Source organism: Macaca nemestrina, chromosome 8 (genome assembly GCF_043159975.1).
Source record: "Macaca nemestrina isolate mMacNem1 chromosome 8, mMacNem.hap1, whole genome shotgun sequence".
In the NCBI taxonomy this organism is placed as follows: domain Eukaryota; kingdom Metazoa; phylum Chordata; class Mammalia; order Primates; family Cercopithecidae; genus Macaca; species Macaca nemestrina.
Window position 1 is genome coordinate 96,810,059 of NC_092132.1, and position 144,179 is coordinate 96,954,237.

The window sequence follows — 144,179 nt, forward strand, 5'->3', positions numbered from 1 at the left end:
ACACAGATACAGATACAGAAACTATATATTTCTGTTTATATAGTTTCATCATAAAGGCTGAAACCATTGTCACTTGTGAGATATTAATGCAACGTCTTAAGAAGGTGGTTCATACCACAAAAACATTTCTCTGGGCTTGAATTTTGCAGAAATAAACATTGCAGGAAGTTTTTAAATTGCATTAACCACTCATGAACCTGTGAACTTTCAGATCTCTGTACTCATGGTCAATCTGCTGGTGAGACAGGGCCCAGGTAGGAGGTTTGAGCCAAAATAACAACAAAAGTGTCTGATTCTGGAAGACTCCATCTTCAACCAACTTACACTTTCCATGTTACACAATCATCCTACACATTCAGGTGTCTTCAGAAACCCTAGAAACTGTCAGGAAGAAGTATCAGAATATCATCCTCATCACCACCTGCTTCATGGCAGCTGGCATTTATGGAAAACTTATAAGCCAAATCCAATACTAAGTGTTATGTGTGTGTGTGTGTATATATATATGTGTGTGTATATATATATATGCACACACTCACTTAATCTTTATTTAAGAATCCTGTTGGGCAGGTTCTCTGGTTATTCCCTGTCAAAAGATGAGGAAACAGAGTCTTACTGTGGAGAAAACAGCAAAGTTCACACAGTTAGGAATGGGTGGAGTCAGGTTGGACCCACATAGACGGGTTTCAGAGCCTGAGTGCTGTTCTGTTCTGTCTCTGTGTGCTATCCTGTCTGTGCCTGCAGTGTGGTGTCAATTCCAGGAAGCACAGGCCCCAGGGACTCAGGGGATATAAAGGCTCAAGAACACATGGCTTCAGGTTCACCTGATGATATTCCAGGAGTCTTTGCATGCAGGTGACATAACCCAACTCAAACTAGTACACACAAGAGGGGAGGCCAATCAGCTCCCACTATGGGGTCAAAGTTGGTTCCAAGACACCACAGCCCTTATACTTAGTAATGCCAATGAAAAGAGAGGACTCCCCACCACTAGCAACTTGAGGAGATTCCTAGCATGTATTGGCCACACAGAGATTTTATGTGCATCCCTGAACTAAACATTGTGACAAGGTAGATGGACAGAGGTGATGGGGGAGGTCTGAGGTTGTGATCTCCCCAAAATGAAGCGTCCCCAAAGGAACTGAGATGGGAAAAGGTTGGTTCCCCATAGGAAACTGGGAGGGCTTTCACCCCACGGTGGAGCAGACAGGATGGTCACGGGAAAAGAGATGTTTATTACAGTGGACTCAGTAGCAGGGAGGCCAACCTCATAGGAGATGCCTAAGAATGCCTGGGAATCTGGTGCTTTTAACAAAAAAGTGCTTTCCATTTTAAAATACTTTTCATAGTTTTGGGCCTTTATCGTGTAGAGAATTCCAGAGTATGTTACATAATTTTTAAATAAGGGCAACCAAACTTTATATAATAATGGAATTGAGATTATCTTAAAGAATCATCAGCCCACAGAAATGATTTCTGCCCTAAGTGGAAGAACTGTAGAATCAGTGAAACACACCAGTGAGTGCTCTATATACAAGGGAGAGTCTCAATAAATGCCAGTCTCCGATTTATATATTGAAAAAACAAGATTTGCATTTTAGTCCATACACTGTATCATAAATTCTTACTAATTTTTCATGAGTCAGTGAGTGTATATTTACAAGTGAGACATAATATGATTGTAAAGCTCAATTACATCAGCATTTAAATTTTATGGCCTTTAAAACGATAGCATGCTGTCCCTTTCTCATATAAGACTCGGAACTGTTTCTTAATTCAGTTCTGCAACATTTAATGCAGGCCTATTAGGTGTATGTGGCAGGTGTTTGTGAACAAAAAAAAACAAATAAACACCATCCCTGTTCCTGTTGGCAGGGAAGACAAATATGTTAACATATCTCCTGTTGTAAGTGCTATGATAAAGGTAAGCAAGTGCACTCTGGAAGCTCATGTACAGGTTATTTCACTCAATTTTCACCAATAAGGAATTTAGGCAGAAAGGGTGAGGAGCGGTTTCAAGCAAGGGAAACACCAAGAGCAAAGGTATGGAAGCTTGAGGTGGCACGATGTGTTCAGGGAAACGACAGCAGTTTGCTCCTAGACAGCATATTGCCCGATAGAAATCTAATGTGAGCCACAAATACAAGCTGCTAGTATAACTTAAACATTTCTAATAGCCACACTAAAATTAAAAATTTCTAGTAGCTGCACTAAAATTGAAAAACAGCTGAAATCAATTTTAAAGTATATCCAAAATGTTGCCATTTTGTCATGATACCAAGACAAAAATTACTAAGGAGGCATTTGACAGTCTTTTTTTTTTCAAATAGCAAGTCTTCAAAACCCACTGTGTGTTTTAGACTGGTGGTACATCTCAATTTGGACTGGCCCTCATTCCAGTGCTCAGCAGCCACTGTGGCTGGTGGCTCCTGTATTGGACAGCACCATTCTAAAGCAACAAGTATGAGGTGGGGAGTGTGTAAACACAGCTCAGGAGGTAAGCAGGCAGTCAAACAAAATCCTACAAGTACTTCATTGTGGAAGTCATGGGAAGCAATGAGGGCTGCATCACTTTGAGAACTGGGTGAAGGATGGATTGCAAGAGAACAAAACTGGGGGGTGGATGGCTACAGGGTCCTGCTAGATTTGAGAAAGGGTGAAATTAGGGCCAATGGTAGTAGAACTGGGAAGACACAAATATTGGGGACAAAATGTCTGCAAGATTTTGGCGAATTCAATGTGAGAAAGAAGGTGTGAGGCATGAGTTGGAGATGTCTTCCTGGTTGCTGACTGGGATAACTGGAGAATATTAAGAGCTAAAAGGTGGGAGCTACAGGAAGACAACCAAATGGCACACTCACATCATTCTCCCTTATATCACATGCGCTCCCGGTGCATGTAAGTTGGCTCTGGTGTGGGTCTTAACCAAGAGAGGAAGGCCTGGCATGAATGAACACCCAAGGTTATTTCCATGAGTATTGCCAGAGCTTTGGATGTTCTCAATGTAGCCAAGACCTCTAGAAGACAAGGACTCTTCCCAAATATGGTATTCACATTTGAGTAAAAAGTGTAGAATAAGATGTTAAGCTTGGTTGGAAGGTATCGGTTCCCTTATCAAAAGGGTGGCATAACCTTGACATCCAGAAGCTTCTAGCTCTCCAGGTGGTCACAGTGTCAGTATTAGCAATCCAGTTCCAGGTCTGCAATGGAAGAGAGCACCTACATATGCAGCAGCGTCAAAACCAGTCATCCTCTGAAAACCTGCAGCTCTAGAACTTTTCAGCATCACCACAAGGTACGTTTTGTGAAATAAGCAAAAAGCTGCAGGATCAATTACACCCCGGCACCCCCAAGTCAAGCAATGCCCAAGGGGAGCTCCATCCAGCTATCCCCAGATAGGGCTATTGCAACTTTAAAGGGAGAATTCCTGAGCTATAGAAGCAAGTGGTCACATAGGATTTGAGGCAGCACTGAAGAGCATAGCACAGACTGATTCGTTACATGGGAAACTGATGTTTTAGAAAGATGTGAACTTAGAAAATTCTAAAGTAGGGATTGGATGGCATTCTTCATTATTCTTTTGACTGACAGCTCAAATCTTAGGGGGACAGTAAATACTTGGCATTGGGAACTCAGTGAATGTCAACGTGAGCTTGAAGTGAATGCTACTAGACCGATAAGTTGCTCAGCTGCGGGGTCAAGTGATGTGCACTTGCTGGGTGCAGGCTCAGGGTGAGCAGCAACGGGCAAGGCGAAGGGTGAGTTCCTCTCCCTATCCTTAGGCGCTCACTCAGAAAGCACATTAGAAAGTGAAGTTGGAGACCAGAAGGATGGAATATGGCTTGTGCTCAATCTGGGGAAATCCACCACTTCACAGGGATAGAAGCATTGTGGGTCAGTTTTCCAACGTGGCACACATATTTGTGCATCAAGGAATAGCAGAACCTTGGCTCCTCTGTGAGGGTTTCAAATAACTCATACCCCCAGATTTTATTTTGAGAAGACTTCACTCATTAAAATAAGAAAAGGGGAAATATTGAAGGAATTTCCTAGAGCAAAATTTTCAATGGAAGAAACACAAATAATGGTCTAGCACAGGAAAAATCTCTTCATCTTTCAGGGCTCCAGAGCAATACAATGTATTTATTCTCTTCTCAATCAAGAACCCTTGTCATTTGCTCCTTTACACAAATCCCCAGTGTTACTAAGGATACTAGAATGCCATGTGCCTCTCTGCCTGTGTGGACATACAGCACAGAACACAAGGAATCCACCAAGCCTAGCTTTCCCCATTTCTTTCTTTTTCATCCAAGATACACTTACCTATTGCTGACCTCATAAATGCTAAAAATAGTCATGTAGCTTCTCCCCGCAAAGGCTGTTTGATGAAATCCATGAGGAGTTCGTGTCAACGTTTCAGACTCTGAAACATATCAGGGTTATTTTAAGTGGCAATGAACAAATCCCAAATTATATCCTAGGATTCAGACACTTATTCATCTTCATCCAAATATTTTGAGCTGAAATTCACATAAAATAAGATTATCCACCAGAAATTCTAATACTTCAGTGAAGGGGTTGGAGGAATAAAGGTGCTGACCTAAGTAACTTTAAAAACAAATGAAGTTTATGAAAAAAGAAAAGTAGGTTCACAGAGACCAGACAATGAAAAAATAATAATAAATGAAGTTTGTAGGTGTAAAGGCAAAATAAATTGTCCATAAGCACTTTACTTTGATTAATAACATTGTTTCCCAAGGGGGCATGTGTTAACAATTCTGATACTGTATAGAGGTACACAGGAACTGAACAATGAAACAAATGCACGTCAGACAGTGGGAACCTGTTTCTCACTGTTGGAGGGGGAGGTTATAGGTAAGCAAAGGGACAAAGCTAGAATCATCCACGGGGTAATGGATGAAAGTGGAGACACCTGGATAAATAAACTCCTGTTTCATTAAATACATATGTATGAGATAGATAGAGAGATAAATAAATAGATACATGGATAAACAATTATGTATCGATAAGTGTATATACAGGGGTTACTATACACACACATATCTTCTTGCTCTGTAGGCTGAGAAGACCCAGAAGCAAAGGCACCACAATAGCAATAAGCACACCCGGCACCCAGATCTTGGCTTTTAGCACCATTGCCCAAGGAAAGGAATCAGAACTGATTGGAGAAACTGATTCAAAGACTGGAACAGGGAATATGAAAGGTACTGCCAGATGTATCCACTACACAAAGTTGGAATAAAGCTGAGCAACAAAATGAAATAATACTGGATCATGAGAGAGAAGAGACAAATATGTGTAAAATAATTCTAAATAATTTATGCAGTCATTTCAACCTGAAGGAGGTGAGCCTAACTCGCCACTCCTTAAATGTGGGCTGTACACAGTCACACCTCATTCCAAAGAGCATGAGAGGGGAGCAGGTAGCTTCACAGAGGAGACACCTGACCAGCACTACCACAGCCAGGTGACCAAGGTCCACATCAGCAGTGATGAATCATGTTCATGGTATGTAACCTTCGTAAGATGTGATGGAAGTGGCAGTTTATCTCTATGCAGAAAATCCACAACACCAATCTAATCATGAGGAAAACATTTGACAAATCCCAATAGTAGGACATTCTACAAAATACCTGACCAGCTTTCTTCAAAGTTGCTAAGCTCATCAAAAACAAGCAAATTCTGAGGAATTGTCATGGCAAATGGGAGCCTAGGGAGACACAATAACTAAACATAATGTAGGTCCCAGGACAGAAAGAGCCCATAAGGTAAAAACAAGGAAATCTATATAGACTTTAGTTAATAGGAATGTGTCAATATTGGTTCATTAATTATAGTAAATGCACCATACAAATGTATGATGTTAATAATCAGGGAAATTGGGTATGGAGTATATTGGACCTCTCTGTACTATATTAGCAATTTTCTATACATGTAAAACTATTCTAAAGTTAAAAATTTACTTTTAAAAATAAGAAATGAAACAAGAAAAAGGGTGATTTTAAATGAACTTTCTAGACATGGTTCACATTTTGGGTAAAGCCTTCATCTGCTCTTATGGAACTTATACCAACCTGCAACTGGATAAATTATAAAGAAAAGAGGTTTATTTAGCTTATGGTTCTGCAGGATGGGAAGTCCAAGATCAGGCAGCCAATCTGGTGAGGGCCCCATGCTACTTCAACTCATGGTGGAAGGCAGAAGAAAAAAGGTGTTTGTGAAAGAGACTAAACAGGAGAGGCAGCCTTGCCTTATAACTCACTCTCTCAGGAACAAATCCACTCCTGAGAGATGGCATCAATCAATTCATAAGGGATCTAGCCCCAGAACCCAAACACCTCCACTGGGCCCCACCTCTCTACTCCACTGCATTGAGGACCAAACCTCAATATGAATTTTGGTGGGGACAAACCATATTCAAACCATAGCAGTACACAAACACACGATCACATGCTAGGAAAGAAGATGCCCATCTTTACTTAGAATTCTCCAAAAAGTGGCAGGACCGTGACTGCTATGGGAGACAAGAGCAGTGATCATAGGGTGCAGAGTCCTGTACTCTGAGAGCAAAGGAGAGTGTTTATGCTAGTTGTGTGGCAATACACATTCCAGCTGTATTTTTGTACATGCCTTCCTTATCACAAACCCAGGGCTAGTTTTTGGTCTCAAAAATATGCATGCAAAGCTATAAATATTTATTTGCACTGGGGAGAAAACTTCTGATATATGTTGTGTACTAATTTAAAAATATATCCACAATTCTTTGACACTCCATCCTGCAGGAAGTGGAATCTAATTCTGCTCTTTTTGAGGATGGGCTAGGCTTAGTGGCTCACTTTGAATGACCTGAATAAAGCAGATGTGACAGTGACTGACATCACAGACTGGGTCATAAAAGGTATGGTGTTCTCTGTCTTCTGGGTCACTCATTCTGGGGGAAGTTAATCTCCCTGTCTAGAAGTCACTGTGCAGCCCATGGAAAGGAACTGAGACCTCCAGCTGTCAGCTGCATGAGTGAGCCTTCTGGGAAGCAGCCCCTGGCCTCAGGAAAGCCTTCAGAAGGTACAGGCCCTGCTGACACCTTGCCTGCAGCCTCATGAGGGGGTTCCTGAGCCAGAGCCTCCCACCCAAGACACTCGTGAATTCCTTACCCTTAGACACTGTGAGATCATCCATTTTTCTTGTTTTAAACCAGCACATTTTGGGGCCATTTGTTAGGCAGCAATGGATGACTAATACATGATGCTACAGGCATGGAGCATGTGAACTTAGAAGGGGATGGATCAGAGATTGCTTGAGTCTGTAGAAAGACTGAAGTAATCCCCATTCTGACTAAAGATAATTCGGACAGCAGAGTAAGTGAAGCAGAATTGGTCAGGTATAGTGTCTAAAAATTTGGAAGGAAAAATGGTAGCTTGCCTAACTCAAAGCAAATTAGTATCTACAAAATATATATCAGGATTTTATTGAAGCATATAACAAATGTTTAAAAAATAACCCTGTGAGAAAACTGAATAAATGAAAACTGAATAATTGGTGATGGTAGTATATTTGACAATCTTATGAAACAATCTGGATAGATAAGAATAATGTAGGAAATTAGAATGCTTAAGTTTAACAAGAACAGATGAGACTTCTGCATTGGGGTTTCTTAAAAAAACAACTAATTTTTTTTTTTTGAGACGCAGTCTCACTCTGTCGCCCAGGCTGGAGTGCAGTGGTGCGGTCTCGGCTCAATGCAAGCTCCGCCTCCCGGGTTCACGCCATTCTCCTGCCTCAGTCTCCTGAGTAGCTGGGACTACAGGCGCCCGCCACCAAGCCTGGCTAATTTTTTGTATTTTTAGTAGAGGCGGGGTTTCACCATGTTAGCCAGGATGATCTCGATTTCCTGACCTCGTGATCCACCTGCCTCGGCCTCCCAAAGTGCTGGGATTACAGACATGAGCCACTGTGCTTGGCCTAAAAAAACCAATTATCTAAATGGAAGTTTGGGAAACCAGGTTGTTTGCCAGAAGTTCATGAGGAAAAATCCATCAATATGAGCCACTCTCTGATGGAGCTGTCCGGAGGGCTACCATGAAACCTTTTGCAGAAACAGCAGAAAGCGGGGGGCGGCGGTGAGACCCACTGAACTCTGAGAGGATCAAAACTCAGCCCTAGGACTTGCCCATTTCGAACTCTCGAGTCACTGCCCCAAGGCTCCAAGATGTCAGGCAGGACTGCGATGCAGGGAACCAGCCCTGAGAGAATCTTGGCCCTGGAGCTGTGAGGAACTGTGAAAGGAACAGAAGAGGTGTCATGTGGAAGCGAGTCCCAAGGCAGGTTGGTGAGATGGCCTTCACTGCCTCAACGGAGCGGACAGGTCTGTGCAGTTTTGCTCTTTACAAATGGAACCTGGAGCAACGAATAACACTGGAGTAAAGAGCTTTATTTGAATAGGGAACTATCCAACAGTGAAATCAACTGCCTTGAAAAGTCAGGAGTGGTGAGCAAGGCCTGTGCGACAGGTAGGGGAGCCAGCCAGACTGCCCTGCAGCTCAGATGGGCACTGAGCCTGTGAAAAATGGGGATGCAGACCGGGGGCCATGGCTCACGCCTGTAATCCCACCACTTTGGGAGGCCAAGGCGGGCAGATTACGAGGTCAGGAGTTCAAGACCAACCTGGCCAACATGGTGAAACCCTGTCTCTACTAAAACTACAAAAATTAGCCAGGCGTGTCCGTGTGTGCCTGTAATCCCACCTACTCAGGAGGCTGAGGCAGAAGAATCGCTTGAACCCAGGAGGCAGAGGTTGCAGCGAGCCAAGATCCCACCACTGCACTCTAGCCTAGGAGACAGAGCAAGACTCCGCCTCAAAAAAAAAAAGAAAAAGACAATAACACATTCATCTGTACGATGGGATTCCTACTATAGGTACGACTAATAGTACATCATGATTGTTTGAAGAGAATTAAATGCAATGAGGCAGAGAAAGTGCTGCCTGAGATGAAATACGCTCCTTTTGTCAACACATCTTAGTGTCCCATTGCTAGAAATCTTCAAGTCAGAGGCCGGCTGATAATTCTGAAGAAGAATGACAACATTCAGCAGGAGTTTGGACTACACCAGTGGTTCATAACCTTGGCTGCACATTAGAGTCATCTGGCTGCTTTAACATTTTTCTCTACTCAGGCCAGACCTCTGTCTAATCAAATCAGAGTCTCCCGATGGCAAGGTGAAATCTTGGAACCATGTGGCATGAAATGGTTAAAGGTATGAGGTCACAGCTGGGATTGGGCAGTGTTCGTATTTTATCCCATCTTTCCATGGGATTCTGACGTGCAGCCAAACGTACCAACTCTGGACTACAAGAAGTCCATGGTCCCTCTCAGCTCTGTGCTTCTATAATTCTGTATCTGGATTCCATGGAGCTGTTCATTGGTACTCCTGCTTTCTCAGGGGCATCTTATAGAGGCAATGGACTTTATCCAGTTCCCTGGCTCTCCATTTGTGAATTGCAAGTTCAAGGCATCCAGCCTCTCTGCACTGTATCCTCCACTATAAGACAGGAACAGTAATGCTGACTGCCTACAATAATGATGAGGAGTGAATAGAAGAATTCATGTGAAGTGCTTTGCATGTCTTCCACACAGAGGGAGTTAATAAATACGTGCTACTGTTATTAATGCAGGTATTAAAGGGCAGACTCTACATAAGTGGCCTGTTTAAAGAGCACCTAAACTAGTGCAATTCATAAAGAAATTTAATATAAATATAGTATCATAACAATTCAAAAAAATTTTTACAATGCACAAACATGTTAGCTTAGTTTTCAAAACTTTTGTAAGAAACAATACATATGGTCATTTTTAAAAGACTGTGGAAGTTTCGTGGTGTTTTCTATAATTATTAACCAGATTCAACTTTGCTATGTAATTAGAATGACTCTTCTTGGGTTATTTGAAATTCCAAAAGAATATTTTTGAAAACTGACAAGGTAACTTTTAAATCTAAGAAACTTCACACATCCAATCCACAAATGTTAAAAGAATGGGATTAAGATAAGAACAATACCAAAAGCACTGTTAATGAAAGAAAAAATTTAAAATTAAAAACTTTCCACCTATGAAAAACACTAATATAGGATGAAAAGACAAACCATAGATTGAAAGAAAATGTTTACAAGTCATGTATCTTTTTTTTTTTTTTTTTTTTGATATGGAGTCTCACTCTGTCACCCAGACTGGATCTCAGCTCACTGCAACCTCCACCTCCCAGGTTCAAGCAATTCTCCTGGCTCGGCCTCCTGAGTAGCTGGGATTACAGGTGTGCACCACCATGCCTAGATAATTTTTGTACTTTTAGTAAAAACGATGTTTCACCATGTTGGCCAAGCTGGTCTTGAACTCCTCACCTCAAGCGATCTGCCCACCTCAGCCTCCCAAAGTGCTGGGATTACAGGCGTGAGCCACTTCACCTGGCCCACAAATCATATATCTGATAAGAAACATATCCAGAGTTTATAAAGAACTCTTAAAACTCAACAATAAAAAATAACACTAAAAAGAGGGGCAAATTTCAACAATGATGTATAGATGGTAAACAGCATGTAGACCCCAATTATCATAAAAATGCAAATTAATATTATAATGAATTACTACTATATACCTATTGAAAGGTGAATATCTTAAAACCAAGTAATACTAAATGTTATCTAGAAGGCAAGTCAAAAATAATTCCTATTCACTGCTGGTGGGAAAGCAAAATGTCTTCCAATGTGGAAGATAGTTTGGCAGTTTCTTATAAACAGACATACCATAAAACCCAGCAATCCACTCGTAGGTGTTTACCCAAGCATATTAAAGAGGCACGTTCACAAGAAACCCTGTACACAAATGTTTATAGAAGCATTCTTCATAACTGCCAAGGCTAGAAGCAACCAATATTGGATAAACAGCTTTGCTAGTTTCATATAATGGAATATTATTCAGCAATACAAAGAAATAAAGCCACAAAAAGACACAGAGAAAGTGTAAATGCATACTGCTAAGTACCAGAGGCCAGTCAGAAAAGGCCCCATACCAATAATTGCAATTATAGGATGTTCTGAAAATGGCAAAACTACAGAGACACTAAAAGGATCAAAGGGTACCAGAAATTTTGGGGAAGTGCGGAAAGTTTAATAGGTGGAGCATAGGGGTTTTAAGAGTTTAAACTAATCTGTATGATCCTATAATTGTGGATACAGAGTGCTATTTGTCAAAACACATAGAACTTTATGGCACATAGAATGAATCTTAATGGATGCTAATTTAAAACTAAAATTGTTCAGGAGGTCGAGATACCCCAGGATGGAATGCAGTATGTAACAAAAGAATCTAGCTGTATTAACAAACAACCTCCCCAAAGGGATTAGGGTGGAAAAGTGCTGGCCTAAGCAACTCTAGGAATGAGCAGGGTCTATAAGACTACAGACAAAAGAAACTGTCCGTAAGCACTCTACTTTAGTTGATAAAGCTGTTTCCCATGGGGGTACCGGTTAACAATTCTGATACTGTTACAGATGAACACTGGAAATGAACAACTAATGGATGGCAGACGGTGGGAGCCTGCTTCCTGCTTCTTACTGTTGAAGGGGGAGGTTAGAGATCAGTGAAAGGAAAAAGCTAGAATTCCTCAGGGGGTAATGGATGAGAGACATCAGTATAAATTAGATACAGCTAGTTTTATATATAATTATTTACAGATAAGTGTATATACCAGAGTTACTATGCACACACATACCTCCACACTCTGTAGGCTGAGAAGACCCAGAAACAAATGCACCCCAGCCAGGAGCACCAGCATGGTTTTCAACACCATTCTCCAGTGAGAAGAACCAGGGCACACTGGAGAATTGGCTGAGTCCAGGCCTGGGATAGAAAATACGTAATATGCGCCAGGAGCATCTTGTAGTGCCAGAAAGTAAGAAAGTGCTAAAAAAAAAATGTTTTTTAATTGATGTGGATATGTGAAAGAGACACAAGAGCCAAATGAAATAGCTCCCGTTGGACGAAGCTGGAACAATTCAGGCACCAAAATTAAGTCGTGTTGGACCATAACTCAAAGTATAAAATAAATGTCCATTAGTCCATATTCACATAACTAAATAAATGCCTGAATAAATAAATAAATAAATAAATAAATAAATAAATAAATAGTTGGGAAGAAGAGACACATCTCCTGTGCAGAAGAATTCCAAATAATTTATGTAGACATTTCACCCTGAAGGGGGTGAGCCTAACTCCCCACTCCTTAAGTGTGGGCGTGCAGTCACCTCCTTTCAAGGAGCACAGGATGGGAGGGGGTGACTTCACAGAGAAGACACCTGAGCACCACAACTACAGCCAGGTGACCAAGGTTCACATCAGCAGTGATGAGTCATGTTCATAATACGTAACCTTGATACGACGTGATGGAAATGGCGGTTTATCTCTGTGGAGAAAACCCACAACACCAGTCTAATCATGAGAAAAACATTTGACAAACCCAACAGCTGGACATTCTACAAAATACCTGACCAGCATTCCTCAAAGTTGCTAAGCTCATCAAAAACAAGCTAAGTCTGAGAAATCGTCACTGCCATGAGGGGCTATGTCAACTAAATGTAATATGGTATCCTAGATGGGATGCTGGGACAGAAATAATGCAAAAAGGTGAAAACAAGAAAACTTGAAATAGGTATTGGCTTTGTGAATGTTTGTATACCCCAGAGATTCATATGCTGAAAGCTAAATCCTGATGTGATGATATTAAGAGATAAAGCCTTTGGGAGGTGACCAGGTCATAAAGGTGCAGCCCTTATGAATGGGATGAAGCCCCAGAGAACTGCCTCACCCCTTTCACCACATAAGGACACACAGAGAAGATGCCACCTGTGAGACAGGAAACAAGACCTCACCAGACACTGATTATGCTGGCACCTTGATCTTGGATTTTCCAGCCTCCAGAACTGTGAGAAATAAATGCCTGCTGTTTTCCCTTACCTAGTCTATGGTGTTTTGTTATAGCTGCTCAAATGTACTAAGATCATTAATTGTCACATTAATTAATCACAAATGCACCATACTAATATAAGATGTTAATAACAAGGAGAACTGCATAAGGACTATACGATAACTCTCTGTACAATTTCCAGTTTTTCTGTACATATAAAACTCTTATTTTATTTAAAAGTTAAAACTGTATATACACTATACTGTAGTGGCTAAATCTGTTTTAACAATTCAGAAAGTACTTTATGTCTATACTAGGATTGAAAAATGAACAAATGGCAGACAATAGGGGTCTGGTTTCTCATTGTCACAACACAAGTTATTTTTAAAAAGCAAGAGAGGAAATCTAGAATTAACTCTGGACTACTGGATTAGTATATATCAGTATAAACTTAACACTTAGTTTATCATTATATATAGAGAGATATACATGAATACAGAAGTAATTATAAATACATGTGTACACATGGGTTAATAGCCACTCATGTATTTCCTAGTTCTGTCTGTTGGGGAAGGCCTAGACAGAATGACACCCTAGTAGCAATGAGTACAACTATGGCCAGATCTTGGTTTCTACATAACATCCTCCAATAAAAGAAATAAGGGCTCCTTGGAGAAATGGCTAATCCTAGGCCTAGGGCAGGGGATACACAAGATGACCTTCAGCATCTTATAATGCCAGAAATCAAGGAAGTGCTCACAAAACAAATAAATGAAGGCATGCCAAAGGGACCAGGAACCAACCTGAGAGTGCCGCCCGTGGACAAAGCTGGAAGAATCCAAACATCAAAACACAAAATATAGCATTGGATTATAGCTTAAGGAATAAAATAAATATCCACGAGTCCATACTGATTGAAATAAATCATTGAGTAAATAAATAAATGGGAAAGAAGAAACAAATTGCCCTTCCAGAAGCATTCCAAATAATCTGTGCGGATTCCCACCCAGAAGCGGGGCTCAGTTCCCCTCCCTCAGTGTGAGTGGGACCAGGTGACTCACTTCCAAAGAACAGGGTGTGGGAAGGGAAAGGCGGTGACTTTGCGGTGAGGATTCCTGGCGGCCAGCACCTTAGCCAAGTGATCAAGGTTAACATCAGTGATGTCATATTCACACCATGTACCTCTGATAGGAGCAGGGCACATTCCCTCTGTGGTATTCTTTCCACAAACCTGTAACCTCAGTCTAATCACAAGAAAACATCAGACAAACCCAAGCTGAGGAACATTCTACCGGTTCATATGACCACTACTCTTCAAAACTGCCAAGGCCATGAAAAAAAAAGAGAAAGCCTGAGCGACTGTCTCAGAGGGGACTCCAGAGACACAACTCACTGTCACGTGGCATCTTCAGTGGGATCCTTGGACAGAAGAAGGCATCCGTGGAAAAGCTTGTGAAATTTGAATAAAGTCTGGAGCTTGGTTATGAGTAATCTACCAATGTTAATCTCTTAATTTTGACAAATATAGCACAGTTATGTAAGATATTAATACATGAGACAATGGGGTGAAGGGTAGACAGCAACTTCTTGTACTTGTAGCTTATCTAAAAATCCAAGTTAGGTCACATTTGTAATCCCAGCACTTTGGGAGGCCAAGGTGGGAGGATCACCTGAGGTCAGGAGTTCGAGACCAGCCTGACCAACATGGTGAAACCCCACCTCTACTAAAAATACAAAAATTATCCAGGTACGGTGGTGGGCGCCTGTAATCCCAGCTACTCGGAAGGCTGAGGAGAGAGAATCGCTTGAACCCAGAAGGCGGAGTTTGCAGTAAGCCGATATTACACCATTGCACTCCAGCCTGGGTGAAAGAGGGAGACTCCGTCTCAAAAAACAAACAAACAAACAAACAAAAAACAAAGTTACTCCAAAATAAAAACTTCATTAAAAATAAAAATCAAACATTATTTTACTCTCTTCTTTTACAGGGTTACAGTGTAATTTGTCAAGACTGTGAAGCCGCAATGTGATCTTATTTTTGTGGTGCATATACTCTTAATAATTGCAATATGTATCCTAAGTATCCAACGTATTAGACAGGATGCATGTGTCCGTCAGGAAGTGCTTGGAGGCACAGTGGCCCTCAAGCCTGGAGTCATCCTTGGCCCACAGTGAGGCTCAGGCCTGTGCCGCAGATACTCACCGAATGAACTGAAAACTGCTCTGGGGGCATTGGTTTGGGGACAGCTGAACTGGGAGATCCTTGTGGAATAGAGGTTGCTTCCCAAAGATCCCAGAAAAATAGTACACTGGACCTAGGTCAGAATGATCCGGGGGCTCCTGGAGCCTTTTCCAACATAGCAGACTTCCTAGACAGCAGCTGAAGTGTGGGGCAGGAAGCGGCACACCAGGACGACCCTGGGCCCCTCCACCCCATCCCTGCCTGTGCACCCCAGGTCCTGGAAGCTGGGGTGAGCTCCTGAGCTTGACAGCCCAGGCAGTGGCCAGGCCCTTGGGAGCCCCTGGGCTTCCCAAGGCAGGAGAGGACAAACAGGGCACCATCTCTTATAACTTCACCTCTTCACTCCTCAGAAGTTGGAATGTGTCACACCGGATAACATCTTAGAATCAATAGTATTGCTGTAAATTACATTCCAGAAAGATGATTAATAAAGCTGACTAAAGTCTGGCCAGGCACGGTGGCTCACGCCTGTAATCCCAGCACTTTGGGAGGCCAAGGCGGGCAGATTACGAGGTCAGGAGATTGAAACCATCCTGGCTAACACGGTGAAACCCCGTCTCTACTAAACATACAAAAACTTAGCCAGGCATGGTGGTGGTGGGCACCTGTAATCCCAGGTACTCGGGAGGCTGAGGCAGGAGAATGGTGTGAACCCAGGAGGCGGAGGTTGCAGTGAGCCGAGATAGCACGGCTGTACTCCTGCCTGGGCAAAAGAGCGAGACTCTGTCTCAAAAAATAAAATAAAAAAAAAAATAAGTAAAGTTGACTAAAGTCTGTGGGAAGGGGGAGGAGAAACGCACATATCCTAGTGACTGTCCGGGACCGGGAGAAGAGAATCTGCAGCGCCTGCTGTGGGATCCAGAGGCTGGGAGTGAGGAGGATGAGAACCCCAGCCGATCAGCGTGCACAGGGGCAAACTGGGCAGCTGCCCTGAGCCTGGGTCTGTGACGCCCTCTTTGTCTTTCCTTCACCCCTTATGGTGTCCCAGGTCCTCACACACAGACACCAATGCCCTCTGGACACGACCTGCAATTCCAAAGCCCGCGTGACCCCTCAACAAGGCCCCTTCTTCCTCAGATACCCCACAGCCCAGCTTATTGTAGCCACTGACTCTCCTCCTTCTCTCTCTCTCTCTCTCACACACACACACATACACACTCGCAGACACACACCTCTCACACTCACATGCTTACACATTCACTTGCAAAAGAGCACACACAAAAACACGCTCATTTGCACACACCTCACACACATGCTTACACACAAACACGCACTACATACACCACACACTTTCAGTCACTTGCAGACACACCTCTCATGCTCACACTTGTACAACCTATCACACACAGATACACTCACACACTTATACACATTTACACACATCACACATACTAACATGCTTACTTGCACTTACACACCTCTCACACTCACATGCTCACACACTTGCACACATCTCAGACACATATTACACACACCACACTCACAGTCACTTGAACATGCTCACACACTTGCATACACTTCATTCTCATACACTCAGCCAATTCACACACATCACACTCACACATTCATACACTCTTACATACATAAACATACACCACACACATAAACACATCCTTATACACATAGACACATGCATGTTCACACACACCACATGCTCACAGTCTCACACTCATACAAGTGTTCACATGCACAATGCTCACACACATACATATTCATACATGAATACACACACATCTACACACATGAATACCCACACTCACAACTCTCACACATACAGTTGGCGCCCAGCTCCCAGCTAAGGTTGTTCTACTGGGGACCAGCACTAGGAATCCCTGAGGTTTATTGCTGACAAAGCTCTGAAATAAAATCCCCGGCCCCGAAAGGACGCTGGGGACACCAGAGGTTTCCTAGGCTCTTTGAATCAGGTCCTCTCTGCTCCAAGGGGAGGGAGAGAGAGGGTCTGGCTGGAGGTGGGAGGCCAGTACTGCCCAGTCTCCCATCCTTCCCACCCCTCCACCCCCACCCCAGCACTCCACAGAGGCGCCTTTGGAGAGGCGCACAGACCCCTGTCCTGAGAGATGGCCCTGGGACGTGTGGGCTGTGGGTCCCTCAGCCAAGGGAAATGGGGTCCCCTGAGCTAGTTCTTTAGCGGCCTTGGGGCTCTGAGCTGTGCCGGTCCCCCAGGAGACAACTGTTATGGTAGTGCCCCACCCAGCCTGCAGTGAGCCCACGGGGGCATGGGCCTCAGGGGGCGTTCATCAAAGCTAAGCTCTCCACAAAGATGCAGTGAGCATTTGCTGCAAGCCAGGTGCCACCCCAGGGCCTGGGTGTGTACTAACTCCCCTCAGCTCATACGCACATATGTGATTTGGGGAAAAGGACAGGAAGGCATCAAAGACTACCCAGAGCCATGCCTGACACTGACAGCCACCGAACAGGGCTGGAAAGCCCAGAGCAGGTGCTGCCTTCAGGTTACAGCTCAGAGAGCCCTCTGCAGCGGCTGGCTTTAGGGTGCTGAAGGACCTAGGCATGGGGAGTGAAGGCAGGCGCGTCCTGGGCCGGGAAAGCAGCCAGGCCCACGAAGGGACCAGCTTGTGCTCCAGGAAGAGGAAGACTAGTTATGATCAGGCAGGAAGACGCGGGCAGATCAGAGCTTGATACGCCAGGACAGGGCAGAAGGACCACGCTGATGTTATCAGGACGCTGGGGGTTCCTGTGCAGCAGGGTGGTCATCTGATGACAACTTCAAAAGATCCTCCAGGCAGCTGCGTGGGGACTCTGTGGTGGAAGGCCAGGGGCACAGGGAAGCCACGTGGGGGCCTGTTGCCGGCCTGGGCTGGACAGGATGAGGGGGTTGAGGGCAGCGGGGCTGGGAGGAGGATGCCCGGGTGCACTTGGAGGGAGAGGAAGTGGGGCTCGTCAGCAGGCTGGGTGTGTGGGAGTGGGGACGGAAGGAATCGCGGAAGCCCCATTGTTTTCACTCAAGTGAACTGAGTGGGTGGTGGTCTCATTTCCTGAAATGAGAATTCTGGGGGTGGGGGAAGGAGAGGGGATGGTGATAAAAACTTAGCTTGTATCCATGTTAACTTTGAAATTCCCATTGGATACCCCAGTGGGCATGGCAAGAAGACAGGTGGAATTGTTGCGGGGTTGGAGGGAGTGGGCTCTGAGTCCGGCCAAGGATGGACAAAATCATTGAAAAGTCCTTGGTATACAAATGGAATTTCAAACCAGACCCTGGATGAGATCTCCTGGGTGCAAGCTTCATGTGGAGGATACAGGGGCCCAGGCTGAGGTTCGTGTGCAGGGCGAGAGGACAAAATGAGGCTGGGAGAGAAAGTGGTAAGACAGGGGCAACACTCAGAGGGCGATGAGGTGAGACACAAGCGCAGAGACTTCCCAGAGCCCAGCTCAGCATAGAGTAGGGTGCACCCAGGGCTTCCCACGGCCCAGGCCACCTGCGCCAGAGGACCCTGATCCAAGTCCCTCCAGTCACACTATTCCCTTCCCAGGTTTTTTCATCAAACCAAGAAATCTCTCCACATGCAAGGCAAGACTGCACTTTCTTTGGAAACGTCTTCCCTGCTGTTGCACCGACTAATGCAACTCGCCGGGCTACAGCTCTGCGTGACTTTCTCGCAAAATACAGACTTGAGCTCCAATTGCCCAGGAGGTGTGCCAGGTATTCTGACAAAGCCTCCATCTCCCTGTCCCCACCCTCTATCCCCTCTGGACTGTAAAGTGGGTCATCACCTTACAGCATTGCTCTCCATGAAGTCTGTGGAAGCCCCCAAGGAAGGACCCTCTCCCCTTCTGAAGGCACATTTGCATCACAGCGAGTCATGAACATTAGTTCATTCAACTCGCCAACTTTAATGAGCTCAACGCGCAGCAGGGGTGTAACATTTTTGGAGAATGAATTGACTTAAACTGTCAGCTTCCGGCCTGCGTGACATCACCAGTTCTTAGCAGAGGAGCCCATGGCTCTAAGGCTTCCCGGGATGCTCTTTAGGATGCCTCTGAGGCCCTGAAGCTGGGCAGGACACAGTGAATTGATGCTCATAGATGCATTTTCTGCAAAGAGAGTGCAGAGTTTTATTGGAATTATCAGTGATAGATGAGCTTTTTTTTCTTCTGTTGCATTATTGGATTCTAACCTTATTCAACTCTGAACAACTCCAGGGAAAGGGCTGTTGCCTTCACCTCCTGTAGCTGATTTGAATAGATACATGGCACATTTCTCCTAGAATCTGGCTCCCCCCAAGTCCTTCTTCCTAGTGCTGAGTTCTGGATTCCTGCGTGGCTTTGGTCTGGGGTCCCTGTGTCCCTATTCCTCCAGCCCACACTCCAAGTGATGCAAACACTTCACTGGGAACTAGCTCCAAATAGCTACCTCAAGCCTTCCCCTGTCCTGGAGGTTTGGAGCCCAAGAAGTCTGCATCCTAGGTACCAAGGTGGGTCTGCAAAAACAGGAGGCCCCCAAAATGACATTCCTAACACAACCCTATTCAAAATTGCTGGGCCTTTTAAACTGTTTTTTTATGCAGCCTGGTGGTACCTGTTGCATCCACAAACATTTGTGGAGCACCTGCCAGATATCTCCTCTAGACTCCACATGCTATTGTGAACAAAACAGACAAACATCTCCACCCTAATGGAATTTACTTTTTTTTTTTGGAGACAGAGTCTCCCTCTGTCGCCCAAGCTGGAGCGCAGTGGCGAGATCTCGGCTGACTGCAAGCTCCACCTCCCAGGTTCACGCCATTCTCCTGCCTCAGCATCCCAAGTAGCTGGGACTACTGGCGCCCGCCACCGCGCCCAGCTAATTTTTTGTATTTTTAGTAGAGGCAGGGTTTCACCGTGTTAGCCAGGATGGTCTTGATCTCCTGACCTTGTGATCTGCCCACCTTGGCCTCCCAGAGTGCTGGGATTACAGGCGTGAGCCTCCGGGCCCCTCTCGGAATTTACCTTCTAATGGAGCAGACAATAAACACAATTAAGTAAGGAACTCTCTATAGTATGTTAACTAGTGATAAGTGCCATGGAGAAATTGAAATAGAAAATGACCATGGTAATAAAGAGCATCATCACAAACACTTGAACAGCACATGCCACACACCAGACTAGCCTCAATATTCTCTGTGGCCCAGCACAGTGGCTCACACTTGTAATCCTAACACTTTGGGAGGCTGCAGCAAGAGGATCACTTGAGTCCAGGAGTGCGAAACCAGCCTGGGCAAGATGGCAAGACCCGGTCTCTACTAAAACTTAAAAATTAGCCAGGCGGCCAGGCGCGGAGGCTCACGCATGTAATCCCAGCACTTTGGGAGGCCGAGGTGGGCGGATCACGAGGTCAGGAGATTGAGACCATCCTGGTTAACATGGTGAAACCCCAACTCTACTAAAAAATACAAAAAAAATTAGCAGGGCATGGTGGCGGGTACCTGTAGTCCCAGCTACTCGGGAGGTTGAGGCAGGAGAATGGCGTGAACCCAGGAGACAGAGCTTGCAGTGAGCCAAGATCGCGCCACTGCATTCCAGCCTGGGCGAGAGAGCGAGACTCCGTCTAAAATAAAAAATTTAGCCAGGCATGGCAGCCCACACCTATAGGCCCAGCTACGCAGGATACTGACACAGGAGGATCCCTTGACCCCAGGAGTTCAAAGCAGCCATGGACTATGTGAACTATGATTGTGTCACTACATTCCAGCCCGGGCAACAGAGCCAAAGATAAATAAATAATAAATGTTCTGTGTACATATGCTCATTAAAACCCTCAGGACAACTGTCTGAGGCTGGTATTGCCATGATTCCCATTTAAATATGGTAAGGGGAATACCTTGCCCAAGGTCACACAGCCCCAAGTGGTGGCCCAGGGGTGAAGGAAAAGGAAAGGAGGGATGGAGCAAGGAAGACACTGCAGCCAGGGAAGGCCACTGGCACGCCGTGTGCTCTGTGGTATGCTGGCTGAACCTGGTCATTGCCGGGAACCTTATGGTTAGCTAGAACCTGGTGCTGGAGGAGCAAGCCACTCACAGGAGCCAAGGGTAGTTTCTTTCTACCTACCCACCCATGATTGCTTTCTAAGAGAGAAAGGAGGAACCAAAGAGAAAGAGCATGCACAGAATTTGGACGCTGTATAAAACCTAGTATTTGTGGAGCAATTGAAGAAAAATAAACGGTGTGGTGAAGTAAACAGTTAACAAAAGGCTAGCATATGTTTACCTAGAAGATGTGAAGAATTGTTTCCAGATCAAATGGTTTGGAATGAGAACTTCTACACCTTGAATATAAACTGAGATTTGCCAACTGTGAGAAACATTTAAAATGCTATTTACTTTAGAGGATGAGAAGCCTGAAAACATTTTTTAGGGAAGAAAAGAACTAGAAGGACAATGGGCACATATAAGCCATGGTATTGCACAGGTTCAGCAGAGCAACGGGAAAAAAATAAAGAAGATTGGTCTACACGGAGACTTCCACCAGCCCCCTCTCCAAGGCCAAGGAATCTTGTTCAAATAATGTCTGATTGAGAGATAATTATGGGGGAAATGCCAATTCCACATTTCATATCTCTGCACTTTCGTATTGTCAGAGCCCCACAGAGACAGGATACCAAAGAAACAGCCTGACAGAGGAGGGAGGGGAGTCGTGCAGTTCTGGAATGGCGCCAGGCAATGTGGAAGTCATTGAGATTTACCAGCATCATTTCCATAATCGCTTTTGGATGCACAATAGCTGAAGATTGTGCCTGGATTCCCCTTTGCTAGCATTCTGGGGTCACGACATCGGCATAGAAGGTGGCCAGCCTTTGGATTTTGCAGCTGTTTGTGGAGTCTTTATGGAAGAGCAGCGTGGTTAAGAGACCACGGCTGCATAACCCTGTCTGCAGTGTGCGAGGCTGGAGTGCTGGCCCTGGACCTGCCCAGTCATGCCTTCTCGGTCAGCTGTTCATCTCATCTGCTACCACAGTAAGAAATGGTTTTCATAAAGCCATTTATGAGTTATGAAAGTCCATTATTTTCCAACTGAGAAGGTAGACATCAAACTGCAGAATCAATGAGGCAGTAACAGTTTTGAAATCTCAGTACAAGCAGTGACGCCTTCTGCTGTGTAAGAACTGATCAACTTGGCCCATTTCCCCTTCTCTAGAACACTGAACTACAGTGTCAGATAAGTAGACGGTGCCCGTGACCATGGGCCCTTCACCTGCTCCACAGTGAATGAAAGCTCACCCGAGAGCAGGGTTACACCCTGTGGAGGGCTGGGCCAGGTCCACAGTCCTCAGAGATGCCCTGAATTCATCCAGAAGGGCTCAGCCATTTGCCTATGCCAGGCCAATGCTCGAGTCAGTGTGGAGGGGAGGGTTACGCCGGGACCACTGCGTCAGCACATTGTGGACCAATAATAGCGTAATAATAGCGTCTCTCCAACAGGGAAAAGAAATGCCCTGAAGACTGCTGGCCATGTGTTCAGTGATTCTCACAGAGCACAGAAAATGAAACATCAGAGAAACTGCCCTTAGGCGGGGCTGGCAAATATCTCCCCTACTGGGCGCAGGGCAGACTTCACCTCAAGGTCTTCCTCCACACACATTCCACAGCCCAGCCAGTCCTCCAGGGTGGAACTCAAGATGAATCTATTCACCATCTCAGTTCCCTTGGGAGTGGGGGAGGATACGAAGCTGAGGTCTAGCATCCGGGCCAAGGCTTTCTCAGCCAGGGCTCCTGGCCCTGGGTGAGGGTGGGAGGGAGCAATGTGATGATCAGCACTCCAGTTTCTTGTCCAAGGCTGCCTGTGGCCGATGTGCTGCCTATTTGAGAAGGAAAGGGAAACACATAGGCTTGTCTCAGGTGTTCCTAGAGGATGTGGGATGGCCACCCATGGCTGAAAACTAACTTGGTTCGCTAGAGTGTGTGACATCGGGACCTGAGGCCCAACTTACCAAGTGCTATCTATCTACGTGACTTCACCCCTCAGTGTATTCATCTATGAAATGGGGATAATACTAGCGTTGGAGGATGAATAAATTGCTCAACATGTGTAAAGTGCTTAGAAGGTGCCTGCCGTGCAGGAAGCAAGCACTGGGCACTAGCCATCGCTGTCATTGCTGCTGTCCTCAATGAGTGCAACCAGTTGCTGGACTGAGGTGGCTGAAAGTGACTGGTAGTAGAGTGGATGAGAACAGATAAAAGGCCCCAATGCAGGGAGGCCAGAGGCCATGCAGGCTGAACTCCAACAGGAGCAGTGGCTGTAGGGGAGAGGCTCGACCCTGGAGCTGGTCGTGATGTGCAAGTGGGATGGGCTGGGGGCTCCCGTGTGAGAGCATAGGAGGAGAGGGCTGTGTTTCCCAAGCCTGGAAGGGGCTAAAGTAAAAAAGACCTAGCTGTGCCCAACAAGGCCTGGCGACTTGGCTTTCTCCACAGGCGCAATTCTTCCTATCAAAGCAGGTTCCCAAACCCTGGCTTCTTCCTGCCTCTCAGTCTAACGTTATCATTGCTCCTTCATCCATCAGAGAGCCCGGAGTCTCATCTTTCAGTGACTTATCAAGGCTAGACTATTACTCAGAATCTCCACTGTAAATCAGACTACTGTTAAGATAAACACTAATGCTTAAGTCAAAAATCTTGGACTCAAAGAAGGAGTCGACATGGTAAGAGGCCCTTCTGGCGCATCATCCCAGAAACTTCATCTGACACCCTCCACCACGGGTCCTCCACACGGGAGGACCTGCCTGGACAGTTGTGCACACAGAAACAACATTTGTTCTCACTGGTTTGCTCTGCAGTCCCAGAAGACCACCAGACGGAGTGGAAAAAAAGTCATCTTGGGGCAAAAGACAAAGCGCCATTCAATACACTAATCTCATATAAGCATAGTTCTAATTAGCTGAATCATATCTTCAGGAATAGTAAAGAGAGACTGCAACAGATATGATACTCCAATAGGTTTTGTCCAATCTGGCAGAGTGCATTCTTTATCTGAAATCATCCACAGCAACCACTTTCAGAACGGGGCCAATTTTCAGACCTAAATTACCTCTGGCTCCACAGTAGCATCTGCCCATGAAATCAGTTTCTACCAAAAGCTTAAACTCTCCAGCAGCAATTATCTGGAACAGCCTCAAAACTGCGTTTTTGCCATTTGAGACTGTTTTCCACAATTGCCGGCCATCTTGCCTGTTAGCATGCCTGTGGGAAGGACGGGCTGGCAGTTATGGCGTTAATTCCCTATTTGAAGTTGTTGTCCTTGAATCCTTTATGACCATCAGACATAACACCCAGTGAAAATGACACCAACTGCATTTAGAATTATTCAAAACCTGCCACCTCGCGGAGGAAAATTCAGCCCACCCTCAGGGATGCAGGTCTTGACTCTGTCCTGACTGAACTCTTAACAATTCTCCTTTGCAAACTCCCAGAAGGAGACTTGATGATCTCTTCCATATAGCACTTAATGGGAAAGCAAAAACGATTTTCCACTGAGGGAATGTTTTTGCAAAGTGGAAATCAAATCCATTCGTTAATCTTCAAAAACTCTGGGCTGTGCAGATTCTCGGGAAGACACTAAGCATATGGATCACAACAGCGATGGACCCTCAGCAAATGGACCCTGACAGCTCCAGAACCAAGCACTTGCCTGGGGGAACTCCTCCCAGCAAACGCTTCTCAAATGGCAAGCCTGGGTCCTGTTAGCCATGCAGGCTGTGATCTGCTGGTGAATGCCTATCACCGACTGTTATTATAATATCAACCTTCTCTATAGAGTTTATGAGTGACTTTTTGCACAGAAATAAGGATTATAGTGTACAACACTGCAGTGGTCCTAAGCTCAAAGTCCTCATTCTTCAACCCAAGAGTTCTTTATATTTTTTACCCCCCAATTACATGTAACACAGGCTCCATCAAGACAGAGACAGTGTGTGCTCGCTTGATTAAAGTAAGCCCGCGGGCAACAGGATAGATTTCTAACCCCTAACTTTTACTTAAACTAAAATACACGAAAAGGAAAATGCAGAAAACAAATCTGCCAAACAATGTTTCGGTTTTCTCATGCCTCAAAATTGTCTTCTCAGGCCAGGGCTGTTATTTTCTCTAATGCAAGTCCATGTGAGGGCAAAATCAGTGTTGCCTTTCCCATGCGCCCTCATCAGACGGTTTCAGGCAGAACTTTCCTGCAAACACTGAGCCACACTGGCCTAGAAGGTCGGTCAGTTTGCATTAGCTCAGCCCTGACTATTCACATGCAGTCACGCTAATTTCCATTTACCTAAGAAGTAAAGGTTTTCCAAGGCTGGTTCCCAATCCTGCTCATATGCTACGGAACTCAGATGATTCTGTGAAAAACGGAGAAGGCTCCAGATATCTGAGACAGCTGTGGGGCATGAGCTCAGAAAGCCCAGCCTCTGTGGAAAAGCAGAGCTTTCTGTGTTTCAGTGAAAATGCCCATGAGGTTTAAGTCCTCCCTCCTCTGAAATGACAGAAGAGACATCCAGCCACTTTGGGTTTCGACAGAGGAGGGTTAAGAAGTTGGCAACACCAGCACCCGTGAACCCTCAGGGCCAGGAGAGCAGCAGCCTGGTTTGGTTTTCCGTCACCCACTGTGGTGGGAACAGTAATGTGGGATGAGATCAAGTTCAAGAACAGTACACGCAAGCAAAAATCTCATTGTTCCTGTTATTACATTGTGAACATCTCCTCTTTTGTTTTCTTTTAAAGAGCATTGTTCAAAAGGTTAAATTTGTTGGCTAAGACATCCCCTGAAAAGCTTAGTAACTTGGAATTTTGGTGGCCATAGTTTTCTTCCTGTGTAAGCTTCCCTCCAAGGTTAGTCTTAAATATAGAATATCCCTCCTCTTTCCTTCCAAATCCTCTTTTCTTTCTGAGCCATCCAAGTACATGGTTAGGCTCCATTCCTGTTCTCAGAGGCGTGTACTGTCATCTCTGCCAGACTTCCTCCAGCTGCCGCCCATGAGCGCATCTGCTGTAGAGTTCCCCTCTTGAAAGGTGTCCCAGAAAGACTGGCCTCATTTTATTCCCAGAGGAATCCCAGAGCCCTGGGAGACAATGGCTAACAGCTGGTCCAGAGATTGCTGTATAAACTTTTGAGGCCACAACTGGCAAATTGTAAGAATACGATGGAGTGCAGGCAGACTGGTTTGTCTGAGCTGATCTGGCAAAAGACAGGGTGGGGAAGAGGACAAGTGGCTGTGGCTGAGGGTGGAGCAGATCTCTACTTCTGTCCTGCATGGCAGTCCATCCTTAGTGTTGGGCATCTGTGATTTGTTTTCAAATTTCAATAGTTTGGGGGGTACAGGTGAATTTTGGTTACATGGATAAGTTCTTTAGTGGTAGTTTCTGAGGTTTTGGTGCACCCATCGCCTGAGAAGTGTACACTGCACCAATGTGTAGTCTTTCTTTTATTCCTCACCCACCTCCCACACTTTCCCCTGAGTCCTCACAGTCCATTCTATCATTCTTTTTTTTCTTTTTTTGAGACGGAGTCTTGCTGCGTCGCCCAGGCTGGAGTGCAATGGCTCGATCTCAGCTCACTGCAACCTCCGCCTCCCAGATTCAAGCAATTCTCCCACCTCAGCCTCCCAAGTAGCTGGGATTACAGGTGCCTGCCACCATACCCAGATAATTTTTATATTTTTGTAGAGACAGGGTTTCACCATGTTGGACAGGCTAGTCTTGAACTCCTGACCTCATGATCTACCAGCCTCAGCCACCCAAAGTGCTAGGATTATAGGTGTGAGCCACCGCAACTGGCCCATTTTATCATCCTCATGCCTTTGCATCCTCATAGCTTAGCTCCAACTTCGAAATGAGAACATATGATATTTGGTTTTCCATTCCTGAGTGATTTTACTTCAAATAATGGTCTCCAAATCCATCCAGGTTGCTGCAAAGGCCATTATTTTGTCCATTTTATGGCTGAGTAGTATTCCAAGGTATATACGTACCACATTTTCTTTATCCACTTATTGGTTGATGCGCATTTAGGTTGGGTCCATATTTTTGCAGTTGTGAGTTGTGCTGCTATAAACATGCATGTTGGGCACCCAAGATATTATAATCGTTTCCATCTTGGTCACTATCTGCTGTATCATAAACACAAAATTATGACTTCACAAGAGGATGGGCCAAATGAGAAGCAGAGCTATGAGGGAAAGGAATGCTTGTTAAAGTAAAACTATTCTGAATAACTGAGGGAGGAATTTCAGAAACTAACTCTGGCCAAGAACTTTTTTTTATTTGTATGGTCTCTGAATTAGAGCTGTGTCCAAACCATCCCTGCTAGGATCCATGACAGCCTAGGATAAATAAGCCTTTGAGAAACTGTTTGAGGAGTGACATGGGAGCCTTCTCAGGGAGCTCCTTGACTTCCCGTGCCCACTACCTTCCCACCACAAAGGTGGGCCCATTCGCCTTTGATTTTGAAACTAAAGCAAATTTAGTTTACACAAGCCATGTCTTAGGGTGGAAAATAGCTCATCTCCACTGGAAAACACTGACAGGCCATTCAATTCATCGCTGAGCAAAAATCAGAGTGAGAGGATCCAAAATGAAGTGGCAGAAGGAAGGAATTCGCAGGCGCATCAGGAAGGGTCATGTGGCAGCAGCATTTGCTCAGCAGCCTGAGAACTCCCGCCAGAGCAGCCGGCACTGCCACTCAGAGGACTTGGTGCAAGGAGAAGCCGCGCCCAGCACTGGTCCTATTGCCCATGCTCCAGTAGCTTCTGCAAGCTGTGGGATCGGCAGCCCCATTGCTAATGTGGGTTAGCATAAACATACCTTATCCAAACAGAGAAGAAAAGATACAGAGTATGTATAAATACATATTATAGATGTATGATACATAAAGTGTGTCTATCACCTAAAGATTTCATTGCCAGGCATGGTGGTTCATGCCTGTAATCCCAACACTTCAGGAGGCAGAGGAGGGTGGATCACCTGAGGTCAGGAGTTTGAGACCAGCTTGGCCAATATGGTGAAACCCTGTGTCTACCAAAAACACAAAATTAGCAAGGTGTGGTGGCTGGTGCCTATAATCCCAGCTACTTGGGAGGCTGAGGCAGGAGAATCGCTTGAACCCGGGAGGCAGAGGTTGTAGTGAGCCTAGATCATGCCATTGCACTCTAGCCTGGGCAACAAGAACAAAACTCCATCACACACACACACAAATAAATAAAAATAAAAACATAAAAACGTAAGTAAATAAAAAAGATTTTGTATAAAAATATGACATTCAGGCTAGACAGCAAGCAAAGAATGCAATGCACTTGCAACTAACATTTCCCCAATAGTGCATTAAATGCCACCAGGGCTCAACTGCTGATCCCATTGTCATAAACAGAACGATGGGGTAAGTAAAGATTTTAGTTTTATACATGCATATTGAACACAGGCACCAATAGATCTGATAGCACATGCTACCTGTACCTTTGACACACAGGGTCATCCAGACGATTAAAAGAATCTCACTGAGTTTCCAAAAAGGGCAAAGGGTTCAGGAAACTCCCCTGTTCCCCACTTGCCCCCAGCCACTGAAATGGAGCTGTCCCATTTGCACTGAACACCTCTGCAAAAATTTATGATTGGAATCATGTCTGTGAAAAGAATGCCACCCTAGGGGACCTAAGAATTGCACTCTGGATGGAGGACGGTGTGGGAAGGAGCCAGGTGGTCTTGTGGGAGATGCTGCAAAAAGTGAGATGTGGTTGCACAGGAAACACTTCCTAAAAGTCAGAAGAAAAAGTGTGTGTTCAGCAGCCGGGGGAGGGTGAGAGGAAATAACTCACAAATCTGAATTGTGTCCTACAATACAATATATTCCATCCTGATCAACCAAATAGCTGGCCGGAAAAGTACTTTGACTTTTATATCCTTTTCTCCAGACAAAGAGCTCTGTGTATGGCTGTGTATTTGAATAGGTGCGCTTGCAGGACAGCTGCTGAGACGCGACCCTGTGCTTGCAGCAGAAAGAGCTGATGCTAATCCTGGATCCACACAGAGCTGCCTGCGGAAGCCACACACCGAATGCCAATGTAAGGCCCACCTCAGTGACAAATCCAAACTCACATCGTATCACACGTTCTACAGACATCCAACAGGAATGGAAGACTTTTCTAGAATCTCCAAAATACTGCCTGGGTTCAACTCACCTTGACCAGTTACTACCTTAGTTACTCTCAGCAAATAACTCAATCTCTCTATGCCTCAGTTTTCTTATCTCTAAAATGAGAAACATAATAGTCTTTACGGCCGGGCGCGGTGGCTCACGCCTGTAATCCCAGCACTTTGGGAGGCCGAGGTGGGCGGATCACAAGGTCAGGAGATCGAGACCACGGTGAAACCCCGTCTCTACTAAAAATACAAAAAATTAGCCGGGCGCGGTTGTGGGCGCCTGTAGTCCCAGCTACTCGGGAGGCTGAGGCAGGAGAATGGCGTGAACCCGGGAGGCGGAGCTTGCAGTGAGCCGAGATCGCGCCACTGCACTCCAGCCTGGGCGACAGGGCGAGACTCCGTCTCAAAAAAAAAAAAAAAAAAAAATAGTCTTTACTTCATGGGGTGGTTATGAAGATTAAGGAGTTAATAAGTGTAAAGCACTTAGATAGGAATGATCTCTTGATAACTGTTAGCTACTGTTGCTGTGGGACACAGTAGGACTTCTTTCAGTCAGTGATGACTGATGTTATTGTTGTTATTGTTACAAGAAAACCCCTCTCCCTCCAGCAACAACGAACAACTATTCTTGAGCTGAGAACACACACCCACTCCGAGTAAGCAGGCTGTTATATGCTCCAGGCTTTACCGTATCTGTCACTTTCATATTTGTTCTTTAAGAGATGATCCCAAACTTTCCACACTTCCTTTTTTTTTCTTTCCCCAAGATGGAGTCTTGCTCTGTCACCCAGGCTGGAGGGCAGTGCTGCAATCTTGGCTCACTGCAACCTCCCCCTCCCGGGTTGAAGTGATTCTCTTGCTTCAGCCTCCGGAGTAGCTGGGATTACAGGTGCCTGCCACCATGCCTGGCTAATTTTCATATTTGTAGTAAAGATTCGGTTTCACCATGTTAGCCAGACTGGTCTTGAACTCCTGACCTCGTGATCCGCCCACCTCGGCCTCCCAAAGTGCTGGGATTACAGGTGTGAGCCGCCGTGCCTGGCCTCCACACTTACTTTTATTAACACTTCCCCAATAAACTTGCAAACTCCACAAAGTCAATTTCTTCTGATACCTTTCTTGATTTGCCAGAAGTGTGGTCAACAAGTGAGGGGGAAATGAAACATTTGGTTATAGAATCTTCATATCCCTCACCCTGCTACAGAGGGGTAAAGGGACCACGGCAGAACCCTTATGTGAGGAAAGGGAAGGAAGGGTCCTGTGACTGCCAAAAAAAGTTGGATTTTTCTGAAATTGACCAAGAATCTCTTCATGAATCTAATGTTTGGCTTCTTTTATTAATATGTTTTCAAAACAATCTACTTTCAGCTTCAGAGGGGAAATTGACAATGTCCAAATTTCTGCCCAATTTCCTAATCTGTTTATAAAGCTTTATATACTATTCATTTTTGACCAGATTTTTATTGTGAAATTTGTAGATTCACATGCAACTGTAAGAAGCGCAGCAGAGAGATACCTGTTCCCTTCATGCAGATTCTGCCATTGCAACACCTTGCAAAACCATAGTACAATAGCAGAGCATGATACAGACATGGTACAGTCGAGACACAGACATTTCTGATATTAGGACACCATGTTTTGACATTATGTAGCCACATATCCATTTACCTGTCACACCCAATACCTCCTTAATAAAAGCCAACCACTAATCTAGTTTCTGTTTCTGTAATTTTGTCACTTCAAGATGTCAAACAGATCTCGCTTTTGGGATGGCCTTTCTTCACTCAGCATCATTATTCCTGGGAGATTCATCCTGGGAGATTGTTGTGTGTGTGAATAGTTAGTTCCTTTTAATTATGACTTGTGTCCCATGGTGTGGACTTGACCCAGTTTGTTAAGTCATTCAGTCCTTGAAAGACATCTTTACTGTTTCAAGTTTGTGACTATTACAAATAAGGCACTATGAACATTCCCATACAGGTTTTCATGTGCACGTACGCCTTCATTTTCTTAGAATCTGTGTCCAGAAGTGCACATTATGGGTTGCAAGGCACCTGCATGTTTAGCTTCTTAAGAATCCGCTGTGCTGTACAATTTTATGTTCTGTCAGGCAATGTGTAAGTGTTCTGAACTTTTGCCAGGATTTGGTGTTGTCACTATGTTTTACTTTAGCTATTCTGATCAATGTGTAACAGTATCTCACTAATCTAGTTTCTGTTTCTGTAATTTTGTCACTTCAAGATGTCAAACAGATCTCACTTTTGGGATGGCCTTTCTTCACTCAGCATCATTATTCCTGGGAGATTGGTTTTAACTACTGTTTCCCTAACAGATAATGACGAACCTCTTTCCATGTGGTCATTTGACACATATATATATATCCTCTTCAGTAAATTGTCTTTTCCTCTCTTTTGTCTATGTTTTAGTTGTTCATTTTTCCATTATTCAGGCTTATAGGTGTTATGAATTTCAGACAGTGGCCCTTGGTTAGATACACGGCTTGCAGATATTTTCTTTCAGCCTGTAACTTGTCTTTTCACCCTTTTAACAGGATCTTTCACAAAGAAAAAAAACGTTTTAAGTCCAATTTACCAATTTTTCTATTTATGAGTCATATTTTCTTTGGTGTCAAATCTAAGAACTCTTTGCTTAGCTCTAGATCACAAAGGTTTTCTCCAATTTTTTTCCTAAAATTTTAGAGTTTACATCTAAGTCTGTGATATATTTTGAGTTAATTTTTGTACAAGTGTAAGACAGTCCAGAGTACATTATCTTTTGGCCTGTAGATGTTCAATCAATCCAGCAGTATTTGCTGGAAAGGCTATCTTTCCTCCTTTGGATTGTTTTTGTTACTTTGTTAAAGATCAGTTGGGCATATTTGTGTTGGTCTATGTTGGGGTTCTCTACTCTTTTGCCTTGATAAAAATGCCCAATCTTCTACCAATATCCCACAGTCTTGATTACTTAGCTGCGTGGTGCGTTTTGAAAGCAGGTGGACTGATTTCTCCTACTTTATTCTTTTTCAGAATGATTTTACCTATTCCAGTTTCTTTGCCTTTCCATATAAATCTTAGAGGAATCCTGTTGCTATCTAGATAACAGCTTGCTGGGATTTTTATAGGAATTGCATTAAACTTGTGTATGATTTTTAGGAGAACTGACGTTCTTATTACATTGAATTGTCCAATCCATGAACTCAGTCTCTCTATTAAGATCTTCTTTGGTTTCTTTCATCAATATATGTACTTTTTATCATTCAAGTCTTGAATTTTCATTTTTGATTGATTGATTGTGAGTGATATTTTTAAAAATTTTATTGTCCACATGTGCACTGCTAGTATGTAGAAATGCTATTGATTTTTAAGCATATTACCTATGACCTTGCTGAAGTAACTTATTAATTCTGAGAGTTTAACAGTAGGTTCTTGAGCATTTACACACAGACAACCAGCAAATAAGACAATTTCATTTCCATTTCAACCTGTGTGTCTTTTACTTCTTTTTCTTGACTATTACACAGGGTAGAACTTTCAGCACTATGCTGAGTAAGAGATTTAAGAGCTAACATCCTTGTCTTTACCTTTGGTGTAAAGCATTCTGTCTTTCTGTCATCTTCAGATATAATGTTAGCTATGGGCCTTTTGTACAGGCTCATTCTTGATCAACTTGAGAGAATTTCCCTTTATTCCTATTTTTCTGAGAGTTTTTATTATGAATGGCTGTTGAATTCTGCAAAATGCTTTTCATGATCATATGTATGCTATTGTAAATTTGTTCTGTTGTTGAGGAAGATTACATTGATTTTGAATATTGAACCAGTCTTAAATCCCTGAAATAAAACCCTCTTGGTGACAGTGTACAATTTTTCTGATACATTGCTACATCTTATCTGCTAATAATTTTGTTAAAGAATTTTATATTCCTTTATCCCTCTGTATGCATGAGGGACAATGGTTTGTAGTTTTTTTCTTTTTTGCTCTCTTTTTCTGGTTTTAGTATAAAGATAATACTAATTTCATGAAATGAATTGAGAAGTGTTCCCTCGTCTTCTATTTTCTGGAAGAGATTCTACAGAATTTATATTAATGCTTCTTTAAACATTTGGTCAACTGAACCAGTGAAATCACCAGACCTGAGATTTTTTTTCGTGAATCCAATTACGAATTCAATTTGCTTAATAGTGATAGGATAATTCAAATTATTTATTTCATATTTGATGAGTCTGGGCAGTTTGTTGTTTTTTGAGGAATGGGTCCATTTCATCTAAGTTGCAAAATCTATGTATGAAGAGTTGTTCATGGTATTCCTTTACTATCCTTTTGATACCTGTAGAGTCTAAATTATGTCCCTACTTATCTGTGACAATGACATTTGTGATGTTGGTAACTTGTGTTTTCTTTCCTTTTTCTTCATCAGTGGTGCTTGGTTTGTCAGTTGCATTGATCTTTACAAAGAATCAGCTCTTTCTTTCATTGATTTTTCTCTGTTATTTTGCCATTTTCAACTTCAAGTGATTTCTGCTTTTATCTTTAGTATTTCTTTCTTCTGTTGGTTTTGGCTTTCCTTTCTCTTCTTCTTTTTGTAGGTTCTTAGAATGAGGTCTTTTTTGTTTGTTTGTTTGTTTGTTTGTTTGTTTTTTGAGACGGAGTCTCACTCTGTTGCCCAGGCTAGAGTGCAGTGGCATTATCTCAGCTCACTGCAAGCTCTGCCTCCCAAGTTCAAGCCATTCTCTTGCCTCAGCCTCCTGAGTAGCTGGGACTACAGGAACCCGCCACCACACCTGGCTAATTTTTTGTATTTTTAGTAGAGACGGGGTTTCTCCGTGTTAGCCAGGATGGTCTCAATCTCCTGACCTTGTGATCTGCCTGCCTTGGCCTCCCAAAGTGCTGGGATTACAGGCGTGAGCCACCGTGCCTGGCCAGAATGAGATCCTAAGTTACCAATTTAACATTTTCTTCTTTTCTAATGTGTGCATGTAGTGCTATACATTTCCATTCCAGCATTGCCTTAACTGAGCCCTAAAAATTTTGATATGTTGTATTTTCATTTTTGTTGAAGTCAATGTACTTTTTTAACTTCACTTTTGATTTCTTCTTTGACCTATTTAGAACATGCTTTTTAATTTCCAAGTGTTTGGAGATATTCCTGTTACATTTTTGTTTTTAATTTCTAATTATATCCATTCATGGCAGGGGAACACTCAGTATCACTTCAGTTCCAGTACCTGTTGAGGTTTGTTTTACAGCCCAGGATATGGTTTATGTTGCTGTATAATTTTTGGGCACTTGCACAGAATATGGATTCGGCTGTTGTTGGGTGGAGAGCTCTACATATGTCAATTAGATCTTGTTGGTTGGTGGTATTGTTGAGTTATTTTGTTTCTTTATTGATTTTCTCTCTATTAGTTCTATCAAATGTTGAGAGATGGGTATTGAAGCCTTCAACTATAGTTAAAGATTTATCTATTTTTCCTTTCAGCCTTATCTGCTTGCTTCACATATTTTTCAACTCCATTTTTGGTATATTTGCCCTCTTGGTAGATTGGCCCCTTTTATCTTTACATAATTTCCTTCTCTGTCTTTGCTCTGAGACATATTTGATCTGATATTAATATAGCCTCTTCTGTCTTCTATAATTAGTATCTGCATGACATATCTTTTTTCATTATTTTACTTTCAATCTGCCTATACAGTAATGTTTAAAATGCGTATCTTGTAGACAGCATATAGTTGGCCATAGTTTTTAATCTACTCTTCCAATTTCTGTTTTTTATTTCAAATATTTAGACCATTTATATTTAATTTAATTATTGATATGTTAGGGTTTAGGTCTGCCATTTAATTTTTTGTTTTCAGCTTTTTTCTGCTTTTTCTTGCTGTTTCCTTTTTCCTGCCTCTGACTTTTATTTAAACATTTTTTATAATTCCATTTTTATTTATCCATGGTATTTATTTCTTTTGGTAAAACTTTTAAAGTGGTTTCTCTAGGTACTACACTATATACACAAAATTTATCACGCTCTTACTGGTGCCATCATTTTACCTATTAAATTACAGAAATCCTACCTCCCTTTGTGTCTCGTTACACTTATAAACTAAGTGTCATAAATGTTTCCTCTGTAGATTGCAAACATAATTTGGAAAACTCAAAGCAATAAAGAAAACCTATTCTATATATCCATATTTTGGCTCACTATGTTCTTTCTTTTCTCCTGATGCTCTGAGTTTCCTTCTCTTATCGCTTCCATCCTGTTTGGAGAACTTATTTTAGCCATTCTTTAGGTAGGTTTAGTGGTGTCAGATTCTCTTGGTCTCCCTTCATTTGAAAATGTTTTGGTTTTCCCCTCATTCCTGAAGAAAATTTTCACTGGGTTGGCAGTTCTTTCCTTTAAAAACTTGAAAAATATTCTGCCACTTCCTTATGGTTTCCATGATTTCTAATGAGAAATTCTTCGTCATTAAAGTTGCTTCTCTTCTGTGGGTAAGGTGTTGTTTTCCTCTGACTACTTTTTACTATTTTTTTCTTTGCCTTTAGTTTTCAGAAGTCTAATTACAATGTGTCTCAGGTGTTTGCTATTTGAAGTTATCTCAGCTTCTTGAATCAGTAGATTTATTTCTGTTGCCAAATTTGAGGAGATTTGGGCAATTGTTCCTTCAAGTGCATTTTTCAGCCTCACCCTCTTTCTCCTCCTCTCCTTTTGGACTCTGATAGCATGAATGTGAGATCTTTTGTTATATTCCCATGGGTCTTTTTTTTTTTTTTTTTTTTTTTTTTTTTTTTTTTGATACGGAGTCTCACTCTTGCCCAGGCTGGAGTGCAGTGGCACGATCTCAGTTCACCGCAACCTCCATCTCCCAGGTTCAAGTGATTCTCTTGTCTCAGCCTCCCAAGTAGCTGGGACTACAGGCACATGCCATCACTCCTGGCTAATTTTTTGTATTTTTAGTAGAAACGAGGTTTCACCATGTTAGCCAGGATGGTCTCAATCTCCTGACCTTGTGATCCACCCGCCTTGGCCTCCCAAAGTGTTGGAATTACAGGCGTGAGCCACCGCGCCTGGCTGGGTCCGTTTTTTTCACTCTGTTTTCTTTCTATTGTTCAGATTGGTTAATTTCTCTTATTTTTTCTTCCAGTTCACTGATTCTTTTCACTGCTCCCTTCCTTCTGCTATTGAACCCATCCACTTCAGTTATTTTATTTTTAAGTTCTGACATTTCCATTTGGCTCTTCTCTATGTATTTGCTGAGTTTTTTTTTTTTTTTTCCTTTTTTCAAGTGTGTCCAAATTGTTTATTGAAGCATTTTTGTCATGGCTACTTTAAACCCTTCTCAGATAATTCTGATATTTCTGTCTGTAGTGTAGGTATTGGTATCTATTAAATTGTCTTTTGTCCTTCAGTTTAGGATCTTCCTGGGTTTTTGAATGGTGGGCAATTTTCAGGTTCAAGTGATATTTCCTCTCTTAGTGGGGATATTCGTGTTTCGAGCCTGGGTGTTCTGATTTAGCTGAATTTTTTTTTTTTTTTTGGTCAGCACTCTCACAGGAAAGAGGGCAGGATGCAGCCTCATTACTACCAGGTGGAAGTAGAAGTTCCTGTTCTTCACAGCATCTCTGTTGGCACCTGAGGGCAGGGTAGGGGGGTTGTTCCTCATCACTGCCAGGCAGATGTGGGAATTCCAACTTTACCTATGATCTCCACTGGCACCACAGTCGGGTGGGGGTGGCCTCATTCTCTTTGGGCCACAGTGAAAGTCCTGATGCTCCACCAGGCTTCTTCTGATACCACCCCAGCTAGTAGAGAGAGGTGCCTCATTACTGCTGGGTGAGAGTGAAAGTCCAGGCTCTCCACATGGTCCCACTGACCCAAGGTGGCAGGGGCTCATTACCAGCTGGCAAGAGTGAAAGTTCAGGAATCCTATTTGGTCTCCTCTGACACCATCCAGGCAGGAATGTGGAGGTGCCTCATTATAGCCTGCCAAGTGCAAGAATTCAGGCTCTCTACTCAGCCCTTGCTGGCATGAGTAGGGTTGGGCCCAGCTTGCTCAGTGGCATTTGGCTACAATAAAGCAGTGTTGTCTTGATGTTTTCTGCCTTGGTGCCCTTTTCCTGGCTTTGGTTGGAGACAGCATGCTTCTCTTGGGGCTTTTGGTCTCAGCCTATTACTGTTTCCAGTTTCCTGGCTTCTTCAGCTCCAAGTCTAGGATATATGGGGCCAAAAGAAAACCCAGGGAATTCATGACTATGTCTTCTCTCTTGTCCCAAGACCCATAGTAGGTTTGCCTTCTCTCCACCATTCACAGTCTTCTTGTGATTGGCTCATGTATAATGTCCTGCATTTTTAGTTATGTTTAGATGAAGGAACGGGGAAAAGTATGTCCACTGCAACTTCCTGGAAGCAGAAGCCTCAATTCACATATTTTTAATCTCATGATTAAATATTTTTAATCTCATGACTTTTACTAAAACTTAAACTACTAAATGAAATGACATTATATGGCCATGGCAGGATAATTTAAATTTCCTGGGTGCTCCTTACATCTTCTCATTCTGTTTTTGCCTTTACCCACTCCACCCACCCCTCAGGCTGCAATAAACTCTGCCATTGATCCTCCCACCTCCACCCTCCACCAACCTCTCTTCCAGACGCTGGGGACTCTCTGCCCTTCACTGGATCGTAACTCCTGCAGATGTCTGACTTAGCATGTTTGCAATAACTCACTTCTCTTCTTTTCTGGTGATAATCTGCCACCCTTCCTCCCACCATTTACAGATCTGAAAAAGCTTCAACAGGATAAATAGAATTAGAGTTGACTTTCAAGGATAGATAGAACTTGACAGGCAGAGATGGAGAGAATAATAATAGCATTTAGGTATGTGATTATGATATGTGTTCAAATGCTATGATTATGCTTGACTGAAGCAGAGCTTGTTCATTCACTAAGTCCATTAAATGTGTAAATGTCTATTAAAATCAGACACTATTCTAAGCACTAGCTTAGAATAGTGTCTAATATTATTAATAATAATTAATAATAATAATATTAGAATAGTGTCTAATATTAGTGGTTTCAAAAAGCAGATGGAGGTCCCTGCCTTCACATAGCAAAGTCTAACGGGAGAGACAGGTATGTTTCAAGTTAACAAACTAAAAAATCTGTAACAGTGATTCTATTAAATAATTGCTCTAAATAAAAACAGATGGTTATGAAAGAGAAAGCTCACGTGGGCAAAGAAGGGTTATTTTGAGATGGATATCAGGGGAACATCACTGAGAAAGTTACCTTAAGAATTAGCAGGCACCAGGCAGATAAAAAGTGGAGAATACGGCATTTGGCTGGGCTCTGTGTGAGGCAAGATTCCTGTTCTTGACAGGCCAGCACGGTAGTGGAAGCAGGCAGAAGGGAGATTTGCTTAAGATAAGGTGGAGCAGAAGGCAAACCAGATGACCAGGGGGCTACACAGCAGGTAGAGGCTGATTCCACTGCAAATGCGATGGGAAACCACTGAAGGTTTTAATCACGGAAGTAACATGATCCGATTTCATTATAAGAGAAATGGTAGACAATAAAACTGGAAACAAACTTTGGGAACACATTGTCGAAAGCCTTCAGTGACAGTCCTGGGAGTTTTCACCTAATTCATAAGACAGTGGAGAGTTTTCAAGGACTTTATTTTTTTAAATAAGCACTTGGTTCTAGATTTATTACACAACAAATACATATTATAAAACAATCAGAAACAAATAAGCAAAAAGAACATAAACATAACCCATAAGCAAACCTGTCAGATAGAATCCATTTTAGTGCACTTTGGAGTTTTCTCTCTCAGGCAGCTTTCCATGCATATACTTAATAGTATGATTCAATACACTATCATATGTTTATTAGTACACATAAATACACATTTTACAAAAGGAGGGTCTTGTGGTCTTACTGAATACAGTGTTTTGTAAACTTCTTTTTCCCTTTTCATGATGTATTGAGAACATGTGTTTCAATAAAAACACTTAAAATGACATCATTTTCAATGGCAGCATTTTTAATGGTATGTATATTTCACAATTGATCCAATTAAACTCAAATGTTCAACTTTTAAGTTTCTTCAAGTTTTCTCTGCTGTAATTAGCCTGCACTATAGTTGGTGTCATCACAACAAAGTGTCTGCATAAATCAATAATCAATTTTTAGAATATTTTTCTGTAAGTGTAAGTGCCAGGTAAAATGTTAGTGAACATGTTAAGGCTTTTGATGCCTCTGATCACATTATCCTTCACAAAAGTTGTGCGAATTTACAATACCCCTAGTGGTATAGAAATGTGCCACCTTCCCAAAAACACCGGGTGCCATCAGTTCTTTTTACTTGTGTCATTTGGTAAAGGGAAATGGCATCTCATCACTAGATTTTTTTTGTATTTCTGTGATTACTAATGAGATTGAACGTTTTCCATTATTAGTTGCTGGTCTTTCTTTTTCCTCTTTTATAAATTGCTTGACTGTCTTTTACTAATTTTTATGTTGGTAGATTTATCGTTTCCTTTCTATATGTACATATATATTTATAAATATATTTTGATTACATATACTTAATATTTACACATATCCATATGTGAGATATTTTTTTCTTTTCTTTTCTGTGTGTGTGTGTGTTTTTGTTTTTGTTTTTTTTTTTGAGACAGAGTCTCGCTCTGTCCCCCAGGCTGGACTGCCATGGCAAGATCTCAGCTCACTGCAACCTCCACTTCCCCGGTTCAAGTGATTCTCCTGCCTCAGCCTCCTGAGTAGCTGGGATTACAGGCAAGCACCACCGCACCCAGCTAATTTTTGTATTTTTAGTAGAGACTGGTTTTCACCATGTTGGCCAGGCTGGTCTCAATCTCCTGACCTTAGGAGATCCACCCACCTCAGCCTCTCAAAGTGCTGGGATTACAGGCATAAGCTACCGTGCCTGACCACGAGACATTTTTTCTATATCTATGTATAAAACCCTTATCTGACATATGATGCAAATATATTTTCACAGTTTGCAGTTTGCCTTCTATGATATTCTTTCACCATAGAAAATGTATCCTTTTTTATTATTCATGCATTTCCTTTATGATTTCTCCCTTAGAAGTCATACTTAGGAAGCCCTTTGCCCCACAGGCCCATGTAACCTCACATTGTGATAACTCTATTCCTGCCACATAAGTCTGGAATCTTTCTGCCCTGTGGTATGAAATACACTCCTGTCTTGCTTTTCCCTATGTATTTCCCCACAGGCTTGAAAGGCACACTCTTGACCATACAAACTTGGACATGCTCCTCAGCCTGTTTCTCCACTGTCTGTGCGGGGCCATCGATTTTTCTGTCTGTTTCTCAGCCGCTAATGGATTGTTTGAAATATCATAGTTAGTCCATGGCTCATTTCGGTATTCAGTAGGGCAAGTCATTCTTTGCTATGCTTTTTGTCAAAATTGTATTAAAAGTTTTGTGTAGATGAACAAGCCTGGAATCATGCGTGGGAATGCCAGCCTCACATGACATAGGAGACAAGAAGGAGGAGGCGGGTACAAGGGGGACCCTACAGCCGGCAGCCCCCTTCAGGTAGGACATCTCAAAGGTAATTTGCATTCTGAGCTTAAATCCCCAACTGATGATGGGGCCAAAAATCTCACTGACCTCCAGTGATGATCTAAGGGCTCATTCATAAGTTCCGAGGGTTGTAATTATCGAGCACCTGTGAGGGTTTGCTGAGCTGCCAGCCTGACAGAGCGTGCAGCTGAACAGTCAACCACAGCAACATTTTTACTTTGCTGTTAGTCTACAACTACGAGACAGAAGTTATTCAAATTTTTAAAAAATTGTACAGCAAAAATGGAAGAGTAGGGAACTCTGGGGTTCTGTCCCTCCTAAAAACACAGAAAAATATGACAAAAAGGCCAAGCACAGTGGCTCACACCTGTAATCCCAGCACTTTAGGAGGCCAAGATGGGTGGATCTTCTGAGGTCAGGAGTGGGAGACCAGCCCAACCAATATGGTGAAACCCTGTCTCTACTAGAAATACAAAATTTAACCAGGTTTCTGCCACGTGCCTGTAACCCCAGCTACTGGGAGGCTGAGGCAGGAGAATTGTTTGAACCCAGGAGGCGGAGGTTGCAGTGAGCCAAGATCACGCCATTGCACCCCAGCCTGGGCAACAGCAAGACTCCGTATCAAATAAATAAATAAATAAATACAAATAAATTTTTTAAAAAATTTACAAAAAATGTCAAATCAACCTTTCAGAATGCTGGGAGATAGTCAATGGTTTGCAGCAACCAAGTGAAAGCCCAGATAGGACAGAGGCGACCAAGACCCTCGCTGCAGCCTCAACTGCCCTCCTTGGCGAGGTGGCTGCTCCCATGCCTGGGGTGAGTACTGGGCTCTAAGGAAGCAAACCGGACCGGGATCTCAGGGAATTGTGTCTGTTTTGACCCGATGAGGATTTCCCGGGTCACAGGGCTTGTCCTTGCTTTGTCTAACTCAGCGGGTGGCTAAGAGGACAGGGCTTCCCAGAACAGCAGAAGTGAGTGAGCAAGCCTCTGCTGCTGGGAGCAAAGAGTAACAGCTGCAGCGGACAACAGACATGCCCAAAGCCTGGGAGGAAAAACCAGCCCGTGACATCTCGGGGGAATAGAGGCTCTGAAAAGTTCCTTCTATTCCAGTTTAGCAGTTCCTCAACAAGTAGACATGAAATTACCATATGATCTCACAATTCTACATCTAGGTACACAGCCAGGAGAACTGCCAAGAGGTGTTCCAGCGAGAATTTGTGCACCAATGTTCACAGCAGCCCTATCCACAATAGGTGAAAACAACCTTCATGTCCATCCACTGATGAGAGGATTCAAAAACCGTGTCATATCCTGACCAGTAAATATTAACCAGCCATGAAAAAAGAAGTACTGACACATTCTACAACATGGATGAAATTTGAAAACATCGTGCTAACCGAAGAAGCCAGAATCACATTATTGTATGATTCCATTTATATGAAATGCCCAGAATAAGCAAATCCATAGAGAAAGAAAGCAGATTGGTAGTTGCCTAGGGCTAGAGAAAAGCGGCAATGGGAAGAGACTACTTAATTTATGGGTTTTCTTCATGGGACGATGAAAAAGGTCTTGAAGCAGATAGTGGTGATGGTTGTGCACATGGCTAGTGTGTGCCACCATCAATGCCACTGAATTGTACACTTTAAAATGGTTAATTTCATGTTGTATATATTGTAACACAATTTTTAAAACAGTATTATATAGATTCATTGAAAATATCACACCTAATAATCAGAATAAAATTCATACAGAACGTATATTTGTATATATATTTCATGTGAATTATATATACATATTTATACATATTCCATGTGAATATATATCAATACATTTCTTGAAAAGTATGGAATAATTCATTTTTAATAATTTTCCAATGAAAGAGGCCTTTTAAAATTACTTCATATAACCCAGGAGATATAAAAGAAAAAATAACTTTGTAGCAATTTTAATTGTAAAAAGGTCTGTACAAAAAAGAACCACTCTGAGTACTTAAAAAAAAAGATAAGCAGCCAGCCGTGGTGGCTCACACCTGTAATCCCAGCTCTTTGGGAGGCTGAGGTGGGTGGATGACCCAAGATCAGGAGTTCGAGACCAGCCTGGCCAACATGGTGAAACCCCCTCTCTACTAAAAATACCAAAATTAGCTGGGTGTGGTGGTGCTTGCCTGTAGTCCCAGCTACTCAGGAGGCTGAGGCAGGAGAATTGCTTGAACCCAGGAAGTGGATGTTGCAGTGAGTTGAGATCATGCCATTGCCCTCTAGCCTGGGCGACAAGAGCGAGACTTCGTCTCAAAAAAAAGAAAAAGAAAAAAAAAAAAAAAGACAAGCTAGGGAACATAATTGCATTTCACATACAGAAAAATGCTAATTTTTCCAATAAATACAGTACACTTACAAACTAACAAGCAACAGGTCAAAACAGAGTAGGAAAATGTGGGGGGGGAAAGGAAGAATATACAAATGGCCTTCAAATATTTGGAAAGAAGACTTGACCTCTCTTCTAATAAGGTGATGTCAAATAAAATTATATTACATTGCTTTTCACCTCTCTTATAGAGATCAAACATTGGATAATGGTCAGAACAAGGATATTTGAGGAAAAAAATTGAGTAACATGGTGTGTCAGTGAGAAAGTGTGGGGATGTCATGTCTACATTGCTTCTGTGCTGCTGGTGAAGCTGCTAACCGGTCGTACCTCTATAAAAGCAGTTTGGCAAAATACATACAAATTACTAATGCATGTATTTTTTTATCTGGCAATTTTATTTCTAGGAATTAACATACAGAAATACTCTAATACATGTGAGATGACATATACACATACTTGTTATTATAATATCATTAGTAAGATCAAAACGTTGGAGACAATCATAAATATCCATCATTAAAGGACTTTTAAATAATACAGCATATCATACAATAGAATATAATGCAGCCGTAAAAAGGATGGAAGGATTATTTGTGTGTAAATATGGAATGCACCTGAAAATATATTGCTGTTACAAGGGCAGAACAGCATGTACAGTATTTTTACCACTTATATAAAGAAGGAAGAATATGAACATGAATTGACTTACTTTGTAGAGATGTAAGCTATTTCTGAAAAATATTAGAAAATTTATGGAACTGGCTGTTTCATAGGAAGGGAATTTATCAAGACAAGAGTGGAAGAATATATTATTATTTAAACTTTTGTACATTTTGCATTTGGAACTCTATGAATGTGCTACCTACTGAAAAAAATTTTACTGACTATATATATTTTATGGAATCCCCTTACAAATAATGCACGTGTTTAACCAATGCTTGCTATTATTGGTTGCACCATGATAGACTTAATGGTGAAATCATATACAAATTAAGATATTATCGAGTAGCCTTAAGTGGACCTCATTCAAAACAACTACTCCATATAAAATGTTTTGAATAATTTACCATGCTTTGATATCATTAAATACGAGGCTTTTGTCTTTTACTCATCTACAGTGTAGAGATAGATCACTTTTCCATTTCAGCTAACGTTGAATCCCAGTTGGTTCTTGCTGAGGGACCCCGAGAGCAGGTCTGTAGACGGGTGCGGGTGAAGTGGGTCACAGCACACTACAGCAGCTGGGGGATATGGGCTTCCCAACACCAGGGCCACTGAAGCCTGCCAGATGTGAGCTGGCACTGTTGCCTTCCTCCCCGTGCACTGCATGGCTCTCCTCTCCTCTAACCTCCCAGAGTGCCAGCAGGAGTCCAGTGGAAGTGAGCAGATCAGGACTGAAACCTGGACTCCTAAGAGCTGCTGAGAACTCGTTTTCTTCCAGGCACTTCACTGGACATTTTATATAGTTAGCCATCATTTAATTTACCCAGTGACATCAACATAAGATACATACCATTTTCCCTGTTTTTCACAGGCAAATACTTGGACTCAACAGCAAGGAACATCCTGAAGACTTGCACAGGGAAAAGTACTGGAGTTCGGATTAAACACAGATTGACAAAAAAAAAAAAAAAAAAAAAAAAGCCAGGCTCAGAAAGAGAGGGACAAAGAAACAGAAAGGAAGTTAAAAACAAACCAGAGGACTGAGTTCCTTCATTTCAGGGTCTAATGAGGGCTGGCGGCCGCAGTCACTCTAGAATTCCCAACATGGAATTCCAAATTTTCTACAAACAATGGAAGATCTAGCATTTTAAATCTTTTATCAGCCTATATTACACTTTCATTGATAATTTTCAAAATTCTTTAGTAGCACACCAACTAACACTAAAGTAAGCCACCTGGCCGGGCATGGTGGCATGTGCCTATGATCCCAGCTACTTGGGAGGCTGAGACGGGAGGATCCCTTAAGCTCGGGAGGCTGAGGCTGCAGTGAGCTGTGATCGCACCACTGCACTCCAGCCTGGGTGACAGAGGGATACTATCTTAAAATAAAAATTAAAAAATATTAAGCTACTTAATTTGTAGGCGATCATGCAAAGGTAGACAGAGCACGCTGGCCACCGGAGCCCAGGGAAGCCTGCAGACGGACGCTTGCTGGCATCGTCTGCCGCTCTTCCTCTGGCTGGTCCTTCCTCCTGATGTTATTTCTAATGGTCCTGTGTATTTGTGTGGAGGTCACCTCACATGTTTTCCTACTGTAGTGAGAATACTAACCAAAGGCTGAAAAGAAATCAAATGCAATGCCAGTTGAAAGACCTGAGACAGACACACAGGGAATGCCTATGTGCCTGACAGGGAGTCAAGTTCTCAGTGTGCCATGGGCCACGTGGATGCTTATCGAGGAGACCCACTAACCCAGCTAACAGATAGTGGCCCAGCAGGTCTCAGAGGAAAAGACCCTTCTGGCCCCAGGTGGCTTGGGGTCCCTCATCAGTCCTCCCGTCACACCTCTCAACCAGGGCCACCACACCAGGACTTCGTGTGCAGATTGTGTCCTGTGTCTGTGTTGAAGGCATCTGAAGGCACTTGGAACTATGCCTTTTGTATCCCCAACACTAACAAAATCTGTGGCACATTGTAAATACTTGGTGAATGAATTCCTAAAAGTTTGAATCTGGACTTTCAAGAGGAGATAATATATGGCCACACAATATTCAGAGGAAAACCAGGCAGGAAGATCATCAAGGTCTAGAAACACACCAAGAAGAGAGACCACGGCTTTTCAGGGCAGGCCAGGGCTGGTGTTGGTGAAAGGCACATGTGGAACTGTGTCAGGCCGAATAGATAAGCCGGCACCCAGCCAAGAAGCACCGCTTCCTCCATGCCTTCTCTGGAAATGGCACCCTACTTCATTCAGGCGATAAATTATGGCCCTCACACTCAAATACTGACTGTCACTCAAGGCATTGCTGTCCAGTTCTTCCAAATCCAGAACAGTTTCAGTGATAGCAGACAAATCCACACGTAACATGTTATGTTTGATTATTCAGAGACGATCATTTAAACAATGATGTCACTGCTATCGTTATAAGGCACGCCATGGAGATGCCTGTCTTAGACATCCCTAAATCTGACCAACCTCAACTTCCAATTTGCCTGAGGGCATGAAGGACATTTGAGACAGGATGCCCAAAAAATCAAAGTGAAATGTCCTCCACTATTATTCCAGGAACTTCTTTTGAAGCACCACTTGGGAAATGCAGTCTCCAAGGACAGCACTCACCCTGGCGCCAGCCACATACTCCAGCTGTACCCGGGTTGCGGACCAGCGCAGACCCTCTCCCCTGCATGCCACGTTCAGAAAGGAGAGGAGGCCTTGTGTCAGGTATGACTACAAAATAACACAACTCTCAGTATCACTACAGATACAGCAGCATCCAAAGTCCTCGTCCCCAACGTGTTAAATTCTCAAAATAACCACTTAAAAGTTTGAAATTGGCGTGGCGCGGTGGCTCACGCCTGTAATCCCAGCACTTTGGGAGACTGAGGCGGGCAGATCATGAGATCAAGAGATTGAGACCATCCTGGCCAACATGGTGAAACCCCATCTCTACTAAAAATACAAAAATTAGCTGGATGTGGTGGCACGCCCCTGTAGTCCCAGCTACTCGGAGGCTGAGGCAGGAGAATCACTTGAACCCAGGAGGCAGAGGTTGCAGTGAGCCAAGATGGCACTACTGCACTCCAGTCTGGTGACAGAGCGAGACTCCATCTCAAAAAAAAAAAAAAAAAAAAATGAAATGAACACATGTCATCCTGCCCAAGCCAAAAGAAAGATGGGAGCTATCTTCTCGGCTGGTAGCATAATTGTATTCTTTGCAGAGGCATGCTGAAGACTCAGTGTCAGCTCGGTGCAGTCAGAAAGAACACTGACCGTGGCAAAGCTAAATGGTCTTTGGCAGGCATTCTCCAGCATTCAAACGGGTAATATTCCATAGCGTCCTTCACTAACTCAGTTCCTGGAGGGAGGCGGAAGCAGGAGGCAGTGCTCTCGAAGTCACAGGCTCCACATGAGCCATGCTGAAGTTTAGTTTCATGGTCAAGGTTGCCAACTAGTAATTTTTAGTCATACAATTTTCTGGTTAAAATCCTCACTTCCGGCTGGGCATGGTGGTTCACGCCTGTAATCCCAGCACTTTGGGAGGCAGAGGCAGGTGGATCACGAGGTCAGGAGATCAAGACCATCCTGGCTAACATGGTGAAACCCCATCTCTACTAAAAATACAAAAACAAAAAATTAGCCGGGCGTGGTGGTGGACACCTGTAGTCCCAGCTACTGGAGAGGCTGAGGCAGGAGAATGGCGTGAACCCAGGAGGTGGAGGTTGCAGTGAGCCGAGATCCCGCCACTGCACTCCAGCTTGGGCGACAGAGCAAGACTCTGTCTCAAAAAAAAAAAAAAAAAAAAAAAATCCTCACTTCCACATTTTCCCACGGTGCCCTGGGATCTTGGCTATTTGCTCAAGCATTTGAAAACATTTCTTTTTTTATTTCTTGAAAACTTTAGTTCACAAAGAAACTTGTACATGAATGCTCATGGAAGCTTTATTTGTAATAGTAGAAGATGGGGGACAAGACAGCCGTCCTTCGACGACGACTGGTTAAACAGTGGTATGTCCACACCAGGAACATGGCTCAGCTGTGGAAAGGAACAGGCTCTGACACACACAGCAACGTGAATGGGCCTCAAGGGCATTTTACTGAGTGCAAAAATGCCTCATGAGGTTAGATACTGTGTGGTTTTGTTTATGTAACAGTCTCCCAGGATAAAATTATAGAGAAGGAGAGCAGATTAATGGTTCCAGGAGCAAGGAAGACAGGAACCTTGTGTGGAGCTGTTCTGCCTCTTGACTGTCGAGGTGGCCATCCTACTCTACAGCAGTGATACAGTTACAGGAAATCAACGCACACAAATGAACTGAGACTGGAGGAACCCCAGTGACACTGGTGAGTGTATCCATTTATACACTGGTTGACATACTGTAACATACTGCTATGTTGGCAAGATGTTATGACTGGGGAAAACTGGGTAAAAGGCACAGGAGATCATGCTATATTATATCTGACCACTACATGTGAATCTTCAGTTATCTCAAAATTAAAAGTTTAACAACAAATTCTTTGGGAAAAATGTTTGACTAGGAATTCACCCCCATGTGTGGCCCTCCTTCTTATGGAGTCGCCGTCCTCTCTGTTGTTGTTAGAATCGCCTATTAATGTTTAATCAGTCAAGAGTGTCCAACTGCAGGCCAGCCTGACTCCAACACGGGCTGGGCCAGTGGTCCTGAGCCAGCACCCTCCACTGCAGGGCCCCCTCTGCCTGCTGTGAAAGCTAAATGTCCACCTTCTCCACACCCAGCCCACTGTGCTGGTGTGCTAGGATACACTGGTCAGCACCCACAATTGTGCAGGTTTTTATTTATGGGTATGGAATTATCTTCATATGTTAATAAAGGCTTTCCATTTTATTCAAATGCTTAAGAGACCCTTTGTTTTCAGATAAATTTATTCTTATTAATAGAAGAATTATATCAATATTACTTATTTACTTCCTCATTTCCCAAATAGTTTTTATGTCTCCAGAGTTCATCGTATACAACAGATGCTCAATGATGGTCCAGTTGAATTCTGTTAAATTGAGGATGCAGTGGAGACACCTCAGTAAAGGCAGAGATGCTTAGTAGAGTGGGGCTGCACACCCTGTGCTTCTTTGGAGCCCACTCAGTCTACACATCACTAAAAATATGTCCTGGCGAAATTTATATCTGCAGCCCAAACCTCCCCCTGGACACCAGATCCACATGTTCAATTTGGCCACTCAGCGTTTCACGTGGATGTCCACAGACATCTCTAGTGTAGCCACTTCAAATGGAGTCTGCATCCCCTGAGCCTGCTCCCCTCCCACCTGGCTCAGCAGCACCCCCGTCCCAGCTGCTCAAGTCCCAAACCTCAGAGCCATCCTTGATTCCTTTTCTTCTTGTATTCCAGGTCCATTCCATCGGCAAATCCTGTTGATGATTATGTCCAGAAAATCTCCATAATTGCACTGCTTCCCACCAGGTCTACCAACAGCCCCTGGGCGGGACCCTAGCACGGCTCCCCCCTCTCACAGCAAGCCCTGGTGGCTGTTGGGGAGATGGCCCAGTTTGGCCAGGCTTTAATCATCTTCTCCCACAGGGACAGAGCTATGACCAGCGGCCAGCATGGAGACTTGGCATCCTAGCCCAAGCGTGGCAAGCTTAGGCTTAGGCTTAAGCTCAAGCTTAGCTTGAGGGCCACCTCTTATCCCGCTGGGCACCCTGAGCCACCTATGAAGGGCTGCCTGGACTATACTTCTCATGGTGCCAAGCTTCCAGGAGAGTCACCCCATCCACCCAGCCAATGGCTGGTCACTCTCCAGGAGCAGAGCCACCCAGCTGGCCAGTCCTCCCTGAAGGGGCAGCCCATCCCGGAGCAGCAGGACTGCCCTGCCCCTGCCCGCACATGTTGCTGATCCCCAGAATCCACGGGGAAACAAATGTGTTGCTGTATGTCACTAAGGTGAGCAGGAACTTGACAGCCTTCCCCTTCCAGGGCTGCCCCAATGGTCCACTCTAGACCCAGTTGACAGAAGGGACCATCATGGGGGAGAAGAGGTCAGAGGGCCGGGGCTGGCATGCAGAGGAGGCCACCCTACACCATAGCTTTCACTCTCAGTGACATCAGCTTCCATGAGAGGGTGTGCAGAAGATAAGGGACAGGGCTCACCGAGGTTTTAAAATGATGGCTGTGTTGAGTAGACTGGGCTCGCTGGCTCCTAGCACCCTCTCACCACAGGGCCTTTGCACAGATGGTTTCCTGTCTCCAGAACACTCTGTCCTCAGAGGTGTCCACCCCACACCCTCTCCCACCATTTCTCCAACGTCACCCCCACAGAGAGGCCTATCCTGGCCACCCTGTTTTAAATGGTGGCCCTTCCGGCTCCTCCCCTGCTTCCTCACCCTGTTTCCTAAGCTCTGATGACTTGTAATGTCTTATGAAAATCGCTTATCGATCATGCTGGTTGCACATCTCTCCCTGCCGCAAGAATGTGAGGTCCATTCAGGCAGGGGTCGGCCTGCTGGATGACAAATCTTGAGGTCTCGCTCAGAAGACAGCAGCATGTGAGAGGCCCTCAGAGTCCTGACGCTGCCTGTGATAAAATGTATTAGTCAGCAGGCACAAGTTGTTCTTAAGTCTTTAACTGCAACAGAGCTCTCACCGTTGTCATCGTCCTGGTTATGCAATCTTGGTGACCACCGCTGATGAAGCAGGTGGACCTGGATGGAAGCCAGAACCCTCCGTGCCCCCCAGATGACCGATGGCCATGCTCCCCAGTCTCCTTCCCTGGACTCTGCCACTTGCAAACCCACCATAGTGTCAGGACACAGGGCAGCCAATACAGACGGGACCGCTCAGGAAACCACAGCCAGGCATAGCTGATGGGGCGGCTCAGTGGGTAGGGCAGGTGCAGGCCACGGACAGTCAGCAAGGGCCTGCAGGGAGCCTGCAGAGCCCGGAAGTGCCTCCCCACTCCGCAGAGCAGCAGCTTGCGGCCTCTTCTAAACACCGTGTGCAGTTCTGCAGCTCTTGGCCCTTGTCTCATATTATGTTGCTGAAAAATAGAAGGAAAATTCTGCAGGGTCTGACGCTGACCCTGAACAGGATGTGTGGGAGTAGGTCTTGCACAGCGGTCTGTGTGGAAGGGTCGAGTCATAAGAGGGTCATGCACTCAAAATAACGAGATGGATGTCGCCTGGAGGAGAGTCCCTTCCTGCCTGCATCCACAGCGGTCGTCCTTTGCCGTCTGTGATGGGCATATTCAAATCAACATAAAAATAAACGGCAAAGAATGTAGGTTTCTCAGCCAATCTGCTCCATACAAACACAAATATTTTGTGGCTATAAGGATGCTTCATTTACTTCCAATGGGATCATTTCACCCTCCATCCTTGCACGTTCACATTCATATGCCCTCACTTCAGGCATAAGAAATAGTCCTTATCAAGTAAGCTTAAATAGTCAGAGGCTGGGAGAGCGATATCTGGGGAATGGACTCTGAAAGGGAACAAGAAAGAGGATTTGTTCTGAAGACAGGACACACAGAGCACTTGTGGAAAGGAGCCCTGGCCACAGAAAAGACCCCCAGGGATGAATGTGTCATAGAGTGGGCAGAGCTCATCACGACAGGTACCCTGTAAGAAGAGGACTTTTGGGGACCAGTCTGAAGCCCACACAGCCTGGGTCCAGCCACTGAAGCCCTCTCCAGCTCAGTTTCCTCACCTGCAGCTGAGACAAACAATAGAAACCCCTTGTGGTGTTGGCGGAGGATTCAGTGAGCTCACTCAGGTAGAGTCCAAGCTTAGCTGCTCTCGTCATGGTTAAATCTAGTATCTTGCCATGGCTAGATACTAGCAGAATGCCTGGACCCGTTCCTTGGCTCCCTGAATGCTTCTCCTGAGGTCAGAAGTCAGGGCAGGCAGAGCACATGCCGGACAGGCTCAGACAACACCAGCTTGGCAACCGAAGCAAGAACCACAATAATTCCCCCTTCCGTTGTGTTCAATAGTGAACGTGGGCTAGGGTGTCCCTTGGGAATTCTCCATATGACCTCATGGGTACATGCCGTCAACTTCAACGTTTGTCATTATGACTCAACAGAGGTTGTCTGTGATTCATTCCATGTCCTGGAGGCAGGGAGTCAGTGTGGGCTCCTAGGATAAAACACCTATCCCTGCTTTTGGATACACCATCAAACCCATGTTGCTGTGTGACCTTGGGCAGCACAGCTAACCTTCCCATGCTGAGTCATCTCTGTGGTTAAAAGCAGCGCCATAATCAAGAACAGATGCAATCATGGGTCTAAGCTATCCTAAAGAAGTAAATCACACACACCATGCTATGCTCTCAGTTCCCTCTACTTCAATAGTGATGTTTTGGGAACTTCTCAACTGGCCACAAGTTTATATAACCTCTCCTCTGCCAATTCTAATAGAGAAAAATGCTTGAGGTTTTACAGAGCAGTTATGTTCACATAAAAACAACATCAAATTCTGTATTGTAATATGTGAAATAAATCCTGCCCAATTTTCATCACTAATGATGATAGAAGGAAACACTATTTGAAAGCAGGCAATTATGTACCTATAATTGCAAACAGTCTAGTCATTGTTGCAGGGACCAAGTACAGATAATCTCCAAGGAAGGTTAAGCAGCATCATTTTTTCTGGTTGACTTCCTCATTCATTAGCAGTTATTGAACTTTGAGTCCAATTTCTAGACTCCATGCCCTGTTGGTTCCCCAGTCCTACAAAGCCCATTAATTCAGGCACTCACCAAATGGTGATTAGTATGGCTAGGTGACAAGTACTTGTTTACATATTTGGCATGCAGTCATGAGCCCAGCAGGCTGAAACCACTCAGAGCTTGCACAGTCAGCTGGTGAAAGAGAAGGAGAAGTGTTACAACAGCAAGACCCATGGTGGCGCAAACACAGGACTCCATCAGAACCCATGGGAGCAACCCAATCTCAGGGCCCAGTGTTCTCAGAACAAGCAATACGTCAGCCCTGAACAGTTAGTAGGGCAAAAAGTAGAAACAGTATTTCAAGAAGAGGGAACAACAAATGTAAACCCACAGAGTAAATGACAGCATGGTGTGTTTAGGGAAGCACACAGGGTGTGAAGGTGTGTGGTGAGAAGGAAGGGCAGAGAGTTCAGCCAAGTTCAGAATCTTGGGCTTTATCTGGAAGGTAGTGGGAGTCACTGATACAGGTGTGGGAAAACCATGAAGTGTGGCATCCAGGAAACCAAGGGAAGAGGAGTTACAAAGCAGAGAGATATCTACTGCTCACGGCCATAGGGAGGCCACAGGAAGGCCTCCTTCTCCCTCTTGGAGGGTGGTGATGGTAAGTAACTCTGGCTGTGATAATGAACCTCAAAGTATCAGTGACTCGACACAATGAAAACTTGCTTCTCACTTGCACAAAGTCCTCTGTAGACATCCCTGCTGAGTTGCAGTCATCCACATGGTCACTCAGTGACTGTGCATCTTCCATCCAGTGGCTTGGCCTCCTCCAGCTCCTCTCCACTGGGCCAGCAGATGGGGAAGGGATTAAGAGATGGAGGCATTTATGGACTGGACTCGGACATGGCATGCATCCTTCTACCTATATCCCATTAGCCAGAACTCAGTCACATGGCCACAAGCAAGACAGGCAGTATCACCTAGCTGTGTGCCTGTGATGGAAAAGGAAACAGATTTTGGTTAACCTTTACAATTTCTGCCACAAGGACTGATAAGAAAGATCCTTCCCATGTAGCAACAAAAGGTAGTTATTGACTATATCAGTTAGCAGTTGCTGCCCAACAAACCACCCTAAAAATGTTGTGATTTGAAAAATCAATGATGTATTGTTTGTCACGGGCTATGGATTGGCCTGGAAGCTCTGCTGATCTGGAAAGGGCTCAGCTGATGTCCTCCAGCCTCATTCATGAGTTGGTCCTTTGTGTAGGTCAGCTGGGGCTTGACAGTTGAGAGTGGCTGGGCTCCACAAAAACTCATTCTCCAGCATGTTAGCCCAGACGCTTCTCATAGCAGTGGTAGAGTTCCAAAATAAAGACAGGATGCATGCAAGACCTCTTGGGGACTAGCCTTGGAGCCAGCATGTTCTGTCACATTCTATTGGCCAAAGCAAGTCACTAGACTGTGCAGCCCCAGGGAAATAGATCAGCCTCAAATGGGAAAATTGCAAAGTCACATTGCAAATGGTATGGATATCTTTGCAGGAAGGAAGGGAGAATTTGGGTTATTTTTGCTATCCACCTCCCAGAGAGACAGTGGCCAGAGGGCTGTGTGTGGGATGATGAGGTGTGGGCTATGAGTGGAAGCTCTGAGCTAGGAAGGGAACCTGAACAAGCTGCAGTCACAGCTAGGATCACTGCTTGGAGTAACCACCTTGTAGGGAATGGGAGGGGAAGGCAAAATAAAAGAACAGAGGTTGAAAGAGAAAGAAAAAGTAAAGTGAGAGCAGTAGATATGATACACTGGAAAAATCTGCACAGTTTAGAAGCAAAAAATGGAAAAATTAAAAACAAAAACAGAAGTACCATTGTGGCCCCTACTCCACAGATGTCCAAACAGAGATAAACTATTATTGGCCTGGTAAAAGAGGGATACAGAAGAATAGAATAGAAATATGTATACATACATATACACAATAAGTAAGGCTGCTGTGAGCCTGCTGTTCAGTCCCGTATTTCTGTGTAGTCAGGGACAACCTTAATAAGAGAACATCTGGACTAGACAGGACCATTCTGATTTAAACAAAGCTGTATTGAGCATTGCTACAGGAGTAGTCGATGTGCCCCTGTTCATTGAGGAGCCTCTGCATGCTAGACGATGTGCTAGATGCTACAGCACCTGTCCCTGAAGACAGGGACTGTACCCTGCCTTCAAGAGCCCACAATCCTTGTCACTCCCTACCTCTGCAAACCAGCAAAGAAGGAAAGGTATGAGCAGCACTGTGATTGTCCAGCATCCTCACAGCCCCCACCAGGGTTGTTTCAAACATTCCCCTTTGGATGACTTGGACTCACCAGCCTTTCCGATGTTGTCTGTGGGCCAAGGGTGGGCACAGGGCCCACGTCCTGGTGGCTATGAATGGGGCTCCCATGAGCCACAGCCCTCGTATCCTGAGAGATAGGGATACCTCCAGCCCTCGAGTTCTCCAGACTCCCCACGCTAATCTGAACGTTTCTAAAGCAATGCACCTGAGGTAGGCCTTAAGCTCTTAGAAAGAACAGGCATAAGCTGGGCACAGTGACTCACGCCTGTAATCCCAGCATTTTTGGAGGCCAAGGCAGGCAGATCACCTGAGGTCAGGCGTTCAAAACCAGCCTGGCCAACATGGTGAAACCCTGTCTCTACCAAAAATATAAAAATTAGCCATGCGTGGTGGTGTGCGTCTGTAATCCCAGATACTTGGGAGGCTGAGGTAGGAGAATCACTCGAACCTGGGAGGCAGAGCTTGCAGTGAGCCAAGATCACACCACTGCACTCCAGCCTGGGCGACAGAGTGAGACTCTGTCTCAAAAAAAAAAAAAAAAAGAACTGACACAGGCTCTACCTTCTTTCTGTAGACCTGTAGACCTCTGTGCTAGAAGCAGTGGGGCCCTGGGCTCTCTGACCTCTCAGTCAATGCCCTCCTTTTCTTTGGAGCAGCACAACCATGGTGGCATCTTCTTTATGCTGGTGGGTGACACTATGCTCTGAAGCACCCATACTTGCTATGCTAAGGAATTTAGAAAGTGTGTTTGTGTGTGCGCGTGTGTGTGTGTTCTCTCTCCTCTCTCTCTGTGCAAAGTTTTGCTTTCCAGCACATCAAGTTGCCAAACCAAAAGTGAATTTGAATTTCAAAATGAGAAATCTTTGTTGTTCAGTAGATACCTGCCCTTTTCTGGTAGAACCAAAACCAGAAGCCTGTAGGACACAAGATGAAGATGATATAACAATATGTCTGCAAGTATCACCCCCATTGCAAAACTCCAGTTCCTATTACCACCACTAGTAGTAGCATAATGCTGCTTCCCAATAATAGTAATAATGACAAATATGTTTACGTGGCAAAGCCTTCTTTGAGTGGAATGGTAGGAGAAAGGGCATTATTTGAATTACTATCCCTCCAGCTTAGACTTGGACTTTCTGCTATTTTTGCTATATTTCCCAATTTCTCGAAGCAAAGAATGTCCCTGGTCATTCATTCGTTCAGCACATTTTTTACTGAATGCCTACAATTCACCAGCCAATACGGTAGGAACCAGGTGTATGGTGGCAAAGGAGGCAGACATGATGCGCGTTATCTAGAAGGGCAGACAGGCAGAGGGACCATCATACAGACAGCCCTCTCAGCATTCCCTATGTAGCTCCTCCTCCACCATGGCACCACAGGTTTATGCAGCATTTCCTACAGAAGTCCTAATGGAGCATGCCATGTTCACACAAGCATCGCTAGCACCACACGCAAGTCTTAAGTAGGCTTGAGCCCACTCTCATCCATTGCTTATCTGTAGCTGCAGGAGTCTGAACTGCTGTGAACAACTGCAAAGGTCCAGGAATTACTCACTCCTCTGAAAAAGAGGCGAGCAGTCATTGGAACTTACCCACAGAGGGCCTAGTCCTACATTTCCCTTAAAAATCATCCTCCATTAAAGGATCTGATCATCAAACAGCCAGCAGAGTCCACACAGCAGCACCAGGGGGCTGGAAATGCTCCTGACTCTGCTTCCCTCCAACACCTCCTCAGAAACAAGACTGGAGCAGGGATAAAATGTCCAGTCTTTAGATGGGGGTTTGAGGTCACGAATTTTAAAATTTTAATTCATACTACATAGCTGAGCATTTCTGGAAAGAGAGAATACCTCAAAGCTACTTTCCTCTATAGCTCCATTCTCCAAGAGAGAAAACCTAAAAGCTATGCTCTTCCATTCATCAAATAGTTCCCCACTAGCTACTGACTACCCAATGAGAAAGTCACAAAGATGATCATTTTGTAAAGTCTTCCTTGGGCCAAACATTGAAGCAAAATGTTGTTGTAAGAACACATTATGTAGAAATGAAATTTCAAGAAGTAATCAAATAAAAAAAATTCTCTAGACAATATCTAGGTTTTGTTTTGCTTTGACGTTTTGGTTTTCGATGTTTAATTTTTGTGTATGGAGGGAAGAGCAAAGATTTTTTTTTTTTAGAAGGAGTTTTGCTCTCCTTGCCCAAGATAGAGTGCAGTGGCGCAATCTTGGCTCACTGCAACCGCCGCCTTCCAGTTTCAAGAGATTCTTCTGGCCGGGTGCAGTGGCTCAAGCCTGTAATCCCAGCACTTTGGGAGGCCGCGACGGGCAGATCACGAGGTCAGGAGATCGAGACCATCCTGGCTAACACAGTGAAACCCCGTCTCTACTAAAAAATACGAAAAACTAGCCGGGCGAGGTGGCGGGCGCCTGTAGCCCCAGCTGCTCGGGAGGCTGAGGCAGGAGAATGGCGTAAACCCGGGAAGCGGAGCTAGCAGTGAGCCGAGATCACCCCACTGCACTCCAGACTGGGCGACAGAGCGAGACTCCATCTCAAAAAAAAAAAAAAGAGAGAGAGATTCTCCTGCCTCAGCCTCCTAAGTAGCTGGGATTACAGGCGCCCACCACCACGCCCAGCTAAATTTTTTTGTATATTTAGTAGAGAAGGGTTTTCACCATGTTCGTCAGGCTGGCCTTGAACTGCTGACCTCGTGATCCACCCACCTAGGCCTCCCAAAGTGCTGGGATTACAGGCGTGAACCACCGACCGCACCTTGCAAGAAAAGCAAAGATGTAATCTTACCAATCAAATTAGGAAAAATCAAAAACGTAGCAAACAGATAGGAACAGAGGAGGCAGCGGTTAGCAATGAATCTGTCTGGAGAGGCAAACGTAAGGGCTCCCTAAAGAGAGCCCATGGGGAAGGAGAAGAAAGCAAATCTCTGATAATGGAGATGAATGCTTTGAACTAAGAGAGGGCCATGGTGTTCTTAATCACAGAAGATCATTTTTAAGCACCATGTGAATAGATGTTGTTTTGAGAAGATTCAAGAGAAAGCCAAACTAGACAACGCTTCAGCCATTAGCTGAAGGATGAAACTCCAATCTGTAAGGTGGCTGCCCAGAGATTCAGGGAGCTCCTGGGTGCTGATATTGGCATTTACTTCTCTCAGAAGGAGCAAAACACTTTATAGAAGCATCATTAATGTTCATGAAAACCCGGTGAGGAGCTGCAGGCACAGAAGGAAACTGTGTTAACCACTGTGCGATGAGGCCAGGGTCTTACCAGGCAGCTCACTTTCCAGCTCCTGATCATACGTAAACCCAAGTACGTTTTGAATGTCTGAATGTACAGAGTCTTCCATAGTGAACTAGATCTGGCTTGGTTTTGTTTTGTGGTGCTTTTTTGTTTTATTTTAACAAGTTTGAAATTTAGTAATGCAGTCCTATAAAGCATAAATCTTTTCTCTTAGGAAGAAGTACAGCCCAGTCCATTCACATCCCTACCAGCTCCAGGTCTGAAAATGGACAATACTTAAGATGATGCCTTGAAGACAAAACCGACAAGATGCGTTTTCAATTTGTGTCTTTGGATTAAACAAAGATGATGATTAGGTTTTACATTGAGAGGAGTTGTTTCTTTTTTAATTTAAGTAGTTTGAAAAACTGAAGTAGACTAAATGGGTCTGAGTGTAATTAAAGTTATAAGCACAGAGAAAAATATGAAGTTTTATTAACTGTGAAAGGAATGTGGGTCTTTAGCTGCCCAGCAAGTTCACAAAGACAAGAGAGATCCGTTTGTAGGGTTAAATAAACACAATACTTTATATTGTAGTTCAAATGCATCCATTTGCAACCAGACTCAGAAGCAAAAATTGGTTTACCAGACTCAACCTCTCCAGGGACAGCAATAAGCCCTGTGCAGAGCTGCAACCACCAGGCAACAAGCACTACTGAGGCGCAGCTCCCACTGCCGTGCCCTGTGGGCTGTGCCCCAAACCTCAGAAGGTCTTGCTGGTTTTTTCACCTTGATGCATTTTTCACCTTGATGCATGTCGAGTGCATGATGCACTCGGCCGTCCTACACATTGGGTTGGATTTTAGTAACCAGTTTATCAGAAATATAGAGCTGAAGAATGTGTTTAGGCAAAAAGGAAAGCTCACAGGAAGGCAACGTGGAGAACAGCATGTGGGGAAGAGGCCAGTCAGGCAAGGACTGGGCAGGGAAGGGCGGGAGGACAAGAGTCCGTTGATAGCACCGCTTTTCACAGATTAATTCTTCTTAAAAATCTAAGCAGATGCACTCGGGGCCAATGTTCCAGGCTGAGATCAGCAGCTCTGTGCATCTGAAGCAAGACAAGAGGCCAGGGAGAGGCCGCCGGGCCTGAGCCCCAGGAGCCAAGAAGACCTGCACGGCCAACTTCCCTCTTCAAGTATCATTTGGCCAACGAGGAGCTTGTTAATTGGTGCCAATTATTGGTTTGCCAGCAACTCCCACAGATTAATATTTCAGGAGTTAGAAACCCAGCTGAGCGTGAAAACAGCATCAACTCGGAGCTAGGAATCACATTTCAAAACTACAGGGAAAAAAGCAAGCAAAAGAGATTGTTTCTTGAGAAAAGAGGAAGAGACTCATTCATCTCACGAATACTCAGGACTCTGGAAGCCTGAATCAGCTCCCCAGACACAAAAACATGGCATGCGTCTACACAGATTAGATTGTATGGCTCTGCAAGTAGAGGAATGTCCCACCACGGCCCAAGTATCTCAGCTTTTCTCCAGCAAAACGGGACACGCTTAAACTTCTTTTGGTTAAAAAGTGCTCTTCAAGAATGTGTTTCTGAAACTAATAAAACGACTTGAAACTCTACAACGCATTCCTTACAAGGTGAGAGAGAACTTCATTCACCAGAGTCCACTTGCTCGCTGCCCACAGCTAAGGCACAGGCAGGAATTACTTCCTCCCCACCCCAGCCCCCTATGTTTTGTTGTCCGAGGGGGTCCCAGGAAGGGCACCCTGTGAGGCTGAGGCCGCAGGGCAGTGGGGGGCCTGGCTGCCATCACACCATCTTCAGCAAATAGCCCAGGGCCCAGGAGGGCTGGCCTTCCCCAGTTCCCAGCAGGGCCAGACTCCCTGACTCTCCCAGACCCACAAGGGCCCGCAATCCCACCGTCCTGGGGATCCCCACCATTCCCCCTGGCTCACCCCATCCCTGGCTCCCACCCGGACCCCACCCAGACCCAGATCTCCACAGACTCTTCCCCAGACCCTCAGCTCCAGGCCAGACCCAGGCTTCCCTCGCCCCCTTACCACCCAGTCCCCATTCACCGCCGCTCCTCCCACATCCATCCCAACTTCCTCCCCCACCGGCCTCCCACCCCTGGCTCCCGCTCGCCCCCCTCTGCGGCGCCCCCTCCCTTCCCTCCCCGGAGCGCTCCCTGCCTGCCTATCATCTTGCTCTAATTGTTTCCAGATTCGTGTGGGAGGTCAGGGCCCGGGAGTGCTGCTTCATGCCAAGTTTATAAACAGAGCAGTGTTTCCAGATGGCCGCTGGCTCCAGCCTGGCGAGCAGGTTGATTGGGACCAGAATAACAACAGGTGGAGAGCAGACAATGAGTTCCTTGACACTTAGTTACTCCCTGGGCTTTTTCTTCCCCTTCCAGCCCTGCCTCCATCTGCCTTAGCCACCACCAGCGGCTTTCCAAAGCGCTCAAATGAGCAGGGGGCGGTGGAATGCGAGAGAAAGCAAGTCATGTCCCTCGCAAGGGTGGCAAGGGGCGCCTGGCGAGGCTGCATCCCCAGGCTGAGAGGGGGCCTGGACTGCGGGGACCGCCCAGCTGTGAAGGGGCTGTGTTCTGTCAGCTAAAGACCCATGTGGTGCCAAGGGGAAGAGGACACGGAGGGTCCCTCGCAGGGACTCCCTGAGTCCTGCTGGGAGCCGGCAGGAGCCCCGGCACAGAACGTGGAGCGGTTCCTGGTGAAACAAAGATTCCGGGAAGTGTCTAATGGTTCTCTGAACTGGCATTGACCACGAGGCCCAAATCCCATTAAGACAGCCCAGGGGTTGAAATAGAAGCAAATCCGCTAGAGCATCTGCATGCTTCCAAATAGGCCCGCGGAGCCCGCCCTGCAGACCTCGCTCCCACAGCCTCATCCTGGCCAGCGCGGGGCGGGCTGGGCGCCTGAGGAAGAAAGCCCCCGGCCAACCGCTTTATGAAGTGCAACGAAGGGTTTCAGTAAACAGCAGCAGAGGCACCAGATGCCTCTAGTTAAACATGGAATTGTACAGCAAGCCCTGCACTGATTGAGAAACCACCCCACAGACGCACACAGGCGGGAGTAAATTACAAGTCACCCTGTCCTGTCCGGCGAGCTGTACCAAGCGCCCGGAGCCCGGGCTGGCGACAGCAGAGCCCCTGGCAGCGTGCCCGTGAGATCATGCACAGCCCGGGCAGGGCAGCCTCCAGGGGGATGATGCAGCCGCCCAGGGCCAGGCCGGCCCTGCACTGGGAAGGATGACCATGGCACCGTCCTTCAAACCCCTGACCTACAAAAAGACTGGTAGAAGAAAATGCCTGTGAAAATAAAGCATATAAATATCAAAAGTATGTGTGAAGGGCCTTCCAGTTAAGGCTAGAGTATCTCTGTGAGTCCTTTGAATCTGAGTTTCTACTTATAAAATGTAACCGGACACTCTGGCTTTGAAGACTGGGGATCCGGGACCAGGGCTGTGCGATTTATCTGAACTAACAGCCGTTACAGCCTGGGCGCTGGACTCCTCCCCCGGCTCACCCATCCTGGATCCCTGACTCACTGCAATCCATGGCATCCCTGCATTTTAAAACACACTGTGTTTAAAGTGTGTCACTGATGCGTGTGTTTCATAGCAAAATGTAGGCTATCTAACCTACTGGCCTAAACTGTTACACTTAGTTGGTGCAGCATCTTTTCATAGAGATAATATAAATTCATGTTTGTTTAATTATCTTCTCTGTATTTTCTACACAGCATTCACTTATGGAGTTTTGATCTGAGAAGCTCCATGTATTATATAAGGAATTATTAAGAAAAACAAATTATGCCTTAAAACAAAGAGCAACACAATGAGTGCTAAGGAATAAATTCGTGACTAGGGCAATGAATGGGGAGCCAGCGGGGAGAGGAGCCTGTGCAGAGGACTGAGCGTTCTGCGGAATCATCTCAGGTTCCAGCCCCAGAAAGTCACCTAGTGAAGTCAGCTCCCCTGAGAGGATGTTTACCTCTAGAGGAGCATCTGTGAATGACGCGCTGGAAATTTCCTGGAGAGATATCATTGCTGATGACAGGTGCCCTGTGCAAAATCGTAGCTCCCACCATACTTAGACATATAAGAAAAAACTGCATTTGTCTAGAAATATAAGAAAGAACTGCATTTGTCATAACGAATGAGTGCTGGCACAGAATCACTCACGCACTTGGGAACAAGCTCTCCCCAGAAATGAAGAGCCAACAGCTGAAGAGATTCCACCAGCCGCTGCCCTCACTCGTTTAAGTGCCTGGTGACATTACCCTGCGGCTGCAGAAGCCACGGCAGTCTTGCAGCATGGCCACGCCTGTCATGCAGAAGAACTTTTTTCCATTTGTAACTGACCATGAAATTTTGTTCCCAACCACAAAGCACTGAGACACACCATTGTGGCATCCACTGAATCTACCGGAACAGGGACACAAAATTTGTTCCTACAAACTGCAAATGCCAGGTTAAAGGGAAAGCGACTTTTATAGCGTTAAGTGCTTAACGCTCCTCTCTCCACACTTAGTGTAGAGAGTGGAATTTGTCTTGGCTCTCTGATCTACACGATTACAAATATGTAGCCAAAAAACTGATCTAATGCTAACATTTAGAGAGTCAAAATGTTATCAGTGGCACAGCATTTCCTGATTTCATTGATAAATGAAAACAGAATTTTAGGATTAGAAGTGTGGAATCATATGGGAGCTCTGGCTTTACCACGTGCCAATTTTTGAATTCCTTTTGAAGGTCAAGATGCAAAACCTAAAACATAAGAAAAGAAACATTTTCATCAGAAAATTTTATTTTTTAATTTGGGATTAATTGCACCTTTGCAAATATAGACTAAAGAATTTCAGCAAACACAGTGCATTTGTTATTTTATATACTGGTGCGCTTAGGCAGAAAAATGAATCAGTAAAGCGGGGATGCTGAGGTCAAGGTGTATGGGGGGCTTTAAATCACGGGTATTTACTAGCAGTGCTATCCTACAAAGCATGCATAAACGCTTCCTGAAAAGAAACTTGTTTAGAAGCTAGCACACTGCTCTTGATGTTAACCAGCCAAGTTATCCTTATGTAATGCTTAAAACACTTCTAACCAGAATTAAGGGATTTTTCCCCCTTAAACTTGGCAAGTCACTGAAAAGACTATTGTGGAGGAGATAAGAAATGCCATTTGCCATCCTGAAAGAGCACAAGTAAGCCATCCATGGTGACTTCACCCAAATTCTCTCCCATTGGAGTATTTGCTAGGGCCAACTTTAGATTTTAGGGATTCATAGTCAGAGGTTTCAAGATGTAGATGATAATTACATAGTTTGTACCGCTTTTTTCTCGCAATTAACCCCTCCCAGCCATTCCGTCCTGTCCTGCTGCTTTGCCAAAAGCCCATCCCCATTCATGCAACGTTCTCACAGACAGAAGTCAGCACTGGCCGTCCCCTCCACTGGCTGCTGTAGCTGGCACTGAGTCCACCATCAGCCCTGCCCACGTGGGTGCAACCAGCGCGTAAAAATAGGAGGCATTACTAGAACCAGGTTTGCAATCTTGTGTGCCTTCTCCCCTAACTCAGAACACAAGCACCAGAAGACTAGACAACCTCTCTCCAAACCAGTCTTAATCCAGTTAGGAACTCCAATTAACACCAGTTGGTGTTCCCTGCGTAAGGAAACAAAGCAATTATGGGCCTCATGCTGTGCCTAAGAAAATGGCAAAGCTCATCAAATTGATACTCCCAATACAGCCAAATTGGCAGGTTTACCCAAACCAACCCTACATGGTGGTTTTGGGGTCGCCAGCCAGACTGTTTCAGCATTGCTTCTTTGTAAATGACTTTTACTCTAACTGTAATTTCAGGTATTTTGTTCAGGACCAGAGTTTCTCTTTTATCTTACCCTCCAAATACGCTTCAGTGGCAGCATGGGTAAATTTGCAGCATGTTTCAAAGCTTTAATTGGGGCAGTGAAAGTGGAAATGCAACCGAAAGCGACATTCGTGAACATGCAGTACTTTCAGCTTGTGCCCAAAAAGGCTGGGAAGCTGAGACAAGGCCTTCAGTAAACACCCATCTGACAATGACTAGAACAATCACAGAGAGATCCAGATGCACCTGAATGAGTCTCGTAAATTAATAAACAATATTTGCAGGCTTCCGATTCAGCAACCTTGAGCTACACCTTTTAATGTTACTCAGTTATGCTGCCTTTGAGGCAACTATGGGATGTTAAAAGCAGCAGAGAAGGTGGCTCTGACATCACGCATTTGGTGATAAAACAGATGTTGCTCTCAACAACATACCTCTTGTGTGCTATTTGTTTAACTGAATTTAAAGTTTTGAGGATGACAGTGCATTACAAGGTTAGTGCAGGATCTCTGTTGTTTAACATTGTAAACTAAGGATGTGGCCAGACACTAAATCTAATCTACTGGAGAGAGTTAACATCTTTACTCTGCAAGTAAAGCAAACAGGCTCCTGTTCACAAGGGCTCTGACCATACAGAGAAGGAGTGACACCCACCGCAGCTGACCTGGGCTTTCTCTGACCCGGAGTCTCTGCCTGTGACTATCAGAGCTTTGGCCATTTACTCAAATTAGTAAGAATGTATTCATGATTATAAAGAACTTGTAAGTTCTGAAAAAAAGAATCTATCAACTGTCATTTTGTTTTACTGTGAATTCGTTTTACAACACAAAAAGATCTCCTGAAACCTGAAATGAAGGCTGTTACTCCACAGAATTGCTGAAGAATGGCCTGCATCAGCAGAGGGCAATGATAACCTGGAGATGAATGAATATTTTAAAATAAAATTAATTCCATTGCAAAGCAGAGAGAGCTACCAAAGCCAAAACATTCAGATGATATCATATGAGATATTATTTGGAAGAAAAATAGACTTCCCTTTGCATTTTTTTTTCTGAGATAGAGTCTTGCTCTGTTGCCCAGGCTGGAGTGTAGTGGCACAATCTCGGCTCACTGCAACCTCTGCCTCCTAGGTTCCAGTTCCTCTCATGCCTCAGGCACCCAAGTAGCTGGGATTACAGGTGCGCACCACTACGCATGGCTAATTTTTGTATTTTTAGAAGAGACGGGGTTTTGCCATGTTGGCCAGGCTGGCCTTGAACTCCTGACCTCAAGAGATCTGCCTGCCTCGGCCTCCCAAAGTGCTGGGATTATAGGCATGAACCACCACACCCAGACTTCCCTTTGCATTTTTAAAAGAATTCTTATTTTCATTCAATGTTGTGTGGCTTCTGTAACCTATGATGTTTTCAAACAAAAAAGATCTTATTTTCGTTGGATGGATGCTGATTTCAGCACTGCTTTTTAACATCACAGGTGATTTATTCTGATGCTAGGCAGCCCCTTATCCTTGTGTCTGGAGCCCAGCGATGACTCACTGGCCTTACCCCATCTCCAGATCCCTTCCATGGTGCCCCTCCCAACAGCCCAAGGTGGTCAAAGGCACTGGCCCCAGCAGAGCCACACAGGGTGAGAAGCACTGTTTGTCCTGAAATGCTGAAAAGTTGTCCACATCTGATTCAGTTAAACTTTCTCTCAAGGCATCATCCCCTCTAAGAGACAAATAAGTGAATTGTAAATAATACAATTAAAATCTGTCATAACACTGAAATAAATTCCTGCTACAGTTGAACAAAGTTATTTTATTTGGAAAGGACCAAAAGTTACTAGTGTCCCACTTGCTTCTGATAAAGATTCTTAAATATCCAAAAGTATTAGGAATGTAGTACTTAGTAGTAATAACTTATTCCCAATAAAAATGTTCTTTGGCCAAGGCCCAAGGAAAAGTTATGTAACCTAAATTAAATTCATGACAGTTGAGAAGGGCTTGCTTTCCCAAAGCTCAGATGCCCTCCAGCACATTTCCTAATAGCTACCTGATGGGACAGTATTTAGGAAAATACAGAGAAAGGGAAGGGAAGGGCAAGAGAGAGAAGAGAGAGAGAACAAGGTGAGCGCTTTCTTCATTTTAAGAAAAACTACCCTGAGTAAGACTTGAGAGCATTTCAAGGAATCCAGTCATTTAAAGTGTGTGTGTGTTAAATATCCCAGATCCAGCTTATCTGATTTTCTCTCTGGGAATTCATGGTGAACCAGCAGTTCCCTGGCAAGAAGACTTCATGTTTTCCTGAGAGAAACAATTAAGAGAAAGATTGGAATGCCTGTAGGGCAACCTCTAAAAGGACAGCAAGTTCCTTCTGATATAAGAGAAAGTTGAAGACCTCAAGTTACTTTTTGCCATCTAGGCTGGCACAGAAAAGGACACATGGAGATGCACCTGTGTGGCACGGGTGAATGCCCTCTGCCTCCCCAGGCACCAGATCAGGAACATAATAAGAGAGTTACACTAAAGAGCACCCTAAGAACCCCTGCAGGGAGCCTATTAAGAATGGAAAGGCACAGACTGGGCAGCTTGCAAAATCCCCCATGGAACTAGAGGGTGACGTCGGCCCGCACTTCTTGGTGGTCTAAGGGCAATAGTAGCAGAAGATGAGTACCATTAACTCCACATGCTGGCCTTCCAGGCAAACAAGAAGACAGGGGCAGCACACAACAGGGGAGCCCTTGAGAAGTCTCTGGTGAAAGAGGGCACTTCAGACCATCTACTTCAACTGAGACCTAAGATGCAGGCTGGTTGCCACATTTTTAGGTGGCCCATTACCTTCTTTAGGAGTTGAATGCTCCCAGCACACCTTGTGAGTACATCATTGCATCTCCCAAAGAATGTCACAATACTCTGTAACATTCTTGCATGTCTGTGAATGCTTGCATGTCCCTGGACAGCCCACACTGTGCCCAGCACTTGGGGAAGGACAGGAAGACAAACATGGATCTGAAATCCTTTAACCTGAGAGCCAGTTTCCTCGTCTGCAAAACAAGGTGGGCCCACGGCAGGTGACTGGGAGGGTAAAGATGGCGTGGTGTGTGTGCAGCTCCTAACACAGAGCCCGGTACATTTCCACCCCAATCGTTGCCAGGAGCAACCTCAATAGATCTACTGTCTTGGGGTGGTACAAGATTGACCAATAAATAGCCAGCCATTAACTTCAAAAAATCAAATAATTGTCTGTTGAACTTCGAAAAAAACACATTACATTTATATTAGATGGTGTTCAGGAAGCTGAAATATTTTAAAATACACTTGTCCCTCTGTAACTTCAGGGGAGTGCTACTTATTTGAAAGTGACAATAAAATGCTTAGAAATAAACAGAGAAGGTAACTTGATTAAGCCCAAAAAGGTATGCTGGCAAGACAATACTTTGCAGATTACACAGAAAAAATACTCCTTCATAATTCAGATGACGATAAACAGTAAACCAAAGAAACAAGTTCATCAAAATTAAGCAAGTTTCACTTAGATTTCAACATGCCATAGCTCCTCCAATGCACTACTTGCACTTATTTATCTCTATAAGCTGGAAGAGATCCTTTAATCAACTTCGCCTTGAAAATTCTCTCTGAACAGTATATGAATCAGTTGTTTCACTCTTTATGTATGTTGTATTTTCTTAGCCAAGACAGGGTGATTCCTACTCCAGCATCCTTTCCATTCCAGCATCCATGGGCATCTTTGTCAAGAGACTCCCTCCTCTGAGGCTGAACCACAAAGGGAGGGGTGTCTGGTTGTTTATCTATAAAGCCGTGCATTTACTCAGGTTCTACCTTGCTTCCATTCTGAGGTGTTTTCAAAATGCTTAGCAAGGAGTTCTGACGCTGGGGATATTTCTCATTCCAGTTTGCACTTACATATGAATCCCCAATTTCTGGCTTAATAACATTTACAAAAAGCAAGGAGGGAGCGGGAACCCATCTGACTCAAGGTCCACCCTGGAGGCTGCCTGCCAGTGCCAGAGGCCCCCATCCCCAGTCCTGTCTCTTCCTACAGGACTGATCAAAGTCCCATCTCTCTCCACAGGAAAGACTTTGGGTATAGTCTTTTACAGATCTTTTCCAACACTGAGAGCTTTTCTAAATCCCTCTCATTTCTATGAAATTCGAGGTTTGTAAAATCTTCCTTGGGGCGTCTCATCCTGCTTTTTCCACCCAGTTTTTATCAACTGAGGTCCTCGCTAATAATGAATCAACTGGTATATATATCAGAGAGCCCTGGATTATAATTCCTGAAATTACTCTAAATCCCTCTGCAAATGTCTCCCTATTCAACCAGCTCTTGAAAAATTTCGCAATGGCTCTCAGCTCAGAGTAAGACCAGGGCTTCAGATCAACAGCGAATGCTCCTGCTCTGAAGATTTGGCTGTAAGAGGCAGCTGAGTCTTGGGAGTTTCTGGCTTGTCAGGAGGGAAGGGAGTGGATCAGAGAGAGAGACGGGGCAGAAGAAAATGGAGGACGATGTGGCAAGGAAATAGTAGGCTGTTAGGGTCAAGTTCTAAAAGACACAATTTAAAATTTTTCCATTTTTTTCTTTCGCCTTAGTCATAGAATCTCTTAAGGAAGAGATTTTGGAAACTAAATTTTTCTGATGCTTCCTCATACTAATTAAAAAGTAAAGATTACCGAAGTTTGAAATTTTCCTCCTTTTTCTTCAAAGACATCTCTCAAACTCTTTTGATCATATCAAAAGTTTAACAAACATCCTAGTGAAAGCACACCATTTAGAAAGATAAGCCCACAAGCTGGCATTGTAACATAAACACATTATTCATGAAGCAGGAGGCCAGCCTGGGCTTTAGGCTGAGACAAATACATGAGAGCCTAGGAATGTTCTGTCAACAACATGCCCAAGATCCCCCAACCTTACAGATGGACCATCCAGCTACAAACCCCCAAAAACGCTTGTGGCCCCAGAACAACAGAGAGGCCTGCAGAGGCCATACTCCCAGAACCAGACTCTGCCTCCCACAAAAGCAGGCAAGACTTGGGTAAGTCCTACAGATATGCTGATGGCTGACCTGGGGCAAACTGTCTTCAAAGAATGCTTGTCTCCCAGGAAAATGTGGAACGTCCCAGCTCCTGGAGATGCCTCAAGGAATAGGTTCCTATCAAGGTCCCTCTTAGTAAGGAGCAATAAAAATGGCAGGGACAGGTAAAGGCAAACCGGAGAGTGAATAATGAGTCAGATTTCCACCAAGGACAGCATTTCTCAAATCCAATTGGACAGCCAACAGAGATCTAAAAAGCACTTCCTACTCCTAGGAGGTAAAACGAAATCAGCATATCTGAGAGCCTGGTATCTGTGAGACTGGCGTTCAGCCCAATGCACCTACTTTCCCCAGGTTCGTGGTCAGGAGCCCCAGGCCTGGGGAGCGCTTGTCTACCAGCTGAGGGCTGTGGCTGTGGAGTCTCAGTCCCACCTCCAGAATCATTGCAGCTGGGCTCCCCAAAAATAACAACGCCTCCTGGGACAGCGAAGCCGAGTTTGTTGCTTACTGCAGTAAGGAGAAGGCCACCTCGCAAGTTTTCTCAGATCTGAGAGACGGGAAAGTGAAGTCAGGATTGACTGAAAATTGCAAGTTTTGGTTTAAAGCAGGGCACAGTTAGAATCAGATAAGGATCATGAAGAACCCGTCCAAGATACGGAAAGAAACAGCAAGGTGAAGACATTGAGCGGAGGGAAACCTTTGAGTCTTAGAGCATGAACTGTGGATGTTTTCCACTGAAGCTCTGATGCATCTTTGAGGAAGCTCCTATAATAAACAAAGGGGGCAGAGCAAGATGGCCGAATAGGAACAGCTCCAGTCTCCAACTCCCAGTGCGAGCGACACAGAAGACAGACTCCACCTCTGGGGACAGGACACAGCTAAACAAGAACAACAACAACAAAAAAAGCAGCTGAAACCTCTGCAGATGCAAACGACTCTGTCTGACAGCTTTGAAGGGAGCAGTGGATCTCCCAACACGGAGGTTGAGATCTGAGAACGGACAGACTGCCTGCTCAAGTGGGTCCCTGACCCCTGAGTAGCCTAACTGGGAGACATCCCCCACTAAGGGCAGACCGACACCCCACACCTCACACGGTGGAGTACACCCCTGAGAGGAAGCTTCCAAAGCAAGAATCAGACAGGTACACTCGCTGTTCAGCAACATTCTATCTTCTACAGCCTCTGCTGCTGATACCCAGGCAAACAGTGTCTAGAGTGGACGTCGAGCAATCTCCAGCAGACCTACAGCTGAGGGTCCTGACTGTTAGAAGGAAAACTAACAAACAGGAAGGACACCCACACCAAAACCCCATCAGTACGTCACCATCATCAAAGACCAGAGGCAGGTAAAACCACAAAGATGGGGAAAAAGCAGGGCAGAAAAGCTGGAAATTCAAAAAATAAGAGCGCATCTCCCCTGCAAAGGAACACAGCTCATCGCCAGCAACGGATCAAAGCTGGATGGAGAATGACTTTGACGAGATGAGAGAAGAAGCCTCCAGTCCATCAAACTTCTCAGAGCTAAAGGAGGAATTACGTACCCAGCGCAAAGAAACTAAAAATCTTGAAAAAAGAGTGGAAGAATTGATAACTAGAATAATTAATGCAGAGAAGGCCATAAACGAACTGACAGAGATGAAAACCATGACACGAGAAATACGTGACAAATGCACAAGCTTCAGTAACCGACTCGATCAACTGGAAGAAAGAGTATCAGCATTTGAGGATCAAATGAATGAAATGAAGCGAGAAGAGAAATCTAAAGAAAAAAGAAGAAAAAGAAATGAACAAAGCCTGCAAGAAGTATGGGATTATGTAAAAAGACCAAATCTACGTCTGATTGGGGTGCCTGAAAGTGCGGGGGAAAATGGAACCAAGTTGAAAAACACTCTTCAGGATATCATCCAGGAGAACTTCCCCAACCTAGTAGGGCAGGCCAACATTCAAATTCAGGAAATGCTGAGAACGCCACAAAGATACTCCTCGAGAAGAGCAACTCCAAGACACATAATTGCCAGATTCACCAAAGTTGAAATGAAGGCAAAAATCTTAAGGGCAGCCAGAGAGAAAGGTCGGGTTACCCACAAAGGGAAGCCAATCAGACTAACAGCAGATCTCTCGGCAGAAACTCTACAAGCCAGAAGAGAGTGGGGGCCAATATTCAACATTCTTTTTTTTTTTTTTTTAATTTATTTATTATTATTATACTTTAAGTTGTAGGGTACATGTGCATAACATGCAGGTTTGTTACATATGTATACTTGTGCCATGTTGGTGTGCTGCACCCATCAACTCGTCATTTACATCAGGTATAACTCCCAATGCAATCCCTCCCCCCTCCCCCCTCCCCATGATAGGCCCCGGTGTGTGATGTTCCCCTTCCTGAGTCCAAGTGATCTCATTGTTCAGTTCCCACCTATGAGTGAGAACATGTGGTGTTTGGTTTTCTGTTCTTGTGATAGTTTGCTAAGAATGATGGTTTCCAGCTGCATCCATGTCCCTACAAAGGACACAAACTCATCCTTTTTTATGGCTGCATAGTATTCCATGGTGTATATGTGCCACATTTTCTTAATCCAATCTGTCACTGATGGACATTTGGGTTGATTCCAAGTCTTTGCTATTGTGAATAGTGCTGCAATAAACATACATGTGCATGTGTCTTTATAGCAGCATAATTTATAATCCTTTGGGTATATACCCAGTAATGGGATGGCTGGGTCATATGGTACATCTAGTTCTAGATCCTTGAGGAATCGCCATACTGTTTTCCATAATGGTTGAACTAGTTTACAATCCCACCAACAGTGTAAAAGTGTCCCTATTTCTCCACATCCTCTCCAGCACCTGTTGTGTCCTGATTTTTTAATGATCGCCATTCTAACTGGTGTGAGATGGTATCTCATTGTGGTTTTGATTTGCATTTCTCTGATGGCCAGTGATGATGAGCATTTTTTCATGTGTCTGTTGGCTGTATGAATGTCTTCTTTTGAGAAATGTCTGTTCATATCCTTTGCCCACTTTTTGATGGGAAAGAACAAAGCTGGAGGCATCACGCTACCTGACTTCAAACTATACTACAAGGCTACAGTAACCAAAACAGCATGGTACTGGTACCAAAACAGAGATATAGACCAATGGAACAGAACAGAGTCCTCAGAAATAATACCACACATCTACAGCCATCTGATCTTTGACAAACCTGAGAGAAACAAGAAATGGGGAAAGGATTCCCTATTTAATAAATGGTGCTGGGAAAATTGGCTAGCCATAAGTAGAAAGCTGAAACTGGATCCTTTCCTTACTCCTTATACGAAAATTAATTCAAGATGGATTAGAGACTTAAATGTTAGACCTAATACCATAAAAATCCTAGAGGAAAACCTAGGTAGTACCATTCAGGACATAGGCATGGGCAAAGACTTCATGTCTAAAACACCAAAAGCAACGGCAGCAAAAGCCAAAATTGACAAATGGGATCTCATTCAACTAAAGAGCTTCTGCACAGCAAAAGAAACTACCATCAGAGTGAACAGGCAACCTACAGAATGGGAGAAAATGTTTGCAATCTACTCATCTGACAAAGGGCTAATATCCAGAACCTACAAAGAACTCAAACAAATTTACAAGAAAAAAACAAACAACCCCATCAAAAAGTGGGCAAAGGATATGAACAGACATTTCTCAAAAGAAGACATTCATACAGCCAACAGACACATGAAAAAATGCTCATCACTGGCCATCAGAGAAATGCAAATCAAAACCACAATGAGATACCATCTCACACCAGTTAGAATGGCAATCATTAAAAAGTCAGGAAACAACAGGTGCTGGAGAGGATGTGGAGAAATAGGAACACTTTTACACTGTTGGTGGGATTGTAAACTAATTCAACCATTATGGAAAACAGTATGGCGATTCCTCAAGGATCTAGAACTAGATGTACCATATGACCCAGCCATCCCATTACTGGGTATATACCCAAAGGATTATAAATCATGCTGCTATAAAGACACATGCACACGTATGTTTATTACGGCACTATTCACAACAGCGAAGACTTGGAATCAACCCAAATGTCCATCAGTGACAGACTGGATTAAGAAAATGTGGCACATATACACCATGGAATACTATGCAGCCATAAAAAAGGATGAGTTTGTGTCCTTTGTAGGGACATGGATGCAGCTGGAAACCATCATTCTCAGCAAACTATCGCAAGAACAGAAAACCAAATACCGCATGTTCTCACTCATAGGTGGGAACTGAACAATGAGATCACTTGGACTCAGGAAGGGGAACATCACATACCGGGGCCTATCATGGGGAGGGGGGAGGGGGAAGGGATTGCATGGGGGTTATACCTGATGTAAATGACGAGTTGATGGGTGCAGCACATCAACATGGCAGAAGTTTACATATGTAACAAACCTACACGTTATGCACATGTACCCTAGAACTTAAAGTATAATAATAATAATAATAATAATAATAAATAAAAAATAAAATAAATAAACAACCAAACCATTCTTCTAGGCAGGAGATGGGGTGGAAAAATTAAATCAGGCCTTAATGGCAGAGGACGTGCACAGGGCCATGCTAATGCACAGAGGAAGGCATGCTTTCAGTTCTCAAGGTCCAAGTGTCACCATAGAGTGTGGGGATAGAGGCTCTCGAGTAGAAAGCCATCATAAATAATGATAGAATAAATAATAAAAGTACTGCTATTTAATAGGAATAAAAAGTAAAGTCCTAGGAAAATTCATGTCAACACGAGGATTGGCAAAGTAAAATATATATATAAACGAACTTTGATTTAGTATCTGCTCAGTGCCAGGCAACTTCACAAATTTTCTCATTTGTTCCTTACAACACTTGAGTCATAGTCTTATTATTCTCATTTATGGCAGCTGGGGCGATGGAGCACCAAAAAGTTTAAATAAATTATCTCAGGCTGGGTGCCATGGCTCACGCCTGTAATCCCAGCCCTTTGGGAGGCTGAGGTGGGTGGATCATGAGGTCAGGACTTTGAGACCAGCCTGGCCAACATGGTGAAACCCCATCTCTACTAAAAATAAAAAAATAATTAGCTGGGTGTGGTGGCACGCGCCTGTAGTCCCAGCTACTCAGAAGGCTGAGGCAGGAGAATTGCTTGAACCCGGGAGGCAGAGGTTGCAATGAGCCTAGATCACACCACTGCACTCTGGCCTGGGTGACAGAGCGAGACTCCGTCTCAAAATAAAAAAAAATAATAATAATAATCTCAGATCACGCAGTTAGAGAGTGACAGAGCCTCGAGTTAGGCCCAGGACGCCAGACTCCAAGCCAGGCCCCATTTCACTGCACCTCAGTGGCCTGGAACACAAGGAAATTCCAGAGGAAAGGTCAGCCACAAAGGTCAGCCACAAAGGTCAGCCACCCAACCCAAAAGACCACCCCAGCCAGGAAGCTTCTGAAAAATCATCTTCATCGCCACAATTTAAGCCCAGGGTGCTCTCTTTTTCCTCAGGTTATATTTCCCTGTTCCCTGAACTGAATGCAGCTTTGCTCAAGTGCTGTATTTCAGGAATCAGTGGCGCAAGTAAAACTGTCCCTGCCAGCACCAGGAATGCAGGGCGCAGCAGGAGACAGAAGCCCTTCCTGCCCCCAGAAATCTGTGGCTGGCACTCACCTATCAGGTTGCACCCTCTCACACTAGAAGCTGCACGAATGAACTGAGAGCAGGTTAGGTAACAGCCTGAGTAGGGAAGAGCTTGCTCCTGAGTTTTGACTTTGCTGGAACCATCAGAGGCTCAAGGGAAAGAGGGTGGACCCTGTGCTGGGTGGTTCCAGGACACCATGAGGGGAGGATGAGGAAAAACCTCCAATGAGAGCTGCTTTCTCCGTTGTCAGCATGTACCCCAGCCAGGTCCCAAGGATGAGAGGATGTGCCTCCTGCCAACAGGGGCCTCTGCCATGAGTGTTGGGCTGACCATGAAGACACACATGTGTACACTCCAGCCTGAGACCTACGGAGGGAATCCAGGTCGACACTGGGCTTGCCGGAGTCGCCGTTTGGTAAGCTCTTGTTTTATATGCCTAGGAACAGCTTGCTCAGAAGACTATAACAAACATCTATGAGCTACACATTGTCATGATACAGAAAGAGAGGCTAAGAGAAGTTAAATACCTTGCCCTCATATCTCAGACTTCAAGAGATGTTTTTGCCAAGTGTTGTCCTCTTCGCTCTACACAGAGTCAGAGATAGACCTCTGAGCACTGACGTGCCTTCCCCAGCCCCTGCTGAGAGCCCCCAGGTGCCCAGTGCTCATGGCTCAAGGCCCATTGTTGCCCCTGCAGGGGAGCCAAGGGCTAGGGGAGGGAGGCAGGTACTGTGCCACCCACCACAAGGTCACGAAGGCCACACAGGGGAGCAGTCATTGTGCCAGGTCTCCATAGAGGACTGGGAATGGAACACAAAGACCAACAGGAAAGAGCAATGGCATGGCTGACTTCCGGCCTGGCAGGAGGTAGCTGAATCACCACAGTGATAGTAGGAACATGATAGTGACAGGACACCATCTCCTATGCATCACGTGCCCAGAGCTTTCAATCTGCAACCTTATTTTGTTCTTACTAAACTCTCACTAGGGGGGCAGAATCATCTCGGTTTCAGAAATGATGCATTGATGGTGACCTTAGTGAGATGCCAATTGCCCACATTTGTAGCTTGCTGGAGACAAAGCCAGGATGTGAATCTGCACTCTTCCACATCCAAAGCCTGTCCTTTCCCCTGTGCCAAACCACCTCCCATCCCATCTCTGAGCCAGGCAGAGCCGCAGGAGCACCCTCCTTCAGGAAGGCCTCCATCACAGCTGCCTTCCCTGAGTCACTGCTGAGTGAGAACCAGTCTGCTTTTGCAATGTATACACTATTTTACTTTATTTTCACAACCCTGCAAGGTACTTATCATTATCCTCATTTATTAGACGAAGAAACCAAGATTCAGTAGGTTGTAACAAAACAAAGCTCTAAGTGGCTTTCAGCAGTCAGGACACCTAACCAAACTCTTATCTGAGAAAAGAGGCCACGAGCAGATCTCCCCGTGACCCTCAGACTTAGAGCGCCAGACCCATGAGAGACAGGGGTTCTGTTTGTTTTGTTTTTAAAGACAGGGTCTCACTCTGTCACCCAGGCTGGGGTGCAGTAGCACAATCATAGCTCACTGCAGCCTCAATCTCCCAGGCTCAAGTGATGCTCCTGCCTCAGCCTCCCGAGTAGCTGCAACTACAGATATGTGCCACCACGCCCAGCTAATGTTTTTTTTCTTTTTTGTGAAGATAGGGTCTCACTATGTTGCCCAAGTCTCAAACTCCTGAGCTCAGTTGATCTGCCTACCTTGGTCTCCCAAAGTGCTGGGATTATGGGTGTGAGATACAGTGCCTAGCCAGGTGACAGGGTTTCAAGACCCTTCTTGAGCCCATCAAGTAGCTCATCTTGTCTGCTAGAATTTGTTATTATGCACCATTCAAAACTTCCTTAAGCTCTTTTGTTCATGCACCCTGTTTTTCTAACCAAAAAGGAAAACTAGTTCAACACTCTTCCATTTCTGCCCTTCCCAGAAGCTGACCAAAGGCTAAATTCTTGAGAGCATTTTAAATTGTCGTTACCTGTAAGCTGCCCTCAGAAACTGCCACTGTATGCTGAAGCAGTGGATGAGGAAAAGATTGGAACTTGTGAACTAAAGCCCCCAATTTTTAAATCCCATCCTCCTGGTCTAGAAGAGGCATGTCCAGGTCACAAGACCAGAGCAGGACGGCACTGGGACATGGAGTCTTTACAGGATGCACTTAAATTATAGGTGAGAAGATATTACAGGGAATGTTTTTCTTATACAGAATGTAAACTTGTTACTATTTTATCTAATCTACCACTACATTTATTAAACTTTGTTACTTCCTGCCTTCTTGTTGTTTCTGATCTTTCTTCAGTAGGGTATTGGTTCAGTAGTTAGCTGGACTCAAAAGTAATGTAACAGCCTCAATGTATTGTTGGAAGAGTAATAAAACGCTATTACTAATAATGAAAAGGCCATTCCCATTATAACTCAAGTGTGCCTTTCATCAAGTGAATTAGAAACAATGTGTATTCATTTCTTTTGTTTGTTCCCAGTGAACTGAAGGATTGCACAAGCACGATTTTTCCCTTGCTCCCTTCCCTGATTTAATTCACTTATGCAGGGTAGGCAAGGAATGAAAACTAACCCACGGATGGAGTAGCAAAAAAAATTTGTGCTTCAATGAAGAAATGTTGCATTGTCTATACCACACTCTTCCAGATGGTCTGATTTTTACCTTGTTCATTGTCACCGAGCTATTTTGCACCTCTTAGTAAACAGCAGGCAAGGGATGAATGTGCAAACTTGTAGTGTTCTGTAGAATTTCAGCTGACTTCAGGGTCCCTGTGAAAAATCAGTTCTGCCTCCATTTGCAATTCAGTTCATTTACTCCATATAAATTTGTGCTTTCTTTACTTTCTTTGGACTGCTTTTAACATCTGGTTCCCTCACCGATTACAAGTAAAATAAAATCTTCATGTGTTTGTTTTTGTATGTATATGAGAATCACACTTTCACTTTCTGAAAATTATCTTTTAACAGAGATGCACCCAGAAAGTGGCCTACTTGATAATCCTCACCCTTGACCAGCACCCTCAGTGCAGAGCTGATGTGATGTTAATTCTCTTATGTAGGCTTTCCAAATTCTTCTGAGTGCCCCTTGGTCGGACCTGAGCTGCTCATAACACTTCACTTTCACATCATGTTTTTTAAATTTTACTTTAAGTTCTGGGGTACATGTGCAGAATGTGCAGGTTTGTTGTGTAGGTATACATGTGCCATGGTGGTTTGCTGCACCTATCAACCCATCATCTAGGTTTTAAGTCCTGCATGCATTAAGTATTTGTCCTAACGTTCTCCCTCCCCTTAACCCTATCTCCTGACAGGCTCCGGTATGATGTTCCACTTCCTGTGTCCATGTGTTCTTATTGTTCAACTCCCACTTATGAGTGAGGAACACACAGTGTTTGGTTTTCTGTCCTTGTGATAGTGTGCTTAGAAAGATGGTTTCCAGCTTCATCCATGTCCCTGCAAAGACATGAACTCATCCTTTTTTTTATGGCTGCAAAGTATTCCATGGTGTATATGTGCCACATTTTCTTTATCCAGTCTATCACTGATGGACATTTGGATTGGCTCCAAGTCATTGCTATTGTGAATAGTGCCGCAATAAACATACACGTGCATGTGTCTTTATAGTAGCATGATTTGTGATCCTTTGGGTATATATCCAGTAATGGGATTGCTGGGTCAAATGGTATTTCTAGTTCTAGATCCTTGAGAAATCGCCACACTATCTTCCACAATAGTTGAAGTAATTTATACTCCCACCAACAGCGTAAAAGCATTCCTAATTCTCCACGTCCTTGTCAGCATCTGTTGTTTCCTGACTTTTTAATGATCTCCATTCTAACTGGTGTGAGATGTTATCTCATTGTGGTTTTGACTTGCATTTCTCTGATGACCAGTGATGATGAGCTTTTCTTCATACATTTGTTGGCCTCATAAATGTCTTCTTTTGAGAATTGTCTGTTCATATCCTTTGCCCACTTTTTGATGGGGTTGTTTGTTTCTTTTCTTGTAAATTTGTCTAAGTTCCTTGCAGATTCTGGATATTAGACCTTTGTCAGATGGGTAGATAGCAAAGTTTTTCTCCCATTCTATATGTTGCCCATTCACTCTGATGATAGTTTGTTTTGCTGTGCAGAAGCTCTTTAGTTTAATTAGATCCCATTTGTCTATTTTGGCTTTTGTTGCAATTGCTTTTAGTGTTTTAGTCGTGAAGTCTTTGCCCATACCTATGTCCTGAATGGTATTGCCTAGATTTTCTTCTAGGGTTTTATGGTTTTAGGTTTTACATTTAAGCCTTTAATCAATCTTGAGTTAAGGAAGTGGTCCAGTTTCTGTTTTTTGCATATGGCTAGCCAGTTTTCCCAGCACCATTTTATTAAAAAGGAAATCCTTTCCTCATTGCTTATTTTTGTCAGATTTGTCAAAGATCAGATGGTTGTAGATGTGTGGTGTTATTTCTGAGACCTCTGTTCTGTTCCATTGGTCTGTAAATCTGTTTTGGTACCAGTACCATGCTGATTTGGTTACTGTAGCCTTGTAGTATAGTTTGAAGTCAGGTAGCGTGACACCTCCAGCTTTGTTCTTTTTGCTTAGGATTGTCTTGGCTATAGAGGCTCTTTTTTGGTTCCGTATGAAATTTCAAGTAGTTTTTTCTAATTCTGTGAAGAAACTCATTGGTAGCTTGATGGGGATAGCATTGAATCTATAAACTACTTTGGGCAGTATGATCATTTTCACGATATTGATTCTTCCTACCCATGAGCATGGATTTTTTTTTCCATTTTTTTCACTTTTACATCATATGATACCTATTTGTGAATGACTTTTTCTTGAATATCTGTGTACTTCATAAATTAATTGCCATGTGTAAGCACTTGCAGGATGGAATGTGCATGAGTACACTGGCCTGTAGAGTATACCATCAGAATGACAAAACTATAGAATCAACGGTCTTGGTTTTTCCAGTGGGGGAACAAAAGGCAGGTAAGAAAACATTATAAAATATTTTCAAAGGTGTTTGGAAAGTTGTGCAAACAAAATATAATTCTAGTATTAGGTTTTTGAGAAATGTCTTATTCTGAATGCTATTTTAATAATAACATGGAAATAACTCCATAGGTGAAAAGATCTCCAGTGCTTTTTAAAAGAAAACATAGCTATAGAGATAAAGCTGAAAGCCCTTAATAAATACATTTAGGGCATCATATTATTGAAGGATTTTTAGGTAGATTCAAAATATCTCACTGGGGTACAAAGAACATTAATTTTAAGCAATTTTAAGTCTGATAGTTCAGAGGAGAACTAATTGGTTTAAATGGTTTTTTTATAGAGTAGATGAAAAATGCTATTGAAGATTAAGAAAGAAATTAGTTGATGGGTCATTGACTCCCAATTGTATAACCATGAATCTCATTTACTCCCTTTAAGACATCTGTATAACTAAAATCAATTATAAAAATAAAAACTGGGGGAGAAGAGATTAATTATCTCTTAAAAACTTTATAGCAGATAGCAGTAGGGATAATTCCTAACATAAACGAATAATATTTCTTCAGTTCTTTCCCTGAATGGCAAAAAGAACTTTTATTTGCAACTTTTAAAAAGTAGTTTTCTGTAAATATGAATATTTTTTGAAAAACAGACTGGTAAGTCTTCTCCAAACATCCATAGTGTCAGAAAATCCTTTGGCAAGAAAATACAGGTAAAACCAATACCTTTGCAGAGCTGGCCCCATGCCCAGTGTCCTACATGTCATTAAACTGACACAAAAATGTAATCAACAAGCAAAGTAAACCATTAAGAAAGTTGTTTCTGTCACTATTAAAAATGCCTGGGTGCTAAATAAGCCAGCAAGGGAACAAAGTTCAAACAGACTCCGCCAAGAGGGGACAATCCACGAATCAATTAATTGTGTGAGTTGTTTTTTCACCAGATTGCTTACTCCCAAGGGCAGAGTAATCGCATGCTACCAAGTTGCATCATAAAATATGAAATAATCTTAATTAAAGAATATCACAAATTAAGCTGCATATTGCATCCTGTATTCTCCCTATGATATTTTATCCTCACTATGCAAATCCTTCCCTCTCTAAATTAACATGCCAAGCTTTTCCCAAATTTTCCAAACAGCCAAACACCTAAGCTAAGTCCCAGCCTGAGAGCAAAGAGAGCCACTGCTCTCTTCACATCCCAAGAGCCTCTGAGAGCAGGAATAACCCTGGGAACAGTGTATGTGATATGAAGCTAATGGAGAGGAGCCTCAACATCAGTGCCCTGCTAAATTACCATGTGGCATCATTCTTCACCAAGCAGTGATGCAGCCCTCCTGTGTCTGTGCAGCCACTCACTGCCCTGCTGCTCTCACCTATGAGCATCAGACTCCAGACATTCACTTCTGTGGCTGGCAGACACAGGGCACCCAGGGGCACACTGGACAACTCACTAGGGTGTAGGAGGAGAGATTAGAACTTGTATTTATATTCATGTTTACTAAAATTAAAAAGTAGAGCTTTATTAATACTTAATAAATGACTGAGGTGGGACATGTATATGTATTATATACATATAACACTTTTGATACAAATTCTTATAATAATAACAATAGATAACAGTTATTGAGCACATTTATTACAAGTACCTCACCTGGGTCACCTGGGTTAACTCACTGAATTCTCACAGCAGCCATGTGGATAAGATGTCCACATAACTTACTCTCCAACCCAAAGTCCCAAGGGAGTGAGAGAGGCTCACTGTTAATTACTGCACCATGGCAGCAGGAATAAATCTGGACCAGCTCAGGACACTGTCATGAAAGTCACCCTGGCCCTGAACAGAGAATGCACTGGCCAAGGTCACAGTACAAGGCCATGGTACAGACTGAATGGAGCCCAGGAGGTCAGAATTCAGGGCTGGGCTTATAGCATACTGCTTCACTGCATGATGGAAAACCCAATAAATCACTGGATGACTTTACCGATAAGGGGCTGAGATAGAAGCCATATGGAGGAACAAGACGGGTAGCCTCCTTTCCCCTGCTCCTGCTCCCCCAATTAAGCACAACTGCAAACCCATGGGTGGCACATGAAGCGACTCCAGGAGGACTCTGGGAGGAGAGGAAGGCAGGTGTGTCCAAGACCCAAGAGGAGCAGCACAGTGCCAGGTCTCAGTCTCCACCCAGCAAGGACGGCCATTAGTCATGGTCTCCACACCCGACCCAGCACCAGCAGGTCCTCAGATGGCTCATCCTCCACATGGAGCAGAGCTGCTCCAGCAGCACTAGAGGAATCACTGGCAGGGGCCCATCACAGCCCCACCAGAAATCAGTGGCTGGAGGGGAGGTCTCCTTACCATTGGGACTGAGATGCCCTTTCCCTGCTGAGACACACAGGAGTGAGAGGCGGAACCAGCAAAGGGGTCTGCCACAGCAAGCAGCTGCTCAGAGAGACTCTTGTCCAAGGCCTGTGGCTCTCCTTCCCTGACCAGAGGCGCCTGGGCAGCCCAGGACACAGGCACATGGGTCCCACCACATCCTTCTCCCACCCAAGAGCCTCCTGGCAGCTGGCCCAGGGAAGCCTTTCTCAATCCACAGGCCACACCAGCAAGGACCAGTGGGAGCCCCCAGGGAACCAGAAAAACCAAGCAGACCAAACAACACAGCAAAGACTCTGACAATTAAGCTGCCATTGGAACTACAGTCCACAAAAACAGTCCAAAACTTGTGTGCTGAGCCTAAACTGGGTGACTTACTGCTAAAATATAAGATTTGGGCCGGGCATGGTGGCTCACACTTGTAATCCCAGCACTTTGGGAGGCCAAGGCAGGTGGATCACCTGAGGTCAGGAGTTCGAGACCAGCCTGGTCAACATAGTGAAACCCCATCTCTAGTAAAAATACAAAAATTAGCCAGGCATGGTGGTGCACGCCTGTAATCCCAGCTACTCAGGAGGCTGAGGCATGTGAATTGCTTGAACCTGGGAGGCAGAGGTTGCAGTGAGCTGAGATTGTGCCACTGCACTCCAGCCTGGGTGACAGAGTGAGACTCTGTCTTTAAAACAAAAATGATAATAATAAAATAAAAAATTAAAATAAAATATGATTTAAATAGGGCTCAGAGACTTCTAACTTAATAGACAAAATGTTCGGCATACAACTGAAAATCTCCTGTGATATCAAGAACTAGGAGATTCACAACTTGAATTTAAAAAGCCAATAAACTGGTGTCAACAGTGATATTAATCCAAATTTGGAATTATCTGACAAGAATGTAAAAGCAATAGCCATGGAAATGCTTCAACAACCAATTTAAAATGTTATTGAAACAAATGAAAAAGTAAATCTCAGGAAAGTTATAAAAAGGAATCAAATGGAGTCCCAGTGCAGTGGCTCACACCTGTAATCCCAGCACTTTGGAAGGCTGAGGTGGGCAGATCACAAGGTCAGGAATGTGAAACTAGCCTGACCAATATGGTGAAACCCCATCTCTACTAAAAATACAAAAATTGGCCAGGCGTGGTGGTGGGTGCCTATAATCCCAGCTACTGGGGGAGGCTGAGGCAGAAGAATTGCTTGAACTCGGGAGGTGGAAGTTTCAGTGAGCCAAGATCGCTCCACTGCACTCCAGCCTGGGCAACAAGAGAGAGACTCCATCTCAAAAAAAAAAAAAAAAAAAAAAAAAATGCCCAATGGCTCAACAGTAGAGCAGAAATGAAGAGCATTCCTTCCGTGAACATTAAGGCAGAACAATAGAATTCACTCCACATGAACAGCAGAGAGAAAATAGATATTTTTAAAAATGAAAACAGCCTCCCTCACTGACCTCTGAGACAGAAGACATTCAAATCACTGGGGTCTCAAAATGAAAAGGAAGGGGGTGGGAAATTAAAGAGTGTTTAAAAAAATAATAACTAAAAACCACAAATCTGTGAAGAACACATCAACCTATAGATCCTAAAAGCTGAACAAACCCTAAAAAATATTTTTTCAGTGCTGAGAGAAAAGAAAGGTCAGCCATGGATTCTATATCCAGCTAAGCTATCCTTCAGGAGGGAAGGGGAAATGAAAACATTCTCAGATGCAGAAAACTAAATAATTTGTCATGAGCAAGTCAATCCTTAAATATTATATAAAGGAAGTACTTCAAACAGAAGGAAAATGATAAAATAAAAAGTTTTTGAGAATCGGGAAGATAAAAGAAACAAGAGAAAGAGAACACACGGGTGCACACACTAGACTATCCTTTTCCTGGTGAGTTTTATAAGTTACATTTTATAATTGAATCAAAAATAATAATATCTTCTGATTCATAACAAAATGATGTTTAAAGGGGAAAGATAAAAAGACCTAAAGAGAAGTGAAGTTTCCACACACAGCTGAAAATGGTAAAATATTGATACCAATCAACTTTTGTAAGTCATACATGTATATTGTAAAACCCAGATCAAACATGACAAAAACTATACAAAGGGACACGTTAAAACACTAAAAAGAAATCAGGTTGGAATTTTAAAACAACACTCAAGTAATCTTGAGAAAAGGAAAAAGCACAGAAGATCAAGCACCTAAGAAAACAAATAATAAAATACTACTTTTAGGTACTAACATACCAATAATCACCTTAAATGTACATTGTCTAAATCAAAAGGTAGACATTAGCAGAATGCATAAACATGATCCGATTATGTGCTGCTTACCAAAAACTCTCTTACACAAGGCAGGTTGAAAGAAAAAGGATGAAAATAGACAAGCTGTATAAACATAAAAATTTTTGAAGACCAGTAGTAGTTTTATTAATATCTCATAAAGTAGACTTCAGAGCAAAGAAAATTCCTAGAGACAAGGAAAGATAGTCTATATGGATATAAAGATAATTCACCAGAAAGAAATATTTATCTTAATTGTGTTTGCAACAAACAACAGAACCTCAAAATACATGAAGTACCAACAGATGAAACTGAAAGACGAAATATACAAATAGAAAATTACAGTTGATTGTTTTAACAGCCCTTCTTCAACAATGGATAGTGCTACGAGACAGAAATTCATCAAAGATATATAGGACTAAACAATGAAGTCAACTAACAGGATTTAACTGACATACATAGAACAAGCTACATAATGACAACACAATACAAATGTTTCTCAAGTGTACATGGTACATTTACCAAGACAGTCCTATGTTTGGGCAATAAAACAAACATCAGCAAATATAAAAGAATTAAAATCATACGGAATATATTTTCTGACCACAATGGAATCAAACTAGAAACCAGTAATAAAGAGACAACAGAAAAACCTCCAAACAAATTTCTAAATAATGTATGGGCTATAAAGGAAGCCTTAAAGGGATATTTTTTAAAAAGCATAGAACAGAATGAAAACAAAAAACTAAATATATCAAAAGATGTGGGATGTATTTAAAGCAGCAATAAAAAGGAAATTTATAACACTAAATGTTTACATTAGAAATTAGAAAAGGTTTCTATCCTTTCCTCGAGAAACCAGAGAAAAAAGAGTGAAAAACAATCTAGAGGAGCCAGAAAGAAGAAAATAACATAAAGTAGAAATCAATGAAATTGAAAATAGGAAAACAATGGGTAAAATCAATGCAACAAAAAGCTAGTTATATGAAAAATGTTAATAAAATTGATAAGCCCATAGTAAGACTGACAAAAATAAAGAGTGAAAACACAGATCACAACTATTAAGAATGAAATAAAAGTTTGGGCATGGTGGCTTACACCTTTAATCCTAGCACTTTGGGAGGCTGAGGCAGGCAGGTTGTTGAGCCTAGGATTTCAAGACCAGCCCGGGCAACATGGCAAATCCCTATCTCTAGATAAACTACAAAAAATAACCAGGCATGGTGGCTTGAGCCTGTAGTCTAAGCAGCTCAGGAGGCTGAGGAAGCAGGATTACTTGAGCCTAGGAGGTCGAGGCTGCAGTGAGCTGAGATGGCACCACTGCACTCCAGCCTGGGTGACAGAGTAAGACCCTGTCCCCTCTCCCTCCAAAAGTAATAATAATAATAATAACATTGAGATAAAAGACACCACTTTGGAACTTCAGATCCTGCAGTCATTGAAAAGATAACAAAGGAATACTGTGAACAAATTCACACTTATAAATTCCCCAACTTAAAAGAAATGAACCAATTCCTTGAAAGCCACAAAGTACCAAAACTCAACCAGGACAAAATAGACAATTGAGTAGTCCTATAACCAATAAAGACATTGGTCAAATTTTAGTTTATAATTAAAAAGCTGCCCAAAACAGCAATCTCCAGGACAGATGGTTTTACTAGATAAAAGAATTCTACCAGACATTTAAAGAAAAATTGAAATGAATCTTACACAATTTCTTCCAGAAAATGAAAGAGGAGGAAACACTGCCATTTTATTTATTAATGTTAATATTATTCTGCAAGCAAAACCACACAAAGATAATGAAAATAAAACAAAAACTATGGATCAATATATGTAATAAACTTCAATGCAAAAATCCTTAATAAAATATCAGCAAATCAAATTCAAACAACATATCCAAAGAATTATATACCATGATCAAGTGTAATTATTCCAGGTATGAAAGCTTGTTAAGCATTTGGAAATTGGTCAATATATTCCAACATAACAACAAGCAAATAAGAAAAATCATATTAATTGATGTAAGAAAAGTATTTGACAAAATCCCACACTTGTGAATGATAAAAATAGATATTAGAAACAGAAGAAAATTATTCCAACTTGAAAAAAAAGTGTCTAGCATCTACAAACACACACACACACACACAGAGCTAACATTATACTTACTGATAAAAGAACGAATGCTTTCCCCCTAAGATCAGGAATAAAGCAAGGCTCTACCACTGTTATTTAACATAGTACTAGAAGTTCTAGTCACTGAAAAAGCAAACAAAAGAAATAAAAGGCAGGCATACTGGAAAGGAAGAAATAAAAACTGTCTGCATTTGCAGACATTATGATTGCCTGAGGGTAATATCCCCAAAAAATTTACAAAGAAAAGGCCAGGCACGGTGGCTCACACCTGTAATCCCAGCACTTGGGGAGGCCGAGGCGGGCAGATAATGAGGTCAGGAGATTGAGACCATCCTGGCTAACATGGTGAAACTCATCTCTACTAACAATACAAAAACTTAGCTGGGCATGGTGGCGGGCCCCTGTAGTACCAGTTACTCAGGAGGGTGATGCAGGAGAATGATGTGAACCCAGGAGGTGGAGCTTGCGGTGAGCAGAGATCGTGCCACCGCACTCCAGCTTGGGCAACAGAGAAGACTTTGTCTCAAACAAACCAAAACAAAACAAAACAATTAAAAAGAAAATATCTAGAGTAAGAAGTAAGTTCAGCAAGGTCACAGGATACAAGATCAGCCCTGAAAAATCAATTGCATTTCTATGTACTAACAAAGAACATGTGGTGACTGGAATTAAAAACATTTTACCACTTATAAGCACACCAAAGAAAATGAAATACTTAGATATACACTTAGCGAAGCTTGAACAGAAACTCTGTACTATATACTACACAGGCTGATAAAAGAAATAAAAGAAGACATAAATAAATGCTGAGACATACCATGTTCATGGATTGGAAAAAAGTCAACATTAGTAATGATGTCGAGTCTCCCCAAATGGGTCTATAGGTTAAATACAATTTCTATCAAAACACAGCAAAGATTTTTTTGTAGATACAGACAAGCTTATTCTAAAATTTGTGTAGAAAGACAAAGGTAAAATAATCTTGGAAAAGAATAAAGAGGAAGCAGTCTACCTAATATCAAGTCTTATAGCTACAATAATCAAGACAGTATGGTACTGCTGAAAGGACAGACACATAGACTAATGGAACATAATAGAGAACCCAGAAATAAAACCAGGCAAATGCTCTCTACTGATTTTTTTACAAAGGTGTGAAAGCAATTCAATGAAGAAAGGCTAGCCTTTTCACAAAATGGTACTGATACAACTGGACATGTAGAGACAAAGAAAGAAAGAAAAAGAACCTAAACCTAAGCCTCTTATACAAAAATTAATTCAAACTAAATCATAGGCACACACATAAAATGTACAACTATGAACTTTTAGAATAAGAATTAGGAGAAAATCTTTAGAATCTCAAGTTGGGCGAAGAGTTCTTAGACTTGGAATCAAAAGCACATCCATAAAAGGAATATTGATAACTTTGATCTCATTAAAATTAAAAAGCATTTTTGCTCATAAGAGCCCACATGTAGAGTATAAAAAGACAAGCTATAGACTGGGAGAAAATATTGGCAAACCAATCTGACAAAGGACTAGTACCTAGAGCATATAAAGAACTTTCAAAACTCAACATTTAAAACATTCAATTAGAAAATAAGTAAAAGACATGAAGAGGTATTTTACTGAAAAGGATATACACATGGCAAATAAGCATCTGAGAAAATGTTCACCATCATTAATCATTAGGGAAATAAAAAATTAAAACCACAATGATATTGCTATACACTTACCAGAATGGCTAAAATGATAAAAAGAGACAACACCAATGCTGGCAAGGATACAGAGAAACTGGGTCACTTATACCTTGCTGGTGAGAATATAAAGTAGAACAGCCACTCTGGAAAACAGTTTGGTAGTTTCTAATAAAGTTAAATATTAATCTACCATATAACCCACCAATAGTACTTTTAGGCATTTATCTCAGAGAAATGAAAATGATATTCACACAACAATCTACACACAAAATTTGCAGCAGCTTCATTTGCAATAGCAACAAGTGAGGATCCGCCTATATGCCCTTCCACTGGTGAGCGGCTAAACAAACTGTGATCCAGACAAACACTGAGTAGTGCTGGGACACTACTCAGCAACGGAAAGAAGAAACCATTGTTGCATGCAACAACTTGGATGGATCTCCAGGAAATCATACTGAGCCAAAAAAAAGACAATCCCAAAAGGTTACACTGGGTTACACTGTGGGATTCTCTCCACATAGCATTTTTGGTATGGCTAAATTTTAGAAATAGAGAACAAATTCATGGTGGCAAGGATTAGAAAAGGAGGGGTAGGGAAGGCTCAGGTGGGGTGGAAGTGGGTGTGGCCTTTTATAAAATGGTTACAGGGGAGATACCTATGGAGATGGAACTATTTTCCTGACTGCGGTGGTGTGTGTAGGAAGTTACACTGTGATAAAATTATACAGAACAAACAATCACATACATAAATGAGTGCAACTAAAACTGAATAAGGTAAGTGGATTGTATCAATATCAATATCCTAGTTGTGACATTGTGCTATAATTTTGCAAAGTGCTATCACTGGGAGAAACTGGGTAAAGAATGCATGGGCTCTCTCTAGATTATTTCTCACAACTACATGTGGATCTACAAGTATCTCAATAAAAACTTCAAGTAGAGAAAAAAAATTGTGGATATAACTAGGTCAGTGCTCTGAGCTGGGTTCATGTTTGGCCCAGAGACACACACACATCCCCCCCATCCCCATGGCACCAACAGGTTCTTACTGGCCCGGGTGCAAAACATGATGATGTGATTAGGAGAACAGCACCATGCACACTGCTCCTGTTGATCCAAATAGAGAAGGTGATGCTCAGAGTGAACTTACTATCCAGACTCAAAAGCAGGGACCCATGGTCTCACACAAGGTTTGGCGATGGAACAAAGTGCTTGAAATCATGAAGCGCCCAGCAAATGCAAAGGTATGTTCGGAATAGATTTTGAAGAGATCTCTTTAAGGACAAGAGATCAAATGTCTTCATATTCCTTGTGTCTATATTACATGGGAAGAAAGGGGACAAAAAACACAATCAAACTGTATAGTAGAAAGCCTCTTTTACAAACATTTACCAAGCAACTTATGGCACAGGCACTGGTTTGGGCTCTCATATGCATTCTCTCACTTAACCTCAAGTAACCTGAAGAAATAGATACTGTTCTACCCATCTTAGAGATGAGGAAACTGGGGTTCAGAGTGGCTCAGCAACAGAGTAGTCAAGCTTGTCTCCCATGTAGCAAATTAAGAATTCGCAGTTCAGAACCTGCTGCCTGTTTACATGGTATCTATTTGAAAATCCAATGGGCAAAGGTAGGGATAATTGTTTCAAACTGAAGAATCCTGCATTCCTGACCAGTTCTCTGGGACCTAGAACACTACAGTGATCCTAGGTCACCGAAGAGTCCTACATCTTAGTATCTGGGCAAGTGAAGGGAGCTCAGAGCCGATCCTATATTTGCCTTTGCAGGCACAGGGGGAACTGCTCTAAACAAACCTCATCTTAACTGGTTTTGGCCCCATTTCCTTATCAAACCACCAGGCAGATCTGCTAACAGCCCATTTGCCAAGTCAGACCCTGGTTCTCTCCATCAGTCCTGGCCCACCTTCTGGCAAATTCATCAAAATACAGTGTGTGGGATGAAAAAGTATTCCCTATCAACCAATTCATTGGCGATTAATCCCCCAACACAAATAAGAGTTGGCTTTGACTGACCCCTTCCTTAACACAGAAGTGACTGTGGAGTTCAGTGATGTATCCCAATTTTTCTAACAGAAAAATGCTCCTGAAGTCCAGCCATTGTCTGTGGCAGAAGACTGAAAACATTGTGACAAATTTCTCCATGAAGCTGCACTACTGAAATCTTATACCAGCAGCCCAGAGCTTCTCCCAAGCCTGTTCATATCCTGCATATTGGCCAAATTCTACCCTCAGATATGCACACATGGCCTCCTGATTTCCATTTAAAGACTTTTGCAAACCTCGTCCCTACTTGAGGGTTAGGGAAGCTCTGCCAGTATCTGAGGATGACGCCGCCAGTTGAAATTTTCTAGACGCGACGGTTTAAATGGTTTGTGACTGAACTGGAAACACATCTACATTTCATTTTAATTATTGGTGATGACAACACAAACTCTGCCATCATTTTGTATTTTCCCTCTCTACCATCTATTTCAAAATGACTTTATCATGCTTTATCATTGGCTGACTTCTACTTTAATGAACCTTCAGAACCACAAATCCTTAAGATCCCATTCCCTGTCATAGAAAGAGGAAAGCCCACCCGCACAGCTAAATGGAGAAAGGGACCAGCCTGCCGCCAGACACAGCGGAGGAGCTGTTCCCATTCCTTTAAAAATAGGAGAGGAAACACATCCCACCGTCTGGGGTAGGAAACCTGTCCCTTCAGCCCCCAAGAGCAGAACCTTTCTGGGTACCTAGGAAGGAAGCACGTTCCTGGCTGGTACTCAGTGACAGAAAGCGATGCTCTTTCTGCCACCAGCGGGGCAGTCGCTTCCCCCTGGGAAAGTCACTGTCTGAGCTCTTTGCACCAGGGCGAGGGCCTGCCCGGCACTGGTGCAGCCGCTGGCACTTTCAACCTACTGCACAGAAACTCTCACATGCCTTTAGCACCATTCACATAAACAGCATCTTGTTTCCAATTTGGCTGTAGATAATGAAATTAGCCCCCAAATTACCATAAAGTGGAACAAATAAACAAGAAAGCAAGAGCTAGGTTTCCAGGCCTCTCCCTCCCCCCATAAGGAACAGGACCCTCTGGCTTTTTCGCTGTTTAAATTCAAAGCAAGACTGCTGTTTTTCTAAGTCGCTGTTCTGACCCCAAGCAGATAAAGAACACTAAATGACACATTCAGGAGAGCGGCTCTGTTCTCGCAGAGCCGCTGTGTTTACATCAGGAAATCCTGCCCGGGTGGGGACAGGGGGTCGGCCGCGGAGGCGGCCCGGGCGCCGGCCTCCCTAGCGCTCGCCGCCGCGCTCCGCTGGCTGGGCCGCGCTGGCCCCTGGCGCTCGGCAGCTGACTCCATCCAGATGTGCCGCGGCTCCAGAGTGGCTGCCGCGCGCAGTAAATGGGCATCGGAGGCTCGTCAATCCAGGCCAGAGCAATTGCGGTCTTGGGGCCGCCCCACTGGCACTCGGAAAGGTGCGCGCGGGAGGGGACCGCGGAGGCGCCGGGCGGGGGCACCCTGGGCGCGGGGAGGGCGCGCGCTAATGACCGACCCGGGAAATGTTCCTAATACATTTGTACATTTCCTTGTAAATGTTTTACACTTTGAAAGAAAGGGGAATGCTGTATATCATTTGGAAATGTTGGCTGTCTATAGGTCCCTGTGGGTATTACTGCGTTAGTACGACTTGTAACCAGAGCAAGAGAAACATAAAAAAGCTGGGAAACACTGCCAATTAGTCATTACAGGGGACTGTAAAAACAAAAGAAAGAGAAAAAAGGAGGGAGGAGAAGGAATCAAAGAAGAATAAAATAGCCCGGGAAAAAAAAAAAAAAAAAAAGCAAAAGAAACGAGATGCGTTTCTGTGGTGTTCCGGGAATAGCGCGGGAAGCAGGACAGCTGGCGGCCTTCTGATCAGCAGAGACCTGCAAAGCAGCAAGCTCCCAGGCGCAGCTCCGGAGCGGCCCTGTCAGTTCCCAAACGACACCTAGTTGCTGTCTCTGTAAAACCTCGAGCTGGGTCAGTGGGCAGGCAGTGTGCTTTGAAGCGAGACCCAACTGTGCAAAATCCAAGTCAGACATTTATTTCTGATCACCAGCCGCCTACACAGTCGTTGCTGGCTGAGTTGTAATAAAAGGGAGAAGACAGGAACTATTTTTTTTACAATCCCAAGTTCCTACCAGTCACGGGCTTCAAGCGGCCTGTGGCCATGGTTGCTGAAAACGGTTTTTAATTTTACAGTAATTCTGATGATCGAAATCTTTTTTTGTTTGTTTCTGCTTTTTGCCAGAGTCAAGAGTCCAAGAACTTGTAACATCACAATCTGAAATGGATCTGGCTGAGCCTCCCAGTCCTTCTTGAGTAACTTTATTGACCCCTTCCAGGACTTAAGTGAAGAGATAATGGTGTACGCAATGTGTTAGTTGCAGGCCAAAACCCGGGCTGGGCAAGGCTTCTCCCAGGGAAGGGCTGTGATAGCTCAGGGCCCCCAGGGAGTGGAGGAGTGGGGGAGTGGGGGAGTGGGAGGGTGGGGGGAAGCGGAGGGGGGGAGAGGAAGCTGGGGCCCACTCCCTGGGGACAGGGAGGCATATGTTGCTGGCTGGGAGAGAACTGCTTATCTCAGCAGCATGCAGGCCAGCTTCCAGCCAGGCCTCTTCAGCCCACAGTGATTTCAGTCCCCACCTCCTCTGAGTCATGAGGATGGCCACATGTGCCTCAGATCCAATTCCTGGCAATGGCACAACTTTGCTAATCAGCTGGGGTCCTTCTTAGTGTCTGCCCATAGCTCAGCAGATGCACAGCTCAGCTTCACCAGGACAAAATGTCTTGCATAAGATCTGTTTCAAAAACAATTATATGAGCAAATTATCCTGGCTTCTAACAACAGATTTTAAAAATCTAGTAGCAAGATCTCAAAAAATGATTAAACCACCAACACTACTTTAAAATAACATTAAATCAGACAAGAGATGAAGATTCTCACAGAACCAACAAGAGCACATTCTATTCCCCGAGCCCAACTCTTCAGGCCGGTGTCTGTATCTCCAAAGTCCAGAGAGGGACTTACTTAAATCTGGGCCTTTTTCTGAGATAGAAATGAGCACAGCAAGAATTCCTTATCTGCCAATGACTTTTACCTTCATAACATACAGCTTTTGAAGTCTGTTCATGGAAAAGTTATCATCAGAGACTAAATGGAAAATCTTCATGAACTGGGTCCCTGACCTACCGATTTGCATTGCCCACAGCCTGGGCACGTTTTACCAGTGGCAGGTCTACAGCAGATTAGTTGTGTCTCTTCAGAACTGGTCAAAAGTAGTGTTGTTCTTTTGCTGGCAAGCCTGTTCCTGCTCCTCTCAGTGATTGGTTGCTTCTCTGTGCGAGCGCACCATCTCGCCTCCCACCTGACTGTGGGCGAACCCTGCAGCTGAGACCTTGCCGTTTGCAGTTGTCTCTGCAGATTGTATTCTTCGGCAATGTCTCTACACTAATATGACTGACTTTGAAATTTGAAGCTATAGCCTTGACATTTTTCTCAAGTTTTTGGTGCGTTCTTCCAGCTGTAACTAGACATCTCCCCTTGAACTTCACATCATCATTTCAAATTTGGTACATTGACAAGGAAATGCATGATCTTCCTTCCTCATCCTAAGGGTCAGAGGGCCACACCTTCCCTTAACTCAGCCCCCTTGACTCTCCAATTTCTACCAAAGATAGCATCACTCTCTCATTACAGAGGCCCATAGGCTCATTCCTTAACTCATTCCTTTCTTGCACGGTTTGTATTCTATTTTCTGTAACAGAGCACTGGTGTTGTCACCCTGCTCTGCAGACAAACAGTGAACCAGACAGCCAGCAGCCCATCCCAGCCCACTCAGCAGACAATCACAGTGCCCATCAAACATCCTCACAGTATAGTGTAAGTTTTCTGTTCAAAACCTTGCTGTCCCTGTGGTCCCTCACTTTTGCCTTGTGTGAAAAAGTTCACATGCATTAACCTTGGAAACCTCCACAACTGGTGCTAACCTCCTCTTCTACCACGACCTCCATCCTCAGCCACCTTCACCCTCGGGAGCCTCCCTGGCCCCTGCCTGCTGTGGACTCTCCAAAACCCAGCCTGGGAAGCCAGTCCTAAAGATCTTGGCTTCTAAAGCAGGTTTAAACTCTGTCCTGCTCTCTACCAGAGTAAATTCTAACCAAACCTCAAACTCAAAATCAAATCTACAGTCCTCTGCAGAGGACAAGTTTCCACAGGGATGCCCCTTGTCCCCAGTGAGACCCCGTCCACCCCCAGTGAGGTCAATGACTGGCTGATCCCCAGCACTTGGTCCATTCCCCAGTTTTGGTGCCCATCAGATGTCCCACCACACTTCCAATTCAGAAGTGCTAAAACCAAACTCCCTGTCTTTCCCCTGGAACTCTCTTCATTCTTTCATATCCTCCATTTGTTAACTTTAGGGTAATGGTCTATTTATCGGGTCTTATTCAAATCAAAACTCAGGAACCCCTAGCTGCTTCTCCTTTCTGCACTCTGAAGTTCAAGCAGCAACTGAGACCTGGTGCTCTACTTTTTAGAGAGGACTCCACTTGCCACCTGCCATCTGCCACCTTCCTCCACCTTCCAGGGCTCCAGGGGCAGGACCGTCTTGGTAAGTGTGTGTTTTCAGGCCAGTCACCACTACCATCTTTACCAAAGGGCCCCTCATGTCCACCACTCAGCCTTGCCCACTCTGCCTGGTGCTCTGGGGCCACCCCCAACTCCCCTCGGCTGCCCCCTGTCCTCGGCTTTCCATGGGCAGTGCAGCTCCGGCAGGAACCTGCACCTCCCACCACGCACCCCAGGTCCTGCACTATTTCTTCTGCTCTTCCTAAGCCAGGTCACAGCTAGGTCACTATTCCCTTCATTATGCTCTCTTCACACCACCCCAGTTGAGAGTGTTTTCTGCCAAGAAAACTCATGTCCTGACTGATATGTAGGACCCTGAGTGAGCGAGTGAGTACTCATTTGATGTTTAAGTCATCGGTGTACCTTTTGTAAAAATTCATTTGTATAAGTTTTGGGGGTATGTGACCCACAGAGCATCTAATGGGGTGTCTTACACATGATTGGTGCCTAATAGCCCTTTTTTTTTTTTTTTTTTTTCTGAGGCAGGGTGTCGCTCTGTCACCCAGGCAAGAGAGCAGTGGTAAGATCTTGGCTCACTACAGCCTTGACCTCCTGGGCTCAAATGATCCTCCCACCTCAGCCTCTGGAGTAGCTGGGACCACAGGAATGCACCACCACGTCTGGCTAATTTTTGTACTTTTGGTATAGGTAGGATCTTGCTACCTTGCCAGGGCTGGTCTCAAACTCCTGGGCTCAAGCGATCCTCCTTGCCTTGGCCTCCCAAAGTTCTGAGATTACAGGCATGAGTCGCTGCACAGAGCCCCTATAACTATTTATTGAATAAATCTGAGTTCCTGAAAGATTGAATACAGTCTGTTTAGAGGAAGAAGCTGTAAAACAGTAATAAGATGAAAGAAGAAGAAAGGAAGAAAAGGAGGAGAGAAAGGAGGAGGGGAAGAAACTTATTAGTGCAGGTTAAACAATATCATAATTATTCCACTGTAATTTTTTTGAACCTTAAAGTACTCACCTGTCTATTTTGTGCTGGAGTTCTGACCTTGTTTCTAGTCTGCCACACCACTACATTTTCTTTTTTTTTTTTTTTTTTTTTTTTTTGAGACAGAGTCTCACTCTGTCACCCAGGCTGCAGTGCAGTGGCACGATCTCGGCTCACTGCAAGCTCTGCCTCCCAGGTTCACGCCATTCTCCTGCCTCAGCCTCCCACGTAGCTGGGACTACAGGCGCCGGCCTCCAAGCTCGGCTAATTTTTTGTATTTTTAGTAGAGACGGGGTTTCACCGTGTTAGCCAGGATGGTCTCAATCTCCTGACCTCATGATCCACCCCCCCTAGAGCTCCCAAAGTGCTGGGATTACAGGAGTGAGCCACCACGCCTGGCCCACACCACTGTATTTTCAAACCAAAAATTCACTGAGAGTGAATAGGAAGGCTTGTGCACCAGAGAGACTTATTCTCACTTATTTGTTAATTATTTATCAACAAAACTTCAGTGGCACACTTACTGAGAGAGCTTCAAATCGGTGTGCTGGGTGCAGATGTGAGACGTGGGAGGTCATAGCTTCTCTAGAGAAGCTCGCGTTCTGAAAGGAAGCGTTGGGAGAAGACATGGATGAAAACATACAAAACAGTGAGCTTTGTGATAAGAGATAACACACTGCCACAGCAGCAAGAAGAAGGAATTCACGACTCTCGAGAGGTCAAGATCCTCCTAGAACCACCACTGACCTCGAGGCAAGGCACAAGGCGAGGAGCCCCTGAGTGGCATGGGGAGATTGAGGGTCTTGTCCTCACTCATAGGAATTCAGCCCATCAGTGTTCTAGACTGAGACAAGAAATTAAGTAAATTTGACTCCTATGTCACTTCTATATTTATTCATTCATTCATTCATGGGAACACTGAGATTCTACTCCCTATGCCTGACAGTTTGAACTAACACTCCTACACGTTGGTATCATTCAAGAATCACACTGGGAGAAAGTGGGTTTAGGCTTCTCTAGCTAGAAACAGACTCACCACAGGGAATCGAACATAATCCTAGTTCTAATCCAATCCAGACCAAAAGGGTCCAGTTACTGTCCACAGAGGGCTGCGTCCAGGGAGGCCATACTGGTGTGCTCCCAGCCACAGCCCCAGCACGCCCGACACACAGGAATGAAAGGTCATGCCAGCTCCCGCTCCTTCCTTATCCTAAGAGCCAGAGGCCCACACCTTCCCTTAAACAGACCCAGGGCATAACCTTTCCGTAAGTCATCCCGTAACAGTGTTGGACTACCAGAGTCCAAGCCACCACACAGGGATGACATGAGTGAAGTTTCCATCTGCAAAGAGGCCAGAGGAATGCGAGTGTCACATCATGGGGAGGGCCTAGTAGTAAGAGCCACCTCCGAGGGGACTTCCTCGTAGATTGAGGGTGTCTTCTCCATGCAGTTAGCTTAATAACAATAAACAGCTGGACTGGGTTCATAATTGATGAATTCCTTCTCTACCCAACGCCTTCCCCTGCCCTAGACAATGTTGGTGTCTTTACAATTAGAAGGATTTATTCTCTTTTTAATGTGGAAGCAAAGCAGAGTGATAGGAGCTTAGAGAAATCGCAGCACAGATGTCAGGCCATAGGCCCAAGGGCTGTTAAAAAAGAAAACTCTGTAAATGGAAGTGAGACTTAGTAAGGCACAACCCTAAAGTCTTGGCTCACAATGCAAAGGAAAAAAAGAAAAAAGACTGGTGGGTGGGGGAGTTTCCTGAAGCCATGAGTAAAATCTGGCAGAAAGCATTCTATACAGCCTTTTTTGGTTTCAATCCGCATGACATCACAATCTGTGAATTTTGCTGTGATTGAATTTGAATGAACTTGTAGATTCAAAACAAAACCCATTTGAAACAAGCTCCACAAAGCAACTCTATCTTCCCCACAGCAGTTAAGTGTTTCCTAACTGCCTTCTTTTCTGGATGGCAAGGCCTGCCTGGGACTAACATGCCAAGTCCAAACCACACAGACACATGCATGCACAAGCATGAGAATACATACAAGCACACACGGACATATGTGCACACACACATGCAGACAAACATGTGCACATTCACTCATTCACAGAAACATACACACACACACCCAGTGGGAGCAGCAGGGCCAGGAGAAGTGGCAGGAGTGCTGGACTGGACTGTCAATTCTGCCTGGGAGAACCTGCCCATCCTTTTGTTCTGCTTCCCCTTTTTATTCCTATTATCTTAGTTCTGCCCAGTAAAGGCAAGAAGGAAGACCTAGACCAGCCCTGCAAACACATTCTGAGCTTTAGAGAAACCAGGGCAGAAGAAAAGAAAACCCACACAACAGTCCTGGTGTGACGGTTAAAGTATTCAACTATTCCAGGCTTCTCCTCCTCTTTTGTTGAATTTATTTCTACAGAACTGGGGATGGTATGGGTAAGGATCAGACGTTTTTGCACGTAACAGGTTTTTGTAAACAGTGAGAAACATAGCCCAACATACCTCCAGGTGTTTAAGATCGTTCAAAAACCAAAACTGAATTAACCATTTTGTTTTTCTATAAGGACAGCTATGCCACAAATTGAAGAACTATGCTGCCAACATAGCCAACACAAGTAATCAGGATATGTTTTAATATGCAAATAACCCTATCAAGGAATGCCTCCCATCCTACTCCATGTCTACCTAGCCTGGGACCTTAAAATCCTCTATGTCTCTGATCACCCTGGAAAAGCCTAAAACTCCAGACTTTTAACACAGTGGTGATTAGTTGTGAGTGACTTCCCCCCCTCCCCAGGAGACATTTAGCAATGTCTGGAGACATTTTTGGTTGTCACAACTGTGGGGCGTGGGTGCTACTGGCATCCAGTGAGTAGAGGCCAGGGATACTACTCAACATCCTCTGGTGCACAGGTAACCCTTATCCCACAACTCAGAAGGATCTGGTCCCAAATGTCAGCAGCGCCAAGGTTGAGAACCCCTAATTTAACACATAAGCCCCCCACTTTCCCCTCCCAAAAGAGTGTGTCGATACAACAGTCACACAGTGTTCTCTGACTTCATAGCTACCAAGGCAGGAGCCAACATGAAGCTGCCACAACAGCTTGGCAGAAGAGCCTGCAATCGAGTCAGCTCACCAGAACTAGAAGTCAGCGTACACTGCGCAAAGCAAGAGTGATGGCCCAAACCCCCACAAATATCAGTTGAAATAAAAATCAATGTCACCCTCAGACCACGGTCACTTTCTGCCAAGTAGTTAGTGAGAATTACAGGCATATGATTTCAAGAAAAATATTTTATCTTGGTGACTTTTAGAAAGGAAAAAAGGAAAGCCTTTGCCCTGTTACGCAGTAGCACTATTCATTTGTGGTCTGTATCTGATTTCTTGAGTAAGATGCGAAAACTTCAGAATGGATGTCAAAATAAATGATAGCTCCTGCAAATGGCAGTCCTCGGGGTTTTGCTCATATGATCCCAGCATTTCACTGGCCTTCATCTTGGAGAACCCTAAAGGGGTAGTCCTACCTCAAAAGAGGACAAAACTCTTTGTTTTTCCTCTGCAGAGAACAGCAGGCTTTCTGAAGTTTCCTCCTGCGTTACAGTCTTGGTTGTGAGGTTTAAACCAGTATTGTGTTTAAGAGAGAAACCTGTAGACCAGCTGCATTAGGCTGAACCTTGAGCAAGTCATTTTACTTCCTGAGCCTCAGTTTCGTAACCCATAAGATGAGTTTTAATACTAACAGAACAACTAGCTGTGTTTTATTTGCTATATGTGCCAAGCATGGTCTGGGTGGCTTGCATATGCCATCCAACTTAAATCTCCCTAGAGCCCTATGAGTACAAATGAGGAAACTGAGTCACAGGCGGGTTATATAACTGCCCCAGAGTCACACAGATGGAGGAAGCTAAGGTTTCAGCACAGGCTGCCTGTTTCTCCACCATGATGCTCCACTCTTCACTGTGCCTCCTGGCTGGAGTAAATGAGCAATGCTCACATTGTCCTCCGGAGTAGTCATTAAGACAATGAGCCACCTTGGCTCTTGGCTGCTTCTGTTCTTCGAAGGAACGGTTATGGAGCTGCACTTTAATCTCAACCTATAGCCCCTGTTGTTTTGAGTAATAGAAGAAGGATTCAAACAGGAGCTGAGAGATGGCAGTTCCATATTCAGCTTCCCACTAAGTTGACCTTGGAAGTGAGTCCTCATTGGTGAAACACGGGCACCTCACTGGTTGTTGTGACCACTGAGTCAGAGAGAAGAGCGTGCTCTGAGAAAAAGTTCAAAGCTCCAAATATGAATAACCTCATACGGGCGGCACCCAGAGTTCCACAGTCCTTCTACCTGATGTCTCGTGTGACTGTAATACATGAGTCACAGGGTGCATCGCTTTTCCCAATTCACAGACGTGGAAACCAACCCTCCCAAAAAAATGAGCTAACTGCCCCAGGTGACACAATTAGAACCCAACCTCCATAAATGGAATCCTCTGTACTGAGTTGGTGTCATCATTCCAGTCCAAGAGGACACACAATTACCTCTGGCATCTCCAATATCACTTGTGGAGTTTTCAACTTTGCTCTAATTACCAATGCCTGTGGTACACATTTCTGAGGCTCTCAACACCTGCAGATGAATCTCATGAAATCTGCAGCCATAAATGCAGTAGAAGTGGATGTCCAAAACATCCTGCTCTTTACGTAATATTTCTCTTTGTATTCTCACACAAAAGCAGTTAAAAATAAGAGCAGCCATGCCTGTGCCAGGCACACAGAGTCTTGTTTACAGGACGGGAGTGTGTGGGTCTTTTTTGGTAAGACAGCGGTATTTGTAATGCCATTGTCTTTAGACAAGAAGTCATCTACAGGATCTATCTCCAGCGATTTCTTCAAACTATGTGTATTGCAAAAACTGTAACATAAAAAGAAAAATAGATTCATGTGGGACTTTGGAAGCAACATCATTTTTTTACTTTTCCTGACAAAATGAACACCCACTGAACAATGAAGAAACAGCTAAATGAGCACCGGATGAATGAAGCTTGCCCTTCCAAGTGCCTGCACCTGTCCCGGAACAGTTTGTTCTTCTGCAGGCCTTACCCATATGCACAGATGAGCTACCTGTGGCCCCTCCTTCAGCATGGCAGGGTTCCAAACCAATTCTGGCGGTCCCCATTGCAGCAGGAGCTCCAGCCTGGCATCTGTGTTCACAGAACCCTAGCTACTTCTGAGTTTTCTGAACCGCACTCTGTCAGAAAGCTGTTGCATCTGGATCTACCCTCAACACTATTCATGTTCACTCCTTCTCATGCAGTTTGGACTTGAAAACAAGGTAACCTGGTTTAAGACTTCTTTCATGTGTAAGGAGTTTTCTTCTTGAGACTTCCAACGTTGAAGACTTTTCCAGAAAATTCAAGTTGCCAAATTTCTGACTTCTAGAAAATGGGCATATTGCTGTATGTTATACTTATTTATTCAATGATCATCATAAACCACCCAACAAATTCAGGAAATAATCATTGAGTGCATACTTTGGACGAGGTACTGTTCTAAGCACTGGGGAAAAGCAACTAAAAAGATGGAAAATGTCTCTTACGCTACAGGGCACAGCTTGCATTCTAGTGGGAAAGGGGAGATAGTAAACAAGTGAACTCTCTCATGAGCAGATCATATGAGGTTAGGATGCATCCTGAGAAGGACATCAATAGAAAATTATGGTGGAGTCCTCTACATGGCAGAGGTGGGGTGTGTGCCCTTTGGGCTGAGACCTGAATAATGTGGAAGGGGCACAGGGCTGAGATGGAGTCTTGCAGCTCCATGGGGCACACTCCAGCCTTCAGTTCTGCTAATGGTTTGTAAACATCAACTGTGTACCAGGCCCTGTGCTGAATGCTAGGGCTGCAAAATTAAATACAGGTGTCAGTCTTTCCATCCAAGGTGGAATGGGATGGGGAGCAGCCAGCATCTGCTCTTCTTGTGGATGGGAGATTTTCATGCCAGTATCATGACGCCCTGGGAATGGGCCAGCAACCTGAGGAAGGAGGCTGCACCAGGGCAAACTCTGGTCCCTGCAGCTGAGATACAATCTTTATGCGGTGTGATGGGATCTACGAACTCTTTATAAATTGAAAAAGACATTACTCAGACCATCTCTAAACAAAACTGCACGTGCCACATTTAAAAGGGAGGCATGCTTCCAGGGTGTGTCTGCACCAGAGACGTTATCCACCACAAGGTAAGAGAACCAAAGTCTGACCCTGACATTTAAGACTCGAGATTATGAGACTTAAAGGAGATATGAGATTAAAGGAGAAGCCTTCTCTTGCACTTCTAAGCATCAAAAAGGAAAGCTGAAGGAACACAGAAACACACTGTGCCTGCCTCACCCTCTCCCTTCACCCTTGGTCTGCCCTTAGCTTTCCAAGGAAGGTCAGAGCTGCACCATTGACGTTAGCTGCCCCACTGCCTCTGAGTTCAATGATGTTGCCACTGAAAGCAAACCAAACAAACATGCACTGTCTCCAGCAAAGCCTCCAGGTGTGTCTCAGGAATGCACTGTGCCCTTACGGGGACCAAACAGGAGGTCCACGCTGGAAGGAAGGGTCACCAGGGACCATGCTAGTCCAGCTCACTGGACAGCAGTCCCTGAAGGCCTAGGAGCCTCACTATGTGCATGCCACAGACCAAATCTCCAAGCCCTGGGAGGGAACAAACATCTGTCAAACACTTGTTATACACTAAGGGCTTTCCCATATCCAACTGCATTTGCAGAGCAATCTTGCTAGATGGACATTGTTATCCTCATTTCCAGACACCATCACTGGGAGATTGACTCACTGTGACAGAAATCGGATTTTAAGTTGGGGTTTTCCCGTACCACACTCCACAGCCCAAGCGCTTTCTAAACTGCCATCCTGTTTCCTGTCAGCCCCTCCCCCATTACATCCGATTCTACAGCATCTCAGGTGATCCCAGGCTTCCCAGGCTCACAGCCGATCCTGCAAGACAAGGCGGCCAGGATTCCTACTGAGACTCCTGCCCTTCCTGGGACTTCAGCTTTTCCTCAAAGTTTCACCTGCCTGGCCCGCCTCGTTGTAGTAATGACTTCTTTGAGATGGGAGGGACTTTGACATCATACCCTGTGAATTTTTAGGCCAAGCTCCTTGTTTTGTAGGTGAGAAGACCAACTCTAAAGCAGGTAAAATGACGTGGGCAGGACAGCCAAGTACACTATCAACAGAGCAGCCCTGAAGCCCGGTTCCCACACCTGAGCATGGTGCAATGGGCCTGGTGCCCTTGAACTTGCAGAGCTATTCCCAAAGTTGCCTCTATGATATCTTTAACCTCCTAGGGTTTTCCTGGTGATGCGGTGTCAAAAGGACAGCTTCCTGAAACACCGGCTACACTCTGGGGTGTGAAAACATTTGTGTGCTCATGCAAGTCTCATATGAGATATCATGCATTCTTTGGTGGCAGCCTGAGCTCATCCAGGGCACAAAGCGAGTCCTGTGTCATGAAATGCAGAAATAGCTGTTTCAATTTAAGAAGATTAGGTACAGAGAGCATCATGCAGTCAAAATCAGGCTTCTTGTCACCAATACTTTCTAGAAACAAACTTTCTCCGCTGATCTTTATATTGTGCGGCAACAAAAACACAGACATCAAAAACTAAGAGAAAAATGCTAAAGAATTACATTTGTAGACAAACCTTGTTGAATGCTTATCATCTACGTGAGGAACAAGTCAAAGCTGGTTGAATCACGGCTTTCCCTTGGCTTGCAAAAACACGAAGTGACTTCAGGTAAAGTGCTTTACTCTTTCTAACTCACCACCACACGGATCACAAGAATGCTTGGCAGGAGTTCGAGACCAGCCTGACTAACATGTTGAAACCCCGTCTCTACTAAAAATACAAAAATTAGCCGGGTGTAGTGGCAGGCGCCTGTAATCCGCTTGAACCCGGGAGGCAGAGGTTGCAGTGAGCTGAGATCACGTCATTGCTCTTCTCCAGCCTGGAGGACAGAGAGACTCATCTAAAAAAAAAAAAAAAAAAGAAAAGAAAAAAGAACGAATGCTTGCTCCCTGCATTTCAGGAAGGAAACTTGAGATAGCGGTTGAGACAGGCTGAGCAGCACATAAAACCTTTTCCAAAGCACAATACTGGTTTTTATTCTTCTGGTTCAAAATGTTACTTCTGCATACTTTAAAATCCCGGTAAACCAAGACAGCTAAGCTAAGTCCTGGGAGTTATGCATCAATCTCCCTTTGGGAGAAAGAAGCAATATTTTTAAAAGTGCCACAAAAGTGCCACTGTGCTCACAGCCAGCTCTTTCTCCTTGATTGAGCAACTATAAGTTCTATCTCAGGCCCAGAATTCTAAAAACCATGAAGTGAAAATATTTAATGTGGAAGAAGCTGCTTCATGAGCTACTAACAAGTTTTTACAGGACTCGCATGTTACGAGTTGGTCCCCATCAGACATGGGAGCCTCCAACTCCAAAACTTCAGTTTTCTAGGTTAGAAGGCAGACGTCTGGCCAAAATAAATATGCGAATGAGTGGGCTCAGCACTCTCTTTAACTCTGACCTCTTCCTTTAATAGGACTTGAGAATGGAGCTTCACCACTAGGATTTCCTGTTTTGTTTTCCTTTCATCTCTATCTCTCTCACGTTCCATTCCTTGCATTTATATTGCAGTGTTGTTCTCCCATGGAGTTTAGGTTGTACATCTTTCACGAGGCCCATGGAGTTGGAGGGGGTAAATTATTTTAATCTCCAAGCAGATTATACAGCTCACATTGTCCTATTATTTATAAACCTACCCTGAATCTGACAAAGACAGTTCTGAGACGTCTACCACCAGGACAGGTGGAAAGGCACATTTTTAAGCGGTTTACACAGTGAAGCTTTTTTACATGTATTTATAAAATTTCTTTTGAAAAATTAATTGGGTTGTTCAATGGGTGGGGAGGAGATGAAGAGGGAAAATTGCTATCCAATCTGTCTTGATACTTTTTAATTAAGAAAAAGAACTTCTGTTCTCCTTCATCAACAGAACTTTTAAATCCTACTCAACTGGTGTCTTTTTCCCCCAACAAAAACTTGAAAATCTCCAACGGCTGTCTTGCCAAAATGGCTTAAAATGTATTTGTCCATAGATGATCTCGGAAAAAGAAAAGAAAATATAGGAAATAAAACGGAAATGTGTTGATATTTATCGTCCCCTAGAAGCAGAGGACATTTGTAGTGTTGCTTTTCTCCTTCCTGGGATCTCAGGCTCTTTATCTACCAAATGATCTGGAAGGGTTTTGATCAGGCAGAGGGACTAATGGCACTGATTTGCCAGCACAAATTAATACATTCCTTAATGAACCAGAGCACTGCATTGGGTCTGCCCCTCTGACAGGCGTTTGTACTCTCTCCATCAAGAGGCCTGCCTCACAGACAAGCCTTTTGCTGTCTTGGGAGCCTGGACAGCTTTCCTGTTCCACCTGGGACCGGTCTCTGAAACTAGGTCACTCTTGGAAGCCACAGGGTATCTTGTAAACAGTGCAGCCAGCCACTTGTGGCCTGATACAGAACAGAAGCACAATTCCAGGGAACTCCTGAGGAATTTCTCCTGCTCTGGAGGAGGCTGCCTGACCATGTGACCCTCTGGAAAGAGAACAAAAGGACGCTCCCTTCTGAAGACAGCGGAAATGTCTTTCTTTGAAAGGCGTTCTTCAGGTGCTGCCCCCCTCTGTGGGCCTGCTGGCTGTGAACACTGCCCAAAGCACAGCCTGGCCTGCGACTGGCTAGATGGGGTGCTACAGCTGCACCTCTCACTGTCCTGCGAAGGAGTCGGGGGGCATAAGAGGGAACCACTTTCCTCTCTATAAATTTGGCAGTTCTAGAAGAATACTCACAGAGAACAAAAGAGTAAGGCTATATCCCTGCTTTCTTAATAAGAAAGTAAAGGCTACATGCTTGTATTTTTTATTATTATTATTATTATTATTATTATTATTATTATTATTTAAACACAGGGCCTCTGCTCTGTCGCTGGAGTGCAGTGGCATAATCACAACTCACTGTAGTAGTCTCCAACTCCTGGGCTCAAGTGATCCTCCCGCCTTGGTCTCCAGTAGCTGGGACTACAGGTACATACTCCACTGCACCTGGCTAATTAGTGCTTGCATTTATTAGTGAATGCACATACTTTATGTGGGCAAGAACTCTGTGGCCTCTTCAGTGAAAGCATGTGTGGAAATGTCTGTGTGGATCTCGGACTGAATCTGCTGACCCTGTACCCAGTTAAGTGCTCCTGTTGGGGTAAGGAAGCCTTAAAAGTGTTCAGCGCACATTGATTTTCAAAGACATTATGATCCTAGCATCATATTATTCCTTAGAGTTATCCGATGAACTCACACCAACCAGAAGAAGAAGAAGCTGAAGGTATAGGCTGCTGTTTTGGATTTGAAATGTTTTTTCTCTATTCTTTCTTTCTTTCATAATTTTTAAACTTTAAGATGGATTCCACATCTGCACAATAACACAAAGCAAAAGGACGTGATCTGATGAACATAAAGATTTTTCTCATGAAGCAAACCAGACTGAGTGACATAAACTGCTTTGTCTTTTAAGTAATTCATGGCAAATATAAGTAAATTCTGTAGATATTATGTATAATGTTTAAGAGAAAAAGATGATTTCACTCCCTTCTATAAAAAAGAATATAGAAAGAGTCTTGGCTGGCATAACCACCAGGAAAGGGCCAGAGGCCAGGGTGCATGGATGGCACGTGGTGTGCCCAGGGCCAGTGGCTGCACAAGTGGCCACGGTACAGCTCCTGTGTGCCTGGTCACCCACAGAGCCAGAGTCCAGAGAGGGAGTGTCCTCTGTCCTCCTGCCTTGGGAATCCAGGTGTGCCATTCCACTCACGCAACAGAGCTCCATTCTGATGTGCTAATAGTTTTCTCTGTTCTGAGTGTGCTACTGTGACTAGGACAAAAAAAAAAGTTTCTGCTCTCATGGACCTTGCCATCTTAGGGGGAAGACAGAAGTAGACAAGCAAGGAATATCAGATAGAAGTATCACAAAGTGGATTAAACAGAGAGAGAATGATGGGGGAGCTCCTTTAAACGGGCTTGTTGGGGAAGGCCTCCCCAAGGTGGGGACATCCCAGATGAGACCAGGATGAGCTAAGGGCTCCATGACCTGTTCATTCACTTGTCAGAATCCTGCTTGTCTCTTAAAACCTAGCCCAAGTGCCACGTCCTCAAAAAGTCCTTGCTTACAAAGTTGAGCCCCCTCCTCTGTGCCCTCCAGTCCTCTCACTATGGATTTTATTACATTAGACTGAAGTGTTTGTAGCTTTGCCTCCACACTTGAGAACAGGAGCCCCACCTCACTCACCTTGGCCACAGTACGGCACAGTGCCTTGCACCTGGTGGGCAGTCAGAAGAAAATTGCTCCAGTAAGAGGATGGCCATGTGAATGCATCCACATTCTGGGATGGCCGGGGCAGTTAAAGAAATGAAACTTTGGATCATTTTCTACTTTCCCAACATTATTTCTTACTTATACCTGAGTGACAGCCCCCACAGCTAGCTCAGGCTGCTGTCAAAGATGTACATGTAGTCCAAGGTTTAAGGCCCATGCTAGGTGGTGCCTTGAATGTCCTTTTGGTTTGTAGATTTTCATTCCTCATTTCAACTTTAGGCCCCAGAACACTTCATTGGATCTCCAATGCCTTGACACTTCTTTCTCCCACAGCCTCCATTTCTGTGCCAAGCTAGGAGTTGTGCCATGAAGAGCTGAGAGCTCTGCTGTGTTGCCCATCCCTCCAAGGCCTTGAGGTGGTGTGCCCAACCAGGAACCACATGGGGCAAAGAGACACATGAGAACCAAAAACCCCAAAGCAGCTGGGACCAAAAAGTGCTGCAAACCAGGCCAGATGCCTAGACTTTAGTTGTTTCAAAAGTCTCTTCTGAGAAATAGGAACATTATGATGGTGCCTTGCATGGTCTCAGATCCTTTGTTCAGGAGCCCTAGAGGCACTTGGAAAAGTAAGCACGAGGCAGCACTGAGGGACACTCTTTCAATGGAGACCACACAGGATTGCAGGAGAAGATTCTCACTCAAGAGAATCTCATAACCAAAAATTTCAAAACACACAAAGAAGTATTTACTAAGTATGAGTTAGCAGACACAGTAAACCCTGGGGATAATAGAACAATGTGCTCAAGGAAGTTATAAAAAAAAGTTAAAAAATAAGTACTTTTTATGAGACGGAGTCTTTCTCTGTTGCCCAAGCTGGAGTGCAGTGGTGCAATCTCGGCTCACTGCAACCTCCACCTCCCAGGTTCAAGTGATTCTCCTGCCTCAGCCTCCTGAGTAGCTGGGACTATAGGTGCATGCCACCACGCCTGGCTAATTTTTTGTATTTTTAGTAGAGACAGGGTTTCACCACGTTAGCCAGGATGGTCTCGATCTCCTGACCTCATGAACCATCCCCCTCAGCCTCCCAAAGTGCTGGGATTACAGGTGTGAGCCACCACACTCGGCCTAAAATAAGTACTTTTAAACATTAAATAGATAAGAATCCCATTCTGTAGGTTTCCTGTTCACTCTGAGGGTAGTTTCTTTTGACTTGCAGAAGCTCTTTAGCTTAATTAGATCCCATTTGTCAATTTTGGCTTTTGTTGCCATTGCTTTTGGTGATTTAGACATGAAGTCCTTGCCCATGCCTATGTCCTGAATGGTATTGCCTAGGTTTTCTTCTAGGGCTTTTATGGTTTCAGGTCTAACATTTAAGTCTTTAATCCATAATTTTTGCAATCTACCCAGCTGACAAAGAGCTAATATCCAGAATCTACAAGGAACTTAAACAAATTTGCAAGAAAAAATCAAACAACCCCATCGAAAAGTGAGCAATGGATACGAACAGACACTTCTCAAAAGAAGACATTTATGCAGCCAACAGGCACATGAAAAAATGCTCATCATCACTGGCCATTAGAGAAATGCAAATCAAAACCACAATGAGATACTATCTCATACCAGTTAGAATGGCAATCATTAAAAAGTCAGGAAACAATGGGTGCTGGAGAGGATGTGGATAAATAGGAACACTTTTACACTGTTGGTGGTACTGTAAACTAGTTCAACCACTGTGGAAGACAGTGTGGTGATTCCTTAAGGATCTAGAACTAGAAATACCATTTGACCCAGCCATCCCATTACTGGGTATATACCCAAAGGATTATAAATCATGCTGCTATAAACACACATGCACATGTATGTTTATTGCAGCACTATTCACAATAGCTAAGACTTGGAACCAACCCAAATGCCCATCAATGATAGACTGGATAAAGAAAATGTGGCACATGTACACCATGGAGTACTATGCAGCCATAAAAAAGGATGAATTCATGTTGTTTGTAGGGACATGGATGAAACTGGAAATCATCATTCTCAGCAAATTATCACAAGGACAGAAAACTGAACACGGCATGTTCTCACTCACAGATGGGAATTGGAAAATGAGAACACTTGGACACAGGAAGGGGAACATCACACACCAGGGCCTGTCATGGGGTGGGGGGATGGGGGAGGGATAGCATTAGGAGATATACCTAATGTAAATGATGAGTTAATGGGTGCAGCACACCAACATGGCACATGTATACATAAGTAACAAACCTGCACGTTGTGCCCATGTACCCTAGAACCTAAAGTATAATAATAATTTAAAAAATAAAGAATCCTGGCAGAAATAATAAGGCACTTTAAAATAAGTGTAGATATTTTTGAGAAAGATAAAAACTTTTAGAATAAAATATAGTGATTAAAATTAAAAATTCAGGATTGGCTTGAATACAACCTTAGACATAGGTAAATAAAGAATTAGTGAACTAGAATATGTGTCTGAGGAAGTCACCCAGAATCTCAAGATAGAGAGAGACAGACAATAACATGCAAGCAGCACTGAGACCTGAGATGGAGAATGGAGTCCCGCACATGCCTGGGCAGACCCTGCTTACTGCTTGCACAGCTTCCATTCTGCCCCCTCTCCTCCCAGATTGCTGATTTCTTTGGGTGACAATATTCCTAAATATATACTTATCTCCCAGCTCCTCAGAGCAAAAAAGTCAGCAAGTGACATAATTCTATCCAGTGAAATAGAAGCAGAAATTTCCAAGTGGCGTTCCTGAAGGTATAGTTTAAAATCCTACCTTGTGTCCTTAGGGTTCTTTCTGTGTGGACCACAGACAGTGCTGAAGTGGAGCAGTTACCTGGCAGATATACAAGGGATGATGAAGCAGAAAGCTAAAATGTCCTAAGCCTGCCTCCCTCCAGGCAGCTAGGCATGTGAGGAAAAAAAATCACTCTCATCTATTTAAGCCACTGTGAAGCTGTGTTTTCTATCTGATGCAGCTGGATGTAATGTCTCTAACTGATAAAATGTTTAAGAGGCATCTTGAAGGAGTGAATAAAGAGAACAGAAGTGAGGTGATACTTTAAGTAGAAATCCCTGAGAAATTTTCAAATCAAACATAAACACTTAGAAGGAAGAGTCTCACTAAGTGCCAACCAGAAAGGTTAAAAATAAGTCTGTACTTTGACACATTCAAAATATCAAGGGGAGAAAGGAAATCTTAAAGTAACCACAGAAAAAAAGAAATCACAGATTCAGTGCAGATTCCTCAAAAGAGACAATGCAATGAGACCCTCCAAGCCCAAAGAGGAAATTACTGTTGATCTGAATTCCCTACTTAGCCAAACTATTACTCAACAGTGAGAGCAAAATAAAGGCTTTTTCAGATAAAGAGGAGCTTATCAGTCAGAGGCCTTCCCTGAAATAACTGCTAAAGATATATGTTAGGAAGATGGGAGAGGAAGCCAGAGAAAAATGTAAATGCAGGAAGCGTTAGTGAGCAGAGACACAGAGGGACGCACATGTGAATCTAAACAATTGACTTTAAAATGTACATAAAACCTATGCAGCACGTAGTGAAAGCTTATGATTAAAGAGGCCGTTTGGGTAACAAGCACAAAAATTGCCTCCCTGCTATCATTTTTCTAGCGAATCTTTGGCTCTGTTATTCTACAAACAGACTTCCACGTCTGTCTCCAGTTCTTTCCCATAGAAGCGGACTGTAGGGTCAATATTTCTGCCACAGGAAGTTATTTAGGGACTAAAAGGACTGCCCCCATATTTTCTGGTGCTACCCAGAAATCTTTGACAACTATCACGATTTCAGTTTACAGACTTTAGTCAGGGAGAAAAATAATTTTAACTGTTTTATACAGAATGCTAAGTAGTTGAATCAAATCCATACCTGAAAAAACAAAACCAGTGCCACATCTAACCACTAAATATCACTGCCCCATGAATACTATCACTTCCACAATCTAATCTTCCATTCTGTCGAAACTCCCCCACATATGCTTACCCATTTAAATGCAAACAACACACTATGAAAGGAATGGCCCACTGAGGCTGTTCTCCATGTGGCAGGGAACTTCATTATGGCCAAGTGTTTCCATGGCAACATTGACTGTGACTTGGGATTGTATATAATAATCCCTGTGGTACAATTTGTTGGATTCTATTGCTTTATGTTGCAATTTGCTTTACTGGATTTTCTAAAATAAAGAAATCATTCATCCAAAATCATATAATATTCAAATTGATTTTTCTTTTTTTCCTCCTAGCCCTCCCCCGCAACCCTTTTTAACAGTCTTAACACAGAGGATCACCATCTTGCTCTTCTTACAGTTAATTTCCTCTGGTCTGATCATTTCCAAAGGAAGTGACAGAAAATCACTAGTAAGATTCCTATGAATTTTTCTGACACTTGTCAAATGCCTCTTGACCTAAAATGCAGGCCAACTGTAGCCACTTTGAGACAGAACTTGATATCATTGCCATCTAAAGTTCCATTCCCCCTTATCCCCAGATTAGAGACTTTGAATCTTTCGATTCATTAGAGACCTTGAATGCTTTGAAATATGCTGGGGGTTGACAAAATATTCTCAGGAGAAAAAAAATCATTCCTTTCCTCTCTTACTCACAAACACAACATGGAAACTAGACCTAAACCCCAACGCGTTAGCCCCTCGCGGCCACATTCCATTCCCAGGCCTGGCTGATGAGGTGGTCTGGGAAGCATTCTAGCTGGGAGAGATCACATTGCTAAATGGGGACGAGAAAAGGAATGCGGTTTCCTGAAAGTTTCCAGCAAGTACATGGGAATGGAGCTCTTGAAAGAGCCCTAGAGCTGGAAGCACTTCCTTCTGAGAAACACTTCCAATCCCCCGTGGAGCCAAGTGTAATAACAGTCCTGACATTATTATTACAAAGGGGAAAAAATCATTCATGCAGACTTGCTGCTGTAATTTGGGCATTTATAAGCCACACCCACTTTGCAACCTTAAAGCCATGCGGTTTAAACTGGAGCCCACACAAAAGAGGGGGCTGTTAGTCAAAGCCATACAGCAATTACTGTCCGTTTTCTCAGAGGGTGTTGAGGATGGCTATTTTTTAAGTGCTTTGAGAGGTTTTAAAAAAAATTGGCCTCTTTCTGCATGCATGCAATATATATCCTCAAAGTTTTAACAAAATTTTCCCTTTTTTGACCACAAGATAGAGTTCCAGACATGGGCAAAGAACTCATGTAATAAGAGCTTGTGGTTCAGGGGAACTTAATACAATAATCGTGTGTTCAGGAAAATTTTCTGCAATTGCAGCTCATTTTTTTCCCTTAGTGAATCTGCTTTATTTAGAATGAGCCGATGGCTCCCAGAAGTCACTGTGGCCTCCCACCATGCGCATGTGTCACCAGTTACGTTTGACTGACTTCTCTAGCAGGCATGAGCAGAGCACTGTCTTAGGAGACTTAGCATTACATATGTACCTTGTGGTTTCTGCACAGTAACAGGATGATTTTTTTAATTGTGGTAAAATATACATAACATAAAATTTACCAGTTTAACTATTTGTAAGTGCACAGTTCAGCGGCATAAGTACATTCACATTGCTGTGCAGCCATGACTACCTGCCATCTCCAGAACTTTTTCATCATCCAAATCAAAATTCTGTACTGATTAAACAATAATTCCCCATGATTCCTTCCATTTATACCCTAGCAACTGCTATGATACCTTCTGATCCTATGAATTTGCTGATTCTGAATATTTCATACAAGTAGACTCAGATAACATTTGTCCTTCTGCATCTGGCTTATTTCACTTAGTATGATAATCTCTGAGGTTCATCCATGTTGTAGCATGTACCAGAATTTCATTCTTTTTTCAGGCTGAATAATATTCCTGTATATATGATACTATATTTTGTTTCTTCATTCATCCATCAATGAACACTTGAGTTATTTTCACCTTTTGGCTATTGTGAACACTGCTGCTATGAACATTGGTGTACAAACATCTGAGTCCCTGCTTTCTTTTGGATATATACAGAGAAATGGGATTGATGGATTATGTGGTCATTCTTTGTTCAACTTTTTGAGGCACCTCATATAGTTTTCCATGGCATCTACACCATTTTACATTCCTACCAATGCAGGTAATTGCAGTTCCAGTTTCTCTACATCCTTGTCAACATGTTATTTTCTGTTTTTCTGATAGTAGCAAAGTTTTTATTTGCATTTCCCTAATGGTTTGTAATGTTGAGCATCTCTTCATGTGCATATTGGCCATTTGTATACCTTCCTTGGAGAATGTCTACTCAAGTTATTTGCCCATTTTTTTATTGAGTTGTTTGTTTTTGTTGTTGTTGAGTTGTGGGAGTTCATTCTGGATATCCATCTCTTATTAGATATATGATTTGTAAATATTTTCTTCCATTCCATGAGGTTTTTTTTCACTTTGTTGATAGTTTCCTTTAATGCACAGAAGTTTTTAATTTTGATGAAATCTAATTTATCTATTTTTCTCTTTTGTTGCCTGTGCTTTTGGTTTCAATATCCGAGAAATCATTGCCAAATTCAAGGTCATGAAGTTTTTCCCCTGTTTTCTACAAAACTGTGTTTTATAGTTTTAGCTCTTATGTTTAGAGCCTTGATCCACGTGAGTTAATTTTTGTATATGGTATGAAGGTTGAACTTCATTCTTTTGAATGTAGCTATCCCATTTTCCCAGGAAATTTGAAAAGGCTGTCCTTTCCCCACTGAATGCTCTTGACACCATTGTGACCTCATATACATTGACTATGTATATGAGAGGATTCACTTCTGGGCCTTTTCTTCTGTTTCATTTGTCTGTATGTCTGCCTTTATGCCAGCACTACACTGTTTTGATTACTGCAGCTTTGTAATAAGTTTTGAAATCAGGAAGTATGAGTTCTCCAACTTTATTCTTATATTTCAAGATTGCTTTTGCTAGTCAAGATTCCTTGAGACTCTATATGAATTATAGGATGAATTTTTCTATTTCTGCAAAAAAAAATGCGCTTAAGAACTTGATAGAGGCTGTAGAATTTATATATTTTATTCAATTTATTAACAGTAAATTGATTTAGTTGACAATATTAAGTCATTCAGTTTATGAACACAGGATGTCTTTCCATTTATTTCTGACTAATTTCTTTCAACTTTTTTTTAGTTTTTGATGTACAATTCTTTTGTCTATTTGGTTAAGCTTATTCCTAAGCATTTTATTCATTTTGATACTATTATTATAAGTAGAAGAGTTTTCTTAATTTCTTTTTCAGATTATTATTAGAGGATAAAATCACAAGTGATTTTTGTGTGTTGGAGATGATTTTTAAAATGTGTCAAGAGGTTAGGCATCAGCAGGAAATATCCCTAACAAGAAGCGGGGTTATAAAGCACTGCAAGACTCACTTTCTTTGCAGTTGTCTGTCTATATATTGGAGGCCAAAGAAGGAAAAAAGATAAACTACTTATCCTACATAAGAAGCCAATCTCTCACGGTATTTTTTTTATTTAATAGTGAGCATCTATTATATATCAGGCACTGTCTAAAGGCTTGGGGTACGCAGGTGAACAAAACAAAACCTCCTACCATCGTTGAGTATAGAATCCAGAAAGAATAAAAAATAAACAAAACAGCCAAGTAAGAGGCATAAGGTGCAGAGTGGTGATACATGCTACTGAGACCACACAGCTGGAAAGGGTAAGACGCGCTTTTCCATGGGGTGGTCGGGGCCCACTCCACGAGGAAGCAACGTCGGGCTAGGCCTGAAGGAGGCGCTGAGCCGCAAGGAGAGTGGGAGGAGCTCGCTGGGGCCTGCAAGGCAAGAAGCCCGGCTGGAGCTGAGTGGGCCGGTGGAGGGAGGCGGGTGTGGGAGGGCGGGCGGACCGTGTGCCCTCTCTGGACCCTACTCTCGGGAGCGTGTGAACTGGGGCTAGAATAGGGGATGCCCAGGAGTCTCCATATTTAGAAGCCGTGGCCCTCAGGCAGATGAGGAGCCCTGATTTCCTTATATTTAAATATACCTCAGAAAATATCTCATGCTGCCTGGGGGAAGATCACACAAAATAATGCCTTGGGAAATACTTTGTAAAGAGCCAAGTTCTGTAACTAAGAGAGTTACAAGGTTCTGCATCTTGCGGCGCAAATTCTGCAGAAACGGAAGCAAGCCTGTGCTCCTGTTTTCTGGGTTACCTTTTACCAAATGGAGGTTTGATGGACTAAACTAAGCATTAGTGATATGAGGACCAGGACGCCTGTGAAACACGCAAGGTAAATGCTCAGGAGAGGTGTGAAGGACTTCCCATTTCTAAGACTCACATGGAAAGCTGCTTTAAAAAAGAGAGTGTGGTCTTAGTGAGGCATAGACATGTAGGCCAATGGAACAGAATCCTGAGTCCACAAATAGAGCCACACAATCGTGACCAAAAGATTTTTGACAAAGGCGCAAAGGTAGTTCAATGGAGAAAAGGTAGTCACCTTCACAAATGAGGCTGAAACAACCAGATATCCAAGTGAACCTCAAATTAACCTCGCAATTCATACAAAATTTGCCTCAAAATGGATCATAGATTTGCATGTAAAACATAAACTATAAAACTTCTAGAAAAAAAGCAGGAAGGAAAATCTTCATGAATGGAATTAGGCAAAGAGTTTTTAAATGTATCACTAGAAACATAATCTATAAAAGAAAGAAATAAAAAATTGGACTTCATTAAAATTAAGAACTCTTGCTCTGTGAAATATACTGTTAAGAGAGTAAAACAAACATCCTAAAGACTGAGGAACAATATTTGCAAATTACATATCCAAAAAAGTACTTGTATCCAGAATATGTAAAGAACTCTCAAAGTGCTGCATAAGAAAACAGATAACCCAATTTCTTAAAAATGTGCCAAAGGCCAGGCGCAGTGGCTCACACCCGTAATCCCAGCACTTTGGGAGGCTGAAGCTGGCAGATAACAAGATCAGGAGTTCAAGACCACCCTGGCCAACACAGTGAAACTGTCTCTACTAAAAGTACAAAAATTAGCCTTGTGTGGTGGTGGGCACCTGTAGTCCCAGATACTTGGGAGGCTGAGGCAGGAGAATCACTTGAACCAGGGAGGTGAAGGTTGCAGTGAGCTGAGACCGTGCCATTGCATTCCAACCTGGGTGACAGAGAGAGACTCCGTCTCAAAAAAATAAATAAAATAAACAAAAATAAAAATGTGCAAAAGACTTTATCATTTCCCCAGAGGATATGCAGATGGTAAATAAGCACACAGAAAAGATGTTCAACATCATCCATTAGGGAAATACAAATTAAAACCACTGTGTGGTAACACCACGCACAAATTAGAATGACTAAAACAAAAACTACTCATAATACTGAGTGCAGGGGAGGATAGGGGAAAACTGGGTCTTTCATACATCACCGGTAGAGTGTAAAAGGGTACAGCCACCCTGAAAAAGTTGGGCAGTTGTTACAAACGTAAACATACACTCCTCAGTGTTTACAGCAGGGGTTGGAAAACTTAAAGTGTCAGATGGTAAATGGTTTAGACTTAAGGTCTTTGTCGAAGAAAGTCAACTCCCCTGTTGTAGAATGCAGCCGCACAAAGATACATGAACAAGTGGGCATGGCTACATTTCAATAAAACTTCACAAAACAAGTGGAACTTGTTTTTGCTTTGTTTCATTTTGTTGTTTTTTATGGTTTGTACAAACTTCAAATCATTTTAACATTTTTAAGTGGTTATAAAAGTTCCTGCATAGTAGCCTCAATTTTGAGTTGTTTTGTGACCTGAAAAGCCTAAAATACGTATTATCTGACCATTAAAAGGAAAAAAAAAAAAAGATTTCCATCCCCGCTCTAGAGATATGGAAATTTATGTTCACCAAAAATTTTGTAAATGGTTATTCATAGCAGCTCTAGTAATAATCATGAAAAACAGAAAACAATATAAATGTCCTTTAACCAATGAATCAACAAACTATGACACATCTATACAATGAAATACTAGTCAGCAGCAACAAGGAACAAAACCACTGATATCCTCAATCACGTGGGTGAATCAGAAGACGCCAATATCCAAAGTTAATTCCTCCATTTTATGAGATTTCAAATCATGCCTGTATGCTACTAGGCAAATAATATTTATTGTAAGTTTCAATCTATCAAGTACAATATCTCATTATTTTAAAGATGCTCTTAATCCAGTGTGGGGACAGATTTGTATAGTCTCTAATTATAAGACTGGAACTCAAAATGACCTAGGCTCAAAATCAACTCTGGCATCCCTGAATTGTGTTACCTTATACAATTGATTTATTTGAATCTCTGTCTCTTAAAATAAAAATAGTAATAGCTAGAAGAAGAAGAAGAGGAGGAAGAAGAAGAAGAAGAAGAAGAAGCAGCAGCCGCCGCCGCCAACATCAAGAGGTTTCTACCTGTATGATCCTATTTACATGACAGAGCAGTCTGATGGCTTTGCGGTGGCATGGGGGAGGGTGTGATCACCCCAGGGCAGCTCAGGGCCTCCAGGTGCTGCAGCTAACCTGTGTCTTGCCTGTGATGAGACAAATCTACAAGTGTGTTAAGGTTCATGGGTGGTGCACACATGCAGAAGAACTTGGCTCTACTGGATGTTAACTTAAAATTCAAAATTCAAGATGTGTTTGTAATACTGTCGGCGTGTACCTCTTCAATATTCATGCATTCCAATGCCTGCCTTTGTTAAAAGCCACAGAATGCAGCAGGAAGGGAGACAGGCTGACAGACACCATTAAGAACCTTGAAGAGCTTCTGCAAAGAAAGAACCATGATGTCAAAGGCGAGCTTGCTTGAAGGAGTAAGACATGGGGGGAAAAAGTCAGACTTTAGTATTTTTTGCCCTGCTGCTAGGAAGCACCTCACTGAAAAGTTATCATGTATGGCAGTGACGATGCTAAAAGTTCAACAAGGCACCAAGGAATGACAACTCAGACAGGTGAAGTCACTTGTTTTTTATGAATTCTGGAAAAGGGGACTTTTAAGTGTCACCACTCAGCATCTACTTGAGTTCTGTCAACAGCAGGCATTGCACTTTAGGTGCCTGTACTCCTCAGAGATGTAGAGGAAGAACAAAGACAAAACATTACCCTTTACAATTCCACAGTCAAGTAGAAGATAAACTGAATGCCTGCAAGGGAGGACCGCACCAAGAGCAGGCCATGGGAACATCTTAAACACAGCCTGGTGGAAAGCAGTGGGTGGCTCACAGAGCTAGGTTCAGCTAGAGCCTAAAGAGGTTAAACAGAACAGCATCTGGAGAAGCAGAGTCCTGCAAAGTGTCTGAAAATGAACAAGGACAGAGACTAGTTAGTGACTATCAGAAGGGGCCAGGAGGTGAGTGGGGGAACTGGGCTTTCCAAAAAGTCACAGAACACAGCTCTGAAGGTGCAGAGGTAGGGAATTAGCACGCCATAGGAAGGGCACAGGCAGTGAGTCTGGGCCAGTGTGGGACGGGCAAGGAGAGAACAAGAGCACAGGTGGCCACGCCAAGCACATGGGGAGCAGTGTCCCCAGCTCACACAGCTCACCTTGGCAGCGGACAGAGATCACCACCCTCTGAACTCGCAATCCCAGGGTGAGTGGACAGTAACGTCCACTTGCTCTGTGTATAATAATGACTGTACTATATCTGTACTAACTGGAGTTCTCCAGAGAAAGATAACCAATAGGAGGTAAATATGCATGGAGGGAGAAACAGCAATTTATTTTAAAGAATTGACTTATGCAATTATGGAAGCTGGCAAGTCCAAAATCTACAGGGTGGGTTGGCAAGCTGGAGACCCCAGGAAGGCTGATGTTGCAGCAGAAACCTAGTGTCCATTAGACTGGAGAACTAAGAAAAGGCCTACGTTGCAGTCCCATTCTGAAGGCTGTAGGTGCCTTTAGGGAAGGCTGGAAGAAAGATGGAGTGTAAGTTTTTGGCTGCATACCAGGGTGCTTGTTCAAGGAGACCCAACCTCCCCTTCATTCAGTGGGTCTGTGTCTGTAAACTGGCTCAAGTTTGGGAATTGATTGAGGGGGTATGACTCTCTTTTTATGGTTCAAATTAGACTTTAGTTTGCTTGACCCAGAATTTAACTGCTTATACAGTTCGAGTAAGAATTTAGTAGGCCTCCTATGTGTTTCACTGCTGAGAATACCATGATCTGCCAGCCAATGCCCCGGGCTGGCATGAGTCAGGCTCTTCTGATTGCCGCTTGGATTCTGCCATCATTTACAGGGTTCACATCCATGCAGTGATGCTACTTGGCCGCTGCCACTTAAGGATTCAATACTCCTGTTGCATGGATGTTCCCCCACTGTAGGGTGTGGCCCACAGAGAAGAGCAGTCACAGCTCATCAAGGGTTCTGGGGCTCCCCTCTCACATGCATTTCCCATAATTGTGGTAAAAGGTGTGAGTTCTGGGCCCTCTCAAGGGTGAGTGAGGATGTCTGGAAGGACAAGTCCTCTCTTGCATTCCAACCTCCCCAAGGCTTCAAATCCCTTCCTCTGCATTAAGGCATGACAGGGTCAGCATCTCTAACTCATTCACTGTGGGCTTTTGGTCTGTTTCTGCCAAACAGCCCAACAGTTAGAGCCCTTTCAACTCCCCAAGCTGCTGCAAAAATTAGTTCAGAATCTCTGTTTAGTGGGCCCGTATCAATGCATTTGGCCTGATCCAACTCAGTGTTCTTTCCACCATTATCTCACACCCTTCATATCCTTAATATCCACACAATACCACATTCTTCCCTTCTTGGGAGAAAATGTTCAGACTGTGATCACAATGGGATCAACTTTTAAGGGATCCCATTTCTTAAATTTGGTAGACTACAGTCGGGGAAGGAAGGAACAGAATGGGGAATGATACCGCTGGTCAAATGTGTTCACACTGAGAACAGAATCATAGACATTGGAGGCTAGGAAAGGTGAAGGGTTGTGAGGAATGGGCACCATGTTCCCTGTTCAGGGGATGGTTAAACTAAAAGCCCAGACTTCACCAGGCAATATATCCGAGTATCGAATCTGCTTTTGTACCCCCTACATCTATAAACATTTTTTAATTATTTTATTTATTTATTTATTTTTTTTTTTTATTTTATTTTAAGACGGCGTTTCACTCTGTCCCCGGCTGGAGTGAAGTGGTGCAATCTTGGCTCACTGCAACCTCCACCTCCTGGGTTCAAGTGATTCTCCTGACTCAGCCTCCCGAGTAGCAGGGACTGTAGACACTCACCACTACACCTGGCTAATTTTTGTACTTTTTTTTAGTAGAGATGGGGTTTCTCCATGTTGGCCAGGTTGGTCTTGAACTCCTGACCTCAAGTGATCCACCTGCCTCGGTCTCCCAAAGTGCTAGGATTACAGCCTTGAGCCACCGCGCCTGGCCTTAAAAAAATTTAGAAAGCAAATGTGCTCACATTGAGCACCCCCTGTGCCAGATGCTGGTGTGTGGATCCAGTCCTGTGAAGTAGGTGACTACCCACTTCATGTTCCAGAAGAGGACACTTGGATCAGAAAGGAACTTGTCCAGCGACAGAGAAGGTAGCAATGGTGGATTCAAATCCAGATCGGCCTGGCCCCAAAGCATGTGTAAATAAGCTGTTGGGCCGAAACCTAGAACCTTCAGATGCCGATTGCTTAATAATGCCTCCTGGGCTTTCTTGTTTCCCAAAAGTTTTGCATTTTGGCACAATCTCCTTTGTGAATCTGAGTCTGGAATGTTATGGGAACAAGATGAAGAAGAATTGGCCTCCAATTTTATTTTAGAGTTCAGAATATGTTCGTCGTGTACGGTAAAGGCAACCAAAATCAACACTGTTAAATTAAATCATGACTTTTGCAGAAGTACTGATTCACATAGATACTGTACATTTTCAGGGAGGACATGTGGATTTTAGGGGAACCAGCCTGCCTCTAGTTAGGGAGAAATTGTGCTCCACACATTCTGGTTCAGAAACTCCTCTGGGCGTTTTGAGATGCCAGAATCTGGGAGGTCAGGTTAGCCACTGCACACAGCCCTTTCCAGAAAGCATGATGTATTATGTTTGAAACGCTAACAGAAGCTCCTAGTCACAGACTGAATGGCCAGTAACTTTTTAAAAGACCTGGGATTAAACTTCTGTAGAAGAAATTAATTTATGGCTTTATGATTTATTAAGGTCCCTTTGGCCTTCTGACTCACATTGCCATTCAAAGAGTAGTTAGACAAGCTCATTTTGGACCAAACTGAGAAGGCACTGAGACTGAACCCCAGGGAGACAGTCCGTCTTTGTCTCATTCCACACTGCACCCCCAGCCCCTGGTGTAGCACACGGTACACAGTGGGGCTGGGCAAAGATTTGTGAAGTGCACCAATATTACTGGGAAGGAGAATGTTCTTAGCACCAAAGATTTGAGATTAGGTCAAGAATACAGGATTAGTCACTGAGCTCACAAAGTGTGCATTAGTCGTTTTATTAACATCGAATAAGGGAAATTTTTTGTAAACAAAGAAGACATAGAATAAGTGGCTTATGTTAAAGATAATTATTTATACGTTGTGAAATGTCTGAACTCAGTCCCCTGAGAATAAACCATCTCGATATATTTCTTCGGCTTAGCTGAGAAAAGTTCAACAATAATAAACATGAAATGTCTGTGCTTTTTACACACCCAAAGGAAAGAGTGAGAACCCCCACTCTGACTGTTTCAGCGGCAGACCCATGTGTGCAGGGTAAACAAACAAAGCTTACGAAGCCAGAGATGGAGGCATGCATTCCACAGACCCGGGGCTGCCCCGCCTGCAGCCCCGGGCAGTGTAGGGATTAAAGGGCAAGGGCCAAGGGCCAGGTCAATTTTTGATCCGGAGACTGAAAATCTGAGACTGGCCAGGTCAGAAAAGGCCCAGAAAGCCAAGTACATCATCTACTCCTGGCTCCCTCAAACAGGTAGGCGTGCACTCAGCTGTGCTGTTGAGGAGGGGATGGCAGAGGACGGTGCCGGCCTTCTCTTGGAACTTTCCAGGACCCTCCTGCACCCCCTGTGACAACCTAAGGGGCAGCTCTGCACTCACTTCACCTCTGGCACTAATGCACCAGCTGGTTGCACTCTGGTGGGTTTCCCCGACTGAGTTTCTTGCAGAGAAGACAGGCTAGTGAAGTTCTCTAGAAAACAAAATGCAGAACTTCCGAAGTGCTATTTAGAAGAGTAGTACAACTCAAAAACAACCAGCCAGTCACAGCAAGGACCCCGGGGGACAGATCAGGGTTTCTGGAAGATCTGCTGGTGTGGCTGCAGCTCTGCTGTGGGTAGGGTCCATCCTAGGTGGGCTGTGCAAGGCTGTGCATGGTCCACCTCAGGGACCTGGTGCTCCCAGCTGCATCTGCCCAGGGGCCTGTTTCTGCCCCCAACCCAGCCTCCACAAGAGCTCCCTGAGACTCAGTCTGGGCAATCCCATCTCCTGTTGAAGTCCCATAATCTGTGAAGTTTGTGGTCGATAAAGGAAGTTTAGGAATAGGAAATAGAAGAGCTGTTTTAAATATAGAGACCTAAGGCTTAGTCTACGCATAAAATACAAAGGAAAAAAGGGAGCCCTCAGATACTGTATAAGGAAAGTAATTCAGGTGCGGGAAGAGAAACCCAAAGCCCGACCTTGAAATAAAGCCCATAACATGCAACAAAGGTGAGGGGTGCCTGGGTGGGGGTGACCCAGAATAGATTTCCTGAGGAAAGTATTTGAGAGAGAAAACAAAACAAAAAAATGAATCCTGTACGGAAAGTCAGCTTTGTGGCACGGGGTTGGGGCAACCAGACTCATTTTGTCAATATCTGCTACACCCAAACTTCCAGAAAGGGCAGCGCGCTCAAAGAAGACACGGTCTGAGGACGCACCAGACAGGTGAGCGAAGAGGTTCAGGATGTGTGAGTGTTTTAAAACACACCATCTACCGAAGACTTGTGCCCACAGTAACAAATACAAAACAGCTTTTTTTCCCATCTTTTTAATCATCAGACCAAGAAATCTGAAAGAATCATTTTGTGGGAGTCTATGTGCTCATCAAACTGATCTGCAAAGTTTGAGGACTCGATCAAACAGAATAATGCAATGCCTTCTTAAAATATTTCTCTTATGGAGGTTGGATGAAAGATATGCTTTGTTCTGCTAATGTGTAAGGCACGTGGTGTCAGCTCCACAGGGACAGGAGGAACCCACTGCCAGCCAGCCTCTCAGGGACATTTCCTCTGCTCAAAGATGGGATCAGCCCTGTGCAGCACAGGCTGACCCAGGAGAAACAGGAAAATTCCCAGGTCCAGTCAGCAGGGCAGTGGCACCTCGACCCCCAGCGTCCACTCCCCACAGTGGACCAACCTGAATTTCAGCCAGCCACAGTCCCTGGTCACAGCCATCCAGATCCCCCTTAGGAGGCTGTAACACCCCACACCCAACCCACACCATGCCCCAGCCAACTCTAATAAAAGAATGTTCTTCCCTGGAGATGACTCATTGTTTTATACCTCCAAGGTTCGCACATCAGAGAGGAGACGGTGGGTCCATCTGGTGTCTCCAGGTTCTGAACCGTCACGACTTTTGCTCACAGGTGTAGCCAAGCCCGCAGCCTGTCAGAGGAGGCCTCCACCCCTAACACGTCTCCCTCCACTACCCCAACCCTTCCTCTTCCTGGCCATTCTGCCTCCAACTCCCCATTAATTCTCATCTGCAAATCTCTGAAAACCTGCCACCCTGGGGGTGCAGCTGGCCCAGGAAAGGGAGCACAGAGGGCAGCAGCCCATCAATAATCGTCAGCAGGGAAGACTGCGCAGCTAGGCGGCAGCTAATTAGGTAGGGTGGAGTAATTAAATTCACAGGCTTTGATCTGTTCTTCAAATATTTCCAAATGTTCTCTATCATTTGGCTTTAGATACCATCACACTTCTCCACAATTACGAGATGCCTCCTGGTTGACCTTGGTCTCTCTGCTGCTGAGGGACCGAAGCTGCAGCCAGGCCAGCATCCCCCAGAGGAGGTGAGTGAGAAGCCTCTCAACTGGGAATCAAGCAGTTGCATTAATGTAACTTATAGACACGGGCGATAGGAAAATGCAGGAAATGGCTGAACAAGCTGTTTGCCAGTCCTTTTCAATTTCGAAAATCAAATGGGCCATCACCAGAGGGGACTTAAAGGGAAGCTAAAGCTAATTTGCAACAGTGTTTTGTATCCATCACCAAGGCACAGACTATCACATTTCCATCCGGAGAAAGCGCACCTCCGCTCGCTGAGACACGGCATCGCCATTCAGAAGGTCTCATTTCCATGGCCTTCCTGCCCCCCAGAAAAGAGGCTACTCTGTGCGGGAGCCTTAGGGAAAGGACCCACCAGCCATGGTGGTGTCTCTCCTCCCCATGAGGAAAGACCAGCCAGTTTTTTTTGCTGAAGTAGGTGGCTGTTTTGTGATTAGCAGGAGTTTGTGAAGAGCTGGGATCCCACTGGCTCCCAGCCTGTAGCCCCCACCTCAGCCCTGCAGGGCCACCACGGAGAAGTCCCATTGCTATGCTGCCTGCTGGTGCAGTCGACAGGAACCAACTCGGATTCGCTGGTCAGCAGTGTCGTCTCATCATCTCCTAAAAACTGGGAGCTCTGGCGCAAATACCACTCTCCAATTCTGCTACTTTCCCCCTTCCTCAGAATAAAAATAACCTCTTCAAGGGAAATGGCTGTCTATGGGTAAACCGTCTGAGTGAAAGGAGAACCCACTCCCAACACTGCCTCTGCAGACTTCCGAAACCAAACAGGAGCCTCAATGTCTGAACGTTTCTATTACTTCATCTACGCAGAAAGTGCTCACAACCATCCAAGAAGCACAATCTTTTAACACAAAACAATGGAAAGTGAGAAGGCTGTTTCATTACTTTTCCATCTTTGGCTCAGACATGGAAAGGCTATTCTGGGCTGAGTCTTACAGGAAGTACCAAAAACCTCAGGAGGGATGGAGCTGCTGCAAGATTTCCAGTCTGTTTTAACAGGCTGTTGGAGACATTTCAGACAGGTTTCTGCTGAAGACCCAAACATGTGGGTGCTTATCTGAACTGAACCCAAATCTTTGGAATTTTACACCTCACTCCTGAAAACTCTGCCGCATGCTCTGACTTGCAGCTCCCGGAGGCACCGTCTCCTGGGAGTCAGGGTCACCTCTGCATACACCTGTTCTGCCCAGGGTGGTTGGGAAACGTCTTTCAACTCTGTAATTCTCCAGTTCGTTCTATATGGTCTGTGCAACCACTGAGCTGTCAAAGCAAGCCCACTGGAATGCTTCATAGCTGAATGGTCATAGGAGGGCTTTATAATGAATCTACTTGGAGCAACTCAGAATAGGTATCAGCTAGAAGGACAATTAAAGTACGTGTTCTGCCAGGAAATGCTGCCAGTTTTTACCTGTTAAAGCAATTGGGAAATAGACCTGTACCTGCTGAAAAATTTACTTGTACGTGCACGCATGATGTGGGAGGGTGAGCAGGTGTTTGCGAACCACAGTTATGTTCTTAACAATGCTTTCTGTCTCCAATTGAAAAAGAATGTTTGCTGCTTACACTTTCTTACAACGAGAAGAGGAATGTTCTGTGGAGCTCAAGAGCCTGATGGGGTGGTTAGATTTTCAGAGTGAAAGAAAGTGCTTGCTATGGAGCATGAATTTCCACATCCAACATATTTTGAGATTTTCTTTAATCAAAAGCAAGCAGCTTTGGATTCTTCCTCCTAACTCTTCGCTGCTAAACAGTAGGAAAGGAACTAGCCCTGGTAACCAAGGCCCAGAGGACACCTCAGTCACTTCCTGGCCCTCTGTGCTGGGATTTGCCCAGAAGCAACATTTCCCCCTGTGCTTGAATGAAAGGACCCCACTACAGGAACAAAGAGACAGTAAAGTAATTCATTGAGTAATCCTGCTGAGAAATGAATCCCATTTGAAGCCAAATCTAATTGCACAGAGACACTGAATTCGTGCCTAGGTGATAATAGATAAGGAATGCTTTCATTATGCTACAATGGATGAGTAGACTCTTCAAGAGCAGCCTAGTGCCCTGACAACCCACATGTAAATGGGGAGTTGCATCAGTGTGTTCCATAGACTAATTTCAGATTAGAATGAAACACAGAGAAGACATGTTTTTACAACAAAGGAAAAATAGTTTGATGTTTCTTTGTAAGTCCTCTGGCTGTGCCCTTCTTTTCCTGGGTTATAGCTGCAGAGTGTGGGCCAGAGAGTGCTTTCCTGTCGTCTCTGCTGTGCAGGAACAGCTGCTGCCGTGAAATATCTGAAGCCCAATTTGGGCAGAGCCCCCAAATCCTCAGTGTTCCACACAGGCAAAAGGTGGGAGATTGCTACTTTTGCTCCAGCTTCCCCCTTTCCATGGTCACAGCAAACAGAGCCACTGTATTCAGGAAGTGGTGACTGGTCTATAATTGGAGTGTGGTCTGCGGTCAGGCCCATTGTGGTCAATATTGTGGCCTCCCCCTGAATTTTGTTCCATGAAGGTGCCATCTTTAATGTTGCCAATGTATTATCATCCCTCCTCCCTCCCCCAAAAGCCTTGTCCGTAGCACATTCCTAACCATCAGACCACTTATAAACATAGGTCAATGAACTTTTGCCCTTCTAGCATGGATATTCAGAAGCCCAAGGCCTACTTCTTCTTGCAGTCTCAATGCAAAGGCAACAGTGAAAAAATACTGGCACTAAGCCAGCTGCAGAAGCATCTCATTTAACCTGGCACACAATACTCAGTTACAGGAGCAGGTCACAGGAAGATGGGAGACCCAGACCCTCAGGCAGACCAAGCCCACGAAGCACCTGTGAGAGGGATGGGCAAGGTTGCCAGGGCACACAAGCACAGCTAGGTAGTCCAGGAGATCCATGGACATGGAAAATGTCCAGCCTAGATAGCCAATTTCCACCTGCTCTACTTTGCAACTTTACTGTGCTATTGGCCACAGGTAAAGCTGTGTAACTGAGGCCCTTGTCTATCAGTTCAACTCTCTCAGCCGCTTTGATTTCAATGGAAAATGACATGTGTTTTCAAAGAAGCCTGGGCAGGGCCTCCCAGCTGAGAAATACAATCGTGAGCACGGGGACCTGGGTTTACCCATGGACAGCCGCATTCTTTCCTGGAGCTTCAGAGTCAAGCACATTGACTTGTAAAACCTTAATTAAGGTCTTAAAATGGTTACAGCACCGTTAAAAGGGTGAGGGGTGGGATGTCCACAGAAATCCAACATGTCTGTTCCCTCACTGTGTGCTTATTTTCATCTAACTCCCTTTTGAAAAAGCAGCACCCACCACCCGATAGCCATCTCACTGGAGTGAGCAGGTGCTGGGCAGAGCACAAAGAGTGCCAGCTTTCTCTGTTTAAGATCCTCACCCTGGCCGGGCGCGGTGGCTCAGGCCTGTAATCCCAGCACTTTGGGAGGCTGAGGCGGGCGGATAACGAGGTCAGGAGATCGAGACCATCCTGGCGAACACGGTGAAACCCCATCTGTACTAAAAATACAAAAAAATTGGCCAGGCGTGGTGGCGGACGCCTGTTGTCCCAGCTTCTCAGGAGGCTGAGGCAGGAGAATGGCATGAACGCGGGAGGCAGTGGAGCTTGCAGTGAGTGGAGATCGCGCCACTGCACTCCAGCCTGGGCGACAGAGTGAGACTCCATCTCAAAAAAAAAAAAAAAAAAAAAAAAAAAAGATCCTCACCCTCTATGGTGCCATGTTACTGCCAATGTGCAGAAATCCCCTTCCCAAGTTCCCCAAGGTGTTTAGGATCATTGAAAACCATGACAATTGCTGGCTTGCTTTTAGGTGAGCACTATAAACAAACCCCTGCCCAAGTGGAAAATGCTTTCCAAGCCAGCTTTTCTAAGTCAACGCCAGTCTCCAAACCTGGACATTTCACAAGGATCTTCTCATGTTTTCCATTGTTTTGCTTCCAACATACATCCTAAAGCCCGAGCCTTTCAGGTTTGCATCTCTAATGGCCTCTTGCAAATGGCCTTGCTATTTTGTCTTGAATGATTCTAAAGTTTTGCGTTCTTTGGGGTAGGTGGATCCACTCACTGCTGGACAGACTATCTGCAACTCAGCCAGTTGCCAAACACTTCCTGAGCTCATGGACCTAGCTAGCTCCTGGCTGGCATTTACTGCAGGCCTTTCAGTGTCCTGGGTAGTTTGCAGGCATTCCCTCCCATTTTTCATGTCCTTATGAGGTAGATGACATTTTTACCCCAGTTTTACATATGAGGAAACTGAGACTCAGAGTTGTGAAGCCACTGGCACACACAGCATAGCAAGGAAGCAGCAAATGTGACACCTCACCCAGGTCACCTGGCTCAGAAGCCTAAGCACAAATCCACTGGCGGGCCTGGGGTACCGTGGCACACAAAATACCAATATCTCCTGCCCTCGTGGATCCCACAAGGGAGAATTCAGAAGCTAAACAAATGCAAATAACATATTAAATAAGCACAGGAGGAACAGAAAGTACAGATCGCTATGGAAATTGTGCAGCAGACGTACCTTGCAAATGTGCAGTTTCCTTATATGGAAACACACAGGCCTTCTCAGAGGGAGAAATGAAAGCATACACCAAATGCACTTTCTCTCCTCTAGATCCTAATCCCTGCCTGGAACAGGTTACATTTTTCTTAGGGAGCTGAAGAAATGTATTAAATACCTGAAATCCTTAATCATTAATTTGTTCTCATCTAAAACCTAAGGGGATCTACACACAATGCTGATGTGACTAAAAATTAAAATAAAACCCAAGAGGATCACTAACACTCTACCTTTTGAAAAAATCTATGAAGTGATATCATTTGCATTTTTTCCAAGACAGTGTACATTGCTCTAAATTAAAAATAAGCATGTGCCTGAGATTTAGAAAATAAAGTGGAAAAAAGTAAATGCTGCTTTCTGTATCATGTGGACATTTTTTATTAGAATTTGTTTTTCAGAGAAAACTCAGTTTTAAGCAAATGTTTTCCCTCCTATAAAGCTGGGATGGTACTAGGAGGTGTTGATGGCAAAGTAGAAAAGTAAACCAGGGAGAGGAACTGCGGCTAATTTGCTCTTTTATACTAATTTTTAAAAATGATTAGTGGAAAAGGGCATTGAAGCTACTGATCAGACTAAAATATTTTAACGCGTCTATAAACTTTGATTATCTATACTATATTGTAACAGCATCAGCTAGCACATGTTGGGAGTGTATTATTTGCCAGGTACTGGACTAGGTCTTTGCTATAGTTATGCCTTTCCAGGCAGATATTGTTGTAACTACTCACGAAATGTAAAAATGAATCATTGTCACAACTGGCTTGTAGGGAGTGCTGGCCCCACACCAAGCATTATCCTACACACTTTATGTGTCTTAGGGGACATTTTCCATTAACTACTAGTGCAGCATCTAAATCCCCATCCTATTAAGGGGGGGAGGTAAGGAATGAGTGCCACTTTCCCTCAGCGCACCCTCTGGTGGCTTGCATCCTACTGTTTAGATTGGCCATTGACTCCTGAAGAAATGGTTTCATTTCAGAAACAGTTGGCCAGTTTCAGTCATGTGATGGTTGCTTTCTCATAAGCTAGCTCAGCCCTGCTTTGGAAAGCCAGTGGTCATCTACAAGGTTGGCAAGCAAGAATTCTAACTAAATCACAAGCATTTTCTCATTTAACCCTCACAGCCACCAAATGAGGCAGATACTTTACTATGTCGATGTCATAGGCAAAAAATTAAGGTGCCGAGGGGTTGAATGCCTGATATGGTTTGCCTCTGTGTCCTCACCTAAATCTCATCTTGAATTGTACTCCCATAATTCCCACGTGCTGTGGAAGGGATCCGGTGGAAGATTATTTGAATCATGGGTCCAGTTTCCCGCATATTGTTCTCATGGTAGTGAACAAGTCTTATGAGATCTGATAGTTTTATCAGGGGTTTCCGCTTTTGCATCTTCCTCATTTTCTCTTGCTGCTGCCATATAAGAGGTGCCTTTCGCCTCCCGCCATGATTCTGAGGCCTTCCCAGCTATGTGGAACTGTAAGTCCAATTAAACCTCTTTTTCTTCCCTGTCTCGGGCATGTCTTTATATGCGAGAAAATGGACTAATACAATGCCTTATTCAAGATTGCAGAGCTAGTGCCAGTGTTGAAACCTGAGCAATCTGACACCAAATCCAGCTCAGGGAGATTTACTAACTTACCCAAGCAACTCTGGGTACAGTCATTATCTGATTCCACTATCACAGGCAGCTTTTTATTGTTGTGAAGTTCAACTGAGACACAGGAGAGACACAGAGACCAAGAAGAGCATTCAAGAGACTGCTATAATCCAGAACATAGCACTTTAAGGCTTATCCCCTGGGCTCCTAGAACCTTTCAAATGCTCCACTCCATATCCCAGCTCTATTTCTGGACGGCAAGCCTGCCCTCCCCAAATGGAGTCTTCACCTCCTCCCTGGGCCTTGATCCCAATACAGAGGGTCAGATGAGGTTCTGCAGACCGGAACATTACCTCACAGTGACTTCCAGGAGGCAGGTCTCTTCGCCCCACCAGGGAGGAGAGGCCCCACTGTCCCTGCACCTGCAGCCAGGCAAGGGGAGGTTTCTTCTTTTTAAAATCCCTCCTTGTTTCCATAAATCTCAGGCCTCTTAACCTTCCAAGCTCTGAATAAAGGTACAGTGTTTCTTCTCCACAAACAGCATACAGTGCCGCACTTCTATCAAGGCAAGGGTCACCCAGTGCCCGTTGAAAACAGCCTTCCCATTGAGAATGTTCACATTGCTTACTTTCCCTGTAGTTCTGAATCTTCTCTCCTTGTCCATTCAAAGTTCCAGTGAAGGTGCTGCATTGATAACGACTTTTGCCTCTCCAGTGTTCACAATGGAAGGCGGGGAGAGAGATTAACCACAGCCCCGGGGAAATTCTGAAGATGGTGGGAATGGGGTGGGCCCCCGGGGCCACCAGCGGTCAGTGAGGAGCCCTGCAGGCAGGCAGCTCTTCACACCACGTGGATACTTTCAATGGCTCACTTCTTTAGATGAAAATGAAAGAGAGGTCACGGAGCTTTTTCTTCTCTACCTCTGAAATGGTTCATTCTGCTTTCCTGCCAGTTATCCATGGCCAAAGAAACGGGTGATGGTTTCAAATAATAATACAAAGAAGGAGGAAGAGGAAGAAGAGAGTGGTTGGGGGGCAATTCTCATTGTTGGTTTCCATTTTCATGGGGTTTACTGAGCAGCCACACTGAACATGAGGTTAGATTTGTGAGACTGAGCTAACCTAGATATTTCATGAGAGACTGACTTCAGATTATGTTATCTTTTTGTGCTCTTCGGTACACAGCTTTTCAAATGAATCAAAAATGGATTCAAAGAAAACTAATTTTCATTTTAAATCCCTATGGTGAAATAGGTCATTTCATACGTTTTCCTTTTCAAGTGTTGTTTATATTGTGTATGTCTATATAACATCTAATACACCATGAAAACTAATTAAATGGTAAAATAATTAGAATTTATATACAATCATATAAGTACACAAACTGAAATTTTTCACTCCTTTTTATTTTTTGTCAGTTTATATTAGGTAATTGCATTAGGCAATTTAGAATTTGTCTCATCAACTGAAACTTTGAAGAGTATATTCAAGTGAAAATAGCAAAGCACTTTGTATTTTTAACAGACTTAACCCCAATAATAACATTAACCCCAATAATATCTGAAGTCCTACTGAAGTGCCACGTCAAAGGCATTACAGTAGCTCTGAAGAAAAAGTAAAATATCTTCTCAGACAACTCTGGAAAGAAGCCTACCACCCGACCATGATACCCATTTCTTTTCTAGCTACAGGGTTTTTCCTTCCGCCCCACAGTGCAGTGGAAACAAGCTCTTCTCAAGGTGTAAGCACAGGACAAGTTTCCTGCTAAGTGGTCCTAAGTCAACAAGGCCATCTGATAGGAATTTGGGGAGAAGTGAGTTGTATAGGAATAGTGGGGAAAGGACTCTTTTTTCATGTAGGCTTCTCTTGAAGTGGGGAGATTAGGAAATCTCCATGATATAAAATGAACGAAGTTCGAATCATTGTCACCCTCTCCGAAAGACTCCAATTTGACGGTAGTGCTGAATCCCATTCGTTATAAGGTATGTTAAAAGTATTTAAATAAAATGCAACTGCCCCCAAACTGTGAGACTGTGACCGGGAGGGGACATGACTGTGTATTTGGAGACATCAGGTATGTTGGGGGTTGGCGGTAGCCACTGGGACGTGGCTGACGCTTCATCTTCTAACACTCATTTGCCCAATTTAAAGAGAACTTTTTGAGGAATGTTGTGCAAATTTATTTTCTGCCCACTTTTAGAACCTATACTAGGACAATGTGGGTGGTGCATCGGATTATGTACACTAAACATATGAAGTAAATAGGGTTGTGCCATTTCTAAACATCCAAATACTGAGGTACAAAGAGATGGAATGAATGTCTCATGATCCCACAGCTTATCGGTGTTAAAAGTTTAAATGAAGGGGAGAAAAGGCACTAGATCTGAGAAGCTTCTAGTTCACAGGTCTCACATGTCACTGGTAAAGCGTGTTTGGGGGGAAAAAATGGTGATACTTTGGATAGTTGGATTTCTTAATGAAAACTTGTTACATTCCTTTACTTTTCTCCAGAGACAGCTCGGGCGACAGTTTGCACTTCGCATTCCCTAGGGTCTCCAGTCAGTGAGTGTTCCCTGCCCTCTTTCAGGACACAGATGAAATCCATCTTCTGTCTTTCATGGGAGTGGTGGGAGGACACGAAGGTGGGGGCGGAATCAAGTTTAAACACTAAGAAAATGAAAACAGATGCGTGGAGAGGAGGCGAGGCTGGTGGGAATGAGGGCCCGGAAGTCGTTCTCGGTCCTGGCGGCCTCTGCATCGCGCTCCTCCCCAAAACCCTCCTCCAGAACCTCCGGGAGGGGCTGGCCTCGGTGGGCAGCGCCAGCAGGGAACCGCTCCTTCCGCGGAAAACGCTGCTCGGCAGTCCCAGCATGCATTTTTCAATACACTGTTTGCAATTAATTGGGAGAACCAGAGCTGGGAGAATAAGGATGCAGTACAGAGAAAATTAAGAGAGGCCAGTCCCTGAACCACGTGAGGAGAAAAGTGCAGGGCCTTGTCTGTTTGTAGGCATGGAGAACAGGTGCCAAAGGCAGCGGCTCCTTGGCTGGCCCGCGGGTCCAGAAGACGGTGAGCGGACCAGGCCGGTGGCGGGTGGCCGGCCTGGGCGGGAGGCTGGTGTTTGCGGAGGGCGGGCCTGCCGGCCCCTGGACGCCAGGGTGGACTGGCGACCTGGCGCGGCGCAAGCCCAGCTCTCCATCACCAGCCGCCTAGCGGCCAGCACTCCTGAGCTGGAGCCGCCCCGCCCACCTGGCTCCGCCCCGCCGCTGGCCAGAGCTCGGGCGCGGGGGCTGACGTCAGCGCCCCGCCCCCGCCCGAGTCAGACACCCGGGTCCAGCTCCGCCTGAGACTGAAGGGCGCCGGGCGTCTGCGGGGGGTGGGGGAAGCTTGGGGCTTCACCAGGGAGCCAGCTGCCTGCGGGTCTCTCTCCAACAGTTCTCCTGGCTCTGGAGGGAGCCATCCTCCGCATAAAATACCTTCCTGAACCGCGTTGTTGCTGCCTGCAGGATACAACCCTGGCTTTTTATAGCACTCCTCATACAAGTGCCTCTGGACCTACTTTTACAAGAGGGGGTGGGGTACTGAGAGGAGCTAACTTTTCCTTGTGGCACAAGAGGAATTTGGCCATGAGGCTGCTGGTCATGTTACTGGAACTGTGTGGGCTGGGCCGGGTGAGCTTGCTGAGAGCCCCAAAAAGGACCTAGCCAGAATGAGAACGAGCACCAGAGAGTGTGGCGGCCCTGGCCTCGCTCACACAGTGTGCACACACAGGCAGTTTTATACCTCTGTCGTGTTCACGCAAATAAATATCAAACCCAAAGAAAACCTCCATAGTGTCTGCCAATCAGCATCTCATATAATTTACAGTATGCTGTCTACAATTAATTAAACCAACTCCAGGACCTCATGGTGGGGACCCGGCAGTCACAGGCCAGGTTATGCAACAGTGTTGTATAGTCCGCATCTGGCTCATCTTATGTGCTGAATGTACTGCAGGAGATGGCAGGCTTGGAAATGTCAGCCAGAGTCAAGATCCTGGCCAAAGGAGGCAAAGATACTGAAGGCCACTGGATTCACACAGGACTACCCTCACAGGGCTCTGGGGCTATGATGGGGTCTTCACTGACAGGAGAAGAAGGACCTGGGGCTCACAGAAGCCTGGGCGACCGGAGCGAAGGCAGGCAGCACAAGGCCTAGTCTTAGAGCTGAGACATGGAGGCCTGCAAGTATAGAGCAGAACAGTGGGTTGTTTTATTTTTTTAATCAGTGTACTGAGACTTTACAGATTCTTATAACTTCTTGAGAAGAGCATACCAGTATTTTAGGCGTCTATCTTAAATGTACCCTATATTGTTTCTTAGAACCCCAAAGAGGCCTACAATGATGCTGGCGTTGTGCCTCGCACTTGCCATTTGATCGCAGGTGAGTTTTCACAAGCATATTACAGCCACTTGAAGGTGAGATGAAGGTGATACCTGCCTCCTCTCCTACCGACCAAATACTCCTAAACCCACCGTCTCCACTCTCCAGGCATAAAAGTATGTGTACTGATTCAAGGAGCTTTATTTTTAGAAAACCCTTGAACACATGTATACTGAACAACAACTGAAAGGATAAAAATCTCATTTTTATTTTCTCTATAGCAGAATTTCTGGTACCGTGGAGAAACAAGAAATTAGCTCTTGTGGGAATGGATTTATATGGAAAACCGAGCAAATCTGTTTTGTTGAGGGAAACTAAATTTATACGGCTGATTTTCTTCAAACTGTTCAAAACACTCAAAGGCCCTATCTCTATTATCCAATGATCTAGAAGTGTCTTCATTTTGAGAACAAAGGAATTTCTAACTACATGGATTTCAAAACAGCCCATCTGACTTTTCCATACATTGATTTAGGTTCTTATCCATGTACAAGTAGTAGGAAAAAAATGAAATCCCAACGAGCCAACAAGAAAGTATTGCAGAGTATTACAGCTGGGCCTCTAAGGAGGAATAACAAAATATACTAAGTATCGCCAAATGATATTTACTAATAACCCTCCCAGTTGTAATTACAGTCTGTATCGTGAAAGTGGGAAGGTAAAGCAAGTAGAAATGTTTTCTTTCTGTACCTCTGTTCCTTTCCCGAAACACCACCCAACTCTGATTTGATTCTACTAAGATTTGAGTTTGAAATTTGTCCAGATCAAAGCTGGAGATCATGATGATGGTTCTTTGGGGATGAGGTCAGATTTGATTCATAGTAACATTGCAGTAACAACTATGGCCTGCAGTGACATCGGTCATTTCCAAGACACCTCCCTATATTATTTTATCATAATGACTCTTTTAATAAGTATTGTTATCCCCCACTTAACAGGTGAAGAAACAGAGGTCAGGTAAATTAAATACTTTGAGTCACCCGGCTAATGAATAGCTGAACCTGTTCAGTTTCTGCTGCTATAACAAATTGCTATGGACTGGGTGGTTTAAACAACAAACATTTATTTCTCACAGTTCTGGGGGCTGGGAAGATGAAGATGCCTACAGATTCGATGTCCAGCAAAGGGTCTCTCCGTGGTTTGTAGGCAGCCATCTTTTTGTTGCATCCTCACATGGTGGCAAGCACAGACAGGAAGCAAGCTTTGTAATGTCTGTCTTCTGAGGGCTCTAATACCACCTGAGGGCTCCATCCTCAGAACATTGTCTAAGTCTACTTACCTCTCTAAAGGCCTCACCTTCAAACACCATCCCAGTGGGACTTAGGGCTTCAACACAGGAATCTGAAGGGGACATCATTCAGTTCATAGCACTCACCTCCAAATGAGGGTTTTGTTTCCATGCACATCCTTGGTTTTACTGCATCACCTGGCTGTAGGCCCTGACTGACTGGATAAGAATACAAGCCTAGGATCTCAAGAGAAACTGCACAACGCACAGGATTCCTTCATGTACTAAGAACAACATATCATGACCTGATGAAAAAGAAGGAAAAAAAAAAAACCATATATATATATATATACACACACACACACACATACACACACACACATCTGCTAGACAGCTAGAACTTTTTGGGAACAAAAATATACATCAGATACACCCCAAACAAAAATGTATTTTTGTTTGAAACCTGAGTAGAGAAGGAGGATGGGGAGAACTAAAAGACCAACTAATTCCTGAGCTATCCTTATGCTACCACCTCATTAAATGGCCCCATTAAAGCATTAGTGTTGTGAGCATTAAGAACCAACCTCAGAGTATGTGGCCTTAGATTCAGGTTCTGGCCCCTAGATGTACTAGCTTTGTAACCTTGGCAGTTTGATCTTTGCTATGGTTTGAATGTGCCTCCCAAAAAGCATGTGTTGGCAACTTAATCTCCAATGCAACAGTGTTGGGAGGTGAGGCCTAACAGGAGGTATTCAGGTCATGAGGGATCCAGCCTCATGAATGGGTTAATGCCAATTTATTAAAGACCCTGAGGTTGTGAGTTCAATCTCTTGCTCTCCCTCATTCTCTCTTTGCCTTCCCACCATGGTTTGATGCAGCAAGAAGGCCCTCACCAGATGCTGGTACCTTGATATTGGACTTCCCAGCCTCTAGAACTGAGGAAATAAATTTATGTTCTTTGTAAATAACCAAGCCTGTAGTATCCTGTTACAGTAGCACAAAATAGACTAAGATAGTCTTTCAGATCTCATTTCTTCATACATAGAGATTTTTAAGAAGTGCTTATTCCAAGGGTTTTCCTATGAGATTTTAATGAGATAATGCATGTAATGGTACTTTGTGGAGGGCCAGGAAATCAGTAAATATCAGCTTTTTTCACAAGCCCACAACTATCTGAAAACAGAACACTATTTAACTAAAATGAAATGAAATAAGTACCTTTGCCCAAAAGTCCTTGTTAGTTTATTTGAAAAGGAGCTCTATTTCAGATTATTTTTCAGTTAGCTTTTTGGGAACTGATCAGCGTACACAAAAAGTTCAGCCATTACAGGAAACCTGGGAAATGAAGGAATTCACATGCTAAAAATAAAAAGAGTTTCAGCCAATGTTAACCTGAATAGGTATTATATTATTTCACTTGGGTCTTTTCCTCCAACATGAGTTCAAACAAAAATAACCAAATATGTTCAAAAGCTCTAGCTGCCCAGTGACCCTGCTCTGTGAAGACCGTATGGTTCTGGTGCTGCAGGATGGGAGGCAGAGGCATTTGCCCTGCAGGAACCTTCCTACACCTCCCCTGACTAATCAGTTATTGCCTAGGATCAGCATCAGTAAGAGTGGTGGGGAAACGGATAGGGGACATCTGAAGGAATTCTTCAATAGCTAAGTTGGGTGGGTTTTCCCCCTGTGTAACAAAGGTGAAGAACGGCAGGACCCTGAGTTATGTAGGGCTTCAAGACTCCACTTTATGTATGGAGATTTTCCTCTCCTCCCAGGAAAGATCTCTCCCCCTCAGAAAAAGTCTGTGCTCCCCACGAGAGCAGAAACCCAGGCCTGTCTTCAATGAAACAGCCTGGGATAGTGGCTGCCGGCCCGTAAGCCCCATCAGGGACTTGAGTGATAGTTGCGTGAGCAAAATAAACTGTGAAATTAAAGTTACCTGTTTCTGGCAGAAACCTGACTTATGGGGGATCTTTATAGATCTGGGAACAGTAAAAGAGAGTGGTGAAAAATCAAAAGCACCCAGAGTGATAATCCACACTGATTTAATTTACTCAAAAAGTATTTCACTCATCTCTTTCTGCCCATGTAAACCCATGCCTAATCTCTAAGTGATCTGGTATTTATGATAAAAGACACAAGAATACTCATCTACTCGAAGAAGAGCTCTTTTGAAACTGGCCTGCTTATTCTGGTGTGAGATACTGCTCAGAAAATATAGGAAGCTAGAGTGAACGAGCAAACAGATCCCCAGCTGGCTGTCAGCCAGCATGTTCCCTATTCCCTGGCATGTGTATGTAATCTATTAGCCTGTAAATTCCTCGAGTACATGGGCCATGACTTCCATTTCCTCTGTACCCCTCCCCTGCACATAGTACAATAGCCTGCATGAAATTAATAGTCAGTAAACATTGTCAGTTGTGCAATGGTTAAACCTGTTTTTACGAGCCACGTCTACCTCAAAAAAACCAAACCATATATATTATTTTAATACATAAGATCAGATATACCACATTTATTTGGTAAAATAAATGTGCTACAAGCACACTTTTTAACAGATTTTTACAGTGTAGATAGAGTGCTTCACCTCCGCCAAATACGGGCAGACATTAAGGTCTCCATCACTGCAGGACCTGTCACCTAGAGTGAGCCTATGGCTCCCCACTCTAGAATGTCCCCTTCAACAAGTCTCAAAAGGCTTTCCCACAACAATTATGTGTGAGTAGACAGTGATTAAAATCCCTTCCATTTACGTTTCAGCCATGGAGGACCCACTGCTTTGCTTTGTTTTGCTACATATCGTATCAGTCTCTGCTGCTTGAGTTGATAACTGCATTGTACGGAGATAGTACGTAGGGAAAAGCGTTTACGTCTGTATATGTACATGTGTGCACATACATGCACACACACACAGTTATCTGCCTGGCCAGGCTCAGTGGCTTACACCTGTAATTCCAGCTCTTTGGGAGGCCAAGGTAGGCAGATTGCTTGAGTCCAGGAGTTTGAGACCAGCCGAGGCAACATGGCAAAACCCTGTCTCATTTTTTAAAAATTTTTAAATTAAAAAACATTGTATATAGATATATCTCCACCAAACATCAGCTGCAATTGACCAGGAAGAAAAATTCAGAAACATGTGAAGATAGATATTATTTGCAGAGAATCAGGACATTCATTTATTATACAGTCTATTATTGTCATTTTAAGTAAAAATATTACTTGTGTCTTTTAGGGGTTTTCTATTTTTTCACAGCTTCACTGCAACTCCCAATCTTCTTGGTGCTGTTGTGTGACTGTGTCTGGCCAAAGGAATGTGGGCTAAGTGAGACACACGGTTTTTAGCACTGGCTGGCAAACCTCCCTGTGTGATCCTCCACTCTCTGTCTCTTCTCCTGCCTGCTGCTCCTGTCACCTGTCACCTGTGCTTCTCCTGTCATTTCACAGGAGCCCAGGGAGGATGTGGAGGCCCTAGACCACTGGCTCTCAGTTAGGGGCAATTTTGCTCCCAGGGAACACTGGCAATGTCTGGAGATATTTTGGTGGTCACAACTGGGCAGGGTGTTATTGGCAACTGGTGGGTAGAAACCAGGGATGCTGCTAACCATCTTACAGTGCACAGGAAAGTGCCCACAACAATTATTTATCCAGCCCAAAATGTTGATAGTGTTGAGATTGAGAAACCTGGCTGTAGACAATGGCTAACATTATAGGTGGAGAGAGGCTGGATCCCGGAGTGACTCTGAGGAGCAAGCACCACCCATCCTGCATGTCCACTCCATTGTCACCACCCTTCTTTATCATCTCCAAGTCTAGATGCAAATTGTGAGAAATAAACCACTGAATTAAAACCCTGAGATTTTAGGGTTATTTGTTAAGACAAGTGCCTTACTCTAATAGACTAGGAAACACAAGCCATATAAAGCAAAACTTAGAGGCGTGCCTTGTAATAGATCACAGGAAAATATGAGGAGAATGTTTGGTTTTGTTTTACTTGCTTTTGATGCTTTTATATAGCATAATAGTAACTGAAGTCCTGGTGCTGTCCATTAAGGAAGGAATCTTCCAGGCCTCCTTGCTGGGCAACTATCTTGCAATGAAAAACAAACAGGTCCATCAGGGCATCTGGCATAAACTAGTGAGGAAGACTCAGCTTTTCCTACGTGCTGCACACAGCTTGCCATCTACTGACACCATTTTATGAATGGCTGACATGTACTTCAGTGATGCCACTTAGTCTAGAGGCTTATAACAAACAACAAACATGAAAATCTGAGGACACATTTTCAAGAGGAGTGCAGAGATTGGCTTGCAGTTCCTTCTGACTCACTTGGAAGCCTCCTGTGCTTATGGTTTCATTTTTCTAACTGTCGACACCAAGCCTTCTTGGTGATTTTGTGTCCAGAATTTATTCCTTCTGGTGGGTTTTTGGTCTCGCTGACTTCAAGAATGAAGCCGTGGACCCTCGAGGTGTGTATTACAGCTCTTAAAGATGGTGTGTCCGGAGTTGTTCCTTCAGATGTTCAGATGTGTCTGGAGTTTCTTCCTTCCGGTGGGTTCGTGGTCTTGCTAACTTCAGGAGTGAAGCTGCAGACCTTTGAAGTGAGTGTTACAGCTCTTAAAGGTGGCGCATCCAGAGTTGTTTGTTCCTCTTGGTGGGTTCGTGGTCTCACTGACTTCAGGAAAGAAGCCGCAGACGCTCGCAGTGAGTGTTACAGCTCATAAAGGTAGTGCAGACCCAAAGAGTGAGCAACAGCAAGATTTATTCTGAAGAGCGAAAGAACAAAGTTTCCACAGCGTGGAATGGGACCTGAGTGGGTTGCCACTGGTGGCTCGGGTGGCCAGCTTTTATTTCCTTATTTGGCTCTACCCACATCCTGCTGATTCATCCATTTTACAGAGTGCTGATTCATCCACTTTACAGAATGCTGATTGGTGCATTTACAATCCTTTATCTAAACACAGAGTGCTGATTGGTGCATTTACAATCCTTTAACTGACACAAAGTGCTGATTGGTGCAATTTTACAGAGTGCCAATTTGTGTGTTTACAATCCCTTAGCTAGACACAGAGCACTGATTGGTGCATTTACAATCCTTTAGCTAGACACAAAAGTTCTCCAAGTGCCCACCCCAGCCAGAAGTTCAGCTGGCTTGGCCTCTCAATTTTCCCTACCTTGGCCTGACTAACTTCTCACAGTGTCATATAGCCAGAATGTTCTGTGGTAAATTAGGATTCAGGTAAAAAGCAGTAACACAATAGCGAGTGCAGCTGAGGGCTGGACAGTTGACCAGGAAGCCGGTCAAATACGAAGAGCCTGGAGTTAAGCCTGGCAATGAGGTCAAGTCACTAAAGTCCTAAAGTTTACATAAGGACTCTGCTATGGACAGTTGGTCTAAAAAGTGACATCAGTTTTCAACCTGAAGATGGAATGGCTGAACCTCTTCAATTCTTTTTGAGGCAAGAGAGATCAATGATATTTTTACTACGTGCAAAAGTTTTTGTAATAATAATACCACCTCTGTATACAATGAGCTTTAATGAAAGAGAGATACACATGAAAACATACCCCTTTGCTGTCTTCCAATGAGCTTGCACTCCTCAGCTTTCAGCACCTCTGCCAGTTTCTCCACAGAGCCACACTTCGCCCCTTGTCCACTGCCGCTCATGTGGGACCTGGGGCCCTCAGCTCAGGGCAACCCCTCACAGCAACTCCACAGTCTTCCTCCTGGCGTCATACTTGAAGTGACCACACCCTCCACGGGCCCTCTTCTTCAAGGCTTTTCCACCTCTAGGGAGCTGGCATCTGGCGTCTCAGAGGTGCAGAGACTATCACAGCGTGGGGCGACCCACAGGGAAACAGAGGCTGAGAATGAGAAGCAGTGTTGTCACAGAGGGGCAATGCCACCGCCAACAGACACAGAGCAGAGGGCACAGTGGCATCGCGGTGCGGCACCCTCGCCGCTTATCTCAGGAACTGAGGAGCCGGTAGGCGCAGCTCTACGGGCTGCCTCCGCGGCCCTGAAGGCTGCCTGGATGGAGGAGGCGGCTCAGCCAAGCCCAGAGATAATGCGTGGGAATCGGGTGGACAAGCTGCAAAAGGAGATTCCAAGCAGACAGTAGCAGTGGGTATCAGGACACAGAGGCCAGGACCAGCACGGTGTTCACTGCACATCCCACCACTGCCAGCTCAGTGGAAGCTCTGTCCACCGTGAGCTATGTGAGCCAAGCCTCTCTGCCTTCTGGCTGACTTTCGAATCATTGACCATCCTTCAGACAGGATCCCCACATCTGTTTTATCTCATTTATTGGGAAAAAACCCATTTAATTCATCTCTGCAACATATATATTTATTCATTTCAAAGTATGTACATGTACTTTTATATTGTATATGCTAAATAATACAATACCAAATATAATTTTAAATATTTAAGATAATAGAAAATACACGCAAATAGACTATCGAGCACTTCCTGCCCACAACTCAGTTTTTTCTTTCTCACCAGGCTGTAGACTTACTCCACCAGTCAGGAGAGACGGATTTTGTTCATCACCGTGTCCCAGGACCTCATACAGTAGCTGATACTTATCATGTCTTCCACAAGTTTGAATAATTAATGAATGAACCCTGCACATCACCAAAGGTTTACAATAGCACTGAATGCAAAAGCAGTTAATGCAGAACTTCTAACTTCTCATGAAACAGACTCAAACAGCAGTCAAATCTTGAACCATTCATATAGGTTACAACTGGCATTATTCAGAAAATGAATGATCCTATGGGTCATCAGTATAGCCGTTGGGAAGCAGTAGGATGATGTGAGAAGACAGAACACTTGATTCCATTTTCCTGAGGTCCAGCACAAAAAGAAAACCAAATTTACCTTCATGTGTTTTATTTTTTGTTCTTCACTAAAAATAATAGATTGCATTGGAACACATGATAATAAAGGACTAAGGGAGCTATTTTACTTTCTGTGTGCTGGATTGAGAGGGCACCATGCCCACCCCTAGGACAGCCACCCCCTGACCTCCTAAAGTCCCCTGGGCCAGCTCCTTCCTCACGAGTGCACCCCTCAACCCAGTGGAAGTCAGTGGCCCCCATAGCGGAGCAAAAGTGCATCTGAGAGAGGAATCCACGCACAGAAAGTGCATTCGAGGCTACGTTTTGTTTAATCTTTGTAACTGTTCATGGAAACCATCATAGAGCGTTCTGCTTGAGGTGAGGGCAAACGTACAGCAAGATAAAAAGAAGCGAATGATGCTTCTCAAACATTGTGGTTTCAGACGCGTCCTGGCTCTTCGCTCTCAATTTTGTTAGTCCCTACTTACCCAGTGCTGGTGGATCATCTCAGCAAATTGGAGTTTGGAAGACAGAAAAAAACAAGTTTTCCAAAGGGGGTGATTTCCACAAATTTTTATGCTTTTCGACATGACAAAGGGGCCACACGATAAAGTCAGGTAGAGGGATGACTCCGTGCAGTGTCAGAGCTTGAATCTCCAGCATCAGGGACCCCCTTTCCACAGCAGTGCAGTGTGACCTGAGACAGAGAAAGTGTTCTATGGTGACAGCCAGAGGCAATGGCTTTATTCCTATCTTCTCCTGGGCAGGATGTGTTTGGGAGGTGTGAGACCTACTTGTTTTGATCAGTGAGTTTGTTAAGTAGAGACACACTGAATGAGTGCCACTAAACTGAATCTGATTCCCGAGAGGATCAAAGAACTTTGTTGTATCAAACGCTTCTGAGTGACCAGAAACAACTCCTAGAAATTGACAGCATTCAAAGCTTTGGCAGACCACACAGTAAAATTTAACGCGATGAACTAATTATCCACCCTAACAGAAAGGGCAGGGCTTCGTGGGAAATGCATAATCCATAGCTTGCCGTGAAACACACTCAATAAACAGGTTTCACAATCTCCAGGAAGCCAAGCAGCAGTAGCGGTGTGGGAAAGCTGCCTCCAGCCAGGCTTGCAGGTGCGCCGGAGTGAGCGAGGCTGTTGGCTTCTAGGGATGGGCCACGAGTGGCCAGGGACAAAGTGGCACAGCA

The 144,179-nt window shown here is 44.0% G+C and overlaps 1 protein-coding gene and 3 long non-coding RNA genes across 5 annotated transcripts; 1 reads left to right on the forward strand and 3 right to left on the reverse strand.

Moving 5' to 3' along the window:
* Nucleotides 1-19,066: 19,066 nt before the first annotated feature.
* Nucleotides 19,067-22,720, reverse strand: LOC105495681 (uncharacterized). The gene is made up of 2 exons (XR_011606530.1): nucleotides 22,427-22,720; nucleotides 19,067-19,291 (listed from the first exon to the last, which is right to left on the reverse strand). It is a non-coding gene; the product is annotated as an uncharacterized lncRNA (long non-coding RNA).
* On the forward strand, nucleotides 21,986-45,255 carry LOC139355680 (uncharacterized). Its single transcript, XR_011606529.1, has 4 exons — nucleotides 21,986-22,188; nucleotides 40,811-40,928; nucleotides 41,611-41,735; nucleotides 44,821-45,255. It is a non-coding gene; the product is annotated as an uncharacterized lncRNA (long non-coding RNA).
* Nucleotides 45,256-48,838: 3,583 nt separating this feature from the next.
* LOC112429177 (uncharacterized) lies at nucleotides 48,839-51,825 on the reverse strand (the record flags this gene model as incomplete). The annotated part of the gene is made up of 2 exons (XM_024797237.2): nucleotides 48,839-50,977; nucleotides 51,646-51,825. Coding segments are annotated over 2 exons (603 nt in total), but the record flags the coding sequence as incomplete, so codon positions are not given.
* Nucleotides 51,826-53,032: 1,207 nt separating this feature from the next.
* LOC105495682 (uncharacterized) lies at nucleotides 53,033-111,409 on the reverse strand. Of its 2 annotated transcripts, XR_011607049.1 has the most exons (4): nucleotides 111,292-111,409; nucleotides 96,372-96,449; nucleotides 89,390-89,554; nucleotides 53,033-53,600 (listed from the first exon to the last, which is right to left on the reverse strand). It is a non-coding gene; the product is annotated as an uncharacterized lncRNA (long non-coding RNA). The 2 variants fall into 2 exon arrangements; XR_011607050.1 differs by lacking the exon at nucleotides 89,390-89,554.
* Nucleotides 111,410-144,179: the final 32,770 nt, after the last annotated feature.